This window comes from Peromyscus californicus, unplaced genomic scaffold (genome assembly GCF_007827085.1).
Source record: "Peromyscus californicus insignis strain IS unplaced genomic scaffold, ASM782708v3 Scaffold_21__1_contigs__length_65335640, whole genome shotgun sequence".
NCBI lineage: Eukaryota > Metazoa > Chordata > Mammalia > Rodentia > Cricetidae > Peromyscus > Peromyscus californicus.
In genome coordinates, this window is record NW_026294514.1 from 52,115,862 (window position 1) to 52,260,040 (window position 144,179).

The 144,179-nt window shown below is 38.5% G+C and overlaps 1 protein-coding gene and 1 non-coding gene across 2 annotated transcripts; both read left to right on the plus strand.

The window, feature by feature from the left end:
- Positions 1-3,372: 3,372 nt before the first annotated feature.
- Slco4c1 (solute carrier organic anion transporter family member 4C1) lies at positions 3,373-59,899 on the plus strand. Its single transcript, XM_052750296.1, has 13 exons — positions 3,373-4,477; positions 8,402-8,665; positions 32,680-32,862; positions 34,350-34,446; positions 36,517-36,638; positions 38,865-38,983; positions 40,172-40,316; positions 40,690-40,885; positions 46,009-46,162; positions 48,507-48,697; positions 52,728-52,792; positions 54,171-54,308; positions 57,090-59,899. The coding sequence occupies exons 1-13, from the start codon at positions 4,135-4,137 to the stop codon at positions 57,248-57,250; spliced, it is 2,178 nt and encodes a 725-aa protein (XP_052606256.1). The 5' UTR covers positions 3,373-4,134; the 3' UTR covers positions 57,251-59,899.
- Positions 59,900-87,404: 27,505 nt separating this feature from the next.
- On the plus strand, positions 87,405-87,479 carry LOC128118085 (small nucleolar RNA SNORD26). Its single transcript, XR_008221006.1, has one exon. It is a non-coding gene; the product is annotated as a small nucleolar RNA SNORD26 (small nucleolar RNA).
- Positions 87,480-144,179: the final 56,700 nt, after the last annotated feature.

Below are 144,179 nucleotides of genomic sequence, written 5' to 3' on the forward strand. Positions count from 1 at the left end.
ATACTTGTACTCATGCCCACGGATCTCATCTGTTCTCAACCTTGGTCAGAGCTTCCACAGTGGACAGCAGTCAATGGAGAGGCTCATAACTGGACACAGTGCTGAGAACAAGACACTGAATGCATAGCCCTAAACGGGACACCAACATTAATTCCTCCCTGCCTCTGCCACAGGGATCAGGAAATACCACAGACCAAGAGGCAGAAAGAATGGGGAGGAATGCTGTGAAATATTCTTATGGGTGTAATGTGGCTTTCACCCTCATGTACTCACACCAGCTGACTTACAAGACTTCCATCAGATCAAGCCAGCCAAGATCCCAGTGTAATTTCTGAGTAGCAATTGGCAGTTGATGACTGCTGGGAGTGAGAAATCATTCTTTTTTGAGGATGTGGTCACAGGTAGGTATCCCATGAAGGATAGCATTAATAGACTTAGTGGATTGGAGAAAAAAAAATAAAAGACAGACTTGGGACAGGGTTATTATGGAGGGGGAAGAGGGAGTAGATATGATCATAGTTCATTCTCTATGTACATGAAATGTTCAAAGCTAAAGAAAAATTTTAATTATTTATTTTTGAGATCATAATATAATTAATATCATTTTCCCTTTCCCTTTCATCCCTTCAAACTCTCCCATGTAACCTAGTTGGCTGTCCTTCAAATTCATGGCCTCTTTTTCTTCAGTTATTTACATATATGCATATATACATATTTCAATAAGAAAACAATTTAAAAATTACAGTTATATTCTTTGCAATAAATATATCTCTGTACAATTGCAGTATTAAATCTACAAAGCAACTTCTATACCTAAGGCTCAGGGAGCATTATAGAAAGGGAGTTGGAGAGATTGTAAGAACCAGAGGATCATGGAGTTCGCAGTGAGATTGTGTCTGCTAGTAATGTCAGAAGTTAGGCCTTGAGGGGGTTGAGGATTTAGCTCAGTGGTAGAGCGCTTGCCTAGCAAGTGCAAGGCCCTGGTTTTGGTCCTCAGCTCCGAGGGGAAAAAAAAAAAAAAAGAAATATAAATTGTTTAAAAAAAAAAAAAGAAGCTAGGCCTATAAAGTCTCGCCAACAATACTGACTAAACATGAGCTGAACAAGGACAACTATAGACATGCCAAAGTGGATGGAGGAACACCCACAAGGTCTAACCCTACACAAAGAGCTACAGGCGACTAAGGAATGCTGAGAGCAGGGGAAATGTCTTCCCCAGAGAAGAATACACCAAATGTTTAGCCCTGAAAACAAGGCAACATTTTAAAAATTATAATTGCAATTCTTTTTAATATAAACATATCTCTGTGCAATTACAGTATTAAAATACTGTAGATAAGCACTCATCTTTTTTTCACTGTTTTCAATTATACACTGTATGAGATGTTTAAATGGAAGAGAGAAAAAGTTTACTGTGAGCATGTGGACTGCTTCTTCGCTCTTATTTAGTTGGTATAAGATTCCGTGGGGCTAGGAGAGTAGCATATGACTCTTTAATTCCAGAAACTCTAGAGGCCAAGGCAGGCCTCTAGATGATCCCAAATTCAAAGCCAGCCTGGAAAATGTGGGGAGATGCTGTATGATACAAAAATCTTAAGATGCTAGACACATAGACATGGACACACACACACACTCACACAGAGGATTCTGTTGTAATAATTTGGGTGGAGAGGCTGCAGAGAGGGCTCAGATGTTAAGACCGCTTGCTACTCTTGCAGAGGACCTGGGTTTGGTTCCCATTATCTTTATATTAGCTCATAACTGTGCTTAACTCCGGTTCCAGGAACTCTCACACCCTCTGGGGGTATCAGGAACAGGTGCAGTACACATGCATACATACAGGCAAAACACTCATATATTGTCTTCGTTGCTGTTCTTTCACTGTGAGGACAGGCCACGACCACGACAACTTACACGAGAAAGCACTTTGCATCTTTGTAGCACCCTTCAGTCCCCTTCCTTCCACTGTTGCAACACAAAGAATGTAATGAAACAGGAAAATGATGTTGGTCATGCTTTCAGAAACATCAGTGTGTATTCAAGATGAAGAACCAACACTTTCGCTAATCTTTGTGCAAACGTCCACTGCTAACACTGTCAGAGTGAAGATGCCTTAGTTGAAATCTAAATGTGTTACTGTGGCTGCTGCTCCTCTGCTTGGAGTAGGATACTTTGAATTTGTTCATTCAAACTTACAACATAGGTAACCAAATGTCATCAAATCCAGCTTTTCTGGGTAGGAAGATTACTTCATATTCCATAGAAAGTATGATGATCTCTATTTATACTGATATCCACTTTAAATACAATTCATTTGGGCTAGGGGGATTACATTACGTAGGTAATTCCCCCAGAATCTGAGCATTCACAGCTTCTTATTTTCAGAATCTCATATCAGAGAGGCACCAGGTTTTTGTTTGTTTTTGAGACAGGCTCTCTCTATGCAGACCATGCTGTCCTTGAACTCACAAGACATCTGCCTGCCTTTGGATCCCGACTACTAGGATTAAGGGTGTGTGCCACCACACCGGGCTAAGTGTTAGTTTTGATCTTTTTTTTTTTTTTTTTTTTTTTTTTTTTTGGTTTTTCGAGACAGGGTTTCTCTGTGTAGCTTTGCGCCTTTCCTGGAACTCACTTGGTAGTCCAGGCTGGCCTCGAACTCACAGAGATCCGCCTGGCTCTGCCTCCCGAGTGCTGGGATTAAAGGCGTGCGCCACCACCGCCCGGCCTAGTTTTGATCTTTGAGAATGGCTATGTTATAATCTAACCATCACAAGTAGGCTGAGGTAACTAAAAGACAGATAATGTAAAGTCCAAAGTGGGAGAACTGAGTCCAGCTTCCCTACAAGTATTGGGCCTGCTGTCAGCATGCTGCCTTGGGAGGGCTTTTGATTCTCCTGGGGGCACAGATTCTTCAGTGTGTGACACTTAACCCACCAGTATTATACTCATTTAAGGACCCATAACAAAGAACACAACAGTCCTTATTTCTGCTCTGCCAGACCTAATGACAATCTGGACTTTTTTTTTTTTTTTTTTTTTGAATGTTCGAAGTGATATATCTCACATCTCAATACCTCAGCCCACCAAGTACAGCATGTACAATCAAAACTAAGATTTCACAAGAGCACATTTATCTTAGTATTATGTAGGGCTCTGTGTGCATATTATTAGGGATTGCTTCCTACTGGAATGTGAACCCCACAATGTTTGGGATATTTGCCAGTTTGTCTTGGCGGATGAACTCCTACAGACTACAACAATCTTTAGCACACAGGAAATACATACTTTCTGATGATCAACGAAATAATAAATAAACAGATTGGAATTACTGTCAATCATGCAGCAGTATTAATGTCTCCAATCAATTTTCTTTTTGTTTCACATATTCAAATTATTTGCATGATTTTCCACTTTAGGCTTGGGATATGCTGCCCAGAGCAAGCCCTGTATGAGTATTTAAAGTTTTATTATTCTTTCAGTTTGGAGAAACTAAAACCAAAAAGACGGTCATGACCTTGTGAATGTTGGTGGTGATAGGGAAGGATTTGTTTCTAGGAAGGACGACAGACGAAAGTCTTATTAGTGTTCACGGAATTCAAATTATTATACCTGAGGGCGGCCTGATTCTTGGAGCACAGGATTCTTCCTTCAATAATCAACAAAGGCAAAGGCAGCGACAGGTTCTCCTGAAAGGTCTTCCTGACGCAACTGTGTTTGCAGCTTTCATACACATACCCAGGGGGAGTGCTGGCCCACAGACTCCCACAGTCTCTATTTGTTACCAGTCCCTGGGCTTGGGAAAAGAGCGCTGCAAGGAGATTCACCGTAGTGCCGCCCTCGCATCCACGACACTGCGATACTGCCGCCCCCTTCCCTCACCCGGCGGAGGTCGGGTCTCACGCCCACGCAGACCACTGAGGTTGTCACTTGCGGCGACAGGCGTGGTGGAGAACCCAGATCTCCAGGAGTGTCCTGGAAGCTGCGGGGGCCACGATGTGCCAGCGGGGGAGGGCCCGGAGGCGGAGACTGGTCCGGCACTAGGGCGCTGTCACCTGCCCAGAGGCGGAGCCAGGAAAGAAACCAGCCTTTGGCTGATCTCAGACACTGGAGTCCAGAGAACCCTTCTTGACCATGCAGAGCGCCAACGGAATTGAGAACCCGGCTTTCGTCCCTTCCAGCCCGGACACCCCACGCCGTGCGTCTGCTTCTCCCTCCCAGGTGGAGGTCTCCGCTGTGACCTCCAGGAACCAGAACGGGGATTCTCAGCCTCGGGAATCTGAGGAGCCCCAGAAGTCGTCTGAGCCATCTCTGCCTTCTTCAACTCCTCCAGCTTCGGATGAGCCGCCAGGGTCACAGCTATGCGAGCTAGAGGAGGGACCTTGCGGGTGGAGGAACTTCCACCCCAAGTGTCTCCAGCTCTGCAACACTCCCCAAGGCTTTCTGCTTCACTACTGCCTCTTGGCCCTCACGCAAGGTAAAGTCCAGCGCCAGCTTCTGGGGACTTTGGCTGAGCTGGTGGTGGGGTGGGGTCGAGCTGGGGGAGAGGAGGAAGCTGGTATAGGGGAACCCCACAGATTGACCTGGTAGTTAATGCGGCACTAGGTAACCCCCACCCCCACACCTTGGGCTTGGAACTTGAAGAAGCTCTTAACCGCGGGTGTCCACCCCTATCAGCGGTCCTCTTCTTCTAGCTTCCTCCTTAGATAGCATCATTTAAAACCTGGCATGCAAGTTTTTGCTATTTTGTGTTCTGCCTCAGTTTAGCGGAGTGGATTCCTCTAGGGAAGATTATGAGAATGTTCCTTTGGGAAAACGATAAGCCTTAGGGTAGTCTGGTCTGCATTTTAAAACCTTACTGTCTACTGGGATCTAGGGGAGGGAGCTGTTATTTGTTTTTCACCTAGGAAGAATTAAAAGCTTTGCAAATAGGAGTGGACTGATTTTCTGAAAGGAGGGGAGCAGGTAGAAGTACTTAAATTATGTAGCATAGATTAAATGTGGGTAATCCTATTTTCTGTATATTTGAGAATATGGGCACTAGTGCAACCCAGTGAGCAAAGGAGAAAACGCTTCCAGCCCTGAAGAGGTGAACCTTTATTAGCTCTTTATCAAGTGTCTGTTTGTTCTAGGATCTCTTTTCAGTTCTCTTGGGACTAACAGATTAAGCCTAGATTTATCCCCCCAGGAGTTTGTGATCTAAACCGAGTTTCACTGCTGAGTGAGAGGTGTGGTGGCGGAGGAGGGAGGTAGGCTTTTTAGAAAGAAAGGAAGCAGAAAGCAAGAAGTTGAAGGAAGCTGGTTTGCCCCCAAGGCAAGGAACAGAATAAACGGAAGTTACTTGAACAAGATAAACCAGGGAGGGATGGGCAGAAGGTGGGACAGCTTGAAGGACAGATATGCTGAAAGTCAAGTTCGTTTTGGTATTATTTGGGCCATAACCTCAAACTATTTTGTAATAATCAAGGATTGGTTGAAAGAAAGCAACCCAGGAGAGAGTGAAGGGTTACTGGAAATTGTTCTTTGCTAAATTAATTTTAAAAAATAATACATTGAAGTCACTGTCTTCTGCTCTTATTTTGTTTCTGTTTGAAGGAACTTGGTGCCTCTTTCTTTGCACCTTTTGGGTGCTAAGTAAATATTTGTTGATCCTAAGTAGCTTTCAGCTCATTTCCTGAGGATTTGTGCTGTAGCCATTTTCCTTTCTACCTCTTTTTTCTTTTGGTTTTTTTCGAGACAGGATTTCTCTGTGTAGCTTTGCGCCTTTCCTGGAACTCGCTTCCGAGACCAGGCTGGCCTTGAACTCACAGAGATCCGCCTGCCTCTGCCTCCCGAGTGCTGGGATTAAAGGCGTGCACCACCACCGCCCGGCTCCACCTTTCTTATCCCTCCAGTTTCCTTTCCAATTACCTCGTGGTTGTAGTTATCTGAAGCTAGTGACAGTGGAGTATCATAGATATAGCTGTGTAGAATTAAAAAGTAAAATAGATCTTCTGTTTTACCTTACATTTTACTCTGCAGTGTCTATGTTACTCTAAGACACTTTGTATTTAACATAAAGTATTGTTTAAGTTATTATCAGATAGAATTGGTTCTCTGGTAGGAGGTGTCTGGTTTAGTTTAAAGCCTCATTTACTAGGCTTTAAGAAAAGTAGTCTGAGAAGAAAGTAACCCAGTATATTAATTTATGCTGAAGTTTAGGTTTCAGTGGTTGAAAGTGTGTTCCTGTGTGTCTCCCTACCCTTGGGAAGTCCATATCCCATTATATATTAATAGACATTTGATTAGGCAAGAAACAATTTGAGGAAGGAGTTGAACAGGCATTTCTCAAAGGCCATAGGTATCTCAGCCTTCAACCTCCCAGGGAGCCTCCTATCCTCACACATCAAATAGTCTGCATTCTTTCTGAACTGATTCAAATGCAGTGCTCTTGGAATGTGTACAGCATAGAATTGGGGAGTCACAGGGCTAAATGCTTATCTCCTTCTAGATATTTGCAAAATGAAGGTTTACTGTAAAAGCAATGATTTCTAGTACCTAATTTTTATTTTTAATTTTTTTGAAGACAGGGTTTTTCTGTGTAACCCTGGCTGTCCTGGAACTCACAGAGATCCTCCTGCCTCTCCCTCCTGAGTGCTGCAATTAAAAGTCTGCACCATCACACCAAACACAACTAATTTTAAATCATCAGTGTTGTAGGTATATTGGAAGGTTGATGTTTGGTTGGTAAATTTTTCATGTTATCGGGTAACTGCTTTCTTATAAAAGTTGTTTCTAGGTGCTTTATACATGTCATTTGACAATCTCCAAATTACTAGTTAGTTTACAGTTTAAAAAGAAGAAAAATACACACACACACACACACACACACACACACACACACACACACACACACACAAAAAAAAAAAAAAAAAACCCAAAAAACAAAAAAAAACCCCACAATTTTAGGACATTGAAAACTGTTATACTAATTTTGTTAAAATATATTTTCAGTTGCAGTCTTGATAAAACAACAAGACAAACTGTAGTTACTATGAAATGTTTATATTCAACCCAATTAATAATGAAAATTTTTCTTAGTAGCTCATAAATACACTTAACTAAAACTTTCATCACTTTTAGTTTTTAGCTTATTGTCACATTTCTGTTCCTGTGGATTTAACCTATATCTGGACAGGACCTCCTAAAATCAGTCAATACTGGACACTCAGTCTTCTCTACCTACTAGTCCTTTACTAATTATTCTTATAACAGGCAGGTAGACTCTATGTAGCCTTTTCTTCTATATTTTATTTTGAATGTGATTTAGAATGTTAGTAGTCAAAATGATGTTTAGTTTTTTATTTATTTTTTAATACTGTACATTTTAAGTGATAGAGACTTGGTATACATATCTATAATCCTAGCACTTGAGTAACCAAGGCAGATTCTAGATCAGCCAAGGGACTTTGAAGTACCATATCTCAAAGTGGGAAGCAAAAGCTTCACTTAGTGTTTGTGAAAAGTGTTAGAAGAAAGAAATAGACTTGAGAGCTCAGCTTCCTCTTATTGAAGCTAGGTCGGGGTGAACCGTACTTACAGATACGTGTGTCTGAGACTAAGGAGGTAATTGAACCTTGCTGTAACATCCGTCCTCTGTGGTCTTTTGTACTTGCTGTCCTCTTTCCAAAGAGTTTGTGGAGTGTGCTGAATTTAAGAACTCTCTAGAAAACTGGTTTTATGGGACTTTACTGGTCTGACTTTTGTTCGTCAATGAAAGAAAAGTGAATTCAGACAAATAACGATATTTTTTAAAGATTTATTTATTATGTATACAGTGTTCTGTCTGCGTGTTTGCCTGCACGCCAGAAGAGGACATCAGGTCCCTTTATAGATGGTTGTGAGCCACCATGTGGTTGCTAGGATTTGAACTCAGGACCCTGGAAGAGCAATCAGTGCCCTTAACCTCTGAGCCATCTCTCCAGCCCCAAATAATGATAATTTAATGTGTACTAAACACTGCTTTTGTAGAACACCTGAAAACTTACAATTTTGCAATGTGAAAAGTGAAATGGGCTGGGCGGTGGCGCACGCCTGTAATCCCAGCACTCGGGAGGCAGAGGCAGGTGTATCTCTATGAGTTCGAGGCCAGCCTGGTCTACAGAGCTAGTCCAGGACAGGCTCCAAAGCTACGGAGAAACCCTGTCTCGAAAAACCAAAAAAAAAAAAAAAAAAAAAAAAAAAAAGTGAAATGATTTTGGAGGAAATATGTTTGGACTGCCTAACTTTGAGACTTGAGAGACTTTCAAAATTGTTACTTTTGAAAATAGCAAAAGAGCAAAGGAACAAAACCTAGTGCTTTTCATTGCTAATTGTGCACATACTGAAGCTAAAACAACGCATTTCATTTGCTCTTTTTTAGGTGTTGTTGTAAATGGCCTAATAAACATTAGCATTTCCACCATCGAGAAGCGCTATGAAATGAAGAGCTCGCTGACCGGTTTGATATCATCCAGCTACGATATCTCCTTCTGCGTGTTGTCTTTATTTGTATCGTTCTTTGGCGAGAGAGGACACAAACCTCGCTGGCTTGCATTTGCATCTTTCATGATAGGACTGGGAGCTCTGGTCTTCTCCTTGCCACACTTTTTCAGTGGAAAATATGAATTGGGATCCGTTTTTGAAGGTCAGTCTCTGTTATGTTTTTGTTTGCATGGAAACAGGTTCATTGACATGTGAACAGTAGAGTAAGGTCTGAAGTCTCCTCTGCTGCTTTGTATGGATTGCATAATGTAGGAGATTGCAGAGACAGACTGTACATTATTTGTCACATCAGTGGTCGTCCAGATTTGTGCTTCTCTGATGCCTACTCCCCATATGATGCCCGGTCCCTTTCAAGCAGAAACAAACTCTTTCAGGTGTTCAGCTCACTGGATTTCCAGACTTGTAGATTTTCTTTTGTACTGCTGTTACTTGCAGTGATTTCAGCTCTGTGTGCTGGACGTGCACATTCCTGGTTTAAGACAGTACAGGTGAATTGGCCTAGCAGGACATTTTCTCAGAACTGAAGCCTAGTTTTTCCTTTGGCTCTAGTTTGAACATGTAGCGTCAGAGTGACCTGCAGACCATGTTACCTTGAGCAAACAAAATCATTATTCAACGGCTTGGAAGGAAATTTGATGAACCTTTTTTTCCCCCCCAATCATTTTTTAATGGTAAAACAATTACACTAGAGCTAGAGGAATGTGCTTGTGACTTATAGAGTTCACCTTAACAGCTTTATGCCCTTTCTGGGACTTCAATAACAAACATTGAGAAGCCTTTAGGGATTAGGTTAAGTGTGGGAAAGGCTTGGAAAGAGAAAAGAGAAATCGAGATGTTGCACTATAGGCATTCTTTTGTTGTTGTTGTGTTTCAAAATTTTAAAAATGAATTGATTTTATGTGCAGTGGTGTTTGCCTGGATGTGTGTCTGTTGGATCTCCCAAGAACTAGAGCTATAAACAGTTGTGAGCTGCCATGTTGTTGCTGGGAATTAAATCTGGGTCCTCTGGAAGACTAGCCATTGCTTTTAACCCATGAGCCATTTCTGTATCCCTTAGGCATTCTTTGTTGAAAGTGAAGATTTTAATATTTTTTTGTGTGAACGTTGGAAATAATATCAAAGCAGGCTGGAGAGGAGTCTCAGTCGTTAAGAGCAATTGCTGCTTTTGCAGAGAACTTGGATTTGCTTTCTAGCACCCACGTGGTGTCTCATAGCCCTCAGTAACTCCAATTTCAGTGGATTTGATGACCACTTCTAGGCTCACATATTTATTTACTTATTTATTACAAATATAATAAAAATAAACATCTTGAAAAATAATATTAGAATTTTAATGTTTCCCAAGACTAATTTCCCAATTGCAAGATAACAAGGAATAAAATGGCATTCTCAGTATTTTGCTTTGTATTATGCACTCAGTTTTAGGAGTACACTTATTATATAAGAATACTTCATTTAGACATAAAAACAGGAAATGCAAGCATATGGATGAAGAGAGGATGCAATTAAAATATGAAACATTTAGAATAAATAAGATAGAAGATACTGTCCGGGGAAGGAGCACTTACTGTGAATTGTAGTGTATTATCCGACATTGGGCAACATTGCATAAGGCAGACTGCATAATTTCACTGGGGGTAGTTTGAGGAACAAGGCACACACTGCAGCATAGGCTGTGCTGTTGCACCTTGAAATCTAAACAGCACAGAACATTCAAGCTAATCTGCCTCAGAAGAACAGGCTCCTGATTCTGGGATGGCATGAATGTGTTTGTGTTTGCAGTGGTTAGACCTACTGCTGCAGTCAACCAGCTGAGTTTCTTGGGGTTTTTTTTTTTTGGCGGGGGGAGGTTAACATATGTGTATATTTACACTTTTTATTTTTGAGATTATAGTAGAATTATAGCACTTCTCCCTTCCTTTTCCTCCATCTAAAACCTCCCATATACCCTCCTTGCTCTCTTCTAAATTCATGGCCTCTTTTTATTAATTGTCACATGTACATATGTCTATGAATATATATAATGTTACATTTAGGAATAAATATATGTACACATGAATTTTTTTTCTTAAAATGTAACTGTCTCAGTCTGTATAATGTTACTTGTATGCACATTTTCAAAGTAGACCATTTACTATTGCATAACCAATTGGTGTGTTCTTCCCTGGAGAAGTCTATTTTCCTGCTCTTAACTTTCTTTAGTTTCTTGTGGTTCTCTGTGTAAGAATTTTCTTGTTCTTATTTATTTATTTGTTGGCTGGTTGGTTAGGTTTCTTTCTTTTTTTTTTTTAGATAGGGTTTCTCTGTGTAGCCCTGTCTGTCCTAGAACTTGCTCTATAGACCAGGCTGGCCTCAAACTTAAGAGTGCCGCCTGCCTCTGCCTCCCGAGGGTTGAGACTAAGAGTGTGTGCCACCATGCCCTGCTAACTTCCTTGTTCTTAAAAGAGTTTTGTTGACAAGCCTCAGATGTTATAAAGCAAAACATAAGTACCTCTTCTACAAAACCTTGACCTCTGTGTCAGTGATCTTCACAGTCTATCTCCTGTGGTGCACATCTGGAGTTACAGCCATTCTAAACTCTTCACATCCCAATGGGGAACACCTACAAATAAGAAAGGCATTTGCAGGTGTGGGAAGAACTGGCTCAGAGCTGAAGCTGAGACAATTACTGAAGCAAGAGCAGAAATTTTAGTAATTATTGTGTATTATGCAAGCTTCTTATTGCTCTTCTGGACATTTTTCGGTATTTTAGCTGATCACACTGAGTAGACCACTGACATAGGAAAATTCAACTTGCCCTTATGGTTCTGTGCCATGTCTGTAATAAATATTGTTTACGTGGAGTACACATAGTACTAAGATAACAGCAGTGCAGAAGCTGGACCTGGGGACACATGTCTGTCATCCCAGGACTTGGAAAAACAATAGTAAACATTTTATTTCATTTGCTGTTTGAGGAAGGATACATAATTAGCAAGCAAACAAGACAGTTGAAGGTTAAAAGTCTCTTAAGTAGGTTCCAAGGAAGGTTACAGTGATGGTAGCTAGATAATGAAGGAACAATCTTGAGAGATGTTCTTCAGGCTAGAGGAAAAACTCGAGGGTTTCAGAAATGGTCAGTTGTGGCCAACACAATCATCACAAGCGCAAAATGTGCTGTGAGGTGAACATGCAGAGCAGAGGCTAGCCAGGCTGACCCTCTGTGTTTACCTTGACCACCTGGGACTGTGTCCTAGAATGTGTAAGACTAGTAAGAACAGAGTCAGGAGTGGAAATCAAGAATTTTTAACTTCAGGATGAAATGCTTATTATATCCAGTGTTCACTACATATACTTAAACATGCTGGCCTAAACATACAAGCCCACAAGCCAGTCCTTGAAGTACAAACACTACCAGAAAGGCTTCTTTACTCTAATGTTTGGTAGAGTCACTTTGACTTTTGGGGATGGTTGTTAGTTACTCTTCACACTGTCAATATATTTAAACATGCTTAGCTGCTACTTAGCTACTTTTTTTGAATTTTGTGATTTTTTTTTCCTCAGCAAACATATCATTATGGCTTGTGCACACAGAGGCAGAGAGCCAGAGAGAGAAAAGCTTTTACTTAACAGACTACAGGAGTAAAATTGCATTACATGTATGAAAGAGGCCATGCATTTGAACACAGAATGAATGTTGGACTCATAAATCCCTTTACTGTTACTGTATAGATTTTTACAGCAAATGATCCAATAACTTCATACTGATTTCATTAATAGTAAACAACTACTAAAATTAATCCTGCCTTTAGTGCCCTCTTTGTTTTTAAGATTTTTATGTTTATTATTCATGGTTTATTAGATATTAGATGATTTAAATATTCCTTTTTCTGAGTTTAAACAGTTTCTTCCTTCAAGACAGAGTATCACACCAGGCGGTGGTGGCACACACCTTTAATCCCAGCACTCCGGAGGCAGAGGCAGGCAGATCTCTCTGTGAGTTCGAGGCTAGCCTGGTCTACAGAGCGAGATCCAGGAAAGGCGCAAACCTACACAGAGAAACACTGTCTTGAAAAACCAAAAAAAAAAAAGAAAGAAAAAAAAGACAGAGTATCATGTAACTCAGGCTGGTCTTGCACTGTGTGTAGCCAAGGATGACCTTGACATTCTGATGCACTTGATCTCACCTAGAGTTATCGGACTACAGGCATATGCTACCACTTGGGACTCTGTGGTGTGGAGAATAAGGGCCCCTCGCACGATTAGCTAGCACTCTACCAATTGAGCTGCGTCCCCAGCCCTTCATCCTTAGTACAAGAAGTCAAGTGTCATATAAAACAACAACAACAACACAATCTCTTGGTTCAAATAAGTTAATTCACTTTCACAACTATGGAAACCTGGAAAACAAAGATGAATTATTTATCTAATTCTGAAAAATATAGAAAAAGAAAACTGGAGTTTGGCATTACAAAAGGAAAACAAGTATGTTGGAAGTTAGAAGCCCTAAGACACACTTTGTTCATGAGTGATGTAATAATACCTAAGGCAGGGAGCTGGGATGGAACTTTTCTAGCACTGTAGCAGCCAGAATTCAGGTCCGAGCAGAGCATAGACTATAATCTGAGCTCAGGGAGGCAAAGGCCAGAGGATTAGAAGTTCAAGTTCACCTTCAGGCTCCACAGCAATTCAATTAGCAGCCTGGAATGCATGAGACCCTGTTTCAAAACAAAAATAAACACTACAAATCCTTAATGTAGCTGGGTGGTGGTGGCACAAGCCTTTAATCCCAGCACTCAGAGAAACCCTGTCTCGAACACACTTAAAAAAAAAAAAGAAAGAAAGAAAGACAAAGAAATAAGAAGCAATAATGAAGCAAAAATCCACAAATACAACAACAACAAGAAAATAAAATAACATGAAAAGCATGAAAACTCATTTTATTAACCAAAATCACCCCTGCCCTATAGTTTCATTGGAAATGAACATTGAGGAAATAGTTGTGATTTTTAACTTGAGGGAAATCACTTTGGATGAGTTAATCTCTCTGAGGAGATTAAAGTAATGTAATATAGTCAGTGAGTAGATGAAAACAAAATATGAAATATGAGTAGCATGTAAAATTTCTACAGGTGTGAGAATGACACAGAAGGAGTGTGAGAGTCAGTGAAGGTAGAAAGGGGGAATTTGGACCAGCATGGTTTCCCATTGTTTTGTACAAAAACAAAGTAGATCCCAGAGAAAGATAACTTTCCTCACCTGGAGATTTTATAGGGACATAAAGGTTGGAGGTGATTAACTTTGAATGGAGATGATAGAATATATCACAGGGGAGTTCTGGCTGCTGTTATTGGATACAAAAGAGAGAAAGTTTTAAAGAGTAAGAGAAATAAATACTCCTAGGGGTTAAGTTGAACTTACTGATTTGAAAATGGAGAAGTGTCATAAAAGATTTCCAAATAACTAATATATGACACTGCTTAAAACTTATCTTTTCACTTCTGGTATTGACATTCACTTTTTATGTTAGATTTTTTGACAAAGTCAAAGCCAGGCTGGCTTTGAACTCTATGTAGCTGAGGATGACCTTGAACTCTGGTCTTACCACCTTTCTAACTATAGGTGTGAATCACCACACACAGCTAGACACTCATTTTTGATGTAACCTTGATTGTTTTGGAACTCTTTTGTAGACCAGGCTGGCCAGAGACTCTGCCCCTTGAACGTTGGGATTAAAGATGTGTACAACCATGCTTAGCCTTTTGTCCATTTGGTCTTTTGTTTGAGACATAGTTTCTCTGTGTAGTCCTGGCTGTCCTGGAACTCATTCTGTAGACCAGGCTGGCCTCAAATTCATAGAGATCTGCCTGCCTCTGCCTCCCAAGTGCTGGGATTAAACGATTGCTCCATCAATGCCCAGCCACAACTGGCCTTTTGATGTGTCTTAGGGAAACTGTAATCTTAGCTAATGAGTGATAAAGCTATTATTTAAAATGTAACAAATCTTTACCATATAACACTTTGGTTTTATTCAACGTCATCTTTATTCCTTTTGGATGAGTAGTATTTTAATGTTGCTGAGCAAAATAATTTCTGCATCTCTCCGAGAGACTCTGGGAAGTCACTTTTAAACACGGAAAGTCTTTGCTGAATGCAATAAAGCTTTTTTTTTTTTTTAAATCAGTTGTCATTCCTGTTACTATTTTCTGTCCCCTTTATCCCAAAGAAGGTAACCTTCGATGAGAAACAAATTCTATTTGCAGAGCATTAGATTTCTAAGGTTTTAGGATTTGTAGGTTAGGGAGGATTGGTGGCCCTGAGTAGCTCACTTGAAACAATTGCTCCGAGAAAATATGTAAAATGAGAGTTAATTTCTAGTTTCTATCTTCTCCTTTATCTTATACTCTGGCAGAATTTTCTTGCTTGTCCACTTACAATTTGGAATCTTTATTCCTATATATTAAAGAAGATGTGTTAAAGAATCCCAAGGTATTTTAACTGTTAACTCTATACAAGTGATTTTGTTTTATCATGAGGATTCCTTCTTGGGTGATACTTTTAAAAATGGGACTCACTCTGATTTTTTTATATTTCAAGTGCACTGTCCTGCAACAAATAAGAGGAACAGGGGTGAGACTACACCATGATGTAATGAAATAAATGCTTTAGTTTAAATGTAAGTCATACAATAAAAGGACTAGATCTAACCTTCAGAGTTAGTAAATGCTTTAGATGAAAGTAAAATTCGGGGTATCTAGTAATAATTACTCTGGGTGATTGTTTTTATTTAATGTTTCCTTTATTATTGCCTAGTTCTTATCCATCATGGAGGGACATGCCTTCTCTTTTTTTTTTTTTTTTTTTGGTTTTTCAAGAGACAGGGTTTTTCTGTGTAGCTTTGGTGCTTGTCCTGGAACTCACTTTGTAGACCAGGCTAGCCTTGAACTCACAGAGATCCGCCTGCTTCTGCCTCCTGAGTGCTGGGATTAAAGACATGCATCACCACATGCCTTCTTATAAGTCTCTATAGGAAGCATCTGTTCACTGTGTACTTGATACTGCAGTGGTCATTTGTTCAGCAAATATTCTACTTCACATGCTATTGATGCCATAAACATATACTCAGACCTATGACAGAATCAAACCGATTTTCTCTACACATGCTTGCTAAAATAGTAACCTGGAAGAGGAGTTGCAAAGAAGTGAAGTCAACAAAGAAGGAGCGGGCATGAAAATGATGTCCCTTGGTCAATACTGATGTTGGGATCCTCAGATCATGCTTGCCAAAGCCTGTGTGTGTGTGTATGTGTGTGTGTGTGTGTGTGTGTGTGTGTGTGTGTGTGTGTGTGTGTGTATGTGTGTGTGTTGAATTAAAATTTTCTTTATTCATATGAGCAAAACTTCTTATCCATAAATGCCTTTATCAGTGACATTTTAGATCTGAAAGTTTACAGTGTAAAAAAGGAAGCTTAAAAGAGAAGCAAATTCAGAATACTACGGAAATGCTTTGAAACCATTGTTGACTTTTGCCATAAATATTTAATAAAATACTGACTTCACTGAGGTGTGCTGACATTTTTAAAGTGATGTCTGATGTGATCTTCAAGTGAGGTGTAGCATAGTTGTGTCTGAGTAGATAGAATTCGTGGGAGGTAAAAATTAAGTAATGGGGCCGGGCGGGGGTGGCGCACGCCTTTAATCCCAGCACTGGGGAGGCAGAGCCAGGTGGATCTTTGTGAGTACGAGTCCAACCTGGTCTACGGAGCGAAATCCAGGAAAGGCGCAAAGCTACACAGAGAAACACTGTCTTGAAAAACCAAAAAAAAAAAAAAAAAAAAATAAGTAATGGTTGTTTTTGTAGCTTCCTCAGAAAGATTGGCAAAAAATGTGGTTTGTGGCAAGATAAAAAAAAAAAATGAGGAAATTCTATTTTCATAGTCTTGTTCCTTAAAAGGGCACAACTTGGTCAATATCACCCTTAATGTGCTCTTTTGTTTTATTTTTAATCCTGTTGCACACTAGATGAAGTTGCTCGGATAAGAGTCAAGCAGAAGTTCTGTTGGTGCACTGTGTGACAGCTATGTGACACCCCTCAGATTCCTTCAACCAGAAGTTTGGGTGACAATAATCTCATAGTTAAGACTGTGCCTGATGGGAGGTTCAGTGTTCTTTAAATAGGGGCAAAGAATTATGAGACATGATAATTAAAATAGCTTTCAGGTTTTTGTTTGTTACTGGCAATGGTAGTTGTGATACAACATAAATAAAAACTTTTCCCTAGATTGTACTTCCATTTCAGAGAAGCAACTTGGTCTTGATGCCTTGCCAAAATGTGGCCAAACGTTTTGAAACTACCACATTAGCAAAGGTTAGATAGCTCCCCAAGGTTTCATGTTAAGACACAAGAGAAGAATTACCTAGTGTAGCTCAGATAATTGGATCCACCTATAAACACAGTTGAATATTGCATTTTTAGTAGACAATCTTCATTCTCTGATTTTAAACATAGTAATGGGATTTTCTAAGACTTTCAGAAAAAAGACGAACTAGTAAAAACAGAATTAAAAAGGAAGTATATCTTAAGATAGCATTATCTAGGTTACTCACTATTAATTTAACATTGTTCAGTCTTTTAAAATGTACATGTGTTCAAAAATAATCACAGTGCAGTGTATAGTCTTCACTGCTACCCTTGCACTCTCATACACTCTTCCCTAATACCCAGTCGTCATTATACCACATTCATGTACATATCTATGCATATGTACTTAAAATCTACTTTAATAAAACAAGTGGTTTAACCTATGAATATAAACATGTTTTACTTTTAATATATGTTGGGTATCTTTGCTACTAATAGAGGTGGGTCTATAGAACATTATTTTTATATTACTTAATTTTATAGGTAATTTATTGAATCAACCCCCCTTTATTATGTTCTTATTACATTTTACAGTTCTGGTTAAAATTATTCTAGCTAATGCTTATTTATGGCTGAATAAAACTCTCTTATGGGCTGGTGAGATGGCTCAGCAGGTAAAGGTGCTTGACCCCAGGAGTGATGACCTAGGCTCCACCCCTAAAAACCACATGATCAGAGAACTGACTTCACAAGTTGTTCTTTGATTTGTACTTATGCATCGTACCATGCCTGTAGCCACCCACATATATGCAAACACAAATAAGTATAACAAAAATTAGACTGTAAGTCTCCACTGTGCATGTATATCACATTTTCTTTATCTGTTCATCTGTTGACAACCACTTGGGCTGATTCTATGACTTGGTTCTTAAAAACAATACTGAAATATCCATGGATGGGTACATATCACTGTGGTGTATTGCTCCAGAATACTTGGAGCGTATATCCAGGAGTGTCATAGCTGGATCGCATTGTAGTACTACCTTTAGTTTTGTGAGGAACTCCATACTGACTTTGGGGCTACATTCCACCAGCAGTATAGAAGAGTTCCCTTTCTCTTCACCCTTATCAGCGTTTGTTATATCCCTTATCTTGATGGTTAGACATTATGTTCAGGGAAAGATAGATTTTCAATGTGGCTTTAATTGGCATTTCTTGGCGAAGAAGGTTGTTGAACAGGTTTTAAAGTGTGGTTTGCCTTGTGAGCAACAGCTATTTCATTAGTTCATTTATAGACTGGGTTGTTTGGAGTTTTGAATTTATTTTTCGAGTTCATTATATAGTCTAGAAGGTCATCATCGGACAGATGTGAAACTGACAAGGATTTTTCTCCTGCTCTGTAGGCTGTTTCCTGACTCTGTCAATTGTGTGTAGGTTTTTAATTCCCGCATTCCCATGTGTCAATTCTTGGAGGTTTCTTCAGAAAGCCTATGTCTACACCTATACCTTAAAGTGTTTTTTTGTGGCAGTTTCAAAGTTACAGTCTCCTTCCATCCATTTTGAACACATCTCTTGTGCATGCCAAGAGATTCCTTGCACGTGGTTATCCAATTTTCCCAGCACATTTCATTGAAAAGTATTGTCCATTGTATGTTTTTGGCAATTTGGTTAAAAAATCAAGTGGCTGTGTACAGATTTATTTCTGAGTCCTTTGTTCCATTCATGTGTCCATTTTTTTGTGCCAGTATATTGCTGTTTTCATTTTCATGATTCTGTCTTGAATTCAATAACTATGATATCTCTGACTTTGTTATTTTGCTCAGTTTAACTGAACTTAGAGATCTGCCTTCCTCTGCCCCCTGAATCCTGGGATTAAAGCTGTGTACCACTACTGCCTGGCTCTATTTAGTAATATTTTGTCAAGAACTTTTATTTCTATTCATAAGAGATGCTATTTTCCTTTACTTTCTGTCTGGTTTTAATTTCAGAGGAGCATTGGGTTCATTTGAAAATTCATGTCTTATGATTTTGGGAAAGAAAATCTAGAATTGCTTTTGGTTTCAGGGGAATAGAAACAGGATCTCTATGTGTAGGCTCGGATGGCCCCAAATTCATGGTGATCCACCTGACTCTGCCTTCTGATATTTAGAATTGATTTGAATTTTTAATATGTGTATAAGAATTCGCTAAGTGAAACCATCATACCATTTAGATTTTTGATTGAGAATTTTTCAAATTTTTTGTCCTCTTCTCCCAAATGTTCGTTTCCCTAGCAGCTACAGGGATATACAAATGTCTCCTTTGTCTTGTCCCTTTTGTGGGACAGATCCATTTCACCTACAATTTCAGATTTATGTGTAATAATAAACTCTTCTTTAATTCCCTATTTTTTGTTGTCTTTAGGGTCTGTTATGAAATCCTTTGATTTTTGATATTGAAAGTCTCTCCTCTCCCTCTCCCTCCCCCCCCCTCTGTGTGTGTGTGTGTGTGTGTGTGTGTGTGTGTGTGTGTGTGTGTGTGTGTGTGTGTGAAGGTCTCTCTCTAGCCTTGGCTAGCCTACTCCTCCCTGGGATATCTGGGTGGCCTCAGACTTGTGGAGATCATCTTGCATGCCCATCTCTGAACTCATGTTCGTTTACACTTCTTTCTGATTTAGCTTCTGGCTTTTGCAAGACTCTGATGGGCTCAAGATGGTGTAAGTGGTGCTCTATTATTATTAGCAAATGAAGAAGTCCAGGATCCCTATTGGTCTTTACTAACACCTATGATGGAAAGAGGCTCCTTGTTGAGTGGGTGCTCTGGATCTACTCTAGAACACTACTGATAACATGCTTTCTGAGAGATGGGAGTGATTCTACTGACACAGAGAGGGTGTGCTGGCCTTGTTCTCACTGACTATGCAGAATGTCCTGACTTTGCTATGTAGGGCTTCCTCTTTTGCTCCCATAGAAGCAAAGAAGGAGATAGACGCAGCATTACTAGATAATGGACATCTCAACCACCTGTGTGTCACCAATTAGCCCCTGGGGGTGGGACTCTTGACCTTGCTGGAAGACAATGCTGTAGTTTCCTTTGTCCTCTGGGTTTCGTTCGAAAGTTGTGATAAAGGAAGCAAAAATAATATTCAAGGAACCACTGTCATGTAGTTTCTTGGACAATCAATATCATTAGCCAGTTGGTCTTCAGCCTCAGAGTCTTCTTATAATTGTTTATTATTATTATTATTATTAATAGTAGTAGTAGCAGTAGTAGTAGTACTGAGTCTTTATCTCACCAGCCAGCTCACAATAATGACATGGAGACTTCTTATTAATTCTGAAAGCTTGGCCTTAGCTTAGGCTTGTCTCAACTAGCTCTTATAACTTAAATTAACCCACTTATATTAATCTACATTCTGCCATATAACATTATCTCTCTTCCATCTTGTAGCTCCTGTTTTCTCTCTGTGTCTCACTGGTGACTCTGCCTTTCTTCTTTCCAGCATTCTTTCTCTGCCTACGTCCTACCTATACTCCCTACCTAGCTGTTGGCCATTCAGCTTTTTATTACACCAATCACAGCAATACATCTTTACACAGTATACAAATATTCCACAACACTCCCCCCTTTTTGTCTAAATAAAAAGGAAAGGTTGTAACTCTAATACAGTAAAACTGTGTACAATAAAAACAATTATCAAGTAAGAATTACATTTACAATGTTCAATCCATTTGTATTTTGCAAATTCAAAGAAAATACTCCATTATCTCTCCTATCTTGGTGAGTCCAGAGTTTTGTGCCTGATTTACTTTCTATCAAAACTACAGAAAACTATAACTAAAACTATCTAATCTTCAACCCCATCAGAGACCTGAAAAGGATATAATGTTACCTGATTAAACAGGAAGTACGGAGCAAACAACTTCCCAAACTAAGAAATGACAGAGACATCTGGCTGCCTGGACAGTCACCTCAAGGTTCCTCTGCAACATTAGGGCATCCAACTTTGGCCTACAGGCCTAGAGTATCTAACAAACTTTTCTGTGAAGCAGGAATTTTGAAGGACTTTCCTACCTCGTTTCGGTAAATTTTGGCTGTCACTTTCTTTTGTGTTCTGCATGTCCAGTTTGGAAAGCATATTGTCAACAGTTGAGGCAAGTGCAGTTTCTTGCCCAGTGGCTAACATTGCCACAATGAAAGCAGCTCCACATGGAAGTTCTTTGATGCCCACCATCCTTTTTTGAAGTAAATTGGTGCTGCTAGGAAGAGACATGTCTCATTATCATGAAAAGCCTTAGGTTATTAAAACATCTTAAATGTCATATTTCATAGGTCTCTGAAGTCTTTGAAGATCAGCTATCTATCTAAAATATATTTGTTTAACCTTGAAAACATACCTAACATGACTACAAGTTTGACTTGCAGATGACTAACCTATGTTTCTTAATTATACAATACACTTTTATTTTTTTTTTTTTTTTTTTTTTTTTTTTTTTTTTTTTTTTTTTTTTTGGTTTTTCGAGACAGGGTCTCTCTGTGTAGCTTTGCGCCTTTCCTGGGACTCACTTGGTAGTCCAGGCTGGCCTCGAACTCACAGAGATCCGCCTGGCTCTGCCTCCCGAGTGCTGGGATTAAAGGCGTGCGCCACCACCGCCCGGCACAATACACTTTTAAATGAGCTGCATAAGCACAATACCTTAAACAAGGGTAGAAACATATATACAGTATAGCAAAAATAACCTTAAATTTGTATCAATATACAAAAATATCTTAAACAAGAGTAGAAACATATATAGAGTATGTTCTGACAAAAATAATTTTAAAATTGTATCGATATACAAAAATCCATACTAATGTAAAATATTTGAGAGTAATAGTTGCTTTTTAGTTTAAAGTAGATTCAATAATCGACCCTTTTATGCTATCATTTCTATATCTTCTTTCTTTTTCAGAAAGAAATATTTGAGTCTAACTTCCCTTGCTTAGTTTTTTTTTTTTTATCATGACCATTAACTTTCAAATAACCCCACTAAACGATGATTAACATCCACCAAATGACCAGAAACCACCAACCACACATCTTGGGAATGTGGATGTCATGTTTTCTAGACTGCTTCTTGTTGTCTGGGGGTGGCAGCATCTTTAGGGGACCCTGAGAAAATTGAGATAATGGTCAAATCCTGGGAGAGATAGCTGTATCATTTGTTGTCCAGTCTTTGTGTAATGGAAAAAGTGTAGGGCTTATCTGAAGTCCTGGTGAGAGTAGTCTGTGAGGCTGGGCCCTCTCAACTAGCAACTTTGAAGTAGTTCTGGATGCAGAATTTTGAGGAAATTGAATCAGAGGCATTCTGAGAGGCTGGATCACCTGGGCTACTTGTCTTCATTGGTGTCTGGTCCTTTTGTTCTGATAACACACAAGCTTTTAAAGTTAACATACGTATCTGCATTAATACAAGTATGGAATGTGCAGTGTGTACAAGTCGGCTAAAAATGATTTTCTCTCTTATGTTTGAGCAGATAAAAGGCATCTGTCAACTTTAAAAGTCCATTTGGACTGTATAACCAAACCTCTATCCATGCCATATGAAAGGATGGCATATAATAATAAGTCATTATGATTCTGTAGCCAATAAGATTTATCATGTTTCATCCAGTCTGAGAGCTGTTCCCATGCAGAGGGATCAGCATACACATCTGTCCTGTAGTCCTTTCTCATATCTGTAGCCAAGATCCTCAGGAGGTCTCCCCTGGTCAAATCTGATCTCTATTAACTTTGAAGGAGTCCATAGTTTTGTTTCCCGTGGAAACAAAGGCATAACCTCTGCCCCAGTGCAGCATATTTCCTAACTTCCATACTGAAGCCTAGACATCTCTAAAGTATATAGGCTGGTTTAATTCAACAGTACCTTCCACAATTGAATTTCTCTCAGCAGATACTGTTTGCTCATCAGCATTCAAAAACTTTAAAGTTAGCAAAGCACCGCACAGGATCTAGATGCCCTGTGTGTTTCCCATACTTATGTGGGAATTATATATATGTGTGTGTATATATATATATTAATTATATGATTCTATTATGATATGATATGTATATATCTATATATGATATGTGTGTATATATATATATATATAATATTCTATTCTCTTTCAAGACTTTATTATTTTTAAACTATTTTTTCCATGGCTGTCTATATCCATTTTTTTACTGTATCTGTTTAAAGATTTTCTTGGTCTGGACCACTTTACTGTGAACCAGCAACCTTCTCTGACGACATGAGCCAAACCTTAATCCTGCCATGGAGCTCTGCGAATAGTGCTGGCTGGCTCAAGCCTGCAGGCAGTGGCTGGGAGCCATGTCTCTGTACACTGCAGCCTGCCTGAGAGATGTTGGGACTAGGAAGCAGCATCTGGCCCTGTGTTTGTGTGTTTGGAACATTTTTTAAAGTTTTCCCAGGTCCTATGTGGAAATGTGTCCCCCACTTTGAACACTCTATGTAATGAGTCTTTCTCTGTCCCACCAGCCAGCTACCAAATAATGACATGGAGACTTCTTAGTAATTATGAAAGCTTGGCCTTATCTTAGGCTTGTATCAACTAGCTCTTTTTTGTTGTTTGTTTGTTTTTGTTGTTGTTGTTTGTTTGTTTGTTTGTTTTTGGTTTTTCGAGACAGGGTTTCTCTGTGTAGCTTTGCGCCTTTCCTGGAACTCACTTGGTAGTCCAGGCTGGCCTCGAACTCACAGAGATCCGCCTGGTTCTGCCTCCCAAGTGCTAGGATTAAAGGCGTGAGCCACCACCGCCCGGCCTGTTTGTTTTTTGAGACAGGGTTTCTCTGTGTAGCTTTGTGCCTTTCCTGGAACTCACTCTGTAGACCAGGCTGGCCTTGAACTCACAGAGATCCACCTGACTCTGCCTCTGAGTGCTGGGATTAAAGGCATGCACCACCACCGCCCGGCATCAACTAGCTCTTATAACTTAAATTAATCCATTTATAGTAATCTACATTCTGTCATATGGCATTACCTCTCTTCCATCTTGTAGCTCCATGTCTCACTGGAAAATCTGCCTTTCTTCTTCCCAGCATTTTCTCTCTGCCCTGAAGTCCTATCTATACCTACTGCCTAGCTCTGAAACCAATCACAACAGTACATCTTCACACAGTGTACAATTATCCCACAACAATTATTACTTTGGTTTTTTGAGACAGGGTTTCTTTATGTAGCCTTGGCTGTCCTAATTGCTTTTATTATATACAATGACTTTTATCATATTTGAGGGGAAATAGGTGAAAGCATGTATATATTATCTTCACAGGAGAAATCCTCTGTCTGCTTTATCATTGCATCCCTAGCATTTTGTAATATATTGGTAAAATGTAACTCTTTGAATGTATTTATGGTGTGACTGAATGAAGGACCTGTAGCCTACAGACTAGATACATTGGCTTATGTATTACCAACAACCCCAAGATGGCTCTAATCATGCGTATTTCAAATTTACTCTGTGTGTTTTTCATTAGCGAGCAACAGTTAAAGTCTAGCCATCTTTATCTGAAGGTTGAGGTTGGTGAGGAACTTTATATACATTCTGTAAATTGTAGAAAAAAAGAAATGACCAGTCAGTCTTAGGCTTTCAATCCAATTGTCCTGAAATGACTTAGCTCACCTCCACATTTTATTGTGTAAAGCAACTGGCATGCTAAATGCTAAATATGCTAGTCCTAATATCAATGGGGGAATGAAATTTGTTTTCCTAGGGGAACAGCAAATAATTTTTGGATAATAAACAATACAGTCAACCACGTAATGAAATACTAACATTGAGTAATGTGATGCTTTAGATTCTTTTTCAAAGTCAACACACAACAAGATTGGACTTGGACTGGTAATTGCTGAAGTTGATTTTTGTTCCACAAAGAGTAATCTTTACTCCTGTCCATTGTGTTTGTTTTAATCTTTCTATAATCAAGAGCAAAACATAGTTATTTTCATAATACATGCACTGCGGAAGTGGACAAAGAGACACAGTTCTTGAACAACCACGTTGTAGTGTAAGAGGTCAGCAAATGTTTTTTATAAGGCTTAGGTCTATTCAGTCTGTTACAATCGCTTAACATTGTTGTTGTCTCAAGAAAGTGGACCTAGCAACACATTAAAAAAGTGGGCATATTGTCTTTCAATCAACTCCTACTTATAAAAGCAGTCCAGGGACTGGAATGGGGTTATACTTTGCATTCTCCGGCCTTTGTGACTGCTGGTGTTTGGACTTCAGCAGTGCTGAGTTCCTTCTGGAGAAAAGCTCTGTAGCATTTCATCTGCTAAAGGCTAACCTGGCATTTGCTAGAAGATGAGTTCACTGGGCCCAGAACAGACTGGGTTTTTTTTAATTGGTTTATTCGCCATGTATTTGAATAGTTTATAATTTCATTTTTATCTCTCTGAACATATTCTGACTTTTTTGCATTTACATCAATTTTTAAAATGCTATTCTAATGTTTAGTTCATACAAATTTGTCAATTATTATGTTTGACTCTTGTATCATTTCTGCTATTTCTGGATCATTCTTTAGCAGTGCAGGAGTCATAATGGCTTATGTTTCTCACGGGTTAATGTTCATGAGGCTTTATAAATGTTTAAAAAGTAGAATGACCTCATAAGGCCTTTGTTATAAAGTCTCATTGAAAAATATATTCTTAGAATTAAACTTTGCTTTTCAAAAATAAATTCACAAAAGTTCTACTGATTGCTCACTGTACTAAATGCTCGTTGTCTTCCCGCTCTGGCCTTAGATACAAAATTGATGTCAACCTTCAAAAGCAAAGTTCCCACATAGTTTGCAAGGACGGAGTAAATATCTAAGGAGAAAAATTGTAACTCTGATGAAAAAAGCAAATCTGAATCTTTTATAGAGTAGATTCTTAATGTTTTATAACATTGGAAGCCTAAGCTAGTTCGTGGACCCAGAGTCCCTTACTATGGGGAAGGCAGATCTTTTTGAAGGACTAGAATTGTAGTAGGATGTGTTGAGTCTCCCATATCTTTCTCGGGAAACTTCTGAAATCTTTTCGTATTGAAGCCACTAAGAAGGAATAGAAACAGTCAGACTGTTTACATCCAGACTATATATCCTCGGGGGAATAAAGGACTCGGTCACACCACCAAAGATTTGAAAGATTTAGGAATGATTCCCAAAACGTTATCTCTCTTTGCCACATCTTTGTCCAGTGCAAACTCAGGACAAAGTAATGGAGAACAGCTGTCAATCACCGCAAGCACAGGCAGGTGGTGGTACTGGTTGCAGAGGCAGCTCCAGCTCCAGAGTTGGATTCTTTCCTGGAACTCTTTTGCGCCCTCTTAGACACCTGGTACAGTTATTGGTTCTACATGTTTTCTTTAACTTGTTATTTACAAAGACAGGGTGGTTTGCTTTTCTGTGGAGCAATACAATCACACTGTCATCACCCCCACCTTAAAAAAAAAGAAAGTCTTTTTTTCTTTAAGTTGGTTTGTTATGCTTTATTTATTTATTTTGAGGGTACAGGGCATTGCTTGCATGTGGAGGCCAGAGAACAGCTTGCTGCAGTCAGTCCTACAACATTGTTTCTTGGGACTGAACTCAGGTCATCAGGCACCAGCCCACAAACATCACAAACATCATCTTCCCTCAGTGTTATTTAAATCATCTTGATGTTTTTACAATAACATTCCGCTGTAGACAATTAGCCATGTCTGCAGACATTTTTGATTATAGCTACTAGAGAGGAAGATGCTTCTGCTATCTCTAGAGGAGGATCAGTGACAGTTCTCAACATCATGCAATGTATAGGAGATGCCTCCATAGCTATTCTTTGGCCTCTAGTAAGAATAGTCCCAAAGACGTGATCACTTCATTAGCCCATAGAATGCCATGCTGGCCTTCAGTATTGATGGCATTATGCTAATTGGATTTGATGCACTGAAAACAACCAGTAACATGTATGCATGCCAGAAGATAAAGGACAAACCAGGAAGCATTTAAGTTCTACTATACCAGTTAAATTTCTAGGACTTAGCTTCTGGACCCCATGACAGTATCCATTGTTTGCATTACACACTATGTTAGAAGCACACCACTTAGTATTTCTTGGAGTCTGAAAACACCCTCTCAATCTTTAGGCATTGATTAGACTTTGGGTATGCCTACCAGGTCTTAGTGGGATGGAAGTATCTCAAAGTCCTCTACCAGAAGATGGCTGTATTTTTTTTGCGGCACAGGTGGATGTAGGCAGCTTCTGGAAGGTTTTCATGAGGAAATCAGTGAAAGTAGTTTTGTCTGTCCTAGTGCAATACCAGCCTTTCATTTCTTTTTGCATTCAGGCTACACTTGCCTGTACTTTGGGATCTTGTAATTAAAACAAAAAGGATGTACATGTGCAGGTCACTTCAATATTTTGGGATGGATATTTCAAGGCATTTCTACCAGATAAAATAACAAACATTTTTTTTCCAATGCTGAAAATTGAACCAAGGGCTTTGAGGGTGCTAGGCAAACATTCCACCATACTGTAGTCCCAGTCCTAATGATGAATTTTGGATAATAACATCAACTTGGACTAGCCATTGAAGAAAATTGATTAGAAAAGATTAAGCAAGGGATCTGGGCAGTTGGCTCAGCAAGTAAGAACACTTCCTTCACAAGCATGAGGACCCGAGTTCAAATCCCATCACTTGTGAAAATCAAGATGTGGTCATTCATTTGCCTTTTTACCTTAGTGCCATGGGAGTTGGAGACAGAACAATTGCTGGGATTTCCTGACTGCCAAATCTAGTTCCAGATTCAGTGAGAAATCCTGTTTTGAGGGACTAAGGTGCAGAGTGGTGGGCAGGTTACTTGATGTCCTCTCTGGCTTTCATATGCACCCCCACTCTCCATGCTTCCCAAGTGTGTATATTACACACATACACACACACACACACACACACACACACACACACACACTCACACACACACACACACACACACACACACACACACACACACACACACTAATAATAAAAATAAAGACAGGCTGGTGTCTTGAATTCAATGGGTTTAAAACAATACATGCAGAAAATAATTTAAAGTATCAGATAATTCTGTATATACTCTTATGCCAAGAATTAAATGCATCTATAGACAAGCTCCATTGAAATAATGAAAATATCTTGGATTGTTTCTTTTACTTAGAGTGTCATACTTTTCACTAATATTTTTTCCAAAGTGTGTCCAATAAGATGTTTAATATTAGTGGAGACCAAAAAATAATTGAATACACGAAGATAATATATTGTGAAACTTTATGGTATTATATTCTTAACTCACTGGTTACATTCTAAGAATGGAAACACAAAATACCCAACACTCTTTATCCACTGTCGTCTTCTGAAATTGTTTAGTTCTTATGACTCATGACATGCAGTGTTCAGGTATCCTGTGCAAAATTGCAGTAGTCCAAACATGTGTGCATATTGAAATTAATCAGTGCAGTAGTTCAATGATACATCTATCCTGAACACCTACTCAAAAAAGAAATGAAATCTATATATTCAAATTCCTATTCGTTAATTTGAATGTCATTTTCTTAAATTGTGTCTTTGGATGTTTTGTCTCATTGTTTCAGGGCACCATCTACTTTGTTCACATAAATTTCCTGTGTCTTTTTTTTTTTTCTTCTGCTTTTGTGATTTAGTTCTATGTGATTTTCTTTTCAGCCACATGTCCCTTCCTGTTTGCCTTGCTTCCCTTTGTGCCACTTTCCAATGTGTCTTCGTTTCTGTGGGGTTTTCAGTTTCCCTTTCCTAGTCTTGCCAACACAGGTAGCTCCCCCTTCACATTTCTTCTGATGCCTTGTTTTTGCTTTGCTGTCCTTTACATTCAATATTTGCTCCAACTTGCTCCAACTGCTTCATTTCGTGATGAAATGCTTTCACATTTTCCATCTGCTCTATGAGTTGTGATGAAGATTCCAGTGTTAATCTTAATGAAACTGTTCTTTAGTTTTGTTTTGTTTTTTAATAACATCCTTCTGTAGATGCAGTGGCATCTCTTTTAGAAAATCCCTTCATGGACCAGGTTAGGGTCAAGTTAGGGTTAAGTTTTTTGAGGAAGTGCTGACCAGGCTGCCATCCCAGGCAGGTGGGCTGTGCAGGCAAAGGCTCTCAGATTTTAATTCCCACAAAGGCAGACTGCTGAGGCATCTGTGGGATTCTTTGTGTATACTCTTCCCACTCTATCTTCCCTATTTTAAGTGATGCAGTATAGGGATCCTCTGCAGGCACCCTGCACCTCTTCTGTTACAGACAGTATAGGAATCCTCTGAGGGCACCCTGCACCTCTTCTGTTACAGGCAGTATAGGGATGTTCTGCAGGCATTCTGAACCTCTTCTGTTACAGGCAGTATAGGAATGCTCTGCAGGCACCCTGCACCTCTTCTGTTACAGGCAGAGTCTATCCACTTGGACGTGAGAGGGTGGCTCCTCAGCTTCAGGAAGACAGCATTGTTCCTGCATCTTTTCTAGGGCTTCCTTCACCTTAGTGAAAAAGGCCTCTGTCTCAGGCCGGTGCTTAGAGGGAACCACACACCAAAGATCAGAGATTATTTTTGTTTATCACATTTTATAAGAGTCTGAATTACTAGTAACAGGATGAGTGCAAAGGGATTTCAGGAGAGGAACTAAAGAATGAACTAAGTTCCCCAGGCCAGAAGATCCTATAGTGACTTGGGGATGGTCAGATGTAAGCAAATACAGTAGTGTTTCTCCTTCTTTAGAGCTCTGGTTAGGAGGTGGAAAGCTGAGACAGAGGAAGAAAACACACACACACACACACACACACACACACACACACACACACACACACACACACACACTTGCTAATATGTTCAAGCAAGCAAATGGAGTCAAAGAATGACGAAGTGGGGCTGCTTTGGTTTAACTTAGTTATCTTGATACACCTGCTCCAGTAATTAAGGAGTCTGGTTTTTTTCTATATGGTCCTCTTCAGATTTCTCCTGAGCTTTCCTCCCCAAAATCCTCATAGGAAACTGGGACTGGGAGAGTGGAATCCCAGTTCAAGCCCACTGGCCATCCTTTCCACTCCTGCCGGTAGGGTGAGCCTAGGGGAATGCAGTGCCTAGCTTCTAGGTTGTTAGGACAAATGCCTGGAATTACGGGCCTGAGCAGGGTTGGGGGGATGTGGAGTTTATGGGGTTTTCAGTGGTAAGGGTTGGTCTGAGCACACATATGTGGATTCACTTGTGTCTTTATGCTGAGGACTTCGCCAATATTATTAGGTAGAACTGGCCACCGGTTGGTCCATTACAGAAAAGACACTTATTTTACCTCTGCTAGTTTTCTGAATTCATAAATGGTATAGAGGCTCCCTCTTGTGGTTATTGTTAAATTGCATGTTGTTTTCTGTTTTAAAATTTTTTCGGTAATGGAATGTCACACATTAACGAAACGTAGTTAAAATATGTGTGTACAACATGTAGTAACCACAATCAGCATTTTCACCTTTTAAAGCATCTATCATTTATCTTTGTGTTACTTGGGGACCATGGGTCCCGTTTGCTGGTTCTTAGTCTTGTTGATACAAAGCATTTGAAAATGTGAAAACTCAAGGACCATCTATGAGAATATGAGAGAAAAGCAACCTGGGAGGCAAGCTGCCAGGAGGAAGAAGATAGAAGAGGCAAAGACCAAGCCTTGGCTCTGGTAGAGGCCAGGAAAGCAGGCAGGTCCAGCTGTGGAAGTTAGTGCAGCTGAATGGCAGGGTGATCTTCAGGGAGAGTGAGGACTTGTAGGTGTCAAGTCTAGTGGGCTTCAGATTTAGACCATTGTCTGAAGAGGGGAATGTGAAACATTATGCTTTCTCTGAAAGAACTCAGAGAAAGAAGTTGGCAGGCTTAGCAGCGAGGTCTCTAAGTAACAGCACAGACTGAGGGCTTTGGGGTCTATACCGACAGCACAATAAGTGATGGTTGCTCCTCCCATCTTTTTATCATTGCTTCAGGAGTATCACCTGTACCCAAGGATGCTCTGGCCAGTTGATGGGTAGGCTCATATGGATTAACCCTTACAAGAGGGGATGACAGTCTTGTAATATTTGGGTCAGGTCAGAGTTGGAGATAAAAAACTTAGGTCTCCCCCCTCCCTCTCCCTCTCCCCCTTCTTCTTCTTGTCTCTCCCTCCCAAAAAATTATGTAACAGAGTAAAGATGATTGTAGATAACTAAAACTATATGCTGAGTGTGGTGCACACCTGTAATCCCAGCACTCATGAGGCAGAGACAGGCAGATCCCTGAGTTCGAGATCAGCCTGGACAACCGACGGAATTCCAGGACAGTAAGGACTATACAGAGAAACATTTGTATGAGAGAGAGAGAGAGAGAGAGAGAGAGAGAGAGAGAGAGAGAGAGAGAGAGAGAGAGAAAAGAAAAAAGAAAGTAAAAAGAAACAAGAACAGACAAAATCAAACTATATAAAGTAACCACAGGTTACAGAAGGAAATGACTTTCCATTAACGAGCCTCAGCAATTGCCCCGCCCCACTTTACACAGTGTTTTAAATCTTCTATTTTCCACAGAAGGCTCATTCCATTTTAAAATATTAAAATAAATGTACATCTGAATAAAACTAAAAGAAGAAAATATGTGAATCACATGATTACATCATCTTTCATTGATTAATTTTTTTTATTGCATCTATGCAATTGAGTAAAACAGCTACTCATCTTCACCCCTTTCTGCATAAGTGACATTCTATGTCTATTCACTTGTAAATCCATTAACTTTTTACAAGGGTCTTTCATGGTGCAAAGTCCTGCATCATATTTCCCTGAGTTCGAGATCAGCCTGGACAACCAACGGAATTCCAGGACAGTAAGGACTATACAGAGAAACATTTGTATGAGAGAGAGAGAGAGAGATATTTCCCTGTGTCCTCTATGTCCTTGAAATTATAAACCTCTCTTCATTCAGTTTGGAATATGTATATATTTTTATTCTAATTGACTATGCATTTGTTTGATTGCTTTTGTATGACTTTCCTATCTGTAACTTGCTGTCTCACCTTTTATGTCTTTTGAAAATTTTAAAAATTATTGTTATTTTCTGTGAATGTGTGTTTTGCCTGCCTGTATGTCTGTGCACCACATACATGCCTGGTGACTGTGGAGGTTAAAAGAGACCCTTGTGAACTGACATGAGGCGGTTGCACATCGAACCTGGGTCCTCTGCCCGAGTAACCAGTACTGATTTACTATGGAGCCAACCCTCCAGCCCTCACCAAAGTCTTAGGGTTTTAAGTTTTTCTTATTTATCTATATGTGTCAAGTGCATTTTTTTCCTTCTAAGTCCTCCAGCCTTTACTTCCCTTTGCTTGTTTTATTTCTAGTAGTTTGTTTTTTTATTTCTATTTTGTGCTTTCTTTCACAACGTCTCCATGAGTTCATTAACCTATATCATGAGCTCTGGACTGAAGACGTAACTGCATTTTTTTTAACTTTTATTTTTATTTTTTGGCCCCATATCATCACTGACATACTTAAATTGGATACCGATACCTGCAAACTTCTTAGATTCAAATCCCAAGTAGTATTTCTTGATATTCTAAATTTTGGCATGAGAGTAGTCCCTAAATTTTCGCAAGTAACTTATCTCCCTTTTGGTTTGCTTGTTTTTATATGTACCTTTATCCATTTTAAATGCAACAAAAATGAAGTAATTGGAAGAAATATCTTAGGCAAATGTAATGTGTAAGTAGATATTGAAGTTTTTGGCGGAACTGTAAATTCACAATTTTGTCCCCCTCCACTGAAGATACTTGCTTCACAGCAAGGAATGGCACCGGATGTGAGTCTTCCACCTCTTTGCTGTCTAACTACTTGTATGTCTTTGTCCTGGGACAACTGTTGCTTGGGACTGGAGGAACTCCACTCTACACCCTGGGAACAGCCTTTATTGATGACTCTGTGCCCACACACAAATCTTCTCTCTATATAGGTGAGTGAACTCTTCGTATCCTTTGATTTATTGTTTGTTCACTGTATAGGGAGAGTTGGAAAAGAGTTGGCAACATATGGTTTTCATCCCTATCACTAAGGGAGAAAAAACAAACAAACAAAACCAAGTTAATTGTAATGTCATGGGCATTTCATTTAGGTAAATGTGATTGTATTTTGTTTAATTGTTTACTGTTCTACCAAGTCGGTTACTAGGATGCACAATGGTTTTATTGTGGTCTATCCAGAACATGCTGACATTTATGAATAGGTGGAACCAGGTCAGGTCAGCAGCTTCTGTCTCAGTTGTGGACTGTGTAAACCCCAAGGGATTTTACTCAGGGCATTGTGTGTGTGTGTGTGTGTGTGTGTGTGTGTGTGTGTGTGTGTGTGTGTGTGTAAGAAATTTAGCAGCAAATAAAAATGTTTAGAAGGTGCCCATATAGTATATTTCATTTTGCAAATGCTTTTATATATATATATATATATATATATATATATGTATGTATGTATATATGAGAGAGAGAGAGAGAGAGAGAGAGAGAGAGAGAGAGAGAGAGAGAGAGAGAGAGAGCAACAATATAAATATCTAATAGCCAGAAGTAAACTGTTTACCTCTACTGGTAGTAAAAGTGAGAGAACACACTAGGAATCATGACTAAAGACGAATAGCTTGCTTTTTAGAAATAGACTTATTGCCAGTCAATGATGATGCAAGTCTTTAATCCTAGCACGTGGGAGGCAGAAGCAGGTGGATCTCTGTGAGCTTGAGGCCAGCCTGGTCCACAGAGGGAGTTCCAAGACAGCCAAGGGTTACATGGGTAAACCTTGTCTTGGAAAACAAAACAAAACAAAAAAAGAAATAGATTTATCAGCATATCTAAGTGTTAAATTCTGCGGCACAGTAAAATAAAGGGTTTCTAAGTGGATGTGGAGTGGTGAGACTCCTTACTTCACCTTTTCTTCCACAAGATTGTAAACAATAATCACTGCTAAAAGGAAAACAGTACATGTACGATCCCCACCACCAGTTACACAACATAAACAGATTCGTAATTACTGGGTTTGACTGTTATTATTATAATCAAGTAGTTTTTATAGTGAGTCATTATTTTTAGATTCCTCGACATAACTGTTAACTAAATGATACCTTTCACATGATGTATTTTTTAAAATCTCTGTAATTTTGATGTAGGTCTAATCATTAAGAATTTTCTTTAGTAACATATGTTTCTTCACTGTTGTTAGAATGTTGAGCAAAGCTGTTTATATGACTATTCTTTTTTTTTTTTTTTTTTTTTTTGGTTTTTTTGAGACAGGGTTTCTCTGTGTAGCTTTGTGCCTGTCCTGGATCTCGCTCTGTAGACCAGGCTGGCCTTGAACTCACAAAGATCCGCCTGCCTCTGCCTCCCGAGTGCTGGGATTAAAGGCGTGCGCCACCACCGCCCGGCTATATGACTATTCTTAATGTCTTTAATCTTTTCCTAGGAATTGGATACTCTATGTCAATCTTAGGCCCTGCCATTGGCTATGTGTTGGGTGGACAGCTGTTGACAATGTACATTGATGTTGAAATGGGACAAAGGTAAGGCAATATCTGTTTTTCTTTTAATTTTTCCTTCTATTTCAGTAAAGTGGATCTCATTTCTCTTTCAGAATGTCATGGAGGATTTCAGGAAATAAAACAAAGCACACTATTTTTATATGAATAACTAATGCATCGGCATTGCTTTCTGGATCTCTTAGCATAATAATGTATTTATTACTAAATAAGGATGTCTAATAGAATCACTGATGATTTTTAAAAATATACTCTATATACCATTTGTATCATTAAAGAATAATTCAGCTGGGCAGTAGTGACACACGCCTTTAATCCCAGCACTTGGGAGGCAGAGACAGGCGGATCTCTGTAAGTTTGAGGCCAACCTGGTCTGCAGAGCAAGATCCAGGACAGGCACCAAAATTACACAGAGAAACCCTGTCTTGAAAAAAATAAAAACAAAACAAAACAAGAATAGTAATTCAATTAAAATTATCTTATCTGTAGATTTAGTTGCAGATAGATAATATTGTCTTATAAGTATCTGAATGAGAATAGGTTCTCTGATATCTCTGAATGTTATAAAAACAAACTCAAAAACACTCCATTGCTCTCATAACCAAGATAATCAAGATATTTAACATTATTTATCCAACACTTACATTCTACACAGCACATTTTGTGTTAGCTTATATTATATGTTATCCTATTCAGTTGCCCAAATAATTCTATTCAGCAGTAGATACACATACAGGTTAGTAAGGGGGGAACACATGAATTGCACTACATCTTTTGAGTTTGAACTCCCTGTTTACCTTGGATTGGCTTTTCTTCCTGAATTAGAGAAACTTCTGCCCCAGGGTGAGGCTCTCTCTTCCCACTTCCCCACCAGAAGTTAACTGCACAGCGCTTCACATGACAGCAAAGAGTGAATGAACACGACCTGGTGTGTCTGATTGGTCTCTGTGATGCTACTTCTGGGTTTTTTTTTTACAGACAATATAAATGTGTTCAGGACAGTCCCTGGGGTAGGACTGTTAGCTTTTAAAACCAGGTATTTGGACATCAGAGAAAGACTGACAGAGTAATGTGTCTGGGGGAAGGTCTTATTGATATTAATATAGGAGAACTATTATAAAAATTTTAATAAATCATTCTAGAACAACAATTTAAAGAAAGTGTTCATTGAAGCATACTATATGAAACTTTTAACATTGATCAGTGATTTACTTTGAGATGTATTTAGTTTACTGCAATAAATGAAAAAAACCCTAATGTATAGAAATTCTGTGTATGTTTTTAAATATTTGTCATGTTTATATTTGCTATTGAATACCTGAAACCTTTATTCCATATTTGCTGCTTTAAAAAAAAGATTATTTATTTTTATTTTCTCTGCATGAATGTTCTACTTACTTGAGCAGTTGTCTGCCCACCATCTGTGTGTGTAGTACCAGTAGAGGCCAGAAGAGGGCATCAGATCCTGGGAACTTGAGTTAACAGGTGGCTGTGGGCCATCAGATTGCTGCTGAGAATCGAGCCCAGGTTCTTTGTAAGAGCAATAAATGCTCTTGATCACTAAGGCATCTCTTTATCCCTCATTTTATGATGCTTTCCAAATCATTATTATTTTCTTTTTTTAATTAAGAAATGTTTTATTCATTTTACATACCAAACACAGACCCCTTCTCATCCCTCCTCCTACTCACCCCAGCCTTGCCCCCCAACTCACCCCTCATGCTCTACTCTGAAAAGGTAAGGCCTCCCATGGGGAGTCAGCAAAGCCCAGGACATTTCATTGAGGCAGGCCCAAGCCCCTCCCTCTGCGTCAAGACTGTGCAAGGTGTCCCACCATAGTCCCTCTGCATAAGCGAGACTGTTGTCTGTTTAAGGGACCCCTGGTGTATGAGCTGGCTTTTGGGAGCCCAAAGTATTATTCTTAAACCTCATTTATACCTGTATGTCTCTTATCTATTATCTGACACATTGTGATGGCTTTATTACAATTTTAAAAATATCCTACCCTTTGCACCTGAATTAAAAGACATCTGATTGTTGTGACTGAGTTCTAATTAAGAATGAATGAATTTTGACTTTTTCTTTCCCTTATAGTTCTGATGTCACTGAGGATGATCCACGGTGGTTGGGTGCTTGGTGGATTGGATTTCTTTTAGCTTGGATCTTTGCTTGGTCTTTGATAATACCTTTCTCCTGTTTTCCAAAACATTTACCAGGTAAATGCATCTCTTTTAAGTTCAAAAAGTTTTGTTGTAATTTAGGTTGTTTTAAAGATGATTAACAAGAACTATAGAATATCCTGTTTGTTTTATAGACCTTCATTGTCTGCCAATGCATACTTTTAAAATCTAACTTCTTAGAAAATATTCATAGCGACATTAATATTTATGGATTATTTTATTTCCATTTATGTTTAGTGAGCGCAAAGTCCTTTTTAATAAAATTGTCCTTGTGTTTTATCTTAATTCTTGCCTATGTACGTGCAAGATACAATTGAGCTATTATCTCATGTTGAGTTAGTCATTCATTTCAAGGATCAGTCTGTGTTAAATCATTCAAACTAATTATTGATAGTTGTACAAGTACCTACTTTTTTCAATTGTCCACAAACTCATTCTGTCATATATTAATTGATAAACCATATTTCAATACTAGATAGTCTTTGAAAGACATCTTAGCAGAAATGAGTGTCCTTTCTTTTATGGGTTCTTACCTCTGAAGCATTTTTCTCAACTTGAAGGCATTTATTTATTTCCATTGTCATTTGCAACAAAGCTTTTGGAGGTGTATGGAAGTGTGTAGAGATGTATGGAGGTCTGTGGAAATGTGTGGAAGTGGATGAAAGTGTGTGGAGGTCTGTGGAAGTGTGTGGAGGTGTATCAAAGTGTGTGGAGGTGAGTGGAAGTATGTAGAGTTGTGTGGAAGTGTGTGGAGGTCGGGGGAAGTGTGTGGAGGTGGGGGGAAGTGGATGGAAGTGTGTGGAGATCTGTGAACGTGTGTGGAAGTGTGTGGAGGTGGACGGAGGTGTGTGGAGATTTGTAGAAGTGTGTAGAAGTGGATGGAAGTATGTGGAGGTGTGTGGAGGTGGGTGGAAGTGTGTGGAGGTTGTGAAAGTGTGTGGAGGTGTATCAAAGTGTGTGGAGGTGGGTGGAAGTGGATGGAAATGTGTGGAGGTGAATGGAGGTGGATGAGGTGAGTGGAGGAGTGTGGAAGTAAGTATGTGGAGGTGGGGGGAAGTGTGTCAATATGGATGGAGGTGTGTGGAGCTGTGTGGAAGTGTGTGGAGGTGTGTAGAAGTATGTGGAGGTGGGTGGAAGTGTGTAGAGGTCTGCGGAAGTGTGTGGAAGTGTGTAGAGGTCTGGGGAAGTGTGTGGAGGTGTATCCAAATGTGTGGAGGTGGGTGGAAGTGGATGGAAGTGTGTGCAGGTGAGTGGAGGTGGATGGAAGTGCAGGGAGGTGAGTGTGGAGGTGTAGAAGTGTGTTTGTGTGGGGTGGGTAGAGGTGAGTGTGAAGGTTGGTGGAGGTGGGCATGGAGGTTTGGGGAGGTGGGTGGATGGGGTGGAGGTTTGGGGAGGTGGGCAAAAGAACACTTGATACACAGGAAGCAGGTGAACTCATTGGTGTCTTTACCATCCTGGCCCATTCCATTATAATATCACAGGATGATGCTTTCTCAGATTTACTCACAGAACTGTGGTTTAAACAAAGGGCCACAATGAAAAACAACAAATATAACTTCATCTTCCAAGCACGTGTCTATGTTTTCCTTTAGTGAACGAAGAAAAACAACCACACATGTATTTTAATCTATAAAGACTGCCCCCCCCCAAAAGTTTCAAATGAGCAAAGATTGTTATAAGATTTCAAATGAAGAATAATATATGTTGGGAACAAAACTGTGCCATTAAATTAAAATTCTTTGACTAAAACATTAATGTTTACACAGATTGGAACTCCATTTGTTAGTTGGTATTTTTGTTGTTATTGTTGTTGTTTTGTTTTTTAAACTTTTAGACAAGGTCTCACATTACAGCCCAGGCGGACAGTCTGGCCACAGTCTCATGCCAATCCTTTTGGCATAACCTCTTGTATGCTGAGAATATAGATCTGAGCCATCCTTCTGTTGCTGAAGTTGTGTAAATATCTGTGTCTGTCATTGGGCTGTGCTAACGGGTAAAATGAATTCACACTCATGAAGAGCAGCCAAGTGTGATGGCTCAGATCTATATTCATGAGTGTGAATTCATTTTACCCGTTAGCACAGCCCAATGACAGACACAGATATTTACACAACTTCAGCAACAGAAGAAAACTGAACTCTAGTGGAATTGACATACTCATCAATTAAAGTGTGCATCAATTAAAGACTAAGCATATTTAAAAATGATTAGTGAAATGATAAATGGTAAAACAAGCATGTTTGTTCCACCCCCATCCCCCAGGAACTGCAAAAATTCAAGCTGGCAAAATTTCCCAGACTCATCAGAGTAGTAGTACTTCCTTCCAACATACAGATGAAAATTTTGGAAAAAGTATTAAAGATTTTCCAACTGCTGTGAAGGTAAAATAGAATCTCTCTCTCTCTCTCTCTCTCTCTCTCTCTCTCTCTCTCTCTCTCTCTCTCTCTCTCTCTCTCTCTCTCTCCTTCTCCTTCCCTCCCTCCCTCCCTCCCTCTCTCTCTCTGTCTGTGTGTGTGTGTGTGTGTGAATTTCCCCCACAGTCTCATAGTAACACAGTACTTACACATGAGTATATATTACATGCACATATAAGTAAACACACATGTACCCTCACATTTTATAATTTAATTTCTTATCTACTACTATTGAAGCTTTTATATGTAACTTTTCAGATTGAATGTCATTGCCCTTTGAGCTCCAGAACAGAATAATTGAAAGAGCATGGTTTATTTCACTGAGAATATATTCAGCGGTTCCTTGTCTGTAGTCGGTCACTTCATGCCATTTCCTTTATACCATGTATTGATCAATTGTCACTGAGCTCAGCTGCCTTTAAGCCTCCTTCCTTTTGGATCATGCGTCCTTATTTTCAATTGTCTCTGATTATTATCTCCTCCTTTCTATCGAAAGTTGAAAAGTCCTATGTTAGTACTCCTCCCTTGCGTAGGGGTGTGAATGTTTTCATCTATTCTTACCAAACAGCTATGCTCACAGCTACGCCACCAATGTTCTCATCTGTCCTTCATACCTGGAAACTTGGTGTGTTAGGCCAATAACTCGTATTATGAGGGAATTGGCAGTATAGATCCCTATGGACTTACTTAACTTTATACCTATCTAAGGTTTTTAGTTACTGAGTACTATAATTATGAAACAATATTCATCCATGCTCAGTTTTAAGTTCCCCATTTAGTGGATGCAGGAATTTAAATCTATTTTAAGTAACCTAATAAGGGGTGAATTTATACTTAGAGATATTTACTCTAATCCTAGAAAAGGGAACCTTCCCAAATGGGCTTTTGCCTCCACCGGCCTCTTGAGGTCAATAAAGGCATAATGACCCAAGTAGTGAGTTATCTGTCAATCCCCTAGGTACTCCACATACAAATGCCCTCATCTGTGTGTTTGTGTGTGTGTGTGTGTGTACATCTATTAATTAACTGAAATTATATCTTCTTTTCAGAAGGAACCCTGAGTTTAAATGTTTGCATTTTCTTATGCTTCTGTGTTAATGCCACACTTTGTGCTGCAATCAATTACTTACTTGAACTGTATTTGTTTTTCCTTAGAATTTGTTGAGGAATACTGTGTTTGTATGTTTAGTTCTATCCACTACTTCTGAAGCACTAGTTACTACGGGATTTGCCACGTTTTTACCCAAATTTATAGAGAATCAGTTTGGATTGACATCCAGCTTTGCAGCTATCCTTGGAGGTAAAAGCCTTTCTTTGTGATTACGTGGTATACTGACTCTAATTAAGCACGTTGCTTTTATTGGGCGAGTGCATCCTTTTTGATAGTTTACACCTTGAAGTTTTGGGTAGAAGTTTCAGATTCTCTGAAATCAGTGTTCTGTGTCAACGTAAGACAGACAAAACTGGACTAGGAATACGTTGATTCTGTTAATACTTAATTTCATTGACCTTCCACCGCCTGTACCTATGATATTTTTTGTACATGTGTTCTTATGTTAGGTAATTGCTTTTGTCTGTGGAATCGATGGTGGTGTTGGTTTTGATATTTCCTGGTTGTCTGTATGAGTAACTGAGCATAATTGTGTGTTTTTCGTTATCTTACTTCTCATTAGGAGCTGTTTTAATCCCTGGAGCTGCTCTTGGTCAAATCTTAGGTGGTGTTCTTGTTTCAAAGTTCAAAATGAAGTGTAAAAATACGATGAAGTTTGCATTGTTTACATCTGGAGTAGCACTTGTGCTGAGTTTTGTATTTATTTATGCAAAATGTGAAAATGAGCCATTTGCTGGTGTTTCTGAATCATATAATGGGTAAATATATTTCAATACTTTTTACATTAATGTCAGATATTATCTGTGCATTTGCAAGTATTTTCTTTCTCAAAGCAGATGGTTAGGGATTACCTTGTTAAAAAATGTAGACACCTTTTGTTTGTTCATTTTAGTGTAAGATTTTGTGGGATTTTGTCTTTTTTGTTGCTTTGTTTTCGTTTGAATGTCTAGTGCCCTCTTGAAAGTTGTAAGTGTTAATTAAGTTGACAGTTTAAGGGCAAGGTGTTTGGCTCAGGGATTCAAAGAGGAAAAAAATATACAGAGAGCTTGTCTTGTGGGGATTCATATATGATAGGGAAGAAGCACAGAAGCTTGCTGGTCTTCTCCACCCTGTCCTGTGACATCCTATCATCAGAGTCCAATCAGATCCTGCTTCCTTTTGCTTGATTTCCCATCTCCCTTTTGCTTGATCTCCCATTCCCTATCCTCAAGCAAACCTATTGTCTTTGTAAGTTGTTTTGCCTTGGATATTTTGTTATAGCTACAAAAAGCAGACTATGGCAACATCCTAGAGAGAATTTAACATCCTAATTCCCTATTCACTTAAATATTTTAAAATAGAAGCTATCCTTTTGATTTTCAAGACAGGGTTTCTCTGTGTAGCCCAGGCTGGCCTAGAACTTGCTCTGTAGACCAGGCTGGCTTCGACCTCAGAGATCCACCTGCCTTTGCCTCCTGAGTGCTAGGATTATAGGTGTGTACCACCACTGCCCAGCAGAAGTTATTTTTTTTTATGATAAAATTCTCTTATTTGGGTTGAAGATATACTAAAAAAAATACATATATTAAAATAAGACTAAACCTGCATAATACTTACCATTCTATTTACTATGAAATTTGTGTTTATTTTAGAGAAATAAATGACTTCTTGTTCTGTCTTGCAGACAAGTTTCTCCCACTGGCGAGTTCTTGACCAGGTTTGTTTTGCTATGAAATCTGAGGCCGCCAGCACTAGATCAGATGAAAGGTCATAGCTGGGAGCCACATTGTACTGTTTTAATTACTTCATTACATTGTATGTGGCTTTTGAGGGAGGTGTCACTCTAGGTATGGAATTTCAAAATTTTGTGTCCTACTACATCCATATGACATTAAATTCATTTAGGAAAGTTTGCCAATGACAATCATCTTGATTTGTAGTTATATTCACATGTCTGTCATTCCTTCAAATTAATGTGATGCTGAGTGCTCTAAATACATGTTTGGTTAAGCTCCATTACACTTAGTCAACATTTCTTTGTGCTTCTTCTTACAGAGACAGTAAATTCTTACTCTAAAATGGAGATTGGGAAACAAAATTTTGGGAGCTCTAGAAAGCTCTGTAGCATTCTCAAAAAGAGATCTTTTCAAATTTATTTGACTATCCTTAGGAAAGGCTTCATGACTTAAAAGCAAAATGAGGTTTAAAGGTTTTAAGGAGTTGAGAAAAAGAAAGAAAGAAAGGATGTGCATTTACCAAGGTTGTAAGTATTATTGAAAATAAAGACTACTTTCAGCCACCAATTTGAGTGGAATTTGGGTTACAAGCGTGGAAATAGCAATATGTATATTACACTTCACAAGCCAAGTGTAGTGGCATACACCTTTAATCTCAGCACTTGGGAGGCAGAGGCAGGTGGATCTCTGTAAGTGTGTGGTCAGCCTGATCTATATAGCAAGTCCCAGGACAGTCAGGAATACAGAAAGAATCCTTTTCTCAGATTAAAAGAAAAAAGGAAAATAAAAAAGAGGAAAAAAATATACTTCAAAACTAGCATTTACTAGTTTTCTATTAATTTCCTTTTCATCACTTGTCATAAATTTTTATAAAAAAAGATAAAAATTGACTGAAGTTTGATGATAAGCAATACATTTTCTTTCATTATTTCTGCTGTGCTTTTCATAATGCCATCTTACACTTTGTATATTTTCAGTATGTGTTTATAAATAATATGACAAGTATTAGAAATTCTAAGTTGAAACTACTGTGTAACTTCGTATTACTAACCTTGAGTTGTGAGGACTGATTTTTGCCTAGTCTCCTTTCTGTTGTACATCATTAGTTTTCTGTGGGCAGAGACTGCCATCCTTTTGTTACAAAATTGTGCTTGATAAAAACACATGTGGCAGCATTTGGTAGGGTACAGTTGCATAAGAAGGTACTCCAGTCAGAAGGAAAGATGGCTTACAACCTTTCTGCATTTGTTAATTCATTTGTGTGTATATGTATGTGGAGGTCAGAGAATGACTTGTGGGAGTTAGTTCTCTCCTAATATGTGGGTTCCAGACACTGAGCTCAGGTCATCAGGCTTGGTGGCGTGTGCCCCTACTACCTCAGCCATCATTCCCACCCCTTACAATCTAGCATTTGATTTCCATTTCCCAGAAACTCATTTTCTCCCTTCTACATTGATCCTCCTCTTTCACAAACTTCCCTGCCTACTACTTACATACCAACATTTTCTAGTTCAATAGATTGGGTTTTGTTTTTTTTTTTTTTTTTTTTTTTGGTTTTTTGAAACAGGGTTTCTCCATGTAGCTTTGCGCCTTTCCTGGAACTCACTCTGCAGACCAGGTTGGCCTGGAACTCACAGAGATCCACCTGCCTCTGCCTCCTGAGTGCTGGGATTAAAGGCGTGCGCCACCACCGCCTGGCTCGGTAGATTGTTTTTAAACACTTTGTTTCATTGGTTTATATATTTTGCTTACAGTGCAGGAATGATGTTTTCTCTCTTGTCTGTGGCTCTTGTTCCCTCTTTCAGTTATGTTTCTATTATTCTGCATAAGATAGCACATCTGTGATTCACTGTGTGAATGTGAAGTAAGCAGACCTCCCCAAACCTGCTTATCTCCTTAGATTGTGTGAATTTTTGAGAGTGAACACTGCAAATTATAACATGTGCCATAGGGCAAAAAAGTACACTACACTCTGTATGGCAGATCTTATCACTAGCATGATTTTTGTTAAATATGCATGCAAATGGGCATTAAGATTTCTAATCTTCGGTCAGTTGTCTGACAACTTGAAACTCTTAATCTTGATATATGTAAAACCATAGTGGTGATCCCTTCCTCAGAACTGGATTCTCCTTCTCTGCTAAATAGTAGGAGTGCTTTTGAATTCCTTGAAATGGTGCTTTGTCATCTACCAATTGCCAAATCCTACTGATTATATGTTTAAAAGTTAGTGAGAGATACTGTCTCAATTAAGAAAGTAAGCAAGGAAGCTGCTCAACGTTAACCTCAGACACATGTACATGTAATCACCTACACAGATGCAAACCTGTAAACATACACATATCCATATATACTGTGCACATATCAAAACATTTTTGGTGAACTTTTGACAATATCACTGTTGAGTATAAGCATATATACTTAAAATAATTAACAGTCATTGATTTTTAACAAGGTAACCATTAATTTAGATAGACCCTGACATCTTACAGGAACATTCCTTTTCATCTTCTGTTTCAGATACCATTTCCATTTCTTCTCTGTTCCATCACTCCTCTTCCAGTTACCCACTGTGTGGCTAAATTTGCTCATCTGTAAGACTCACTTAGGATGGAGAGCTTCTCAGGCCTCCTTTCTCCAAACCTTTTCTCATGTTAGGTGTCCTGCCTTGGAGCTTCTAAAATGCATCTTTATGTGCCAGTAAACCACAGTCAGCAGATTAGTATACAATTAACCAACCTTTATGCCTACGCAGAAATCTTTGAAGAATGGTGCTATCTGATTCAGCTTTGTACTCTCATTACTCAACACAAGGCCAACTTATCACCTGCTTCAGACACATTGCTGAATGAATGAATGAATAGGTCCTGGGGAAGTATCTTTGATTAGAGTAAACCTTTATATTAGGACTTCTGTGCCCCTGTATATAAGGACTTCTGTGTATAGTCAGAGGTTTTCCTGTGCCCCACCCAGTCTGCAGCCGCTCAGACCCAAATAAACACACAGAGGCTTATATCAATTATGGACTGTATGGCCATTAGCTCAGGCTTATTATTGACTAGCTCTTACACTTAATTTAACCTATAATTCTTATCTATGTTTAGCTATGTGGCTTGGTACCTTTTCTCAGTTCTGCCTTCACATCTTGCTTCCTCTGTGTCTGGCTGGTGACTGCTGACCCAGCCTTCCTCTTCCCAGAATTCTCCTTGTCTGCTTATCCCACCTATACTTCCTGCCTGGCTACTGACTGGCCAATCAGCATTTTATTTATCAACCAATCAGAGCAACACATTCACAGCATACAGAACATCCCACGGCATTGGTGCCCCTGTATATCAGGACTTCTGTGCTCCTGTGTATTGTGACTTTTGTGCCCTGTATATCAGGACTTCTGTGACTTCTTACAGACAGGAAGAGAGTGTATAAACACATCACAGAGTCTGAGATCAGGAAATTTACTTTTTGCAAAGACAGATTCAGTGGTGATATGAAAGTATTAAACAACATGATTTTGTTCTTTTTGTTTGTTTGTTTATTTAAAAATGTTGCTCACTTTCTGGGGGTGTTTGTAAATGTCTAGCAACTCTTTCTTTGCCATAATTAAGGAGAAAGCTCCTTGCAATTGGTGGGTAGCAGTGGGGAATACTACTAACCATTCTACAGATAATCCACAGAACCAATAACTATTTGTCACCTGAAAACCCTGGCATTTACTGAGACCTCACTCCATTTTATTTTACTCTCTCTCTCTCTCTCTCTCTCTCTCTCTCTCTCTGTGTGTGTGACATAGTGACTCTTACCTGACAGCTTTCCCCCCTTAAGGTTTACTCTAATCAAAGATGTTTCCCAGGGCCTCACCTATTCATTCATTCAGCAATGTGTCTTAAGGAGGTGATAAGTAGGCTTTGTGTTGGGTAATGAGAGCACAGAAGCTGAGTAAGATAGCATCATTCCTCAAAGATTTCAGTCTAGGTGTCGAGGTAGGTTAATTGTATGCTAAATCTCATGGAACAGCAGAAATTCTGTATTTTTCATTTAGTACTTATGTGGTGAGTGACTGACTAGATGACACTGTGGCAAGATATCACTGCTCCTAAATTGTCCCTTAGGAGTTACATCACACACACACACACAAATCTACCTTCTCTGTCTTTTCTTATTTACAGAACAGGAGAACTGGGGAATTTGACTGCTCCTTGTAATGCCAATTGCAGCTGTTTGCGATCCTACTATTACCCCCTCTGCGGAAGTGATGGGATCCAGTACTTTTCCCCCTGCTTTGCAGGCTGTTTAACCTCAGTTTCAAACAGGAAACCAAAGGTAGCCATGTTTCCTACCTTGCCTCAGGGAAGCCATGTGTCTTGTGTCTTGTGATCATCATCTTGCCCTTCTTAGTGCGCTGTTCAATCTTCCTTCTTCTTGCTCCACCTTCCCAGTTAAGCAACTCTGGCCTCTTCCTCTGCTTCCTTCATGTCTCAGGCAATTATTGCTGAACTCAGTCTAGCAGTTATATATTACCATTTTATATTGTTTTGTTTTTTTTCCTCAATTATAAGATCGTCAAGCATGATTACTAATCAGTAATATAATGAAACTCATTAATTATTTTTAAATTTCACACACCACAGATACATTGTAAATCATTCAAATCATTAGTTCAGCCTCAAATATATTTCATTAATATTTTAGCGATTTACCCAGACATTGTTTCTTCTTGATATAATTGAATAATCTCAGACAATCCAACCAGCTAACTTAGTGGGTTGTGTGCTTGTCTTTCATGTATAAGACTCTGGACTCCGTCTCTGACTGCGTGTGTTGGCATCAGTTTGTCTACTTCCCAGCACTCGGGAGGCAGAGGCAGGTAGACCTCTGTGAGTATGAAGCCAGCCTAGTTGACACAGTAAGGCCCTGTCTAAAAAAGAAAAGGAAAAAAAAAAAAATCAATGCAGGAGAGCTTAAGCTTTTAGCCTGCAAATGAATGGCTGCTCATGTTAAATTGGAAGGCAGCATTGCTTTAGTGTCAAGCACTTTGACAAAATTTAGGGTTTTTTTTTTTTAATCAATTGTCAGGAATCAAAAATCCCACAAGGGAGCTTGGCAGCAATATAGAGTCAGAACTATCCACAAGGTGGATGAGGAACTACTATTTTCCTGTAGTTGGAGAGTCTACCATGTGTGTGCCTACTGCCTAAGGAAGTCAGAAAAGGATGTTAGATGCCCTGAAACTGGACTTAGAGAAGGTTGTAAGCCACCATGTGGGTCTAAAAATCGAACTCAGCTCCTCTGCAAACAGGTGCTCTTAGCTACTGAGCCATCTCTCCAGCCCAAAACACGCTTTTCTTATGAACTATTTCATACCGACAAAAGTTACACATCTAATAAAATTATACACTTGTGTGCATTTTTTCGAGCACTATTAATATTTTTCTGTCAATGACCCAAATACAAATGTGACTTTGGCTGAGAGTTCTGTCACATCCTTTACTGAGTTATACAATCAGAGTGGGACAGAAAATCCTGTGGTGTTTCTCTTCTTATGATGTTTGGGCTGGGGCCCCCAACATGGCTCAGTGAGTACAGGTGCTTGCTGTTAAGCAGGAAAAGCTGAGTTTGAATTCCAGAGCCCACCTGGTGGAGGTACAGGCTCCCACCACTTGTCACCTTACCTTCATACGTGTTCTGTGACACACACTCACCCACCCACAGTGAATAAATAAATGTCCTAGAAATTTTAAAATGTTAAGGCTGAACGAGCTTGTTTTTATATGTACATCTGATTGATGACTATATAATAACACATATTGGAGGGTCGTTTGTATAATTTCTCTTCCCAAATCAACATCACTGGCCCTAGAATTGCTAGACCACAGAGAAAACATCTACCCTTTGGAACCAAGAAAAGACTACTTTCTTTGGCTTCCCCATTTCACTATAATTTTGTTCTTTTAAATGTGCAGAAAGTTTACATTAAGGATAACCTTGAGATATACAATTCCCTTAGGATTCAATAAAGTTTCTAAATAACTGATCTTTTCTCTACAAAGACAAAACATGGGTGTTTTTGTTGTTAGCTTTCATAATGTCATGTTATTATAGGCATATATCTATGCCTATATGTAATTATATGAGAAATAACTAATAAGTTATTTATATGTACGGTTGCTTTCACAGTAAAGATGTAGTAACTTCTATTTTTGTTATCATAAATGTTATAAAAAGGATATAAAGTTGTAGTGTATACAGGATAATTTTACTGTGGCACTTATCAAAATCATAGTGTTTGTTCTTTCAAACAAGAGCACATAATGAGATTGTCAGCATGGATGCCTTTGTGCCCCCTATAATGGGAAAGAAGAGTGAGTAGGAAAACATTATCTGGTCAGTTATGTTCTACTGAAAGTAATGTGTGTGGAACATCAGAAAGTGTGTAACTGTTATGTTCTTGTCAAGTTGTATTATGTCATGAGCCAATAATAGGCTACAAGTTGGAGTAACAGCCACAAAGTCAAATACAAGTGATTGGATTTCATACACATGGCTTGTTACTATTTGCTTAACCTCTTAGGGTTACTCACTCTCAACACTATTGACAATGACAAAATGATATAAATATATTTTCAAAGTAAACAATAACTTTGACCTTTTTGTGTTTAAATTTCAGGTATATTACAATTGTTCCTGTATTGAAAGGAAAGTAGAGATCACATCTACTGCAGAAAATACCAATTTTGAAGCTAAAGCTGGAAAATGTGAAACTCGGTGTACAAACTTGCCCATATTTCTTAGCATTTTCTTCATTATTGTTGTTTTTACCTTTATGGCAGGTACTCCGATAACTGTGTCTATATTAAGGTAAGCATTGCACTCTGAAACTTGCATATCCTAAAGAAGCATGTTGTAGACTTAGAGGTTCAATTGGGCTTTTATTGATTCAATCTGTATCGCCCTGATGCATCAAGAATTCTGGGACTCGGTAGAAGCCCACATGTCTGAGGTTTAAAGAAGCTAATGTATGAAAGTGTCTACATCTGTTTAGCATTCGTCTCTTTGAAGGTTCACATATGACCAGTGTGAGATGGAGATTTGCTCAGGTGTGTGCAAATATTCTGGCATAAATAATCAGAACAATCTTCATTCTAAATTAAATACTGGGTGCTGGCAAATCAAGTCCCTATAAACTGCTAAGAAGGTAGCTGTATCTGGGCATTGTTGGTGTTTTTCGGTTTTGTTTTTTTTCCTTCTTTAGTGCTCTTTTCCGAGAGTCTCTGCCTCCCAACAGCAGGCTTTCTGCTTCTTGCCTAACAGACATCAGACTTTTTCTTTCTTAGCACTTTGATTTTTACTATTCACCCACTATCGTTCATATTTTCTAATGAGTGAGGAGTGTATGGATCCTAAATTACATTAAACGGTTAACATTATCTGAGAATGAGGTATTTTAGTAAAAAGAAAAATAATTTAGAAATATAATTGAAATGCTATAAAACACATTTTGACTGCTTGCTTGTTTGTACATGTAGTTTTGGTTTGTATTTTTAGACTGCATTTTACTATTGAGCCCAGACTGGGCTCCAACCTGCACTAATTCTTCTGTCTTAGTTAGGCCCCTAAATGCTGGAGTGACAGGCTTGTGTGACTCTGCCTGGCTTATTTACTTGTCTAGAAAAAGTCATGTTTTTGTCTCTCACATGACTCTCTTATGTGCTGATATCACACATAACTGCCATTGAATAATCATTAAAGAAAGAACTACTAATATTATTCAGTCCAGAAACTATTTTTTTTATTGCTTCAGTTTATATAGTTATCCTATATGTGTGATTTTAGTAGCAACTTTAAAAGAAGTCAGAGTATTTGAAGCTTAGGTAATAGTGATACTCAAAAATAATAATAATAATAATAATAATAATAATAATAATAATAATAATGTTTTTAACCTGAGTGTAGTGGTACCTACTTGTAATCTCTGCCAAGAAAGGCTTTTTTTGTACAGATGCTAGCTCATTTTAATTACTCTCCAGACTCATTGCAATGACTAGTCAATTAAATTGTATGCACTACTATTAAGTACATTGAAATATACATACAGTATGAAATTATAACCACCTGCTAATATCCATAGCCATCATTTTACACAGTGACCATTTTGTGCATATGCACGCATATTGTAGAAAGAATAATTAGCACTTACTCTTATTAAATTTCAAATATATAATACAAGTTTCTGGGGGAGGGACCAGAGGCTAATGCAGGGTCTCATACAGCCCAGGCTGGTCTTGAACTTGTATATAGTTGAGCCTGTTCTGCCTTTAATGTACAGTACAGTCACAGAACTATGCATTCCATCTCCAGAATTTAACGTGCATGATCAACACTTTGCAGCTTTTGATAGAACTGGACTATTTCCTTGACCTTGGCCCTCTGGTAATCACCACTTAACTCTCTACTTCTTAAGAAGGATTTTAAAATTTTTATTTATTTGTATGCACACATATGTGTACACATATATCACGGCATTTGCCTGGAGGTCAGATGACAGCTTTCAAGAGTCACTTTTCTCTTTCTGCGGTGTTGTTCCTGGGGACCAGACTCAGATCACCACTCATGGCAACAAGCACCTTTTTACCATTTTACCAGCCTGCCCGTACTTCTGATGCAGCCGATGCTTCAGTGTCCAAAATGAGAGCACGCAATTACACTGTAGTTTGAATTTCATCTGGACCTTCTCAGCACAATGTACTCTAAGGGATCCATGCTGGACAAGTGGAAAGACTTCCCTTTCCTAGTGTGGTATAATTATTTTATACACCACACTTTCTTTATCCATTCATTTGATGATCGAGTTATTAGGTAGCTTAACTATTGCCAGTAAATCTGCCGTGAACGCAGAAGTGCGGCGATCTCCTTGACATTCTGCTGAACCACTCACTACTTATGGTTTTAACTTTTTTGAGAAACTGCTGTCTGTCTGTTGTACCAACTCACTTTCCTCCTGGTAGTTTGCACTGGCTTCCTTTTCATTTCCTCTGGATCATTTTGTTTCACTTTATCATAATTGAACTAGTAAGCGCAAGACAGCTTCTCCTCGTGGTCTCGATGCACATTTGTTCATGACCACTGGTTTTGAGCACCGTTTCCCACCCCTTGCTATGTCTTACTCAGAGAAGTGCCCAGTAAGATCTTTTGCCTATTTTTAGAATTTTTTTTCTTGTTATCGTTTTGCTTGAGTTTACGATTTATTTTATGTATAAAGTGCTTCCCAGGTGCCTCATTGGATGATTCTTTCCTGTACTCTGGCTCTCCACTTTGCTTCATTTGATGTGCAGAAGCATTGTGAGACACAGCCTCATTTGCCTCTGTTTGCTTTGGTTCTTATATTATGGTCTGATAGCCAAAAGTGTCATTGCCCAAATGAATGTGGAAAACTTTCTGGTTTTGCCTTTGGAAGGATCGGACTCAAGTTTTATGTTTAGTCCTTAGTCAAGTTGAATGCGTTTGGTATATAGTTTGAGAAAAGGGTCAAATTTCATTGTTTTTCATGTGAATGTAGAATATACAATTTTCTGAACATAATTTATTAAATAAAATCTTCTTCCCCCATATGTGTTTTAATGTCTTTGTCAAATATCAGTGCATATGTGTGTGCATGTATGTGTGTGTCTGTGTATGTGTTGTTCCACTATCTCTGTGTACAATTTTATGACAGACCCAGACTTTTTATTATTATAGCTTTGCTATTGTCATTTGAAATCTGGTAATATTATGCCTCCAATTTTTTTCTTATTGACCAAAATTGGTATAGCTATTCTGGGTCTTTTCCATATGAATCTTAGGATTGTGTTATCTATTTTTTTTGTGAACAATTTCATTAGCATTTTGATGGGGATTTTATTCTAATTGTCTTGGAGAATATGGGCATGTAGACAACATTATTTTGATTTGTGAATATTAAGATGTCTCTTTTTATGTGTGTCGTTTCCTAACATCTTTTTATATTGTTTTGAAGTCCAAGACTTTTTCTCCATTTTTTAAATTCCGGATATTTAATTACTTTTGGATTCTTTTGTAAGTGAGATTTTTTTCTTAGTTTCTTTTATGAATATTTATTTCAGTGTGTAGAAATGTAACTGATTGGTAATGTTGATTTGGTATCCTCAAATTTATTAACTCCATTTATTCATGTGAATATTTCTTTTTGTGGAGGTTTTACTCCATCTTAAAACAGAGGCAGTTTCTTCCGTTCCAATTTGTAGGTCTTTTCTTTTCTTTTCTTTCTCTTTTTTTTTTTGTTACCTACTTCATCTGGACAGAATTGGAACACTTTGAGAGTGGGCATCCTTTCCTACTTCTAATCTCAGAGTATTGACTATGTTACCTGTGACTGTTGTCATTTGTGATTTTTATTTTGCTGAAGTACATCCCCCATGCCTAATTTGTTTAGGGGTTTTATGAAAGATAAATATTGAAATTGAATGCTTTTTTTTCTTTGATTTTTGAGACAAGGTTTCTTTGTGTAGCTCTGGGTGTCCTGGAACTCACTCTGTAGACCAGGCTGGCCTTGAACTCAGATGTCTGCCTACCTCTGAATCCCAAGTACTGGGATTAAAGTCATGCGACATTACCGCCCGGCAAATTGGATTCTTTTTCCCTTTGATCTTGTTGAAACTCTCAGAGGCTAATGACTTTTTGGTGTTTTATTACTGATATCATTCTTATTTTGTAATCTCAGAATAATTCCCATGTAAGATTTTACAAATATTTTCATCTGAACAACATTTACTTGAGTAGAGATGCTAAACTGATGTCCATGTATGTGAAAGAGTGACTATAATTAATATGTACCCTGATGTTTTTTTCTCATTTGTTTTGAATATATTTGCAGGTGTGTCAATCACAGACAGCGGTCTCTAGCATTAGGGGTACAGTTCATGGTACTGCGGTTGTTAGGTATGTTATTTAAAAACATTAGTATATGCTGTTTTGGTTCATTAGTGTTACTGACCTATTCAGATATGTTATACACTAAGAAAATGTCGAAAAGTAAAGAACGCATAGTTGTCATTGATGAAAGCTGTGTTCCAACATTCATGACGTAGCACTGCTTACATGAAATGAGAATACAGTGGCTTTACATCTCACCTGTGTGACTTGTTATCCGTTGTTTCCAATCCCACCATGGATATAACCTCAAGGGAATATCCGAGCCACTTGAAATATCAAATATGGATCTCAGCATACAGTTTCTTTTCTTGCCATAATAATTCATACATAACACAAACATTCATACATATTCGGTATGAATTATTATGCTGATACTTTCAGTCTTCATTTGTTTGTATTCACTCACATGTAATATGTAGAGGTGGAGAGGATTACTTATGTGGAAGTTCATTGCTTCCTGGTATGTGTAAGTGTGTGTGTAAGAAATATTCCTGTATATGTCTGTATGTGGACATGTTCACTCATACATACATTCATGTTACATTATACATACATGCCCACATTGGTGTGTGTATAAATAGGCACAAAATGTACAGGCAATACATATAGTACTTTATCAGCTTCTTGTGTACCAAAAGTTTTTATTCTTATTTTCTAAATCTATCATAGCCAAATCGAGAGATGGATTCAATTGTTACCTTATGAAAGTGGTAAACTAAAATATTTACTAAACTAACATTTTAAAAAGCTAGGGAAATGGGTTTTTGAAAGCTTTTGCTACAAATAATTAATAGTTTGTGGATGTAACTGTATTTGCCTGAATTTAAAGATTCTGCAGATTCTCAAACATTACATGATACCTTATTACTACTTATAGTTTTTGTATCAGATAAAATCAAAATCAAAATACAAATTTTTTTTCTAAGTGTTAACCCAGTATAAGAATAAAATTGTCTTTAGTTTTTTTTTTTTTAACATTTATTTAGTGCATGTTTGTGCATGTATGCAGGACAGAGGACAGCTTTCAGAGTTGCGTCGCTCTTTCTACTACATGGGTCTCAGGATCTAATTAAGATTGCCAGACCGGGAAGCAAGTGCCCTTACCCACTGAGCCTCTCACTGGTCATAGTGCTAATGTTTTCTATTAAAGTATGTTTTTGAATTGGTTAGAAATATATAATTATATTTTAAATTAAATTATAATTTAAAATATGTTGACAAATATTTTAATTCACTTTGACTTATGAATGAATTGGCTAATGTACAGGTGGATAGAGTAAAGCCTATTTGTATTATGTAAATATATGTATAGCTATACATATTAAAACCTATGATTATAAGCTATAATCTTCACCTATTTTCATTTTGTTGTTAATTCCTCTAGGCACAATACCTGGGCCAATTATATTTGGTGTCACAATAGACAGCACATGTGTTCTGTGGGATGTCAATGAATGTGGAATAAAAGGAGCTTGCTGGATTTATGATAACATCAGGATGGCCCATATGCTGGTAGCCATAAGTAAGTTGACATCTTGGTAACTTTAGAGTAGAATAATGTGAATCACATGGTTAGCAATTTACGGTCTAGTTTTGGTATGATGTTCAGGATATTCTGTGGGGCAATCCTGCAGTGCTGAGGCTGAAAGCAGTTACCCAACATGATATCAGAAGTTGTGAATGGCCTCTGCAATTTTCATTCAGTCTTCTTAAGTAAAAGAATAAAATTTTCACTTTCTGTATATTACAGGTCATGTGCTTTTTTTTAAGAACAATTTCTCTTAAATGTTTGGGAAAATAAACACAAAAGATAAAAGAGTATTTGAAAAACCCTGAGTAATGATTTTCCTCTTAAGTGTCTGGGTTCTGAAAACTATGTAAAGCCATAGTAGGTGAATGTCCTGCAGCTGCCAGAAGTGTTTTACCATGATCTTTTTTTAACAGATTTATTTATTTATTATGTATACAGTGTTCTGTCTGCACGTATCCCTGCAGGCCAGAAGAGGGCACCAGATCTCATTACAGATGGTTGTGAGCCACCATGTGATTGCTGGGAATTGAACCCAGGACCTCTGGAAGAATAGTCAGTGCTCTTAACCTCTGAGCCATCTCTCCAGCATTACCATGATCTTTAATTCATTTTGTTGATGGTAGTCTATATCTTCTTGGTTAAATGATGAATTAAAGACAAGATTAAGAAAATACAGTATACATGTTGTATGTAACAATTTGACAGTTAAACATTCATAGCAATGTAAGAAATTGCAATATTTAAATATAGAGAATTCTTAGATGGACATGATTGTACACAGCTGTGATCCAAGAACATGGGAACCTGAGCCCGGATGATAGGTATGAATTGAGCTTAACCTAGGCTGCACAGTGAGTTTCAGGTCAGCTTGGGCTGAGAATGAGACACTGTCTCTTCTCTCAAACACACATATGTGTGTGTGTGTGTGTGTGTGTGTGTGTGTGTGTGTGTGTGTGTATAATATATATATATATATATATATATATATATCGATATATGTGTCACTTGATTTTCATTGCTATCATTTTAACACACATCAAAACACATTTTTTGCTCTATATGTAGACCAGAGTGTACCATCTGAATTCATAACTACAGAAACACAATATCTACTAAATAATTAAATAATAAATATGTAAACTCACGATGAGAGCAAACATTAGCTGGTCTGGATAAAATTAATCTCATCAGTTTTGCCTATTACTCCAAATTGTTTTTATTGTCCTTATTCCTAATGTTTTCTTGATGAGGGGTGAACACTACACTTAACTGTGGGTAAAAGGACAAGTGTTTAGCTTGTGACTAGGCCTCAAGCCTACATGAAGAACTACAGGCAACTGATGAGTGTTAAGAGGAGGGTAATCTTTCCTGGGAAGAGCCCCCAACTGGTTATCCAATACCCAATGGTCAGCCTTGAAAACATGCATACAGGTAACGTTATGCAGGCCAGGAAGGTTGTAATTAGGAATATTTATGCATATGTACATACACATTTAATAACAATTAATAAAAAATGCCACAAATTTAAAAGATGCTAAGAAGGGTTGTATGGGAGGGTTTAGAGGGAATAAAGAGGAGGGAGAAATTTTGCAATTGTATTAAAATATTTAGAGATTAATTTAGAGAAAAAAAGATTTATAACTTTACATTTCAAACATAAATCAACAACCAAGCATTGAGATAGTTGAATATGTCAGTGATCTTTCGATAAATTGTAAGGCTTAGATAGATCAAGGAGAATTCCTAATTTTCAGATATTTTCTAGTAGATAGGCATGATTAACAAATGGGAATTCCACTATTGGAATAACTAAACTGTGAGATCATTTTCCATACTGACACTTAGTAATGCTGATACTATGGTGAAAACTAATTTATCTTTATGTACTTGTGACAAAAGAAGAATTATTTGAAATCAAATCAGAATTTATGTAATAAATCTGACTAGATCATGGTTTTAGCTGATATGACAGAACAAATTTGGGTATTAAATAAGATATATTCATATCTAGGCCATCTCCTAGGAACTCTGCAGCCTTCTTATTTTTAATATTATTTTCCATTTTTGACATGAACTTTCTTCACTTTATGCAAATCTAAGGATGGTGAGATATTTTATTTCATTTATTCTTGATTCTTGATTATTTTCCCCCCCTTGGATATAGTATGTGCTCACAAACTCAGAAATGGAGCACAGAGCCTGGGTGTGGTGGTGGTGCACATACATAATTCCAGCTCCCATTAAGCTGAGATCACATGATCATGAGTTTGATGCTAGTCTGGGCCAAATATATAGCAAAATAGCTTCTCGAAAAGAATAACAAAAGTGGGCAAAGGAATGCCAGTTAAGGATTTACTGGCTCTTACATAATACAGCGTTAATTTTGTAATTATACTCAAGAATAGAATAATTGTTATATCTTATATTTTATTTATATATATTTACTTATTTTTAATAAAATAATACTAAATTGTTGTTATTATTAATTTGAGACAGAGTCTTGCTCTGTTTTAAGCTGCCCAGAAATTTCTTGTGAAACCCTGGTTGGCCTCAAATGTGAAACTCTTGCTTCTGCTGCCCGAATGTTGGGATTACAGGTGTATGCTACCACACTCAGCCTCTCTTATGACTTAAAATTTGAATATACAGATTTTTATTCCTTATAAATTATTCACTTTAAAGTTGGAAGTTTCTATCTGTGAAGAATCACTCAGTGGAAACAGTCTTTCCTAATGGTCCAAATGCATGACTGTCTTTTTATTTTGTATCTAGGTGTTACTTGTAAAATTATCACCATATTCTTCAATGGACTTGCAATCGTCCTCTACAAGCCACCACCGCCAGGCACAGAGGTGTCATTTCAGAGTCAGAATGTAGTTGTGTCTACTATTTCGATAGAAGAGGATTTCAACAAAGCAGAAAATGAAGAATGAAAAAGGAAAAGAGGTTGCAAGAACACACCATGCCAAGGCACCATTGTCCAGTCTGTGTAGACCACCACTTAAAAACCCATGTTCTACAATTGAGGGTGTTTGTTGCCTAGGTCCAGATTCCTATTTTTGTTATAATGCAGATAAACAAACAAAAAACCCAGGCCTGTGCCTTTCAAGTTCACCTAAAGCCACAAACCACACAGATTCTTATTTGATCCCATTTTCTAGCTGTGCAGTCATCAAGGAGTAACAGGAGTAGTGACCAACAACAAGTAATTGAAGACTTACACTCAAATTAAAACATCAGTTTTTGTTTGTTTTGCTCTTTGTAAGACAGGGCCTCACATATCCCCAGATGCCCAGGAACTCAGGTAGCCAAAGATGACCTTTGATCCCTGATCCTCTTGGCACTACATCTCAAGTATTGGGGTCACAAGTGTTTGTCACCACTACTGGCTCACGCTGACATGTTTTTAAAGTCTTTCTATAACTAGTTACATTTTAATTTTCATTGTCAATAGTTTGAATTTGAGAATTTTACAACAAAAAAATTTAAGCTAATCAAATTTATTTGATTTTTGGAACTGGTTATTTAAAACTCATGAAATTCAAGGCAGCTTTACAATGTAATTTGTTTTTACATCTCCTTTTCTACCATCTATTTCCATAGTAGGTTACTGAACTGGTAGAATGTAGGATAGTTATCTTCTTTGTGTTCCAGTACCCTGCCACCTCAGAAATATCAGCACTGACTACACATATTTTCAATTCAGAATAAGATTTCTAGGAGGTGATTCATTAATATTGTTGAATTTTAACACTAAAACTTATGATTCTGTGATAGTATTATTTAATTACATATTCAGAGGAACAAAACAGGTCCTGTAATAAAAACTACCACCTAGACATGGCAAACAGTCACAATGCCTTATGTATCATAAAATGCTTATGTATTGAATACTTCAAATTTTAGTTTTCAAATTAATCACTTAGCACATTACTTATAGTAACCAAAATAGAGTTTCATTTAACAGGCATCAGATGTTGTTATTTAGTAAAAGTTTAAATTCAATAATGCATTTACTGGAAGCATAAGTATTTCATATGCTTGACATCATAGGGACAAAATCCCATCTGTGTGGGTTCCTGACAAATTTACATAAAGTACTGAGGAGATTGGTCATTTAGCATCAGGAAAAACAACTTATTCTTGTGAATACTATTTCTAACTAAGAAAAGTATTGAAGGGCTAAGGATGTAGCTGAGTGCAAGGTCTGAATTTGATACTTGGTGCTGAAAAGATCCACTCAAAACTAAGGGTGATAATATTTGAATTGTTTTTGCAAATTCAAGATTCTGTTTAATGAGGTTTGGTATCAGGTTCCCAACCAGCCAGCCACTCCCCACCCCCCTTTAGTTCTTTATAAACTCTGTGTATCAGGTTCCCCATCAGGACAATGCAAGTCCAGAGAAAAGAAAAGACCTGGAAGAAAGTCTGAGTCAGAAGCACTAGAAGTCGCAGAATTTATGTCACTGTGTCTAGTGTAATCTGTGTGGTCAAGGACTTCAGAACCTAATGTCGCTTACAAGCTTAAACTCAAGGAGGAGGGATGAGGTAGGAGTTAAACTTGGAAGCACCTTGAATATGAAATGAACGGTGCAGTCTCAGGAAACAGAGGTCTAGACCTACTTAACTCAGGAACATTTATGAACCAAAAATCCGCTTAAAAGATACAGCCCAAATTCAGGAACTTGGAAGCAGACAAGTTCCGTCCACTAAAGGGACAACACAAGAAAGTCAGGGAAATACACGTAATACCTCAGGTGAGCATATTCATCCCCATCTACCAGGCACATTTTAAATACTGCCTCCACTGTGGCCAAGGGCAATAGACTTTCTTCATCCCGTGTGTGGAAGCATGGAATCCAGTGGGAAGCCATAACATAATGGCACACTTGAGAAGTGCAGTGGTAGAAACATGAAACAAGAACAAGGAAGGAAACAAACTATCCATACATACAGATGAGTGTCCTGCCACTTAGGGAGAAGAAAAAACATCCTAAACATAGAAATAGTCTGACAAACAGGTCAATAGACAGTTGGCAACCATAATGAAGTGTTCATCAAACTGATGTTGTCTTCAGCATACTCAGTTTTGAAGTATTCCTTTTATATTTTTTTAATAAACTTGCAAATGAAAATGTTTAAAGGGAACCAATAATTTTGGTACTTGCACATAAAATTTAGAAAGGATACCTCCATTCGTGCGAGGGTAAATACACTACTGTAATCTTCATTGTTTCTACTTGTAAATTCATGCAGATTATATGTGTCAGTATGCTGCTTTTAGAATACATTTCCATAATATATATTTGCCACAGCTTATAATTATTTTAAAATAACTTGCAGGTGGGTCTGCTGTAATTTTGCACATATCTGAACGTCTTAAAATTTGTAATATTTTAATTTTCTTAACTGCATAAAATAGAAATATAAAATTCATACACATGAGAAAATTGTATATATTTGACTTTGCTATGTAAATTGAAGGAAGATATAAATAAAATATACACCTATTTTCTTTGTCGCAAACAACTCTGTAAATAATTACTACATGTAACTTTTATTAAATCGTACTATTTATATCACATTGTTTTAAGTGTTTGATTATCTTGGCTTTTTCATTGCTGAGACAAAAAGTCAGACAAGTGAAGGGAGAAATGATGTGCTTTGGATCCCAGTGTGAGATTATAGTCTATCATGGCACAGAAGATCCAGCAGCAGGGACATGAAGCTGCTGGTCACGTGACACCATGTCAGGAAGCAGAGAGAAGTGATGCTTGTGCTCAGTATGCTATCTCCTTTTTATTCAGTCTAGGACCCCAGCCCCTGAAATGGTACTGCCCAGATTTAAGGTAGAGCCTCCTACCTCCATTAACCTGATCTGGATTATTCCTCACAGACATGACTGGATGTTTGTTCCCATGGTGATTCTAAATGCCATCAGAATGACAATCAAGGATGATGATCATGCACAATATCCTAGAAAAAATAACTTCAAAGAAAAGACATATTTGACTTACAGTCTTAAAGGTTTAGTCCATGGTCATTTGGCTGCATTGTTGCTGAGGTTATGGTGAGTCAGAGCATAATGGTTGGGGGCCAAATTACTTTCCTCATAATGGCAGAAAAAGAGGTGGAGAAGGAAGTATACCCTTCAAGGGCATGCCCATGATGACTGACTTCCTCTAATTTCTTAGTTTCAACCACCTCCCAGGAATAGCCCCCAACTTGCAACCAAATCTTCAAGGACATTCCAAATCCAAACTATACCATGAGCCAGATAGTCTTTGAAAGATGACTTATCTTTATTTATGAATCTAAACACCTTTTGTGAAATGGTAAAGGGAAATCAATGTGCTTTTGAACTTGGCGAATACAATCCAGTGACTTTGTTTCTTAGTAAGTATATATAATTCAATAAAAATTGCATTCATTACCATACTAGGAGAATTATCTTACACTATAATTTACATGTTTGAAAAATGCAAGAATAATACATAAGGTTTTGTACATATTTTTGTAGATGTGAATTATCTTCTAGTTACAAAAGTAACATTTCATCTTGGTTAATCAAAATGCCCAGTACAATACTTGGAAAGAAATCATGTTAGACATTAATGGTCTTTACGTGCTCGAAATCCTATCTGTGATTTATTGTTTATTTGTCCTGGATTGTTACTCCTTTCCAATCAAGAAGAGTTTTTAGTTCTTCCCTTTTATTCCATGCCTTCTTGTCTATTGATGAGTCTTTAATTTCAAATTTTGTTACCTTGAAACAAATGTGAATTGTTGTAAGTTTCTATACATCGGGGACCTAGGATCAGTTTTGCTGGCTGGTTCTAGTTTGAAGTCTGTTAAGAGGTTCTGATAAAGATGTTGACTTGGAGTTTAATCATCTGAGTCTTGCTGGAGATTGGATGAGCTGCTTGTAAGAAGATATGTTCATTTGGTTGTTATGAGAAAAACTCTGTTCCTTAGCATGTGGGACTCTGCTTGGTGATGTGGCAAGGTGATTGCTACAATGGACCATGAAAGGGGGACCAAACTCAAACTGTAATGTTTTTATGAAGTAATTTTGAAAATGGCTATACAAACCTGGTCATCTTAATTGTACCCTCAAGGGACCTTTACCACAGGCCAAAGTTTATACCTGGTTTACTAAAGCACGTGAGGGAAGAGATTCTTAGAATTCCTCCAACTGTGCCTGATGCTATGTGGCAGGAAACCTCAACAGCATGTGCACAGCCTGGGCAGGCTCACTGGAGTACGTAACCTTGAAGACTGGCTGTGGCACAGGACCTTGATGTTTGGGAAAGGGCAGGCCAACTGTTTTATAAAACATCTTCCAATTTTGGTTTCTCTGATATATTCTGTGATTTATAAGGATATCGTACATCTTTGGAAAAATTAACATAGAAATGGTGTCATGTTCTTCCAGGAGTACCATATACACAAGCACATGTCTGTATGTGATAGTACTTGGATGAGTTGGTTAATATATATTTCTGACAGCAATGACTACTGTAGGGTTTTTCGTACCCTTTTTGTTGTTATTGTTGTTGTTAAGAAACATCTCTTAGAAAGATATATGGAGATGATAACTACCTTAACTCCTAGTAAACCTTCACCCAATCTATTTTGGCCTCCATTTTCAATCTTTTCCCTCATTGACATTTCTACTAATATTTATCTCTTGTTTCTATCACTTCCTTTAAGTATATTATGGAGTAAAGAATTTTACTTTATAAAAGAACTACCAAATTATCCTGCTTATAAAGTTATCTAATTATGTTGTAAACATACATTGGGAAATATTAATGTTTACGTTGTTTCATAGATGTAGGCATTATCAGGTTGGTACCTGTGGTTTGTTCTGATTCTTCATATCTGTATAATTTTACCATTTCCTGAGAGCTACAGAATGTTCCTGATTATTCTTGTACTTTTCCTTCTGTAACGTTTCCTGCTTCCTACTTTTGAAAGATGATACTTAAGAACCAAGCTTTTCATACCAATGCATGCCCCCCATCTCTTTCCACTGATGCATGTGGGTGTATGGATATGGATACTTCCAATGACAACATAGTGCCGTAGAATTCACTCTGATCTTCCTTTCACTTATTTATAGAATCTTTCTCTATAAGAAATCCTGGCTCTCATTATTCATATCACATTATTTTTTCTACATTTGAGTATTAGTATTTCTTTTGCTGATATAACAAACTTAGTGTTGTGTCACACTACCATCAATTTATATCTTACAGTTGTGTGGGTGAGAAGTCCAGACAGGAATAAGATCTGTGCTTACTGTGTACTTGTTGGTTACTGTTATGACAAAGAGAAAAGATATTGGCAGGGGAAAGAGAAACTAAGACCTTTTGCTTGAATATTTTTGTTTTCTGATTTTGTGGGGTATGTGTGTATTTCTGTTTCTTTTTTAACCATTTTTTTTTTTTTTTACTGAGAGAAAGAGAGAGTGGAGTTGGGGGTTAGGGATGTGGAGAGGATCTGGGGAGAAGTTGAGGGAGGGGAAAAGCATGATCAGAATGTATTGCATGACAAAATTCAGTAAAAATAAAAGGCAGATGTAACAAATCTATTCAATAGCTTGTTTCCGAAGTATTCAGAAAAGAAAAAGAACAGGAAAAAGGAAAAGAAAGCTAAGACCAATTTCCCTTCAGAATGAGCTTTATTATGAAAGAGAAAGTATTGACCATAGGTCATCAGCCTTGAGATGGAAGAGCATTAGGTGGGACCCATCACACTAGGGACAATATAATAGAGCCCTGTTGTTCAAATCTAAGGTGATCTTTTAATGAAAAACTCAGAGACAGATATCAGGGTGAAATCTCAATGTTCAGAGAAGCAGAGTTGCCAGCCACTAATTCTTATTCTATGAAATAGAATATGAAATAGAAATCCCAGTCTAAAGAGACTAAGTTCTTGTTTCCTCATGCCTTATATACCTTTCTCTGCCCTGCCATATTACTTCCTGGGATTAAAGGCGTGTGTGGTCCCAAGCAAATGCATGAGATCTCAAGGGCTGGGATTAAAGGTGTATGCCACTACTGCCTATCTCTGTTTCTCTACTAGACTGAATCAATCTCATGTAGCCCAGTGTGGCCTTGAACTCACAGAGATCCAAATGGGTCTCTGCCTCCTGAATGATAGGATTAAAGGTGTGTGCCACCATTGCCTGGCCGCTATGTCTAATCTAGTGGCTGGCTCTGTCCTCTGATCCTCAGGCAAGTTTATTAGGGTATGCAATATGTCATCACAGAGCCCCAAAGGGAGACAAGCCTTATTAAGAGAAATTAAAAGAGAAAGACAGCCAGAGGAAGAACCCTGGGAGAACCAAAAGGGGAGAAGCAAAGAGAGAGCCTCCAGAAAAGTCACCTGATCAAAGGCAATATTTGACTTTAATATGTTTGGGGGACTTGAGTAAATTTCCATACAATGTGACTTAATTGGATATAGCCTGTCTAAACTAGGGTTACTATTGCTCTGATGAAACACCATAGTGTTTTGACCAGACCAAAGCAACATGAATGTGGTGGTTTGAAAAAAAATAAAAGAGGCCCCCAAAGAGAGTGACACTATTAGCAGGTGTGGTCTTGTTGAAGAAAATGTGCCACTGTGGAGGCAGGCTTGAAGGTTTCATATCTACTCAAGTCTCATGCCTGCAAGTCAAAATGTAGGACTCTCAGCTCTGTCTACAGCACCATGTCTGCCTACATGCCACCATATTTCCCACCATGATAATAATGGACAAACTCTCTAAAATTGAAAACTACCCAATTAAATGTTATTCTTTAAGAGATTTACTGTAGTCATGGTGTCTTTTCATGGCAATAGAAACACTAACTAAGACAGGGAAAGGGTTTATTCAGCTTATGCTTCCATGTCATAGTTTGTCAAAGAAGGAAGTCAGGGCAGGAAGTCAGGCAGAACAAGAACCTGGAGCCAGGAGCTGATGCAGAGGCCATGGCAGAGTGCTGCCTACTGGTTTGCTCCTCCTGGCTTGCTCAGCTTGCTTTCTTATAAAACTCAGGCTATCTAGCCCAGGGATGGAACCACCCATAATGAGCTGGGCTCTATCCCAGCAATCACTAATTATGGAAATGGTCTACACCCAAATTTATGGAGGAATTTTTCTCAGTTGAGGTTTCCTCCTTTCAGATAATGTCAATTTGACATAAACTATCTAGCACATAGCCCACTGTTCCAAGGAACAAGGAGCTACATTTTTCTCTTGAAGCTATGTAGGGAAAGTCTAGGCTTGTCCCCTCCTCACTTCCATAGAGATCTATGTGTTCTAACCTTCAGAACAGGGGTAGCTAGGGAATGGACTACAGGTAGCAAGGACTGATTTCTAAGAAGCAAAAGGCTGTTAAAGGGTCTTTACTCTAAGGGCTGTTGTTGGAAGCTAGCATGCTTGTGTCCTAGAGACTGTCGATATTTCTTGATTTATGCACCTCCCTCTTGTTCGTTTTTGAAACCAACAATAGAATGATTGCACTTAGTCCTGCTTCAGCTCCGTGAATGCTGAGATTACAGGTCTGGGCATCCATGCCAGTGCTTAAGATTTGATTATCCCCTTGTGTCTATTCTGGAAGTAATGAAAATATTCTAAAGAAATTAGATATACCAATGCTCCTCTTCTTGGTAATTAGACTGATTAAAAAATAGACACCCAGAAATTGGTATTTCCCCACCAGACACCTGTTTGTCTTGGAGAAAGATTTTGATCACAGACCTTGCTGACTGTGTTAGGGTCCTAGAGAAGTTCTATAAAAGACCACCATCCATTTATGCAATCAACAAGAGTGTTCATTATCTTGAGAAAGATTCAAGTATACTGGGGCCAACCATTCTAAATAAAGACAAAATGGCAACGACCCTGAGAGGAGCTCGTAGGTTTTTTTTTAAGCACAGCCAAGGAAGGTTGTAGAGCAGTTAGGTCATTTTAGATGTGATGTAGCCAAAAGTTTTCTCCCATCCCACAGAATCTGTCCTACCTGCCATCCCACAGCCACTTAGTCTCAAATAAACACACACAGGCTTATATTATTTTTAAACTATGGCCATGGCAGACCTCTCACCAGCTAGCTCTTCTATCCTAAATCAGCCCATAACTATCAATCTATATATCGGCATATGTTCTGTGGCTTTACCTGCATCCCATTACATGTTGCTCCTTGGGCGGCTCACTGGTATCTTCTCTCCCTCTCCTTTCTCCTCCTGTCTCTCTATTTGGATTTTCCACCTGCCTCTAAGCTGCCTTGCCATACGCCAAATGGCTTTATTTATCAACTAATCAGAGCAACATATATTCACAGCATACAGAAAGACATTCACAGCAAGTTAGGTCATTTTAGATATGATTGGCTTAAGCAGGTAGAAAACATATTAGTATGTTCTAATTGGCCAGGGCTAGTCAGGGGCTGGTCAAGGCTACAGTTTTTCATTTTAGAGCAGGCCTGGATAAGTCCCAGGCTTTGTCCTTATTTGGTTATTTACTGATTGTGGCTCAGGCCTGTCCTAGCCTAGTACTATACTTACCAGGCCTCCTTGTCCTTGCTGTCAGTGTGTTGGAGACTGGTTGTCCTTTGTTTGCAGCTCTTTCAGAAACTGCTTGTTCAGTCTCAGGAAATTGAAATTGAGGCTTGATCTCTGAGAGAAGACAGCAACCTGTTATGGCATCTGTTTGGTCTTCTCAGCTGGAGCTCAGGCAATTGTGACAGGTTGGGCAGATACTGGGACTGTTCAGTTATTCATAACTCTAACTTCTCTGTTTAAACAGAAAGTCATCTGGAGGTCATTGAACCTGTTTGCTCTTCTTTTCAATGTAGCCATATAGAATAAATCTCCTTTTTCCACTTTCTACAATTACTTGTTTATTTAATTGACTTATTGACAAAATTGTGGTTATGCCACAAAGTTGGGCAAAATGATAAGAGCAAATATATCTACACCCTGTAAACCAAACAAAGCTATACATTAAGGTCAGAAGCATTCTCTCCCTCTCTCTCTCTCTCTCTCTCTCTCTCTCTCTCTCTCTCTCTCTCTCTCAAGTCTGAACAGAAAAAATTTGAATCACTTTGTGTCCTGCCCTTCTTTTATCATAATAGTCCAATGAGAGTGGGTAGAGAGTGAATATCAGCAGTTTGGGTGGTGGGAAATCTGACGTGATTTAGAGTAGATGAGTTACAGCCAGAGACCCTGGGCCTTCCAGTTACTGGGAATCTCAATGACCAATCTTTCAGCTAGCCAGAGATTGCAATACTGGTAGAAACATAATACCAACAGCCTAGTAAAAAACTTAACAGGGAAATCTGGACTCCATCAGGGGAAAAATCAATTCAAGCTCCTCCACAATATATTTATGTTAACAAAATATCTACATCAACAAGAACTGCACAAAATCATTACCCACTTGCACTCGGAAAAGAATCAATAGAAACTATTGTAGAGGAGCCTTGGTATTCAACATAGCTCACATAAATGTGCTCAAGTAACTGAAAAATACCATTTTTAAGAACTAGATGATGGTATACGTGCAAAATATTTTATAAAATTCACTAGTGAGGAAACACCATTGAATTACAAAATTTTAAAATGAATAAAAGGAAATTTTGGTATTGAAAAATGTACGGTAAGTAGGAAGGAAAGTTAGTCAAGGAAACAAGCACCAAATGACTCAAAGGCTACATTCTGGAAAAACCCGTGGAGGGGAAGTGCCTGCTGTAAAGGACTAGAGCCTGTAGCCTGATTTTAAGCTGGTGTCATTATAGGACAGAAAGAGGGAAAGGGACCGCATTTTTACCATTTTGCTTCCTGGTTGGTTATTGCTAGCAGTAGCTGAGGACATTGAGTGGTAGATCAGAGAACATCAGATGATCAATAAGCCACTCATTCATGGCCATCCATCACAGGAGACTGGTAAGATGGGGGAGAGTGAGAATCTAGAAAACAATTTAGATTCTGGAATTGTCATTGTTTAATCTGTATGAATGGGCATTAAACATGGCATGGTGATGGTTGACCAAAAACCATCGTGTAGTTTAAATGAGCTACGATACTAGCATCCTATGAAAAGCAGTAGAAGATGTAAGGAATCAACAAGGTTGAAGTAGTCTGAATGAAAATATCCTATCTGAAGACTACAAAATGAAAAGTAATAAAAATAAAAGCCTCAGGAAACGTGCGGGATACTTTTGAGCACACCAATATGTGAGGTAATAACTGTCACAGAGGGGAAAGAGCAGAAACATAGCTAAAGAAACATTAGGGGCTTGGGTAGTTGTCAGAAGGCTTGCCTTGTATGGATGAGGGCCTGAGTTCAATTCCTAGTACTGTACAACCTGGGCGTTGTGGTGCATACATGAAATCCCCGTGCTATGCAGGGGGAGGCAGGAGGATCAGAAGTTTAAAGATACATTCACTATATGCTTGTTTTAGGCTAGCTTGGAATAAATGGAACCAAAGATCAAAACATAAACAAATGATGACAATAGCAAACCAAGAAAACTGGCTGAAAAACTCCCCTAATGTGTTGGAAAGTTTAGACTACACAAGGAAGAGGACTGTTAAACATCCTGATGAACAAAAAGAAATTTTTTTTTTTTTGAGACAGGGTTTCTCTGTGTAGCTTTGCGCCTGGAACTCACTTGGTAGCCCAGGCTGGCCTCGAACTCACAGAGATCCGCCTGCCTCTGCCTCCCAAGTGCTGGGATTAAAGGCGTGCACCACCAATGCCTGGCCAAAAAGAAATTCTTAAACAGACACACCCATATTCAAGTTATTGAAAGATAAAGATAAAAATTTAAAGTCAGTAAATGGAAATTCACTCATCATACACAGAAAGACAACAGTACAATTAATATCTGAATTTTCACAATACAAAAATGGCTGAGGACAAAAGACAGGGAGGAAACAACACACCGAGAGAAAAAAAAGCTCATGCAATCTATGTTCTGCAAAAACGTGAACCAAATGTTTTGGTGGGATAACAGATAACGAATGACTAAAAGAATTTGTCTTCTCTGTTAGAAGAAAAAGGAAAGACAGAAAGAAAATGGACACAATTTTAACTAATGAATAAAAGACAATACAAAGAGCTAGGGAACGTTATTCACATGGTATATGGTCCAGCTTCCTTCCTTATTTTTCTGGTAAAACACCTGAGGAAACCAACTTAAGAAAGAAGTGAGCCGGGCGGTGGTGGCGCACGCCTTTAATCCCAGCACTCGGGAGGCAGAGCCAGGCGGATCTCTGTGAGTTCGAGGCCAGCCTGGACTACCAAGTGAGTTCCAGGAAAGGTGCAAAGCTACACAGAGAAACCCTGTCTCGAAAAACCAAAAAAAAAAAAAAAAAAAAAAAAAAAAGAAAGAAAGAAGTGGTAAGAATAAGATAGAAGCAGGTCAGACAGAAAAGGAAAAAAATAAATAAATAAAAGCCTCCTAGCCGGTCTGATTTTTGCCTTTGGCCAGGAATACCAGAAATTTTCTGGCCAGAGATAATGATTCATACCCTGGTTTCTGTTCTGCCATAGACCGAGGCCAGATATGCCAGAAATGTTCTTCTAGAGGCTCAGGTGTGTATTACAATCCCAAATGTAGCCACTAGTAAGGAAATCATGGAGATTCAAAGACACCTTATTGATGGGCCAACTGAACTGACCATTTTATTCTGTGCCACAATCTAGTTTCTTTTGTAAATTCTAAGAAAAGCTCCATACTAGCAGCTTGTTCCTATCCACCCCTGACATCCGCTCCTGCTACACAAGCACTCTGTCTTTATCTCCGTGTCCCACCTGTGAACCTGTAATGAATTCCTTTCCAAAAGCTCACCTTTCCTATGGGCTGTGAAATTCATTCTTTGAATTCATGAGACAAGAACTCTCAGCTGCACAGGGAAAGTTTTGTGTGACCATGAACTCCTGGCATCCTAACTCCTGAGTTAAGCATCTCTGATGTGAAACAGCCTCCATCACACTCAAGGACCCTTCTCTACCCCTTGTTTTAGATGGGTTTGTATTGCCATATGTTTGGAGGAGATGACAGGGACATCTCAGAGATGGATTCATAAGGTGGCTGGTCCCATTGTCAGCTAAGAAGCAGAAGATGGATGCTGTTACCAAGTTCAGTTATTTTCTTTTTATTCAGCCTGGGTCCAACTAAACAGAATGCTGTTGTCCACTTTCAGGGTGGCTCTTCAGTAAAACCTGTCATTCTGAGGGATGCAATCCAAGGTGTGTCCCCTGGTGATACCTAATCCAGTTTAGTCCACAATGTGAATTTGCTACTATACAAAGAAGAATCTGACTGTATTTTCTAAATTTATTTTCACATGGACAACTGATAATTTTCCATACACAAAACAAAGAAGTTGGACCAGTACCTCCTACCACATAAATTGTATTTTCTGCATATTGTATGTCAGAGCAAATACGTTTTTAAAGCATTAGAAGGTAATAAAAGAGTAAACCTAAGCTGGTTGGTGGTGGTGCATACCTTTAATCCCAGCACTAGTAGGCAGAGGCAGGTGGATCTCTGTGGATTTGAGGCCAGCCTGAGCTACAGAGTGAGTTCCAGGACAGGCTCCAAAGCCACACACAGAGAAACCCTGTCTCAAAAAACCAAAAAAAAAAAAAGTCAACCATATTGGGAATAGACAATGGTTTCTTAACTGTAACACCAAAAGCTCAATGACTGTGAATATATATGTACATGTGTATGCATATATGTGTATATACTTTGTATATATTTAAGTCATTTTAACTTTATAAATATTATAATCTAGAAAATGAGGAAACCTCCTAAAGGATAGGCAAGAGTATTTACCAGTCTTGTGTCTGTTCAGAGAATTGTATCCAGGATACATGAAGATCTTCTAGGATTCAGAAGTGAAAAGACAAATATTCAAATGAAAAGGTGAGCAAAGATTATGATTAGCCCTTTGTACTGGCAAGTTTTCTCCAGTCCTGCCCAGCCCTGCAGTCCCACAACCACTTGTAAAATAATTACTCAGAAGCTTATATTAATTATAACGGCTCAGTCATTAGCTCAGACTTATTACTGACTAGCTCTTACACTTAATTAATAATTCTTATCTATGTTTAGTACCTTTTCTCAGTTCTGCCGTGTCATCTTGTTTCTTCTGTGTCTGGCTGGCAACTCCTGACTCTGCCCTTCCTCTTCATAGAATTCTCCTAGTCTGCTTGCCCTGTCTATACTTCCTGCCTGGCTACTGGCCAGTAAACCAGTGTACAAGAGCATTATCCCACAGAAGCTCTTTTTCCAGAGAAGATACATGAAACTGGCCATGATTGCTGACACCCATATCATGTCATGGTGCTCAAGAGGTAGAGGCAGGAGGTATTCTTGGTCACAACAAGTTTTAGGCTATATAAGAACCTTTCTCAAAACAAACAAACAAACAAACAAAAAACAAAAGAAAAGATACTCTGTTCACTGAATGAGAAAAATATTAAGGTTCAAAGAAATGTCCTACGCTGTATTATAGCATATCTAATCCTCGATCTTTAGTCTACATGTGGCTCACACTAGTTATGATTGTGGACGAACACAAAATCTTATTTCTGTTAATTTCCTTTGACTCTGTGTGTGTGTGTGTGTGTGTGTGTGTGTGTGTGTGTGTGTGTGTGTGTGTGTTTACAGAGACCAGAAGAAGTTGGGGTAATGAGTCATATTTATTTGTCAGCAAATTAAACATGATTTCTTACTCCTAATTTTTAAATTTGAGAGAACAAAAACATGATTTGGAAAGCAAAATCGAAGAAGAAATATTGGAGCAACTTCTGAGGTTTGTGTCTTCAATGGGATTTCATTTGAAAATACAGATGCTCTTTGGGGGTGCCCTGAGTGAGATGGGAGGAGGGGAGTCAGGAAGGTGGAAAATAAATGCAGGAAAATGGATCATTGTCAAATGTCACCCAACTCTTCTTTCAGAAGTAACAAAACCATTAGAAGATGCCACTTGGTAAATTACTTTCATTTCCTGCCTTTAATAAGCCACTTCAGTCATGATACGGTTATAACACCACAGGATGTTTCACGGAGAGCTATGGGAATGGGGGAGCTGAGCATATGGAATCATATGTTGACGATAATGTGAGAAATTCTAAAATGGAAATGGGAGAGATTTGGCATGATCATGCTGTGGATGCCGAAGACACTGGCCATCCTAATGCGTCTGCCACATGGTCTGCAGCTCCGTTTCTGCACCGTTCATGCGATACAGAATAAATGACTGTTCTGGCTGTCGGCTTGTAAACTTCTCTGGCTGCTCTCTTCACTAAATCACAGCATCAAATTGTCTGAATATGCTTTCCCTTCCTTCTTTTCCTCCTCTCAGATTTATCTTGTTTTTGTCCTGATTATATTAGTTCTTGGCTTTCCTCTTACAGAAGTAAGTGATATGCTAATAATTACTCGATCTTTTTTTTACAGGAGGGAATTTGAGACAGGATTTCTCTGTGTAGCTTTGGTGCCTGTCCTGAACTTGCTTTGTGGACCAGGCTGGCCTCGAAGTCAGGGAGATCCGCCTGCCTCTACCTCCCAAAGGCGTGCGCCACTACTGCCCGGCAATTACTCTGTCTTTGATAAGTGATTTATGGATCTGAAAATTACATGCCTTTTGGATAATACTGCCCACAGCGACATTTTCAACAAAATTTAGCTCAGAACAGTTAACATTCTGGTGAAAATAAGGTAGTTGTTATCAGTGGCTGTGGGCCCAGCTCCACGTAAAACAGTTTCACCCATGGCAGCATGAAGAGTTCTTCTCCATGGCCTCCACTCAGACTAATGATGGATTCGTGGTTTGTGAATCAGAAAAGAATTTCAGGATGAGCCAGTATGAAGCCAGCTTGAAGTTTATCACTAGAGATTTTAATATTATATTTTAATTTTAATAATAACCCTAAGCAAGGGTTAAGAGAGAGCGAGTCACTGGAGGACAAAGAAAGAAACACCCCAAAGTAAGGGTGTGGGCTGAAGAATCAAACTCCATTGCCCTTACTGGAGTCAAGTCCAGCAGTGGTGGTACACGACTTGGCAATTCCCTGAGAGGCTGGTGGACCTCTGAGTTCGAGGCCAACTTGGTCTAGAGTTAAGAGTTCCGGAACAGAGAAACCCTGTCTTCAACAATGAAACAACACAAAAATGAAACAAAACAACAACAACAAAGAGTCATATATAGGATTTTCATGATTTTTGAAATTTTCTTTAATAAGATCGTTATAATTTTATTCAAATATTTATTTCAAATAATAGTTATTAAGACCTCAGTGCAGTTCCTGGGTGTGCCTGGTATGATTACAATTGGTAAGGTAACACTCTGTTTCAAAGGGATATAGGAAGATCACCACAGTATAATCCAGAAAGTATCTAGGGAAGAAGTCATAAACATTCAGGCCTAAAGCCTGGCTCGGTGCTATTTTACTATAAAATACCTGTATTTGAAAGGAACTCACCTCTAAGTTGGCAAACTTCACAGCAAATTGTAGTTGTCCTGGATCGTTGCCTCTCAGCTGATGTAATACATCAACCAGATTCAAGGTAGGAGAACTCCCACCTTTTTAGTATATTGTTCCCATAATATTTCCTGTCTTTCTATTCTGCCTTAATTATCAGTTATTGCTTGTCTACCAAATATTAAGGAATATGATAGATGTTTTACACATTCGATAAGACAATGAAGGCCTAGGGAAATTATATTATCAGGTACCCAAAGCTGGAACTTGAATCCAGGCCCCAAATCCAGGCTTTTTCACTAGCATATGCTAATATTAATTTTTTTAAAGTACTAAACCAAAACCAGAACCACGTTTTAGCTATAGGTAATACTCAATATCTTTTTACAACTCAGAAATTATATTTTATTAGGCAAATTTGAGGCACTCATTATGAAAAATATGATCCTTTCTAAAGCGGAAAATGTTGAATTCTTTTGGTTTTCAAGTTTGCAATTTCTTTTTTGACCAGCAGGTGGCGGTATTGTTCTTATTACTGTGGTAAAAGGTACTTTGTTTTCTATACCTGTTTCTGTCCTTTTTGCTTGGTTGTTTGAGGACAGGATCCTCCTGTGTAGCTCAGGGCTGACCTTGAACTTATGATCCCGTTGCTTCATTTTTAGTGCTAAGACTACAGCTGTGCACTATCAAATCTAGCCTCTGCTTTGGTTCATAATGGAATAATTCTGTCCCTTTTATAAAACTTTTACTTTCATTTCTCACAGCCATTATTGTCTTTCTTTACCTAACTTGAGTAGAATTATTTCCTCCTTGCAAATCACTGGAAAGACTGCCAGTTCAAAGAGGAGACAGTAACTTAAAATGTTTATTCTGCAGATTCAGCTTCTATTATTATGACTTCTCTTTTTGAAAATAGAATGCGTATTTTTTATTTCACAGTTTTTGTCTGTAGAATCCCCCAACAGTGGATTTTAGATACTGTAGATTTAACAGTCTTATTAAATAAGAAACACAGAGCCAAGTGCAGAGTTAAAAGCCCAAGAGGTCAGAGCAGTAGCTGAGAGCTGATATTAAATACTCTTTCTTACCCTTCACTGCCACTGCTGTCCTTCCCATCAGAAAGAGACCTATTTCCTGTGTGTCTGTCTTTTTATTGACTTTCTGTTCTGCCTTCTCATTGGTTGTAAACCTAACCACATGACCTCCTCATCACTGCCTGTCTATACAGACCTCCAAATCTTCTATGGTTGGTATTGAGATTAAAGGTGTGTGTCTCCATGCTGGCTGTATCCTTGAACACACAGAGATCTGCCTGTCATGTAATCAGGATTAAAGGAGTGCGCCACCACCGCCCAGCTTCTGCTATGGCTTGCTATTAGCTCTGACCCCCAGGCAACTTTATTTATTAACATACAAATAAAATCACATTTCAGTACAAATAAAATATCACCATAAGATACTATTCTATAATTTATTTTTAAATGATAAATCTAGTCCTCCAAAACACGGAAATGTCTGAAAAAAAATCAGTAAATAATCTGGACAGTTAACATGTATTTTTTGCAATATTAACTTTTTTTTTCTTTTTCTTTTCTTTCTGAGATAGGTTCCTACTCTGTAGCTCAAGCTGGCTTCAATTTTATATCTGCTTTAATATGCTGAGAGTGGGAATTGTAAGTGTGAGGTGCCACATCTGGCTAAAAGTATTGGTACTTTTTCTTTTTCTTTTCCCCCCTCCAATATACGTAAACAGCCTTTATTTGCAATGGAGCAGGAATTTAACTAAACAAGATGAATCCCATGACATCACCTGACTCCTTCTTAGCTTCTCTGCTGCAGTGGGGGCAGGACAGACAGCTGAAGGAGACCCAGCCCTGCCAGCAGGCACACTGGCGAGCTTGCCAACACCTTGGGAGTGGACATCCTCAATGTATTTCCATTCAGCTCACTGATGACCTTGCTCAGACGGTTGTCTTCTGATGTTCACTCTGGCTATCTGGGATCTTTATGATGTCTTTGGCACTGGGCAGACAGCAAATAAGAGGTGACTTACCTCACTTGGGTTGTGACAGACAGGCAGACAGGCAACCATTGGGGCTTAGGACAGTGGAAGGCTACTTTCCCTTCTTAACACAGAGGCCAGGGCTCACACCCAGGACTTTATAGATAGTTCTTACTATTAATGCTATCATTTTTTTCCAATGGATAGCTTATAAGCCTGCTTTTAAATAAAATTTGGAAAAAAAAAAAAAACCCTGAATTTGGGAACGTTGTTGGGAATCTCTGCTTGGGCTCCACTCCTCCAGTTCCAAACCCCACCCTCAGTGCTCAGTGCTCGAAGCTGGAGGGTATTCAAGGCCCCCTCCTTGGGAAAAGTCTGGTAGTTTCCCCTCCTGGTTTCTCTTCCCCTGGGACCACTCAGGAATGCTTTGCTCAGATTAAACCTATACTTTAATTGGGTTTGATGTGGTCTGATCTGATTTATTCCATAGGTAGAGAACCCCAATATTGGGGTATGGAAACTTTTCAAACATAATACTTTTCAACTGCTTATGTGTTTGATGTCAAAAGTTACCAATTGTGTTTATAATTATTGTGTCCAGCTACGGAATACACACTATAATGTGGTTTTCTTTAAAACTGCCTCTTCTGAAGTTTTCGTAAGTTTATTATGTCTTTATTACATAAGCACTGTTTCAAAACAGTTTTTTTTTTCAAAAGTTTGAAATAAAATTGTAAAAAGGAGCCGGGCAGTGGTGGTGCACACCTTTAATCCCAGCACTCGGGAGGCAGAGCCAGGCGGATCTCTGTGAGTTCGAGGCCAGCCTGGGCTACCAAGTGAGTTCCAGGAAAAGGCGCAAAGCTACACAGAGAAACCCTGTCTCGAAAAAACCGAAAAAAAACAAACAAAAAAAAATTGTAAAAAGGAGTATTAGTATTTGGAAGGTTAAAAAAAAAGAAACCATTGAAAAGTTAATCATCAGGGCGTTTAGTTTAGGAGGAGAGTGCTTGCCGAACATGCCTGAGTTCCTCCTGGCTGTCATAGTTAGTACTTCAAAAACAAACACACAAAACCGAAAGTAAATAAAAGCGTTAAAGAAAATATGTTCAGCTTCTACAAACATTTATTGACCTTTGCTACAAAAAGGAGTGTGTGTGAAAAAGTGAGAAGGGGGGGAGAGGGAGGGGAGGGAAGGGAAGGAATGGACAGGGAAGAGAGGAAAGAAGAGAGAGGGAGGGGGTAAGTGGACTATGCTCATGTTTATTCTCCATAAGTTTAAGGAGTTTTGTAAAGAGTAGTATAAACAATCAATGATATTGAATTACAATTCAGTTATTCTCCAGTGATGGGGGAGTTTGCAACTCACCCGAGCAACAGTACTGGTACTGTTCATTAGAATCCATCACCTTAGTTTTTCTATGCTCAAAAGAAATTAGGTAATGGAAATTGATTAAGAAAAATGGATACAGCTGGGGGTTGAGGGGAGGGATGAATGACACACACCTTTAATCCCAGCACTTGGGAGGCAGAGGAAGGTGGATCTTTGAGTTCTAGGCCAGCCTGGTCTCTGTGGAGGGGCTCCAAAACAGCTTGACCATACAGCTGCCATGACAAATTTAGGAGCCTAGACACAGCACCTGTGTCAGGCTTACTGGCAGGCAACACACAGATCCAGGAAAAGTCTTAAGCTGACACCACTCAAGGATCCAACCAGGGATGAGGAAGTACCTGACATCCCAAACATTCCAACCATTAGATAAGGTGGCCAGATGTCCCAGAGTCTAGCACACCCCTGTTCTTTGTTTTACAGATACCCCTAGACAATTGGCATCCAATCAGGGTCCTGAACCTTGAAAATTCCATCACCCTAACCTCTGCCATGAATAAAAACTCTGCCCCACCTGAGCTCAGGGCTCTCTGCTCACCCCTGTGTTGGACAGACAGAGGGACAAAGCCCCGGAGATTGAAATAAAGGCTCTTTGCTTTTACATAAGGAATTCGGTCTCCATGGTGGTTTTTTGGGAGTCCCTGTGATCTGGGTATAACAGTCTCTAGGACAGCCAGAGCTACTCAGAGAAAACTTGTCTGGAAAAACAAAACAGAAAACAAACAAAAATAAAAACAAATAAACAACCCCCCCCAAAAAAGAAAGAAAGGAAGGAAGGAAGGAAGGAAGGAAGGAAGGAAGAAAGAAAGAAAGAAAGAAAGAAAGAAAGAAAGAAAGAAAGAAAGAAAGAAAAAAGAAAGACAGGTGGATGTATTTGTAGCTTCACTGAATCAGCGCAAACAAATAATACAAGATGATCAGAAACACAGTTTCTGTGAGACTACTTACATAACCGACTGGTCCTGTCCTCTGGTGGAGGAGCCCTGGGGGGAGGCAGGGAAGACTGTGCTTCAGGTTGGCTTCATTGTCACTTTAGAATGTAGAATATTTCCTTTGTTCTACCAGGCTTCCAGCCCTGCCTTTTTCATCTTGGGATCATAGCTACAAGGGTCCTGGCAGAGACCAAGACAGTCTAAAACAGATGTGCATGGCTCTCTCTCCTGCTATGAGACTCTTGAGACAATAGAACCCAAGGACTCGTAATTTCCCCAGGAATCTCACTCCTGGGCCAAGGGACAGGACAGAATGAAGCATGGTGTTAGGCAGAAGAGGAACTTGATTTTGACAACTGATTAAGACACTTTGCAGGGCAGTTCAGTCAGAGATAATGATGGGTAAGTGATTGGGGGCACCATACCTTTGGCCAGGTTTGCATAGTTAAACATCCTCCCTTTCCTTCGGTTTAAATCTAACCCCACGTCAGTATCTAGAAGATAAACTTGGGGGGGGAGGTCACTGCATTGCTTTGTTTCTTTCTTTGCTCGATGTGGCACCACAGAATAACTCTAACTTATCTCCTCCTTACTAGTATGTGAGCATCGTGGGTAGGGACTACCTCGTTATGATACCAGGACCCAGGCTTGTACATGAGAGACCAGTTACAGTACTATAGATGTGTTGAAATCCAGAGCGCACATCCCTTCCGTAAGCCGGTGCTCAGGAAGACACGCAATTCAGAGTTCAAACTGCTACCAGAGCACACATGGGGCAAGACCATGCTGGTGACACAGCGAGCAGTGGGTTAACATGATGCTACAAAGCAATGCTGAGTCACAGAGGAGCTGCACAGCCCCAGCTGCCTTAATGGGAGCTATGTCCACTTCCAGAAAACATGAATCCCTCTTCTTGTCAGACTCTTCCATCTGAAGAGTTCAAGGTTCTAACTTCAAATGAAAACTCTTTTCCTTGCCCTCGCTCATGCTTTCCATTTGAGTGCAGATTCCTCCTGCTTCTCTTTCGTAGATTCTAGTCCTCATCGCCGATGGATTACATTTCCGGCAGTTAGCCAGAGCAAAACTCATCACCAACCCCTGTGCCTGCCACGGCAGTCGGCGTTTCTCACTTTCTCCATTTTCATCAGTGACAGGACCTAGTCAACCCCAGCTTCCTACCTTTGCATTCTAAGCTTATTGACAACCCATTATTTGGTTGATTGATTGCTTGATTTAGCATTTAGTGTGTGTGTGTGTGTGTGTGTGTGTGTGTGTGTGTGTGTGTGTGTATGTGCGTGTGTGCACAACATTTAGGAGTTGGTTCTTTCTCTCCACCCTGTGGTTTCTGGGGACCAAACTCAGGTCATCAGGCTTGGTGGAAAATGCCTTTACCTACTGGATCCATCTTTACAATCTATTCTGAATCCATCCACAATCACTACATAAACAATGGACTATAAATCACCATCAAATATAACATCTAATGGCTACAATTTTAAGAAAAGGATAATAGATGAACTAGGTTTTTAAGTTATTTCATTGGATATGGATTGGATTGTACTATGTCACAGTAGAGCAAACTGAGTGATGTACGTCTAGATGTATAGTAAATCCTCTGATTTTACATGTATTGTTAAGAAATAATTTAAGAAAAGCCATTAGGAATGATAGGGCATTCAATTTCCTTTTTTGCTAAAGCAGATATAACACATTCCAATGACTTAACAGTTTAATGAAGTTTTCATAGTTATAGAACTAAAGAAAGTCATAAATCAAGGCATTTTAAAATATATTGGTGGGAACATCAAGTAGGTAGATTACAGGAAAGTGGAGGAATCTCTGCTGTAGATTGCAAGTGGAACCTGACAAGGCTAGACTTTGGGTGGGAGGAAGCTAGTGGTCTATTAAGTCGGTGCATTCCAAAGAGGCTTACCTGATAGTCCCAAGGATGTTAGGTCAGAACAGAGATGAGCAGTGAAGGGCTTTGAAGAGGGTGCTGAAGATAGCCCAAGATAAGTTGTCTCTGGGTGTGTACATTCTAACTCTCCACCATAATCCTAATAGAATCCATCTTAGTGTTCTTTCCGGTGGTTGCGATAAAACACCGTAATCAAGGCAACTTACAGAAGGAAAGGTCTATTTGGGCTCAAGGTTCTAAAGACATAATGGTCCATTACCATCACTTTGGAGGAGCACGCAGCAGGCAGGCCTGGTGGCTGGAGAAGCAAGGTGAGAGCTCACATCTTAGGCTGCAAGCAAGAAGCAAGAGGTGTAATGGGGATGGCACAAGGCTTTTGAAACCTCAGTTCTCACTCGCAGTGATATCCTGCAAATAGTTCCACTAACTGAGGACTAAGTAGTCAGACACTGAGCCAGCAGGGACTATTCTCATTCAAACCATCATAGAATCTTTGACAATGTGCGGCTTTTTTCCTGGGGACTTCTATTCTTCCTTCGCATGACGTTTATTTTCAGACATTATTTACTTCATGGATAGAGGATAATTTAATAAGTATAAAAACTAAGCACTTGGTGATGCAAACTGGAACTAAAAGTGTTTATTTTCTTGAATTCTTATTTTCCAGCTACACCACACCCTGCTGATACCCAGAGCCAGTCTTGAGGAAAGCTATCATGCAAAACTGATGGTTTTCAATATGCTTCATAATTTTATCAGTCAGTGGGGTACCAGAGCAGAAACTCACAAAACTAAATAGGAAATGAAAACTGTTCTCAAAACCATTGTAATAGGGAAGGGCGACCAAATAACCTGAACTCAACTCTGATGAAACAAAGCGGGGGACTATTTTCAGAAAGCAGGTTTACATCTTAGAACATTTGTATTTGCCCGAGTTTAACAAAACGAAAAGTAAATTCTCACATTTTTAGGACAGAAGGTACATGTTGGAGTGAGAGGTGCTGAAGACTTGCCTCTGATTTCTGATGGGAACTACAGAGAGAGATGAGTGCTCTCTTTAGTTTCAGAGTTAGCTAGCAAGGGAGGCCTGAGAAGCGCATCCCTTCTCAATCTACATTCAATCTACAATCCAAAAGAGCAGAGTCAATGTGTAATGACAAACTTTCTGAAACCAATGCTGTATGGGAGGGACGAATGACTAGGATCAGAAAGAACCATTCTACTCCACTGTGCTCTGAGGGAACTATCAAGGCTCTGCGGCTCACAGGCACGCAAATTCTTTGACTTGATTTCATTGGTCTGGAAATTTTTCTAAGCATGTTTTATTCAGTATAGCCTGTGATCACTTGGTATTTGAGTCTGGATTCAGGGACTCGGTGATACAAGAGCCCTTCTTAAATTTTAGTCTGACTTATTGCATTATATTTTTAATTAAACAGCCCATCTGTCAGTGGATTTGTGGCTTTAATCAGGCAAACAAAGCAGAGCAATTAGTTACTAGTGGCTGAGAAAATAAGCCACAGTGTTCCCAACAGACATTGATCCTGTTTTTACGCTTTTAAATTCTGATACACGGAATAGTAGTCATAAAAGACCCGCTGTGAATGGAGAAGACTGCGATAACAAGGCTCAGGCACATTGAAGCTAATTACCTGCAGTAAATGGTTTGAATGTGGGCCAATAAGAGATGGGGGAGTAAGCATTTAAAGGCACTATAATAGAAGACATGAAATGAGACAAAAGAAATGAGGGATGGAAATGTAATGTGTAGAAGAAAATCATATGGGAGATTAAGAAAATTACATTGCTATTGTGTTTTATGCCAGTGCCGTGAATGACCTTCGCTGACAATGGTTCATGAATTAAGTCAGAATGGCACACCGGTTCACTACTTTTTGTTTCCCTTGTTCCTTTCCTTATCTTTCTCCCTTTATGACTTGGATAATTAGCTACACTGCAGATACACAATCCATATACATGAAACCTCAAAGAATGGGGATGGGGTAGACTGATTATCTAGCTGAAGACAGGAATTTTCCAGCAACGTATCCTCTTTGTCAGCCACATCACAGGTAGATTTATGTATTAATAACTATTTAGTGGATGAATGTATGTGTTGCTGGATTGTTCTCTGTTGGGTGGATTTTTTTTTCTAATTAACCCATCCTCGTGCACATGTAAGTGTAAATAATAGGCTTCTTTGTTTTTATGATAATACAGCACTAGACACAGGAGTTCATATGGGAAAATGAAAAGTAAATTGGCACTGCTTTGAATCTGTGTTCCTTTTTCCTAGAAAAAAGTGATTATATTAGACTCGTCCACATTTCAATGACTAGTCAGTTAACTCTGAGAAGCAGAGAGGGAGCAAATGTCTTTTTCATTCAAGAAGTTATGAAGAAAAAATGCACAAATTGGATGACCTAGCTGCAATCCTGGACAGCAGAACATCTTTGCAGAGGCTAGGTTCTGGCCATGGAGCTGCCAAATCTAGTGCTCAGCTCACCTGGACACACAAAAAGGGTCGATACTTCCGTTTATTAACTAAATTAGTCCAAAAATAAGTATTTATTCCCTAGAGTTTAACAGTTATTTTTAAAGGCAGTATACAAAGATCCCATTGATGTTAGATATTTCCATATAGTATCTGTCCTAATGTATACTGATGAGCCATTTATACTGAATTATCTATAGTTTTTTTATACCTGGAAAACAAGGCAGTATACATCAATTCAAAACAAAATAATTTTTTTTTATTAAATGATCACAGCTAATAATATTTGCTCATGGTAAATCCTCTACAGCTTCCCAAGCAGTGGAATCATACTTGATGAGTGCATTCTTTTTCCTTTGTCAAGATGATTTTCAGAGCTAATTGCCATTACTTATTAATTATTTTAGTTTATTTATGAGACAGTTTTGCCAGAGTTTTTACAGCCCTGACAGTTAAGTTCAGCCATCCACCTTTGATGGGCCAATTAAACAAATGTAATAATAGTGAAAACCAGAAAAAAGAGATGATTCAATGTGGTCATGTAGGGAAGAGGAACTAAGAGATCCAGTGACCCCAGCCTGCACCCCCAAGTCTATATTTCTTATCCTGACACGAAGTTTAGGTTTATGTAGAGGACTATACATCTTTCTTACTTTTCCTTAGTAAGCCTATCTTTGCTCTGCTCACTTTTTATCCTTATTTCCTTATTCTTGGCATTAAACAACCAACTTGGAAGTCACTGGCTTGAGGTGCCTTTGGTGCTTGTTAATTGTCTGGTGCCATAACTCCTGTGAGTTAAGCTCAAGAAGAACCAAGAAAGTTTCTGTTGATCTCAAAAAATCAATGTCAATAGAATTAGAATCATGGGGACAGGGACCATCTAGTCTTTTGGGGTTCATTACTTCAATAGTCTAGTCATCAAAAGGAGGGATGCAGTTATTTCTTTGGAATGTTTTCATTCCTTCTGGGATGGTGGGAACAATACCTTACTATGTAGCACACATGGGCTTTCAGTTTGCTGTGAAGCTCAGGCTGGTTGCTACCTTAGCCTCTTGGGTATTGAAATTACAGGTATGTAGTACCAAACCTCGCTCAAAGAATTGCTTTAAAAAAAATAAATAAAAGAGATTGCTAAGTACCCAACTCTACAGAGTGATATCACCTAAAGGAAGAGAGCAATGAAATAGTAAGAAAGAATTCCTTAAGCTAGCAGTTTATATCACTCGGCAGATCTCAGGGTTCTGTTTTCCTAAAACATTTCTATATCCTGGAGGCCCCTGTGGATTTGTAACTTACACGACGGTGTAATAGGACAAAGAAAAATTCGAAACTACAAACTTTTCCTGTTGAAAACAATGAAAAAATGATATCGTTTCTTTTAGAAAATTTGTGATTTTCTTTTCCAAAGATATGAATTTTTGAAAGAGCTACATAAGGAAATCCAGGGATCTCCTTTCTCCTCAAAGACATGGGAACTATCTATTCGATGTAAGATTATTAGGATAGAGAGAGCCATTGTCTTGGTTATTGTTCTATTGCCGTGAAGAGCCACCATGACCACAGCAACTCTTTTTTTTTTTTGGTTTCTCGAGACAGGCTTTCTCTGTGTAGCTTTGCGCCTTTCCTGGGACTCACTTGGTAGCCCAGGCTGGCCTCGAACTCACAGAGATCCACCTGGCTCTGCCTCCTGAGTGCTGGGATTAAAGGCGTGCGCCACCACCGCCTGGTCAACAGCAACTCTTAAGAAGGAAAACGTTTCATTGAGGCTGGCTTATAGATTTAGAAATTTAGTTAATTTTAACCATGGACCAATGGATGAATTATGGAGGGAAGTATGGCAGTATTCAGGCAGACATAGTGCTGGAGAGGGAGCTAAGAGTTATACATCCATGTACATAGACGTCAGGAAGAGAAACACTGGGCCTAATTTGAGCATTTAAAATGCAAAAACCCACCCCAAGATGCACACTTTCTCCAACAAGGCCACACCTCCTAACCATGGTCAAATAACACCACTCTCTAATGACCAAGTATTCAAATATATAACCCCATTTGTGGTGATATTGTGTTCCCCAAAATGTTGTGCACCCTAATAAACTTATCTGGGGTCAGAGAACAGAACAGCCACTAGATATAGAGGCCAGAAAATGGTGGCACACACGCCTTTAATCCTAGCATTCCAGAGGCAGAGATCCGTCTGAGCAGCATTTCATCTGAGATCCATTTGGATGAGGACTCAGAGGCTTCCAGTCTGAGGAAACAGGATCAGCTGAGGAATTGGCAAGGTGAGGTGGCTGTGGCTTATTCTGCTTCTCTGATCTTCCAGCATTCACCCCAATACCTGGCTCCAGGTTTGTTCTTATTTAATAAGACCTGTTAAGATTCGTGCTACCCCCATGGGATGCCATTCCTATTCAAACCTACAGTCATTATACTAGTTCTTATGAGAAGCCTCAAATGGGTAGAAGCCTGACTCTCCTAGTACTTCCCTTTGTAAAGATAAGAGTGTATTGGATTTTCCTACTTAACTGACACAGATGATCTTTCTGGTTTAGGAATAAAAATTTTAATCATTTACATGATGCTGCTCCCTTGAGATGTAATTATTTTTATCCTGAAACCACAAAAGCAGTGGGTTCTATTTCCTTGGCCACATAAAAGACTCGGGATTCTTCATGTTGCTATACTGTTTTTAGGGGTTTGGCTTTGATGCACATCACATTCTAGTTTTAGTGGTTATTTAATATAAAATTATTCTCTTTCTCTTCTCTTTTTGTTGAGAGATTTTCTTGGTTGGGAAGAGATGCTGGTTTTAAGAACATTTCCCCAACAGGTGTTTTTGTGTTTACCTTGAGGAAAAAAACAGTTCAAGGTTAAAGCAACCCAACAGAAAAACATGTAAATAAAGCATGTCATAAAAACCATTACCAGCAAGGTTGACAGATAAAGAAACATAATTATATTTCTTGGCTTTGCAACAGTTGAAAATATAAATCATAAGTAGAAGGAGACCGAGAAAAAATGTTTAGTAGATAGGTGAGTACAGAGCAAACGTTATAAGAGAATTAATACTTCCACTCACCCAAATGAGGATAAATTGAAGAGATAATAGCTAGAACTCATAAATAAAGATGTCACAAAGATTCGTTAATTAGTGTGAGAAAATGAATTAGGGAACAGACAATGGACATGAGTGTGTGACTTCTGTAGGATGAATGGTTGGTGAATATTAATGCATGAAGAAGAGATAGGTATTGGTGGATATGGTTGTCTTTATAAATAAGGATATTTGTTTCAAAGTCCTTGAATATTTTATTTAGATAAATGAAAGGTTTAAAATCTCCTGATTCATAGAGGAAAACTATTTATGATTAAAGCTTTGACTTACAATTTTTTCCCCAGTGGAATGTCTCAAACGTTCTTTCAAATTTTCATGGACTTGCTGCACCCTCCTTTGCGTCTCTCTCATTTTACTTCTCCCAACAACTCATGAAAAGGATGCCCAGAAATTTATGAGTCTCAAATTGAATCATGCAGTTTAAAGACATAGGCTGGAGTGTCAATTTGTGAGATTTATGACTTTCTGAATTTGGAAGAGATACTAACATCATGTCTACGCTCTGCATGGTGCTAAACTAATCAGCTCTGAAGGGACAGATCCAGTCAGGTGGTTTCTGGAGTTATTGCCAAGTTGTTGTGTTCTTTTCTCTGTCTTGCATACTCATTTCCAATGCCTTCTAGCACTAATACAAAAGGCTTTGAAATTAAAATGAGTCTGGGTCAGTGACATGTCACAATTCAATATTGGCACACACATATACACCCCACTCCCATATACATATATTTTCTCACAGACTTCTGAGATTGAGAACCTTTTCTTAACCACAGTCATAGAAATAGGTAGAATCACTATAATTAATTTTTAATCTCAGAAGCACAAACCTAAGTTTGAAGACAAACTAAATAGTGGCAGTTATGTCATGGGAAGAATCAGGAGTTATCATCAACAGCAACAAAATACAGGCCCTGTTCTTTAGTAGTGTGAGCTAAATTTTGGCTCAGTGCATGACTTAAGAGTTATTTGTTTCATTTGACTATGCTATTCAAAAACCAGTTGGTAAGTTTCAGTAAAGCCCTCTGAAGAAAATAATATAATCATTCTTTCTTCATTGCTAAATAACCTTAAGCTAAAAGGATTTAAAAAAAAAGAAAATTAACCTACTCAAGTCATCAGTTGATTTGTCATCTGGATATCAGAAGCTTTGACATTAAACTAATAAAAGGAAGCAAGTTCATTAAGTTCTATGATCAGAGATAACAAACCTCAAGATACAGGACTCAGAGTCCTTTACCCATTTGTCCTGTGACCACACTGCTGTGTGCTTTTGTTCCCTCACCTTCTCTCTGGTCACAGAGTCATTGAGCACAGAGATCTGAGAGCAGCACCGATTAGCGGGGACACATGCAATCCCAGCAGTGGTTCCTGCTGTCCTCTCAGCTTTTCTATGAGTTAGAATTATATATACCTATATCTATATCTATCTATCTATCTATCTATCTATCTATCTATCTATCTATCTATCTATATATATATACACATACACACACATATATACACAAATATATGTAAGTATATGCCCAAAAGGAATACATATAGGAATACAAAATATATATTATATGTGATCATATATGTATATACATTCCCAAAAGTCATTTGGATGCAAGGACTAGATGACTGTGGGGTATATATTAATGAGCATAATAACAAAGACAACCTTCAAAAGAATACCTTGTCTTTTAATGTTTTAAGTTCTACTACCCATCCATTCTTTTTATATGTGTGTTGTAACAATGTAAGATTTATTGTCTCAGGAAATTCCACATATGCACAAAGTATTGTCAACTATTATTCCATGGCTATACATGAGGTCTCCAGAATTAACTGACCTTTCAGAAATGGTACTGTAGAACCTATCAGCATCTTCCCACTTCTCCCTTTCACCCGTACCTTCCAAACGCCATTGTTCTTTTTGTTTCTGAGTTTGTTTAAAATTTCACAGATGACAGAGGTCATTAATTCACCTTTCCCTGATCAGCATGTTGTTTAGCATAGTGTCCTATGGATTCTTCCATATTGTCACAAATGTCAGAATTTCTCTCCTTTTTAAGAAAAACTAAGATGCTAGAAAGTGCATATGTGTGTATATGCATGTGTTTGCATCACCATTGCTGTATTCACTCATGTGTCAATGGGCATTTAAGTTAATGCTATGTCTTGATGATCATGATCATCATCACTAATGTAGGGATGAGAGTAGAGACACTCTTTCACGTTTCCATCTGTAGAAGCCAGAGGAGTTCCTCGTTAGAGACCTTGATGCATACAAACCTGGATTCTTGGTTTTGCTAGAAAAAGAATTTCAGGATGAACTAAGGTAAACAGAATTTGAGTTTGTGTACTAAAAATTTCTTACATTGTGTGTGTGTGTGTGTGTGTATGTGTGTGTGTGCCAATGGACCCATAAGGTGGTCAGAAGGCAATTTGCAAGAATTTTTTTTTCCTTTCATCATATGAATCTTGGGTATCAAAATCAGCTCATGAATTTGTAGGGCAAGTGTGTTTAACCACTGAGCAATTTGGGTAGCCTGGTGGAGTCTATAAAAGGATTACCTTTGACAGAGATCTTAAGTACAGAGGCTAATACAAGGAAAGAAAGAATAAGACATAATATGTGCAGGTATTTGCTTCTCAAGGGAGAATTGTGTATATTGTCTTTGTAATTGTTCTATATACGATCCTTAGATTTTTAAGTTGCATTGTTTGAAGAATATAATTTGTGATGTTTTAAAGATTAAGCATACACAGATGATTTAAAAGCTGAACTCTTTCTGATGGAAAGTGTAGTGGAGAAAACAGAGAAATTCTGAGTAAGAAAAAAGGAACAAGAAGCAAAAAATGAATGATTAAGCAAAGCTTAAAATTAAGCAAATTTAAAAATCAAGTTAAATACATAGGCTGGTGTGCTCATTATTCTATCTTTTAGAAGCTTCTTTTGTAAATGAAATCATAAGGTGGTATTATGAGGCATGTTGTCTAGATTTAGAGATGAGCTAGATTGATAATATGGTAAAATTTTGTTATTGTTTTGGGGGTTTTGTTTTTCGAGACAGAGTTTCTCTGCGGAGCCCTGGCTGTCCTGGAACTTGCTCTGTAGACCAGGCTGGTCTTGAACTCAGAGATCCACTTGCCTCTTCCTCCTGAGTGCTGGGATTAAAGGTGTGTGCCACCACCACCTTGCTAGTGCTAAGGATTTTTAACTCCCTCTGCAGAAGGGCAAATTAGATTCTAAGGTGATGGATTTCTTTCCCATCTCCTAGCTCCTTAATTCTCTTTCTATTCTGCCTCAAATATCATCACTGTGAACCAAGGGATACAAATGTATCTCTCTGGCATACTGAGATTATTGGATCATATAGCGATTCTTTTTTTTTTAATTTTTAAATAATCTCCATACTACTTTCCACCACAGTTGTAACAATTCTTATTCCTACTGGTTTTGTGCATCAGTGTGATCAAAGAGTTTTTCTTTGATATTGTTGCCAACGTTTGTTATCTTTCTTTTTGGTAGTGACCATTCAAAAAGATGTGAGATCATATCTCCTTGTGACTTTTTATGGACATTCCCAGATGACCAGCAACTCTGATCACCTTTTCATAAACATCTTGGCCACTTGTTTAGAGTCTTTAGGAAAGTCTGCATTTCCATAAGCTTCTCAACAATTTTTAAATCAGGTTATTGGTTCTTCTGTTATTGAGTTGTACATATTCTTGATCTATATTTTTGATCAGATGGCTTGCATGCTAGATTTCTCTCCTTCAATCAGAGTGAAATTACCAGAAAAACAAGGATTTATATAATAAAACTTGAGATCAATTATTAAGTGTAGTTATTAGTTTGTTTTAAATACTTGACTCTGCTGTTTTTGTACACCATAGTTACATGGAACCATGAGATCCAGTTTTCTATTTTCCACAGTACTTTGCTTCAAAAGACTGATTCAGAATCTCTACTGTCACAATGAGGCAAGAAGTTAGGAGGGAAAGCCAAACTGAGAATGATGGGAAGCAGGAGGGAGGAATCAGGGGAGACACCAGCCAATCACCCAGGAAGCAAGACATGCTAGAGGACAGGTAAAGCCATGAGCCATGTGACAATCTATAGATTAATAGAAATGGATTAATTTAAATGTAAGAGTTAGCTAGTAACAAGCCTGAACTATTGGCTGAGCATTTATAATTAATATAGGCCTCTGTGTGGTAATTTGGGAAGCAGTTGCTGAGTATTTGGGAATAGGCAGTGGGGATAGGAAACTCCATCTACATTCCCTCTTACCCTCTGACTCTAGATTTTGTCAAGTTGGCAAGAATCTATCCAGAACACTATCCATGGTGGGAAAGCTTCTTCACACAAATCATGTTTTTTGACTGGCCCTTCCTAGTATTCTCAAGCTTTCATTTTATCACTTCAAATTTACAAGTAGAAAAACTAGCATTAAGAGAAAAGAAGTGGATACCTATATTTATAAGTACAAAAATATTTAAATAGAATTTTCTTTTTGAGTAGTATTACATTATTTGTTCAGTTTTCTCATAACTTTGGAGAACAATATAAGAATTACCAAACTTAACCTCAGTATTAATCTTTGATCTAAAGTAAGAAATTGCCTTGGGAAGGTTTTTCATCTTAGATCTAGGGAGGGTGCAGAACAGTGAGGCTAGGCATTGGTCTAACACCTTTTCTTCATGATGTACCTTTTTTTTTCTGAGAATGAAAAGTGCCTTGTGCAAATTCATATGTATATTTATTTTTAGTATGTATCTTTGAAAGCCAAGTTTTCCTATCTCCCTGTAATTTATCTCATCTTTCTTTTAATGCCTTGAATATGTGGGATAAAACAGAATCCCCACTCTCCCTCATCTACTCTTGTATGCTAATTAACAACTCAATGATCTCACTGAAATCCAAAAGTTTAAGACATTTAGGTAGGGACTCAATAACTAGTCTCTTGGCCAGAGTCACTGTTTCAGAAGTGTTTTTCTTTGGCATTAGCTCTTTGGCAAAATGGCTGCTGGAGATGTGAAGTGAGGCTTATGTGGCTTCATGGTGCTATCAGGACAAAGATGGTGGAATCAGTGATTGTGCTGTGGAGTGACTAGTTCTGCCTGTTCACCTAGCACTGATCAGCAGATGTTTAGAGACTATGCTGACACTGACTACTCTGTACCTGGTTTCAGCCTCTTATTGTCTATTGTACAGTTGCTACACATAGCCTTCTTTACAATATAAAGTTTATATCCAAGTCACTTTTGCTTCTTATATTCTACAGGATTGTACTTACAAGAATTTTGTTGATTCCCTTCCACAGTCTCTACAATTGAAGAAGAGAAAGAAAAGGTCACCAGGAAGGCAAGACGTGGAAGGAATTCCAGACTAGGTTCAAAAAAGAAGCTAATGGAAGACAGAAGGTAGTTTGCAAGGCAATAGAATTTTTAAGAATTTAAACTATTTCTGATGAAGGAGTAAATTTGGAATTGGAACAAAAGCAGTAAAAAGTCTTGGAGGAGATAGCACTGTTTATTACATTTGTTAACTTCTGATGTTATAACCTGACAATTCAGGATGGAAACTGTTTGACTTGAACAACATGAGATTTCAATCTTTATATTATAGTGGAATACAATATCAAATGACAGCTAGGATCTAAGACAAAAACTTCCATGCACTGAGGAATTTCAGGCTTTTAAGTGATTCAATTTACAGCATAGTGTTGAGAGGAAGACAGAATACTACCTTTTACATAACATTTAGGAAGAAAGGCTCCTGGGCTTTACCATGCCAAAAAAGATGTGATGGTGGAGTAAAACTATAAAAGTCATGTGATTTACACACAATCCACATGTTTAATAAATACATTTTATTAGAGTTGTATTTTCATTCCATACACTAAGTAGCTATTAAATGAGCAATGGCTTTAATTTATTAAATTAATAAAATCAATATGTTTATACCTTTTCGGGATACCTTTCAGAAAAAGCACTGTACACCACACTATACTCAGTGTACTACTTCACACCGTGAAAAATTCTGATATACCATGTCTCTTTCCATTGACAACAGTATTTCAAATCCCCTCTCTTTACATGCTCACACCCTCATCCACTCCGATTTACCCCTACCCGCTCTCGCTCTCCTCAGATGCAATTCAAGGTGGTAAGAGGCACAGCATCCCATCCCTCCGACCTTGATGAGATTTTCTATTGCTGAGGTGAATTGTTTTGAAGCGGGGCCTCCAGCAGTGCTGGAGAAATCAATGTGGGAGGGATTCTGAAATGCAAGCTCTGCTCTCTGCCCCTCCCAGGCAAACGGCAGAAGAAGGCTGTTCTAGGATTCTGGCTCTCCTTCCGAACTTTCTTACCTCCTATAATCTTCAATAATGTGACTCAGTTTAAACTGCTTTGCTTCTTATATGCTTGTCCATGACCTCCTAAAACCGGAGAGTAAGATACAAGCAGCTATGAAAGAAGCAAAATGGGGAAGAAAACTATGTGATACAAAGGCCCTTTCAGGAGGCCAGGGAGATGGCACATTTGGTAACGAGCTTGCCACAGAAGGGTGAGAACTAGACTTCAGATCCCCGGACCCCATAGAAAAAGCTGGTGGCTTGTCTGTAATCTCAGGGCATAGGAGGAGACAGAGAGTACTAGGATCAAACTTGCTTGTCACAGTAGCCCAGAACATGAGCTCCTGGTTGAGACAATTTTCTCAGTATATAAGCGGGAGGGTTGACAGAGGAGACACGGATGCCTTTTTTGGTCTTCCACACGTGAACACATCTGTACACGCATGTCTCCCTCAGATACTTGTACAAACCAACACACGAAAATCCTTAAATTTCATGTAACATTGTGTATTTGTCTCTCTGACATTGTGTAAAACAATAATATTGTTTACCTTAAAAGCCATCTTAATATTATTTCCCATTATAAAATGTGTGCATCCTTCTGTGTATAATGAAATAGTACACACGGTTTCCAATAAATACTTCAAGTTACTTTGTTTTATTCCATCCAGCACATAAGAAAATCTTTCTAGTAAAATAACAGATAATTCTTCTTTCAATATGAAGATGTCTTAAAAATATAATAAGCTGGTTGGTAAATTCTGATGTTATTATCTAGAGTTTAGCAGAGTATAGAGCCATGAAAGGACATCAGTCTTTATATCATGCAGATAATAAATGAGCAGAGTGATTTTTTTTTCTTCAGTGGCCTTTTTCTTTGCTTATGTAACCAGTTATCTGCACAGTCTTTGGAATAGCTAACATTAGGTGCCAAAGCTCGATGCATAGTTGAGTGGTCAAACAGGATTCTATCTATCACTTTTAAGGTATTTTTCAGTTACGATTACGAAGTTCCTTCAGTAGAGTGTGAATGAAGCCGAGTATCTCTGCCATTTGATTCATTCGATCTTCTCAAGGCTTTGAGAGCAATGGCTGATGGTTTTCAAAGAGAAACAAATTTGGCCTCAAGTCTGCTACATAGAAGCTACTAGATTCTCTACCTGCTGTTCCTACAGAATTTGGAGTCCCAGGCCATCACAGCCCAAGGCTCCGATCCCCTTATGTGAATCTTTCTCTGCTTATGTCCTACTGGTCTACTTCCCTGAAGGGCCTTGACAAACGCGGTTCTCAAAAGGAAAAAAAAAATCCCTTAAGACAAGAGAATAAATTTGTAAAGGTGATTTTTAAATTGGCATTTAAAAATGACATTTGAAAAGGCAATATTTGTTCACACTGGAAAGCATACAGCATGAGTGGGAGACAGGCTGAAGCACAGAATATGAATAGAAAGTGAAGCTGGGCTGTACACCCCAAGCCCCGCCCCACTGACACCCCACCAAAGGCTCCTCTTGCCAAAGGTTCCACAACCTTCCCAAACAGCACCACCAGCCCTGAACCTTGTATTCAAAGACATTAGCCTCTTTGAGCAACAACACAGCCTCCCCAAAGTGCTCACTTGGATAAACTTTTCCCAGAACTGTGATCATGAAGACCCGATGCCTATTCCTGGGAGAAGGGTTGGGGTCACATCTAAAAAGAAACATTCTCTCTCTCTCTTCCTCCTTCTCCCCACCTCTCCCTCCCTCTAGCACCTTCTTAGCCTCCTTTAGGAGCTGTTTGTTTTTCCATTAGTGCCCTTTCCCTCTCATGTTCCCAAACTGACATGACATTCAAGCTAGAATTTCTAATGATCACCTCCAGTCACATTTTATGTAACTCATCTAAACAAATGACAAAAAGTTTGTCGTTTATCTTATGAAGTAGCTTTGCGCCTTTCCTGGAACTCGCTTTGGAGACCAGGCTGGCCTCGAACTCACAGAGATCCGCCTGCCTCTGCCTCCCGAGTGCTGGGATTAAAGGCGTGCGCCACCACCGCCCGGCTGAATCTCTCTTTTTTTTCCAGTTTAATTTGTGGTCCTCTATGAAACATATATACTAAGCAGACAGAGAAGCAATTCCTCACTCATGAGAGTGGCAATATTTACTTCCTGTGTGCATATTTTGAGCCGGAATGGGTGTCTGGGAAGTACTCACAGAGGTTGTAAGTTACTAACTGAACATATTTTCTATGACTTTTTAAAAAGTAAAGATTTATTATATTTAAAAAATTAATGATGCATGAGGTATATAGCCCCCCTCCTGCCAAAAAAACCAAAACCCAAAAGACAAAACCCTACACCATCAAACAGCTCTCATTCATGCTCTGTCTCTAAAACATCTAGTTTCTTCCTGAGAGAAATTGTTCCCTGTAGCTTCAGAAGTGTTTTGCATATATAAAATCAAATGAGAATATTCCTAAATATTTATACACATTTAATCTTCTGGGTACCATATAGCTCTGAAAGTATAGTAAGTGTTAGTGGTGGTTGTTATTCTGTTGTTTTTGCAGTTTTTGGTTTTGTTTTATTTATTTTTTGAGATTTTTAAGTCATATTTATTTACTGTGTGTGTGAGAGAGAGACAGACAGAGACAGAGACAAGAGGCAGAGAGAGACAGAGAGACAGAGAGAAGTATGGGAGTGCACATATCCCACAGCATACATGCAGAGGACAACTTGTTCTCTCCTCCCACAGTGTTGGTCAAAGAAACTGGTCTCAGGTGGTCAAGTTGTGGTGATAAGTGCCTTTTACTTGTTGAACTACCTCTCTAGTGTAGGACAAATTGCTAAATTGGGGTAAAAAGCTGAGAGATCAGAAAAAGCAGAAAGAAGCCAGCCATATTCTCACCGCTTGGAGATCCTCTGCCAAAGAGACCTACTTCCTGTATACCTACGCCTATATGCCTTTCTGTTCTGATATCTCATTTCCTCTCTCCATCCAGCTACTTCACTTCCTCTTCCTGCCCAGCTCTGTCACTTGCTGTCTGTCTGTACAGACCTCCAGACCTTTATGGATAGTGCTGGGATTAAAGGTATGTACCTCCATGCCTGACTCTTCCCCAGTGTGGCCTTGAACTCACAGAAATCCAGATGGATCCCTGCCTCCTGAATGCTAGGATTAAAGGCGTGTGCTACCATTGCCTGACCTCTATGTTTAATATAGTGGCTGGCTTTTTCCTCTGATCCTAAGAAAAACTTTATTAGGGTACACAGATAAAATATCACCACAATCTAATAGTTTTGCTTTATCTTTGGTGATATGATTAGATTATTTAACTGAAAAGTAATACAGTAGACATATTAATTAAGTATCATAGTTCAAAGAAGATATTTTTTTCTTGGAAAACGTTCTATTGATGCATTTTGGAATATAGAAAAGGCAGTATTAACATTCGTTGAATATTTTGCAGGAAAATATTCAGAGACAAACATACAAGGGGTTGGGGAGGTAGCTCAGCCAGTAGAGTCCCATGTGCAGGCCTGAAAAGCAAGCTTTGACCCTTAAAGGCCACAAGGTGGCAGGAGAGAACCAATCCCAGACTTGCCCTCTGACTTCTACGTATTGGCTGTGGCATGCACATCCATGAGAGCATGCATGGACGGACACACACCCACACACCTGCGTATCCACACCCCTGTTTCATGTTCTAGGAAAAGTGGACTTTATGTGAAGAAAATTTAGGAATAAGTCATTTTACTGCCTACACGTGGTTAGGAAAATTACACGAATAAAAATATTTGTTGAAGGACGAGGGAGATGGGTCAGTGGGTAAAGTGTTTGGTGCACAAAAGTGAAGTCCAGAATTCAAATCTTCAGAACTCAGGTACAATAAATAAAACCCTCAGGTGGGCCTTGTGGCCAGTGTGCAATCTCAGCTATGGAGGCTGGGACAGATAATCCTCCAAGCAAGCTGGGTAGCCAGATTAACTGAAACAGCAAACCCAGGTTCAAGAAGAGATCCTGACTCCCAACTCAATAAGTGGTAGAAGAAAGCACTAGATTGCTGTGGGATGTTCTGTATGCTGTGAATGTGTTGCTCTGATTGGTTAATAAATAAAGTGCTGATTGGCCAGTACCTAGGCAGGAAGTATTGGCAGCACAAAGAGAGAGGAGAATTCTGGGAACAAGAAGGCTAGGTCAGGAGACACTGCCAGCCGCTGCCAGGACAAGCAACATGTAAAGTACCGGTAAGCCAGGAGCCATGTGGCAAGGTATAGATTAATAGAAATGGGTTAATTTAAGATGTAAGAACTAGATAGCAAGGAGCCTGAGCCATTAGGCCAAACAGTTTAAATAATATAAGCATTTGTGTGTTTATTTGAGTCTGAATGGCTGCCCACCCAGGCGTGACTGGAGATAACTCCAGCTACACTAGATATTAACTTTGGTGCTACACACTCATGTACATACTGACCCTCTTCCACATGTTAGCATGCATGCATATATATACCCACAACAAATACATTTATGTTTGCAAATTGTATATATATATATTTTATATATATATATTATATATATATAATATATATATATTAAGAAGTGCGAAATAGACAATTTAGATTGTAAGGGCATTGTGTCATTGACCGTGGTTATTTCTCAGTGAGTCACAAATGGTGCTCTCACCAATGCTTTAGCTATAGTGTCTGTGTGACTATGGATATAGGATTGCATACATTTTTTTATTAGACAAATGGTGACTTCATATACACTATTAAGTAATTTTCTTTTTGAAATATCTAGGTTTTTTTTTTTTTTTCAGGACAGGGTTTCTCTGTGTAGCCTTGGAGTCTGTCCTAGAACTCACTCTGTAGACCAGGCTGACCTTGAATTCACAGACATCTGCCTTTCTCTGCGTCCTAAGTACTGGGATTAAAGCCATGTGCCACCACCACCCAGCAATGTTTTTTTTATTTTTAAACATATATATGTGTGTATATATATATGTATGTATGTATATATATATATGTATATATATATATATATATATATTCAATGTTATCTTTTTACATCTTTACCATAAATTATTGGAAGTAGGGTTCCCAACTGACCAATTAGGTATATTTTACATTCTGATAACTTTAGTAAATCATTTTTCATAACTGAATTGCCCAATGACACCCCTACTGTAGATGGAGTTATCTCCAGTCCCGCCTGGGCCAGCAGCCACTCAGACTCAAATAAACACACAGACGCTTATATTATTTAAACCGTTTGGCCTAATGGCTCAGGCTTCTTGCTATCTAGTTCTTACATCTTAAATTAACCCATTTCTATTAATCTATACCTTGCCACATGGCTCCTGGCTTACTGGTACTTTACATGTTGCTTGTCCTGGCAGCGACTGGCAGTGTCTCCTGACCCAGCCTTCCTGTTCCCAGAATTCTCCTCTCTCTTTGTGCTGCCAATACTTCCTGCCTAGCTACTGGCCAATCAGTACTTTATTTATTAACCAATCAGAGCAACACATTCACAGCATAAAGAATATCCCATAGCACTTCCCCTTTTTGTATTGCTATGATTGATTGATAGATAAAATGCTGGTTGGCCAGTAGCCAGGCAGGAAGTATAGTATAGGTGGGACAAGAGAGAGGAGAATGCTGGGGAGAAGGAAGCTGAGTCAGAAGACGCTGCCAGCCACTGCCACGAGGAGAAGTAAGATGTAAGATACCTATAAGCCATGAGCCACATGGCAAGGTATAGATTTATAAAAATGGGTTAATTTAAGATATAAGAACAGATAGCAAGAAGCCTGCCATGGCCATACAGTTTATAAGTAATATAAGTCTCTGTGTGTTTACTTGGGGGATGTGAGTGGGAGAGATCTGTCCCTACTGCTGGCAGGCTGGGACACAGGAAAACTTCAGCTATACCCTACAAGAAACATACTTCTTCATAACCCAGCAACCTAAAAATGAATTTGGAATATCAGAACACTTTGCCAAGAAATGGAACTGACAAAAATATTAATTAGGACTTAATTGAAAGTAATTGAAAAACTGATTGAACTCTAATAAGCACACAAAAATATTGAAAAGCAATAAAACAAAAATATTTGCTTGAAAAATATGGAGCAGACTCCAAAAAATGGATGTAGACTACAGAGGGTTCTCTACTGTCTTCATAGACCTCAGTCACAGTTTACACAGCAAGAGTCCTCCCAGCAGCTGCACACGTTTCTCTGGCATTCTCTTCATTTCTTCAGGCTTCCTCCTGGGTAAAGCCCACTGCTTTGACTTTCCAGATGTCTTCTTTCTTTACAGTGCATCCCAAGACATAGTATTTTCCATCAACACTAATAGACAATTCAACAGGAATGAACATTACCTGGCCTGGCTACTTTGTATTAAACATGGCAAATGCATGTGGATTGAAATGTGAAGTACTATTATTGGTCCAGCTTTGGTCATCTGTTCACAATAGATGACCTGGATGACAGGAATTGCTGCCACTGATGGGGGTTACTGCCTGTTTTCAGTATTTTCCACTTACTCTTCAAAGTGTAGTAGATATAAAAAGCATGTAAACTCTGTACGTATGAAGAAAAAAGTGAATGAATGTGTGGTCAGAAGAACAAGAAGAGAGAACAGGAAGATGGGGTAGGAAAAACGGTAAATTGGTAGTAATAAACAGGGTGCCATAGTGTTGTTTTTAACAAAATCCCAATTTTCAATTTTTCCAATAAAGACTCAGAAGTCAGATGCTGGGGTGAAAACCTGCTAGCTCAGAGAACTAGAGAAAGCACCCAGCCAACATTCCTCCTCAATGTCCCAGAAGCCTTCTCCTTCTCCTATGTCATCTTAAACAAAACTCCTCTAACTGCATGCCCCTCCCTTCTACTTCCTTGGTATCTCTCTATCTATCTTCCTGAATCCTTCTTACTCTCTGTTTTTTTCTTGTTCGCTTTCTGTCAACTGGTTGCATGCCCCGCCTCTTGTCCTATTGTTGACTTTATTTGATACTGTTTACAATATTCAAGCAGAAAGCTCTTGAATTAAAGGTGTGTGCCAGGACTGAGCCACACCGCAACTAGAAACAGGCTTTTCCAGGAAATAACACAATCTCAGGGTTCCCAGTATGGTCAAACAGCCTGCAGCATTTCCCCCTTTTTGTTTAAAAAAAACAGAAAAGGTTTTTAGAGAGTCAAATGCAAACCAAAAGATTATGAAATTAGTGGCAACAGAATAGTCCCTTAATTTTTGTTTTCCTCTGCCCCGTATCAGGTGGCTCTTCTAGTATGATACAGAGATTTTGGATTTTCCTTTAACAAGCCTGCATGGGTTTAGAGAAGGAGAGAGCCACCCTCTAACCAACTCCAAAACCAGCTTTAATTTTTAATTGAATTGAGACCACATAAAGACCATTTGTCACTTATGTCTGTAGAGAGCAGTAAAGACAAGCATTTGGGAATCAGCGATGGGTGAGCTAGCCTCGTGGTGGGGAAGAAAGAAGGGAGTCTTGCCTGGACTGTCCTGCCCCAGGCCCACGTGGAGTGGTTGTCAGGTAGGAAGGGGCAGCCTCTCAGACAAGATGGTGACATGGGATTTCAGGCCAGTCACGTGGAGTGTTATGCCCAGATTATGGGGATGCCCAAAAGACCACTACAGAAACCGAATCCCACTTGTAAAAGCAAAGAGCCTTTATTATCTTCAAGCTCTGAGCTTGGTCTCTTTGTCTGTCTGAGAGCAGGAAGCCCAGAGCCCAGGCAGGGTAGGGTTTTTATCATAACAGAGGTTGGGGTGAGGGGATTTCCAGGGTTCAGGACCCTGATTGGCTGACATTTGTCTAGGTATAGGGAATGATTGGAATGTCAGACATTTCCTCTTAGATGCAGGTCTCCCTGGGTAGGGTCTGCCAGAAGCAGTGTCTGAGCCTCATAGCCTGTCATGGCAGCTGTGTGGTTACGCTGTTTTGGGGCCCTTCTACAGAAGGAGGTAGGCAATATCACTTGTCCAATTTACTCCTTTTCTTGAGTTATTTTCTCTTGATGGGATCTGTCCTTTTTCTTCAGATGTTTCACTTGTCCATTAGTCTCCAGATTCCTTAGTTGGATTTTTTTATTCTCTTGGAAAGATAAAAGAAAAACCTTGCCTGAGCCCCAACTCTGCAGGATTCCTTTCTTGGCAGGTTATATCTTTCCTTGGGCAAATTGGATTTTTGGCAACAGAAAAAGTATTATCTTTCAATTAAAAAAATTCTTTTGAAATTTTGAAACTAAATATACCTTAGTATATGTGGATAAATATACCTATATTCCTCTTTCTCTTTACATATAAATTCAAGGTTTAAGTGTATTTATTTTTAGATCACAAAGAACATTTACTTTGAATTTCAGCTGCCTTTTGCAAGCAGCCTTTAAATTTAAACACTGTAATTCTTATGCACCTGCCTCTGTCTCCAAATTGCTGGAATTAAAAGTGTGACCACAGCCTGGCTACAGATTCCTTACAATTGTTATTCTCATAGGGCTGTTCTGATTTAATTTGGTTCTTCATTTTCCCTTATTTTCTAGTGTTGGGGTAACTCAAGTTTTTTTTGTTTGTTTGTTTGAGTATGTAATCTATCATTCTTGGTGACTTATTCTGAATTTGTTCCCTGGCAAATTTTAATATTCTAGTCTTAATTAAACATGATGCCAATTTGTCCACTATTTCATTATTTTCAGACGTTTTGTCTGTCTTGCCTGTATGAGCTACACAAAATTTGATGTCTTTGTTACGTTTTGCTAGGTTTTGCCATTTCCATTAATGCCTCCCATGACCAGATATCTTTGCCATTTACCTGCCAGTTAGTGGTTTTCCATTTTGATGACCATACAGATGTACCATTGCACATGCACCATGAATTGGAGAAGAGATTTTCCTTTTACTTTCCTAGTTGTTTGTCTTATAGCCAATAGTGCTGTGCTGATTTTGTGGCTCTTTCCTCAGTATTGGCCATTTCATCCCCTGGTCTATAGACTGCTGCTTTCTTTTAACTTTGGTTCCATCATTGATTAATGAACCATCAGTAAACCATGTGTTAGCCAAAAGTTCTGATCATCACGTTGGTCCCCACAGTACAATAGGTGCATCTTTGCGGGGACGGGTCAGAGATTTAGGGGTGAAAATTATTGGCAACTGAGCTACTGCCTCAGTGCAGGAAGACACAGAGTCCTTTGCTACCATCCTGGTCATGGAGGAATTCAGATACGTACAAGCTCCACAGTAATACCTGTGAAGGATTCTGCCTTTGAACAGATCCAATCCATTATTGTAAGGGGAGCTTTTATGACCATAAGGTAGTTGGCAATGACTGAGTATAAGATTCTCCATGCCTCATAAAATGTCCAGATTTGTTTCTCAAAAGAGAGACTGTTTATTCTCCATGTATAGAAAACTTTTGCAATAGAATCCAACAGGCAAATGTTGGTGGACTCTTCTTTGATTTATGAAGAATCTCCAGTTGATAATTCACCAATAAATAATATATACATATTTAAGATGTCATCTGATTCAGTAGTGGTCAGGGCTGCATGCATAGAAAGAGCTTACCAGCAACCCCCAAAGCTACTCTTTGTTCCTGTCCCCATTGGAAATTAGCTGCCTTTCTTTTTTTCTTTTTTTTAAGTTCTTTTTTTATTTATTTAATTTATTTAAATTTATTTAAATTTATTTATTTATTTAAATTTTAAGTACCAATCACAGTTTCCATTCCCATCCCTCCTCCCACTCCCCTTCTTCCCCCAACCCATTCCCCCATCCCCTCTTTCAAAAGGGTAAGGCCTCCCTTGGGGAGTCAACAAAGCCTATACATTTAGTTGAGGCAGAACCAAGCTCTTCCCTACTACAAGGCTGAGCAAGGCATCCCCCCCCACACACCATACCATAGGAAATAGGCTCCAAAAAGTCAGATTATGTACCAGGGATAGATCCTGATCCCACTGCATGGGGCCCCTCAAACAGACCAAGCTGCATAACTGTCTCACACATGCAGAGGGTCTAGTTCTGTCCCGTATGGGCTCCACAGCTGTTGGTCTAGAGTTTGTGAGTTCTCATGAGCTTGATTCAGTTGTCTCTGTAGACTTCCCCATCATGATCTTGACTGGCTGCCACCCCTGCTCATATAATCCCTCCTGCCTCTCTTTGGACCCCTGGAGCTCAGCCTGGTGCTTGGTTGTGAATTCTGTATCTGCTTCCATCAGTTAAAGGATGAAGGCTCTATGATCACAGAGTATTTACCAATCTGATTACAGGGGAAGGCCAGTTTAGGCACCCTCTTCACTATTGCTAGTAGTTTTAGCTGGGGTCATCTTTGGGCTATGAAATTCCCAGGAATCCCCAAGGATGACCGACCACAGGTGCTCTTCTAGTAACCCTGTAGAGAGTTTTGATAATCTGTAAATGTGGTATGTGATTTTCTCTTGTGTAAACATACAAATTAGGAGCTATATCTGAGTTTTGTCTCTGGGTGGTGAGATCAAAGGCATGTGCCACCATCACCTTGTTCACTACAACTCCAAAATTTAGGAAACAACTAATTTACAGAGAACCACCTGTCCCTGCTGGGATTAAAGGCATAAGCCTTTTATTTTAGTTCCAAATTACTTCAACTCTTAGAGATTTAGAAAACAAGTTTGAACTGTAGTAACCCTTTGAATTTACTTAAAACATTTTAAATTTTGTAACTGTGTTTTTAATACCAAACAACAAAAAAATCCTTTTTAATTAGGAAGAAACTCAAAAGCTAGCATCCAAGATGGCATGGGCCATGTGGCAATCTACAGTCTTAACATTCTAACATGAAATTGAGACACTTGGTGTAAGGAGACCCATTTTTCATTTCATACCAGTAAGGCAATTTCTTTGGGAAACTATCATTCAAAAATATTATTTTTTATTTTTATTTTTTTAAGCCTGATCAAATGAAAAGCATTTGTTAGTCTTTATAAGCTAGTTTGGACTGAACGACCAAACTGTCTGATGAATTATCACCTCTCCTTATTCAGGTGGTCTCTCCTTTTTGAATCTAATCTTTATCAATCTTGATGGTATCCACAGCTTTTCTTCTCTTGTAGAAACAAAGGCAAACCTCTTCTTCAATGTAACACATTTCCTGGTTTCCATTCTGAGGTCAACACATCTTTAAAATAAATGGGCTGATTAAATTCAGCAGTTTTTTCTACTATCCAATGTCTTTTTGCAGCTATTGTTTCTTTCTCATTAGCATTTAAAAATTTAAAGTTAATCAAACACAGTGTAATCTGTCTCTGGGGGCCTTTATTTCCCCTTTCTTTTTATTAAGTATATCTTTTAAAGTACAATTAGATCTTTCTATAACTGCTTGTCCCGTAAGGTTGTGTGGTATACCTGGAATATGCTTTGTGTTGAAATATGCAAAAAAGTTTTCATTTTACTAGAGACATATCCTGGAGCATTGTCTGTCTTAATTTGTACAGATATCCCCATAATAGTTATAACTTCTAATAAATGTATAATTGCAGAATCAGTCTTTTTAGAATTTAAAGCAGTTGCCCATTGAAATCCTGAATATTTATCTATGGTATGGTGCATATTCTTTAAATTTCCAAGTTCTACAAAATGAAATACATCCATTTGCCAAATTTCTTTTCTTTGGGCACATTTTGGGTTAGTTCCTGCAGGTACTGGAGTTTGGTTATATAAAGAACAAGTAGGAATATTTCCTTATAATTTCTTTGGCTTGTTGCCAAGTGGTAAAAAAAAAATCTTTCTTCAAACCTTTGCTGTTAACATGGTGTTTCTCATGAAATTCTGAGAATTCTAACACATTTCTATTAATAGTTGATCAACTTCATAATTACCTTGTGTTAGAAGGCATGGTAGACCTATATGGGATCTGATACATGTTATATACAATGGATGATTTTTATTTTTGATTACTTGTTGTAGTTGAATAAATAGTGAAGTTAATTCAGAATCATCTGGAGTAAGTTCAGTGGTTTCTTTTTTATTTATTTTTATTTTTTATTATTTTTAAAATTTTTATTTATTTATATTTTATGTATGAGTGCTCTGTGACACCAGAAGAGGGCATCAGATCCTATTACAGATGGTTGTGAGCCACCATGTGGGTTCTGGGAATTGAACTCAGGTCCTCTAGAAGAGCAGCCAGTGCTCTTAACCACTGAGCCATCTCTCCAGCCCCTCAGTGGTTTCAATATGGAAAACAATTCCTTCTGCATTTGAGAGTCAGTAGCTATATTAATAGATTCAGAAAAATCTAATAATACCATAAAAATGGCATACAGCTGTGATTTTTGAACTGAATCATGAGGGCTTTAAGCCATATTATTTCTTTTTCCTGACTTACAACCTAGCTTTCCTAATTTATCTGCATTAGTAGAGAACATAGGAGCTCTGGAAATTGGTGTCTCTTTTACTAAGTGAGAGAATTAATTAGTTCTTTTTATAAGCTGAAGTCTCCTATTTTTGTTGTTAATCTTTGCTAATGTTCATTTTCTGACTATAATGAGGCAATTTCAGCATTAGGTGCTACAGTTTCTGCTGGGTCTATTCCTGCTAATTGATGAAGTCTCATTTTTTTCCTTTCAGAATCAATTCAGAAACCTTTTCTACATAGGTGTTTAATTTTTAACTCTGTTTGTATGCTAAAATTATCCATTCTAAGACATTATCCTCTTTCTTAATAAGAATTTCTGTGGGAGAATGAGAAGAAGGCAAAATAACCAAAATACAATCAAGAATTGGATTCAAGTGATCCACATGTGCATCTTGAAAGTTCTTTTTTACCAAAGCAAATTGTCTCTCAGCCTCAGCTGATAATTTTCTTGGACTATTTAAGGATGTATCATCTTGTAAGGTTTGAAATAAATTACTTAGTTCTTGTGTAGTTAATCCAGTTATGGGCTATAGCTGATCTCTTTTTCCTGATTGGTACTTTCTGTTTCTATTTTTTTTTTCAGGAGCAATTTGTAATCCCCAGGAAGGTAAAATTTTCCTTACTTCCTCAAACATATGTTTTCTGCATCTGAACGAGCCAATAAGATATCATCTGTATAATGATGAATTTTAGATTGAGGAAACTCTTTATGCATTATTTCTAATGACTGCTGTACAAAATATTGACATAAGGTGGTGCTTTTTGACATTCTTTGTGGAAGAATTTTCCACTGATACCTTTTAACAGGTTGAGCATTATTCTAAGTAAACAGCGTGAAGGTAAATTTCTCTCTATCTTGTTCTTGTAAAGTTATAGTAAAAAAGCAGTCTTTTAAATCAATCACTATAATAGACCATCCTTTAGGTAATAAAGAAGGCAAGGGAATTCCATTCTGTAAGAAGTCCGTGTCCTGAATAACCTTATTTATTGCTCTGAAATCTGTTAACAGTCTCCACTTTCCAGATTTCTTTTTAATAATAACTAGAGGAGAATTCCAAGGACTGGTCGACTTTTCAATATGTTGACCATTTAGCTGGTCCTATGCCAGCTGTCCTAGTACCTGTACTTTTTTCTGATGTCTCTCTATCTGTCCTCCTACTTCCTCTTATTCTCTATGTTTTTTTCTTGTTCACTTCCTGTCAACTGGTTGCTTGATCCACTTCCTGACCTATAACTGACTTTATTTAATCCTGTTTACAATACTCAAGCAGAAAGCTCTTGGATTAAGGGTTTGTGCCAGGGCTGAGCCACACCACAACCAGAAACAGATTTTTCTAGCAAATAATGTAATCTTAGGATTCACAGTGTAATCAAATATTCTGCAATGCTATTGTAAGTGTTAGGTGTCAACCTGACACACCTGGGAAGAGGGACCTTTAGTGGAAGAATTGCCTCCATCAGATTGGCCTATGGTCATGTCTAGGGACATTTTCCTAATTGCTAGTTCATGTGGAAGGGCTCATGCCACTCTGGGGCAATGCAGGTGACTATGTAGGATTTGGGGAGCAAGTTAGTAAGCAGTATTTCTCTGCTGCTAGAATTCCTGGCTCCAAGTTTCTGCTTTGGTTTCCCTCAGTGATAGACTAGAAACTGTAAGTCAATTGAACCCTTTCTTTGCAAGTTGCTTTGTTTAGTGTTTTATCAAAGCAATAGAAAAGCAAAAAAGGACAGGGTTACATTATTTTTTTCTTTGCTGTTTTTAGTATGTGTGGTATATTAGTGTATGTGTGGTGGTGGTGGTGGTAGCATGTGTGTGTGTGTGTGTGTGTGTGTGTGTGTGTGTGTGTGTGTGTGGGTGTGTGTGCTCATGTGTGTGTGTTTGTATGTGTCGTCTCACAGACTAGTGTTTGGATATATGTCTGTTTGTATGTGTTTGGAGGCCAAGGTTGATGACATCAGGTGTTTTCCTTTAATTCTATCTTTCTTATTTTGGAGGCAGAGTCTCCCTTGAACTAAAGCTTGCTATTTTGGCTAGGATGGCTTCTAGAGTTTACCTGTCTGTATCTACTCCAAGAACTGGGGTTACTGACAGGTACTGCTCTGCTTTGCTTCTTTTGGATGGGAATTCCAACTGTTTTGATTTAAAATTCTATTTTTTTAAAGATATTCACATGAGGATACTGTTCTAACACTACATTGACCTTTCTTTCCAATTCCTCTCATGTTTTCCCCAGACCCCCTTTCAAATTCATGTCTCTATAATATGTAACATATATAATATTCAATATGCATATATAATATGCAACCACTTCTGCTTTTTTTTACATTGGCACCATGGGCATGCTTACATAGCAAGTACTTGTCCCACTGAGCTAGCTCCCGGCCTGAGTCATATGTTTTTAATTTTGCTTATTGAATTATTCTTTTAGGTAGCAGACATTTTACTCTGGTACATATTAGCTCTTTAAGTAGTTATTACTGAAAGTAAAGCATACAATCCTATTTTATTAAAATTTGCTCAAATCAGTATGCTTACCCATTAATATTATATGGGTTTAAAAGATACAACGTTTTGATATTAACATTTATGTTAACTGTAGATAAGTAAATTCATATTGTACTGTCTTTCATAGTTATCTCCTTTATGTGTGTGTGGTAAGTGTACTTGGAATCTACTCTTAGTACATATCAATGAAAATTATTTTTTACTCCTTGTCCTCTGCTGTGTCTTACAGCTGTCGATTTATTCTTCCTTCATAACTTCAAGTTTCCACTATTTGGCATATTTCTCACTTTCTTCCTTCTCTTCAATAGGCTATTTGTTACCAAAGTTTTGACATCAAGTGAGGTACAACAGAACCTGTACCCATTGGGACCTTACTCTCTGTATTATTAAATATATTATCCCATATATTGGCTGCTGTTAAGGATTCTAAGTCATCATGTATGGTTTAGAAAACTCATGAATAGGTTACCGTGTAGCATACATTTATGCTCTTTCTATTGGTATTTCTTTTGCTCTATTTTTTAAACATCTATTTTATGTTTATGACTTGTCTTAGCCTTTATTTAAAGGGATATCTAGTGAGCAATTCTCTTTACCTTTTCTTTGCTTGAAAATGTCTTTACTTCTCCTTTATTCTCTCTCTCTCTCTCTTTCTCTTTGTGTGTGTGTGTGTGTGTGTGTGTGTGTGTGTGTTGAACCCAGGTTCTTGTTAATCTTGGTAAGCAGTTAGCGTTGTGCCACAACCAACACTAAGCATAAAATCCCTTTACTCTTGAAGGATAGTTTCATAACAACTCAATTTTCACTCTTTTCTTTCTTCCATGATTACACTAATTAGCACGCAGTGTGTAGGAAGCTATCCGTAAAGTGTCAATTCAAAGCAGCAAATTTTTACCTATAATTCTGCTTGTTTTCACTTTAGACTGACCATTGGTGAGAAAGCTTGTGTCAGCTAGGAATCCCCAGTCATCTCAAGTTAGTTATGCATTCACCAGGTGGTCTGCTTCTGAAGCTAACTAGCTATAAGCCTGTAGACTTTAACTATTAACATTTCATCTTATTAGACACATACACCATTGTTGATCTACATTCGTTGGTCCAGTGTTTTCCCTTACCACACCTTCTGCATACACCAGAAGGAAGGGGCATTCTGTTGCCAGTGTTCCTTGAAAAAACATATAAGAAAAACTATATACAAAAGTACAATAACTATATACAATATATACAAGTAATAAATACCTAAACAATGTCTAGTCCATTTGTATTTGACAAATTCAGAGAAAATAATTTCATTATCTATCCTATTTTGGTAAGTCCAAAATGTATCCTAATTAATCTTCAACTATAACTAACTAACCTTCAACTATAACTAACTAATCTTCAACTCCCTCAGAGACCCAAGAAGGAAATAATATTAGCTAACAAAAATAAAAACAGGAAGTGCACATAAGCAACTTCCAAAAAATTTGTGAGTTGACAGAAACAGACAGCTGTCTGGACAGTCACCTGAGGTTTCTCCGAAGTGCTGGGCATCATCTTCAGCCTATAGGCTTAGCATATCTGACAGACTCATTTGTGAAGTAGGATGTACACAAGGTCAACAGTTCAACCTCACATTGAGTGAGAGTAGTCCATGTACCAGAAACACCTGAATTCCACTAGTGTCATGTCATGATTCAGGATTTTAAATTCTGGAAATTGTTGATGGTTTTTTAATTCAGCTGTCCATTCTTCTTGGCTGTGTATATATGGCTTCATCTCAGCATCCCATTCTTCTCCATATCCCTCCATCAAATGCCAGTCTACTATTGAGAGGCGTGAGCTTAGTTACTCTTCAAGAATAACTGTTTCGGCTGCTGTTCCATTGCACATCAGAAGCCATCGGCCCACTGCCTGTTCAGCTGCCTTCGAAGAAAAGGGCACTGTACCTTTTTCGAATTGCGAAGGCCACTTCAGGGATGGTGCCATATTGTCCTGGCCTCTGAAGATGCCTTTTTGATAAAGCCATAACCACACTTGTTTTGGCAAGAATCAGTAATCCTTTGTTTTATGTCCTGTCTGTCCATTTTGTCCTGTTGATTCGAGGATACTTTGTTGTCCAGTGGCTAACTTTTGCCACAATGAAAGTTAACTCCATATGCAGTTTCTTCAATGCCCATATTTTCTCCGAAGTAGATTGGTACTGCCAGGAGCCGACATGTCTCATAGTCATAACAAAAAAGAAAAATTTTCTAAGTTATTAAAACATTTTAAATGCCATATTCTGTAGATCTCTGAAGGGTTTGAAGATAACCTGTCTATCTAAAATATATCTACTCAATCTTGAAAACATACCTAATATAACTACAAGTTCTATTATAATATCTAACTACTAACTTTCATTTCTTTATATCCTAATAGTTGGTAATAACATTCAAGGATCAGAAAATTGCATTACATTGTTAGATGAACGGTACAATTAGAAAAATATATATAACATTTTCTAACAATATCAATTTCAATATATATAATTTGTATACAATATAAAACAATCCAATCCAATGTAAAGTATTTACATTTTTCTTTTCTTTCTTTCTTTCTTTTTTTTTTATTAGTAAGAACCTTAAATCTAATCTCCTTTGCTTAGCCTTTTTCCTAACCCTTGACAACAACTTGTAACCAACCCCCCTAATCAATGAAAATTATCCCAGACCCAAAACCCATTAAAAGACCAAAAAAACCAACTGCCCCACACCACCTCTTTGGGAATGTGGGCGTCGTATTCTTGAAATTGCTTCCTGCTGGGTATGGGCAAAGTTATCTTTATCCTGAAAGAAAAATTTTAGGTTAATTGTCAAATTCTAGGAAAGGTAAATATATCCTTCGTTATCCAGTCTGTGTATAATGCCAAAATTCAGGGTTTATCTCAAATCCTTATTCAAGTAGTCTTTGAGACTGGATCATCTCAGCTAGCTCTTCTCAAAATTGCTCTGAGCACTTTGTAGTTCAAAGCTGATCTGTAGATGATGTTTGTCAGCTTAGTGATGTTATTATTGTCCACGTGGAATTGTTGTTGTTGTGGGGCCCCATCTTCTTCCTGGAGACTTCAGTTGATGTTAGGCCTAACCGTGATTTCCTGCAAAAAACTGATAAGAGACTCGAACACAAAGACTATATATGCGACTTTTTAGAATTAGTTAGTACTCTATATGACCATTTATATCTTAACAAAGTTTAAAATGTATATATATCTATATATATTGATCTTGTAAATTTTGATATAAAATTCATACTTTAAGAAAAGTTTAAAGAATCAGAATAGAATCAAAGAGTTGAGATTCGTAATAGAATAGTTCCTTAATTAATTTGGCTTTTCTCCTGTCCCATAGCAGAAGATGGCTCTTTTCTTCTGGCATGATACAGGGAGTTTGCATTTTCCTTTTAACAACATGCTTGAGTTTAAAGAAGGAGAGAGCCATTCTCCAACTCCAAAGTCAGCTTTAAATTTTAACTGAACTGGGACTATTAGAAGTTAAATAGTGTTAAATCTTTAAAGAAAAGCAGAAACAAACATTTAGGAAGACATAAATTTTTTTTTAGATAACATACCCATACGCCATTTCACTCTGTTTCTTAGGATAGATGATTTGTTCCTTTTCTTCAGTTGTCTCATTTGTCCAGTGTTCTTCAAATTCCTTAACCTTCATTCTCCTAAAAGACAAAAACAAAAACCTTTCCCCAAGGTTTTTTGGGGATGTTCCTTTTTGACAAGTTATCTGATTAAATGAAAAGGCATGTGTTACTGGTGTAAGTTAGTTTAAATTGGATGTTTACGATAGTTGATGAACTATCACCTCCTCTAATTAAGAGGTCTCTCTTGTTCAAATCGAACCTTTATCAATTTTGATGGTACCCACAGCTTATCTTCTCCTGTAGAAATAAAAGCAAAACCTCGTCCCCAACGTAACACATACCCTGGTTTCCATTCTGAGGTCAGCACATCCTTAAAGTATATAGGTTGATTTAATTCTGTAGTTTTTTCTATTATCCAATGTCTCTCTGCAGCTGTTGTTCCTTTCTCATTGGCATTGAGAAAATTCAAAGTTAATAGAGCATTATGTAGTCTATTTCTGGGGGTTTTTGTTACTCCTTTTTGTTTATTTAGCATATCCTTTAGAGTTCTGTTTGATCTTTCTATAACTGCTTGACCTGTAGGATTATGTGGTATACCTGTAACATGGTTTATATTATAATAAGCAAAAAACTGTTTCATTTTAACAGAGACATATGATGGAGCATTATCAGCTTTTTCAGAACTCAAAGCAGTTGCCCATTGAAATCCTGAATAAGTATCGATAGTGTGGTGTACATATTTCAGTTTTCCAAATTCTGCAAAGTGAAACACGTCCATCTGCCAGATTTCATTCCTCTGAGTACCCTTTGGGTTACATCCTGCTGGTAATGGTGTTTGATTGTAGAAGGAACAAGTAGGACATTTCTTTACTATTTCTTTGGCTTGTTGCCAGGTTATGGAAAAATCCTTTTTTAAACCTTTACTATTTACATGATGTTTTTTATGAAATTCTGAGGCCTCCAGCACATTTCCTATCAATAATTTATCAATCTCATCATTGCCTTGTGCTAGAGGGCCTGGCAGACCAGTATGGGACCGGATGTGAGTTATATATAAAGGATGACTCCTTTTTCTGATTGTATCTTGTAATTGAATAAATAATGAAGTTAATTCTGAAGCATCGTGGATAAATTCTGCAGTCTCAATATGTAATACTACTCTTTCAGCATACTGAGAGTCAGTTACTATATTGAGAGGTTCTGAAAAATCCATTAATACCAACAGAATAGCATACAATTCTGATTTTTGAACTGAATTATAAGGACTTTGAACCACTTTACTTAAATTTTCTGACTTGTAACCTGCCTTTCCTTGTTTGTTGGCATCTGTATAAAATGTACGAACTCCAGATATGGGTTTTTTCCTCACAATTCGAGGCAAGATCCAATCAGCTCTCTTTATAAGATCAATTCTATTGCTTTTGGGATATTTGCTGTTAATTTCTCCCAAAAAATTACTACAAGCTTTTTGCCAAGCTTCATTTTCTATCCATAATTTTTCAATGTCCTCCTTAGTTAAAGGTACGACAATTTCTGCTGGGTCTATTCCTGCTAATTGACGAAGTCTCAATTTTCCTTTCCAAATCAAGTCAGAGATTTTTTCCACATAAGTTTTCAATTTTTTATTTGGTTTATTTGGTAAAAATATCCATTCCAATATAATATCTTCCCTTTGCATTAATATTCCTGTTGGGGAATGCCTAGAAGGTAAAATAACCAAAATGCAATCCAGCTTTGGATCAATATGATCTACGTGCCCTTCATGTACTTTCTTTTCTACCAAGGCCAATTCTTTCTCAGCTTCAGGTGATAATTCTCTTGGACTATTTAAGTCCTTATCACCTTCTAAGGTTTTAAACAAATTATTCAGTTCATCATTTTTTACCCCAACAATAGTTCTTAGATGAGAAATGTCTCCAAATAATCTTTGAAAGTCATTAAGAGTCTGTAGTCGATCTCTCCTAATTTGCACTTTTTGAGGTCTAATTTTTTGAAGTTCTATTTTATATCCTAAATAATTAATAGAATCTCCTCTTTGTATCTTTTCTAAAGCAATTTGTAATCCCCAGCAAGGCAAAATTTTCTTTACTTTTTCAAACATTCTTTCTAAAGTATCTGCATTTGAATCAGCTAATAAAATGTCATCCATATAATGATAAATTATAGATTTAGGAAATTTTTTACGTACCACTTCTAATGGCTGTTTTACAAAATATTGGCACAAAGTTGGGCTATTCAACATTCCCTGTGGGAGAACCCTCCATTGAAATCTTTTTTTTTTTTTTTTTTTTTTTTTTTTTTTTTTTTTTTTTTTTTTGGTTTTTCGAGACAGGGTTTCTCTGTGTAGCTTTGCGCCTTTCCTGGGACTCACTTGGTAGCCCAGGCTGGCCTCGAACTCACAGAGATCCGCCTGGCTCTGCCTCCCAAGTGCTGGGATTAAAGGCGTGCGCCACCACCGCCCGGCCCCATTGAAATCTTTTAACCGGTTGAGAATTATTATAAGTAGGCACTGTGAAAGCAAATCTTTCTCTGTCTTTTTCTTGTAAGGGTATTGAAAAGAAACAGTCTTTTAAATCAATAACTATGAGAGGCCAGCCTTTTGGTAACAGAGTAGGTAAAGGAATTCCAGATTGTAAAGAGCCCATTGGCTGAATTACTTTGTTAATTGCTCTAAGGTCTGTTACCATTCTCCATTTACCAGATTTTTTTTTTTTTTTATAACAAATACAGGAGAATTCCAAGGGCTGGTTGATTCTTCAATATGCTGAGCATTTAACTGTTCTTCCACCAGCTCTTGTAAAGCCTGGAGTTTCTCTGTTGTTAAAGGCCATTGCTGAACCCATACAGGCTTGTCTGTTGACCATTTTAAAGGTAGAGCTGTTAATGTTTTTGGAAGATTATCAGTTGTTGTGCCCTGTTCTTGTATGACATGGATGGCTGGTGAGCACTCATTAGAATAATATCTTTTAATATTTCTCTCAGAAACATGTACTAATTTATGATTTGTTTCTGAGATTGGAGGGATATTAATCTGAGTATTCCATTGTTGTAACAAGTCTCGACCCCACAGGTTCATAGCTATGTTAGCCATATATGGTTTTAATTTTCCTTTCTGTCCTTCTGGACCTATACATTCAAGCCATCTTACACTTTGTTTCACTCTAGATAATGTCCCAATTCCTAAGAGTTGAATGTTTACCTCCTGAAGAGGCCAAGTTGGATGCCAAAATTCTGGTGCAATTATGGTAATGTCAGCACCTGTGTCTACCAGACCAGACAACAAAACACCATTTATTTTTATTGTTAGTTTTGGTCTTTGTTCATTAATAGAAGTTTGCCAAAAAATTTTCTTTATGTTTTTTCCTGTATTTCCTATTTTCTCTGTTTCATCATCTCGACTAACATGATTTATTCCAATAGACATTTGGTTATTTAGTTGCTTTGAGTAGGGGTTTCCTCTACAACTGCAGGAAAGGTTTGAACTGGATTTACTGTGGGGGCCTGCCTGAGGCCCCTCTGGGAGTTTCCCGAAGCTCGAGGCAGAGGGTTACCCTGTCTGTCCCTTGTTGATCTACATTCGTTGGTCCAGTGTTTTCCCTTACCACACCTTCTGCATACACCAGAAGGAAGGGGCATTCTGTTGCCAGTGTTCCTTGAAAAAACATTTTTTCTAGGAATGACCTGTTTACAATCCCTTTTCAAATGTCCTTGCTTTCCACATCCAAAACATCTAACATTGCTCAAACCTTTTGAAATTGCTTTTCCTACCCACATATCATCATGGTCATAAGCCTCTACATTAACTGTATCTCTAATCCAATCTTCCAAAGGTGCAGATCTTGCCTTTAACGGCCTAATTATTCTTTTGCACGCTGCATTTGCATTCTCAAAGGCTAAAGATTCAATTATTATCTGACTAGCCTCTGAATTCGGGACCATTTTTTGTACTGCTGAAGTCAATCTTTGTAAGAAATCTGTGAAAGATTCTTTGGGGCCCTGTATAACCTTTGTAAATGACTTAGTTTTTTTTCCTGGTTCTTCAACTCTGTCCCATGCATTCAAAGCTGCCGTTTTACATAGAAGTAGGGTTTGGACATCATATGAACATTGTGTTTGTACTGAAGCATATTGGCCTTCGCCAATAAGCTGATCCTGGCAGACTTGTATTCCGCTATCCCTCCATTGTCTTTCTATATTTTTAGCCTCATTACTGAACCACATTTTCCACTGGAGATTTTGTCCGGGTTCAAGAACAGCCTGTGCCAATTCCCGCCAGTCCTTTGGTAGAATCCTATTACAAGTTGACCAGGTGTTTAACATTTGCTTTACATATGGGGAGTGCATGCCATAAGATGCTATTGCCTCCTTAAATCTTCGTAAGTCTAACATTTCAACTGGAACCCAAGTATTTTGTTCATTCTCTTCATCAGGTAGCTGCTGTACGGCTACTGGATAAATTAAGGGTGATTGTGTGAAAACTGGCTTTCTTTCTGTAACCTTACGATCCAATTTTGAAACAACTTCACTATTTATTTCTTCTGTCTGAATTTGAATTTCTCTATAATTCATTTTTACCGGTTTAACAAGTTTTTCTAAGACTGTTATCCTGGCACTTAAGTTGACGATCTTTTTAAATAGTAAAATGAGGATAAGAAAAGTAATAAACTGAATAATTCGATCAATATTAATCTTTTCATATAGTTGTTCCATTGTCAGAGTGCCTAAAATTTCAAACAAAGCCCAATTTTCTTCCAATGTACACATAAAGCCCATTTTTTTTTAATGTAGAAAAAAAATTCTCTTTTAAATAGATATGTTAATTGACTTACCAAGTCTGGGTAGAACAGTAGAATCCCAGGGAATTTCACAGCCACCTGGTGTTCGAGGTGTGAATCCAGCGAGAGAGAGAGAGAGAGAGAGAGAGAGAGAGAGAGAGAGAGAGAGAGAAAGAGAGAGAGGGAGAGAGAAAGTGTAGCCGCTTGAGCCGAGTCAAGCCTTGGCTTTACAGGCAGGGGCCCTGTTCAGCAGGGCAGGTCTGAGTTGTTTGTAGCAGTTGCAAGTAGCTCCAGCTGCGGGTCAGTCAGGCCTGGGCCCAAGCTAGGCAGCCGGGCCGCCCAGGCTGGAAACCGGACCTGCCGCCAAGCCAAGCGAAGCGGATTTTAATGAATTCTTGTCACGTTGGGCGCCAAATGTAGATGTATCCAACCTTCTTATTAAATAATAAACACAGAACCAATGCAAAGAAGAAAGCCAAGAGGTCAGAGCTAAGAGCTAAAACCTTACCCTTCCTCCTGCGGTGGTCCTACCTCTCCGAACCAGAGCTACCCCTGTGTTAAAGTCTTTATATAGAGTTCCTGTCCTGCCTTCTCATTGGTTGTAAACCCAACCACATGACCGCCTCCTCACAGCCTGTCTGTATAGGCCTCCAGGTTTTCCATGATTAGTATTAAGATTAAAGGCATGTGTATCCAATAATGGCTGTATCCCTGAACACACAGAGACTTACCCAGCTCTGCCTACCAAGTGCTGGAATTACAAGCGTACGCTACCACTGCCCTGCTTTCCTATGGCTTGCTAATAGCTCTGACCCCCGGGCAACTTTATTTATTAACATACAAATAATATTTTAATACAAATAAAATATCACCATACACCATGTTTACATGGCAGTGACAGTGATCCACTGTCATAAGAAAGCTGAGAGTTTCCAAGTCACCTGAGTCACAAATCTAGCCTATAATTAAGAATTGTGGGGAAACAATACTAAGTTCAGATTGGAAGACTCACAAAGTTGCATTCATTCCACAGGCAGTGGGTACGAGCTAGGTAATCATGATAAAGTCAGGACTTGAAAGGACTGCCACAATCTACAGGTTACCTGGGCTACAGAACAAGTGTTGGGCCTGCAAAAGCTATGTATTACAGCACTATCTGGAACAAAAGGAAGCAGTTGCAAAAGGTAGGAGTTGGAAACTGGAGACATTTGTAGAAGAGTCTTTCCCTTTAGGCTTTTCCTTTGTATTTGTTTCTCTTGATATCCTCAAGATCTTATAAATACTTAGTTAATCTTTTAAAGATTTTTTTTTCTCCTTATTAAGGTGTTTTGAATACTATCAAATCCTCTAAGGTGAAGGTGGAAATCCTACGATGATATTTTTAAAACATAAATTTTAGGAGAGTAGAAAGATTTACACTTTGTGAAAAGGTAGGCATTTGAACCGCAAGACTAAATATTCATAAGCTGCTTGCAAAAGGTTCAGAGCACTCTTGATTTCCTTTGTGTATGATGAATATGAGAATTAAGATAATTTCGCAACAGCTGCCTAATCGAGATAGAAGTAGAGCAGTAAAAGGAACATGGCACTCATTGTTATGAGTGAGAAATAGAATATAAATGGGATGAAGATGAAGCAACAGATCCATATCCAGACTAAGGAGATGAACTTGCAGGTCAGCGACACAGTAAGCACAGGGGAGGGCAGGGCAGAGCACTTCACAGTGTAGTGTTCCTGCTTGCTGCTATGAAAATGCAGTTGCTTTCTAAGGGTAAAGTCAGCAATAAGGTACATTGCACATCTGTTAAATTAACCACTCTTCAGGGTCAGCCCTATGCCCAGCAGTAGATGGTCAACACAACACAAAACAAACTCAATTGTATTTTGGTAGACTTTTTTTTTTTTTGTCTAATATCACTTTAGGCATTTTTAGAAACTTTATTGTAGATCTTTTGCTTGTGTATTGTGGTTTCTCATTTTATGTTTTTATGGGTTTTGTATGTGTGTATTTCTTCATGTGAAAAATATTCTGCCTGGTTTGATTTTGTTGTTTGACCTTTGTTTTATATAGAGAGAAAAGAAAGAGAGAAAGCAAGAAAGAAAAGGTATGAATTTGGGTAGCTGGATAGGTGCCTTCGTGGGTAGGATCTGGGAGGAATTGGGGGAAGGGAACCCATGATCTAAATATATCCTATGAGAAACATTTTTTTTGTAATAAAAATACAAAATAAAAAGATATATTGCAGTCTCAAACTTTATTTTGATTTCAGCATGGTATGCCTTAGGACATTCTGTGGAAATAACTTGATAAGGCCATTCACTCTTTATAGTTAACTTTAGTAATGAAAAAGTAGTATTTTTACTTATTAGATAATCACAAATAACTAAGGATATCAGTAACTTATATTACAATATAATTGCCACTTGCAAGCTGAAGTTCTATGGCTTCAAGAGTGTTGAATGTCAGTAATGTGCCTCAAATGGAGGAAGAACCCCAATTAGATTCAGCATAGCATGAATTCTCCTTCTGCCCATTGTTATCTAGGTAGCTGTAGATTCTCCTTATTTTAAGGTGTATCTGATTTTTTATCTTTTTATTTTGATAAATGGCAGTTAAAAATAAAAAAAGAAATATGAGATTGTACTGAAATTAATTGAAAAAAAGCCCATGAAAGTAATCAGAAAAATGAATGCTATCATAGTGTTCTGTATTCATTAGCCAATTATGATTTTTCATATCAATTGCAGTGTCAGATTAAATGAATAATTTTTCGGTGTCTGCACTTTGAGCTCAACTGATTATCACAAAATTAAGCGACATGCTTTCAAATGAATACACATCGCCAACAAGGAAAACCTTGAAGTCTGAATGAACTTTGCTATTAGGCTGATGCTTGAGGAAGATTGGAATACAAAAGCCTCGCTCTGTTTCGCAATCCTGACTCTTTTCTTCTGGAGCAGGTAAGTGACATGCATTGATATTGCTCTCCACATTTATGAGGCAATGCAACTTTTTAAAAAGGGAACATTTCAAGCCAGAGAAAAGCCCTTATTAGCTTCAAGATTAGGTCATGGATGCTTCTGTAAGGCAGAAACCTTGATTTGATCTTTGGAATGAAGCAGTGCCTTCTGCAACCCACAGGACCACTGCATCCATGAGTTGACAGCAATCGTGGTTTTCTCCTTATAAGACCCACAGAAGATCAAACTAGTCAACATTCTAGCATGAAGTAGGATATGAGGGGATCTTGAGTGCTCCCCCCCTCCCCCCGCAACTGAGGAGTGATGGACAATTACTTATGGGAAAAAAGAGTCAGTTTTCTTTAAGGGTGTAGCACCGGGGGGTCAACCATGCTCTAGTTAATGCTACTCCCATGAATATATGGTCAGTAAAAATTGGAATGGATAGATTTTTAGTTCCTTCTTTAAAAACAGGACATGGAGTTGGGGGTTGGCAGAGAGGTGGAGTTGAATTTGAGAGGAGTTAGGGGAAAGATACAGGTGAATATATTCAAAATGTATTGCATGAAATTCTCAAGGAATTAATAAAAATATTTTGATTAAAGACAGAAGCCTTGGTGTTCATTACACAGTCGTATCACTCCCTAAGGAGAGAGGAATGAGGAGCTAGGAGAAACATGCTGGTCAATCTGCAGTTACCTTTTAAACATCTGCCATATTCTTCCTTCAGTAGGAGCCCTTTTCCAGGATGGTTCTTGGCTGTTAAAGTCATGGATATGTGTCTGTCACCACTCTCGCTGTTCACCGGAGACAGTGCTACCATTGTGTCAGACCCAGGAGTCTAGGATTCACAAAGTTGTACTTCAGAACAGGGAGTACCAGGTACTTGGTAGAACTACAAAGAATGTTGATTTCTGACACAAGCTTATATTTTCCTATGCAAGGCCTAGAGCAAAGTCTGCCATGTTATCAATACATATAATCATGTTTGCTTGCAGTGAAGTCCCGCACCAGCTCAGCCTCCTTTGTGTGAATGAACAGAGACTTCACACATCAACTGATTACCAGTCCACAAACTGATGTTCATCTCTCCTAGCAGACATCAGACAAGTCAGAGTAACTTTGATTCTTAGCCTGAACAGAGGACAAGCAGGAACCTGGGTCTAAGATACACAGTGACAGAAACATGCACACCTGCATCTTCATGTTTGACTTAAACTGGCATTTTGTCCATTTGTAATACAAATGTTGCAGGGCCTGGTGTTCTCACTTTCTAGAATTTGTTCCTTTTACAAACTGTACTACCCAGTGAAGATGCCAATTAGAAAGGAAGCTAGTATTTCGCCTTTTCAGAATGTTGTCTCTTTATAGGTTGCTTTCCATCTTCCTATGCCCGAAATTCCTGTAATGATACTCAGCTTTGTTAAGAACCATCTAAACTCAAGTTCTTTAGAGGAGTCATAGTTGAGGTAAGTGGAATTCCTACTTCTAGTAAAATTACTTCTTTTAATCATCACTTCTGTTTCAGAGCAGGTCAGTTTTATAAACATTTCTCATGATTTGTTGACCAGCATCAAGCATGTGCCCTAACCATCAAACTGTAGGCCATTTTCTGGAGTCAGTGATGGAGGATGAGTGACGTAAATGGGTTGCTATGTGCACAAGCCCAGTGAGAGTCTCCGAAGTACAGTTCTAACTATTTCTTTCTTAACAGGAAGTAATAAATACAGAAAGTAAAAATCATTTCCTCTAACAAAGATATGGATATATTTTCTGTTGTTTATAAAAGCTCATACATGCAGAATCGTTAGAAGACCATATCCAAGAAAACATTTTAAAGTTTAATGGAAAGTTAGAGGTTTAAAAGAAACAGAAATGGTACTTTAATACTAGCACACAGTCTAAACTTTTCCTGCAGCTTGATGGATAGCTAGGGAAAGTTTAAATGTAGCAAGAGTTTTTCTTGCTTGAAGTTATTAGTCAGTAGAGCGCTTCAATGAAAAATATGGTTCTGGAACGAAATACAGTGTGTCTTGAAGAACTCTTATGCAGAGGTAAGCAACTGCATAAGGTGTAAAACCTTGACCCTCCAGCTTCACAGTGGTTCCGTTCCATAGGAACTGACTCTTGCTCTATTACTTTCTTTGCTCAGTCAGACACTGACAGGGCAGAGACTGCAAACAATCCCCAGCTAAGTCAGATGCAGTCTTTATGATTCTGTAACCTTGATATAATGGCCTTTTGCTCCCACTTGGTTCCTTCTAGACCTCCTGCATCCTTGTCCACCTCCCTCTCTCTTTAGCCAACCCCATGGGAGCGACTTTGTTACTCAGTGACATCGTTTTTTCACTTTAAAATTATCCGGCTCTGGAATATTCTTCAAAGACTAACTTACTTTCACTTGACACAAATTGTTCTTTTCTTGTTAGGTTGTAACTCCATCACTGATGAATTTCCTTGAACTGATGATTTTATAGGTAGATATGATTGCATAATTATTATGTCTAGCTATTCTGGAACATGTGCTTATGTTTCTAATAGAGATTGCTGTAGAATTTAAGGCACCAAAGTAGATTTGAAAATTGTGTTTTTCTCTGGGAAGGTCTCTCTGGAGTCCCTGAATCAGCCAGGCAGGGGGAGTATGCTTTATTTAGACTGGCCTCTGCTTTTAACCCTGATCTGTAGCTGACCAGGCTGTATATCTGCAAAGCTATTATGCTATTAGGAGCATGTGTTCTGCGAATGTCAAAGTTAAGAAAATAGTAAAAGTATTGAGGCAGATTTTGACATCGTGGTCCTTTTGTGGAGCATATGTAGTGCTTGATAGGAAGACAATTCCGGCTTTCAACTTAGCTTCTTCTTACTCTATGCTTAATTTAGAACATGGCATTTTTTAGCAAGCAACCACAAACCTACGTTATATGGAAGCTTACTTCCTGCATCATACCCCTTAACTTCTTAGAGCAACAGAGTCCATGTAGCCTCAGGTAGGCAGTCTGGATGACATCATGTAGGGAGAGAAGCTTCTGGGCATCTCAGACCCTGTTAGTTTCCTGTTCTATCAACTGTAGCCACAAGATGTCAGTGTGACAATTTGAATAAATTCAGATATTAGAACACTTTGTTTTGTTAGCATTTTAAACAAGTGGAAACCACATTAAGCAAATACTTTACCCGAACTGGGAAATGCATCCCACAGTGTATTAATGTTAATGCTGTGGTTGGGATGATGAGTGACCTCCGGTTAGAGAGATTCAGGATGGACAAAATAGAACCACACATCTAGGCTTCTCTCCTCTCAAGTGCTCCATCCAGAGGAATGGTTCTGAATAGTAAGGAGAAGGTTTCAGATGACATTGGCCATCACTGGAGGACAGCGATAGACACTTTGATTTTATTTCTCCCTGTATGAGATTCAGAGAGCAAATTTTCACTGAGAAGTTTACTTTTATCGGGTAATAAATTCTATGCATCTACAGATAGCCACTTAATTCCTGAGAAGCTCCTTGTTTTACTCAGCATGTGAACATATGATTAGCTTTGCATTATGGAAAACTTATTACTTAGCTTCTATAATCTGTATTGTGGAATATAGAAGGGTTCATTATAAAGAAAGGTTTCACCTATTTGGAATTTGCAGATATACACTTGATTTTAGTTAGTGTAGCCATGATTTCCTCCTTTTGACCCAGAACTCTGTTTGTTTGCATGTGCATACATATATGCACACACATACACTTGCACACATATAGTCACGACTGAACAGAAGAGTTGCAAGGACTACAAGAATCATTTTTTAAAAACATTTAGGCCTTAAGCTTCAAATAATGCACTACTATTAAAGTATTGTTTTTGCTATGCTCACAGCTAGTGCTACACTGGCATTTGCAATAAAAAAATTATCTTGTCTCTGTCTTAGAGCCATGGGTAATTGTTTTCTTGCCCAATTTCTTGTTTTGGAAATGCAAAGATAAAAATATTAACAACTAGTTTACCTTGATGGAAACTTCAAAGTTTGTATTCCACATGAACAAATATGTAATTCTCACAATAATAAGAGGGACCCTAATAGATAGCTTATATATATATATTCATGCTATATATAAACTATGTGTTTATACAGCTAATATTTATATTGAATCTGATCCCTGAAAACAGTAAAGATTTTCATTTCTTTTAGTTTCCATCTTCCTAACTCTTTGATGAACATGTCATTCTTCCTTCACTTTTATTAAGAGTATTAAACAATTTTCCCTTTAATATATTATTGTTGTTGCTATTGTTATTTTCAGTGTTTGGGATGAACTTTAATGCTAAACTCTCCCCCTCCTTGTCCCTCAAGGCAGGTTTTCATTAAGTTTTTAAAAAGCTATTCATAATGACTGTACTGAATTCATTAAGAATATGCCATATGCCATTTCCATGACAGTTCCCCTGTCTGGTTTTTCCTGTGTGTCATTCATTCTCTTATTTTTTATTGTCTCATAAGTTCTAGTTGCAAACTGATCATGTTGAGTAACATATTATAGAAACACTCAATACCAACCCACTCAAATTCAGTCTTCTTCTCACTGTTACAACCCTGCTTGTTTGTTTAGCCTATGGCTCCCACGCTCTGAATCCTCTAAGGTAGCTGGAATGGGCAGCAGCACTGGGTGAGTGCTTCATCCATCATCTTGTGATGGTCACAGTTTTAGCAAAGTCCGACGTGACTTTCTCTTTATAAGGCTAACTGCTTTGTTGGTGTCACCTCCAGCTTTTAGTCTCCAGTAAAGAGCAGCTTGTTCTGTTTTTGACAGTGGCCTGTAACTGAAGGTTTTCTTGTGTCCCTCCAGGTCTGCAGTGGCTCAGACCCAAGTAAACACACAGAGGCTTATATTAATTAAAACTGCTCAGTCAGGCCTACCACTGACTAGCTCTTACACTTAAAGTCAGCCCATTTCTGTTAATCTAGATGTCACCACATTTTCCCTGGCTCTACCTGTGTGCCATTACATGCTGCTCCCTGGATGGTAGGCTGGTGTCTCCACACACTGCCTTCCTCTTCCGAGAATTCTCCTTGTCTGCTTATTCCACCTATACTTCCTGCCTGGCTACTGGACAATCAGCGTTTTATTAAGCTAGTGTACAAAAGCATTATCCCACAGCAGGAGAGGGAAGCAGGGAAACAGAGGCAATCTTATCTCCCCAATGCTGTGCTTGCAAAGATGTAGGATCACCTCTGTACCTAACTTTGGAGGCACGAGTCTAAGTTTTGCTAAGTGATAGGGAGAGCACACAGCATTTACCAAGGAAAGTCATTTGAAGAGGAACACGAGAAGTGCACATGTAAGGGCATACTGAAGACTTGCTTGGGAAGCAAGTAAGGGGGTGACATGGGGGAGGATGCCTAATATCCTTGTAAGAACAAACTAAACCAGCAAGCAACTTTCCAAGACAGAAAAGATGCCTTGGGATGATAACCTCAAAAATTCATAAAAGTTAAAGGATCTCAAACAAAGATTGAGCAGTTTGTGTGCAGGCCAGTGCTGTGGAATAATGCGGGACCAGAAAAACACTTCATCTATACTCTTCAGACAGAATATATGCCCTATGAATGCGATGGAACTGCACTTGCCAGCTCCACTCTTCTTATACCAATATCCTGAACTGGATGTTTGTGTGTTCTTTCCTCCTCCAATTCAGGTGCTGATCTTTTCAGCTTAAACATTAATGGATTGGGAGCTGGAGCCTTGGGGAGGTGATTAGGTCACGAGGGTAGAAACTTTATAAAGGGAAATAACTCACTTCCTATTGCTTTGTAAAGACACAGTTAGAAGACAACCACTTACAACCAAGAAATGGGGTCACAAGGCAGCACATCTACACTGCACCTCAATCTTGTACTCCCAGCTTCCAGAATCATGAGAGACAAATGACAGTTTGCAAAGTTTCCCCCATGTTTGGAAGCTTTGTTATAGCAGCCTAAGCAGAATAAGACACCTGCTATTCCTGGAGTAGACTGGCTACAGGATGAGTCAGAGCTGGTGAAGGAAGGGAGCCTTTAGCTCTTGGCTATAATCACCCATAATTAAGCCTCTATAGATTGAAGCTAAGGCAACAAGAAATGCATTTTCGATCAAGCAGTCCAGGCAAGAATAGTTTCTTGCCCAAATGGCTATTTTTGCCAAGAAGAAGATAAACTACATATAGACTTAACTAACATGGCTATGAGTATGATTATCATAGATGACTGATTATTAATCTATTTTTTAATTATCTATTACAATTTTAAATGAGTTGTACAAACATAACACCTTAAACAAGAGTAGAAATATAAACACAGAACAAAATTAACTTTAAGTTTGTATCAATAAACTAAAATCTATATCAATGTACAACATTTTAAACAAGTTGTTGCTCTTTAAAATAGGTTCAGCAATTTACCCTTTTATCCTATCATATCTATATCAACTTCATATGTAGTATGTGGTTCCATTCAATTTAGTATGCATTAATATTCTATATATTTAAATTGAAGCATATCCTCCTTGGTGTGTGTGTGTGTGTGTGTGTGTGTGTGTGTGTGTGTGTGTGTGTGTGTGTTGACTGCTTGATCGACTGGACATGCAGGACCCATAAGAAGTTGACCACTGAACTTTGCTTGGCAAAATGGTCCTTCAGGTTCCTGCTTTGCAGAGGAAACTGCCAAACATTCTACAGGACACAGAAAAAAGTGACTAAGAGACTCTAGGCCTGTGGGCTGAAGACAGATGCCCCAACTTTACAAAAGAACTTTGGATGACTGTCCAGGCTGCCAGCTGTCTCTGTCTACTCTTACAAGACTCCCAAAAGTTGCTTGCATCCTTTTCCTGTTTCTCAGGTAATAGTATATCCTTCTGAGGTCTTTGATGTAGTTGAAGCTAGATAGTTACAATTATCCTTAGTTATGATAAAAGATAAGTTAGATATAAAACCTTAGATTCACAATATAAGATAGATATTTTCTTTAATTTTGCCAAATAAACTAGTTATTATAAATAGACTAGAAAAAAAAAAAAAAAAGAAATGCATTTTCTTGATATTATTCCTTAACTAGGAGCTGAGAGGAAGGGAGCCCTGTCTTATGGATTATATTCACCTTGAATAGAGCTTCTAATGCACTGGATTGGAATATTGGGGAGGGGTGAAGTGACTTGAGCCTCAAATCTCATCTATTCTCTAAGATTTAGTAGATTTTTCTATTTTTCTATAAGAAATATTTCTTCTTTTATTATACTCCCTTAATGAATTTGATAGATTTTTTACTTTATGTTTTATTTTATTTATTTTCTATTTGTTTTGAAGACAAGGTATTACTATGTGTATTTCTGGCTATCCTAGAATTCACTCTGTAGACCAGGCTGGCCTCAAACTCACAGAGATCCACCTTCCTCTCACTCTCAATTGTTAGAATCAAATGAGTTCATCACCCAGCTGAAATTGACAGATTTTTAAATAGCTATGTGTAAAGAATTTTAACCCATTGTGAGTTTTGTTCTGGAGAACATGTCCAAAGAATCCCCTACATTGTCATTCTGAAAGAACAGCTCTTGCAACAGGTATTGGTGGTGATATTTTATTTGTGCTGAAATGTGGTGATATTTTATTTGTGCTTTCATAAGTTAAGCTTGCCCAGAGATCAGAGGAAGAAAGCCAACCACAACACAGAAGTCATGCAGTGTTAGCACGTGCCTTTAATTCTATCACTTGTCAGGCAGGATCTCTGTTGTGTTCAAGGCCACTGGAAACAGAGCCAGGTGTGGCGGCACATTAACCATGGAGATCTGGAGGTCTGCACAGACAGATAGGAAGGGACGGAGCTGAGTAAGAAGAGGAAGTGATATAGCTGAACAGAGAGAGCAAATCAGATGGCAGAACAGCAAGGCATATAGGTGTGGGTAAACAGGAAGTCACAGCCTTTGGAAGCTGCAGAGTTGGTGAGGTAAAGTTGACTGGTGGCTTTCCCTATTTCCATGATCTCTCCAAGGCTTTCACCCCTATATTTGGTTCCATGTTTCTTATTTAAATGTTAGAAATTCATCTACAGTTAGTGGTGAAACTCTGTTTGGATGCTCTCCAGGAATAGTTCTTTAAGAGAGATCTCATCTCATCCTCACAAGCACACTCAGAGCCACATACTCCACCACTAGCCTCATTTCTGAAAGATATTACTGAGACTTAAGTCACCAAGCTTCTGCAATGCAACATAACTGGACCATCTTGATGCCTAAGTTTTAACCAAAGAGTCTCTGAAACACTTGGCTGTAGCCACAATTGATGGTGATTGGGGTTTCCAGCCACTCAGCAATGGGTTGTCTTGACTCTGACTTAGGCAAGTTGCTCTAATGAGGCAAAAGACTTAAATGCCTTTTGCATTCATTTGCTCACAGAAATGTTGCTGTCCTGTTCATATTGTAGTAGATTCTGAACCAGGAACAATGGGGAAAAACATATTCTGACAGTTTTTTAACTAGTTGATGTACTTATCAGTCATTATTTTTTTCCTTCTATAGTCATTTCTATTCTTATTATAATATAATTCTTCCATCTGTTGGAAGGAATTCTTTGGTTAAAAGGAAAAAATATAAAACTAACTATCCACTGAAATACTATCCCAGTTGACACCCTAGTATAGTTATATTTAACAATTTGCAGAAAAGAAGGGTGGTGGTGTATATTTTAATTCCAGAGGAAACAATTGTTTTGGTGAACTTTGACACTTAGACTCATTAGCTTTTTTTTTTTTTTTTTTTTTTTTTGAGACAGGGTTTTTCTCTATAACAGTCCTGGCTGTCCTGAAACTGCCTCCCAAGTGCTGGACTCATTAACCTTTTAATAGCTATGATTTTTATTTAATTTTGTCAAACACATTTTTTAAGTTGCGAGATAAAGGTATGTCCTGACTTTGTATAATATATGTGCACTGTAAAACAGCCAAGCATACATAATTTATGCTACCATTTTAATATGGAGCTACTTTTGTCAGTAATATTTAAATTTAAAACAGTAGTGTATTTGTTGTCAGCTGAGCAATGGTTTCACCTTTCTTCTTTCTGATCATCAAAAGGATGCCAATGAGAAGCCCTTCAGATTTGACTCCTAGGAACCAGAATGTAACCCATCTGGGAAATAATAAAAGATTTCTATGTTGAAACAAATTATCATCAGTTTGGCATTTTAGATTTATTTTATTTTTATTTATGTCTATGTGTGTATAGTTGCCTACAGATATGCTCAAATGACTGCAGGATACACATAGGCTAGAAGAAGGCATTGGATTCCCTGGTGCTAGAGTTGTGAGACACCTAGTGTGAGTGCTGGGAATTGAACTAAGATCTTCTGCAAAAGCAGTGGGTACCCTTATCTGTTGGGCCACCCCTCCAGACCCTCGACTTGGCAGTTTAAACAGAAGATTTTTTTTTCTTAGCTATGGAGGATTGAAATCCAAAATCAGAATTACTGGAACAAATTCCAGGGCTCTGAGCCCTGTGGGGCCACTAAGGGAACTGGTTCTTCACTTCTGATTATTTCTAATGGCCATGGCATAATCCTGTGGCTTTATCACACTCTGTCTCCAAGATCGCATTGCCTCTTCCTCTTCTATGTAGACAGTGTCTTTTTCTCTGAAGACACTTAATGACTGCATTCAAGTCTGACCCATATAATTCAAGGAAAGTGGCCCAAATCAATATATTTAACTATACCATATTAAACACTGTTTCCTTACTATGATCATTTATGAACTCTAGAAATCAAGGACATTAAACATAATAAGATTAATGTCCTAATAAAAATGATTGACAGAGACAAGCAGACTATCAGAAAGCATCAGTGCATACCAAGCTTGCCAGACCTTGAACTGCTAGCCTGCGCTGCAGCAGAATAAATGCCTGTCACTTCCGCAACCCTAGTCTGTGGTACTCTAGTATGACAACACAAATAAATGCATTTGGGTTGTTGTAGGTGGAATTTTCTGTCCTGAAGCCAGCTCCCAAATAATCACACAGAGACATTATTAATTATAAATGATCAGATGATAGCTCAGGTTTGTTACTAACTAGCTCTTACAACTTAAATTAACCCATACTACTTTGTAGCTGGAAGTTTTCCTGGTCCTGCAGCCACTCAGACCCAAGTAAACACACAGAGGCTTATATTATTTTTCAAACTATATGGCCTAATGGCTCAGGCTTCTCACTAGCTAACTCTTACATCTTAAACTAACCCATTTTATAGATCTATACTTTGTCACGTGGCTTGTGGCTTACTGGTGCTTTGCATCTTGCTTCTTCTGGCAATAGCTGGCAGTGTCTCCTTGTCTCTACATTTCTCCTTCCTCTCTCTCTAGTTGGAATTTTCCGCCTAACCTTATTCTGCCTCACCATTGGCAAAACAGCTTTATTTATCAACCAGTCAGAGCAACATATATTCATAGCATACAGAGTGACATCCCACAGCACTTCTTATCTACATTCTACCACATGGTTATGTATCTTGCTTCAACATGGCATGTTCATCTTACTTCTTCCCTTGTCTCCTGGAGACTTTGGTCTTCTTCATCCCAGCACTCTCTCCCTATCCACAAGTCCCTCCTAACCTTTTCCTGCTTAGTTATTGACCATTTAGCTCTTTGTTAAACCAAAGAGAGCAACACATCTTCGAAGGGAACAAAAAGATTATTCCACAACAGGTTGTCAGATCACCCCTCCTCACCCCCGTAAATTAACAGCTACAGTGATTCCAGATAACAACAGAAATCTAGCTTGGAGGAAGGTGAGAACAATTATCAAGTATGGCTCACAGCAGCAGTTTATATCTCCTTCTTTTTATAGGTTTCTCCAGGTACATGAAGCTCTCTGAATTCTTGAGGATGCTGTTGACTTCACATATATTCAGAGATGTGTCTCAGTGTTGCTAAGTGATCTGAATGAATACACCCTCAAATCTTCAAGAAAGGGTGCATATGTGACCTCAAATCTCAGTTGGCCAGAGGTCATCTGTGCTGCATTGCCTATCTTAGCTGAAGATACACCCTCCAGGCCCAGCCTTGTGGACTGCTGGAAACAGTGATGTTAAGGCTCATGTGTTTGACCCAAAGGAGGGTGACTCTGAAGCATTCATTCCCCTAATAAACATCTTGTTCCCACTGTCTTTGAGGATGGTTCCCTGAAAGAATGACTTGCATCACTCACTAACATTTGGTTTGATCTTACTCACATGGAGAGAATTTAAAACCACTGGTTTGTATTTGGGGACTAATTTCACATCAAATGCAAATTTACAAGAAATATTTTGTTGCATTAAAAACAATTATGCTTTGGTTTAAGTTTGTGAGTTTGTGTCTAATCACCATGTTCATTATTTTCCTAATCAATTGGGCATTTTCACATGAAGATATGTGCTTGTGGATACTGACAAGACTATGGATTTGTTACCTTTTTTTCAGAAGGTTATAACTGGTAGAAGCAGATGGGAATAAGCTGGTGTAATAGAGAAGAGAAATATTGAGTTTTCCTTTCATGGTTGATATATAACCAGGTACAATCATATAATCTTTGTATTAAAACTGTGCCAAGCCTACAGTCACTGTAATTGATATTAAAGTAGGCTGAAACAAATGGGACAAGGCAGTGTGATCTGTTTACTTTTGGATTAAACATCCATCCTGGGTGGACAGCTTATACATCTATAGTCATACTCTGAAAGTTATGTGCAACAGTACTAGAAGTCACCATGTTCCACTTGGAGAGCATGTGTGGAGAATATCACATGTATGGCACACTTTGCTAATTAACTCCTGAGTAGTTCCTATAATGTGATATTTAAGTATCAAATTTCTTTGTTCCCCAGAGCTTTGCTGGGGAATTAGTGGAGTTCTTCTGAAGCTGGTTTATATGTTTAAGTGCACACACACACACACACACACACACACACACACACACACACACAATATTTTAAAGGGGTTGAATCAATGTAAAATTCTTTAAAATGTTAAATGTTATGTTATGAGTAAATTATAGCAATAAATTTAAATATTAAGGACATTTTGACTTTTGGTTTTACTGCAGAGACTTCTATCTACATCAATGAAGTTTTGTGATTTGGATTACACTTTAAAATTATGTCCTTTGAAAATTTCTGGGTAGATTTTAAATGTTCTCACTTAAAAAATATAACTGGTGTTTAATAAGGTTGATTTAGTCATTTTGTAAGTGTGTGTATACACACACACATGTCACACCATCATTTTGTAAACCCTAAGTAGAATTTGCATTTTTTTCAGTTAAAAATGATATCCTTTTGACATATTATGGACTTAATTTTGTGTCCTATACTTCAAAGCCTATAAGACCATTACTACCTCAGTTGTTTACTAATATGTGGATCGTTCATTTTCCTGAGCTTAGAAACGATTAAATCCTGTATCTATGGTTATTTGTGTCTCTATACAAAAGCTTTATTTCCTTATCTCAGCAATTAGTTTCCAATCAGTTGGCAGTGACATTTGATTTCCTTTTAAAGAATTATGCCTCTCCCATTTTCAAACTTTTGGTGAGAGGTTATATCCAGATGCCACACATATGATTCATAGTGGGAAAAAATGTAATTGGAGATCCCACTTTCTAATGCAGGCAGCCTGCTCAGGAATGTTCAGTAGCAGCAGTGGCAGCAGCTGCCTCTTTGACCTTCACAGCATCCCTGCCTCTTTCCTGATACTGAATTGGCATCCCTGAGCTTCTTGCAAACTTTTTGATAAATTTTCTTTCTAAATGTTAGTGTATTATTTTATGTGGATAACAATAAAAACAAAACATCTAATTCAGAACTTTAAGAGCACATAAGATATTAAATGCAAGATTTCCAGAGGGACTATGAAAGAAAGTGCTATATATTCAAAGTGTTATAAAGACAAAGGAGTCTGGTGTGGTGGCTCAGGCCTCCAATCCTAGCACTCAGGAGGTGGAAACAAAAGAAAGCTGAGTTCAAGGTCATCATAAACCTATCTAGAGGTGTGTCTCTCAGGTGATCCTAAATCCAGTCAAGTTGTGGATGAAGATTCACCATCATACTTGTCTTGTGCCGAGTCATTGATAAAGGAAACGGTCTGGGAAGTCAAAGCTATAAATAAAGGTAAAGAGATCAATTAAGAGGATAAAGGTAAAGAGATCAGTTAAGAAGATCAAGACAGTGACTCACCTTACTGCAGCTGATAAATGAATCCTACATGTATTTTGTACAAATCAGGATATATTGACCTTTGCATTATACTGCTAATAAGTACAATTATTTAAAAAGTATAGAAATGATTAGCTAAGGGCACTTCTGGGCTACTTGAGCATATGTATAAATATAGATATATACCAACCAACTAGCCAACTACCAAACACAAAGACCTTTGAACTCTTTCATTTTATAATTATGCTACCCATTTTTCCCCTGCTTGGCCATTTAATATACTTTTGGAAATATTTTGCTTGTATATTTAGAGAATATAATGGGCCCAAGAATATCCTTCAGACTACAGAAACTTCTTTAGTTTTAAAAGAGATATAGTTGTTTGTACAAGTGAACTGTACTTAGGATATTTAAGTTATGATTAGGGTACTAGTATGCTCATATTGATCCTGTTGATTACTTTGTTCATTTGTCCGTTATACATGTATTTATTGTGAACCTTCTGTACATTAAGAATAGATTAGGGTGGGAGAGATGACTGAGCAATTAAGAGCACACACTGCTCTACTAGAGGACCCTTGTTCCCTTCTCAACATCCACATGGTAGTTTAAAACCATCTGTCAATCCAATTCCAGGGGATATGATGCCTCCTCTGGACTCAATGGGTACTAGGCACAACTGTGTTGTACATACATACACATAGGTAAAGCACTTATACAAACAAAAATATTTAAAAGGAGATAATAATGAAATAGTATTCTTTTTAAAATTTAGAATGATTTAGACACAATAAAAAGTAGTATAGTGTTTTGTGGAAGCATGAAAGATTCATGTAATGGCCACAGACAGCTGAAGCACGGAGATTACCATGATTCTAAGGCCAGCTTGGGCTATGTAGTAGAAAATGTCATCGTAAAACAATAATAACAGCGATAAGACATAGAATTTTCAGGTAGGATGACATTTATTTGGGGTCTTGAAGAAATCATAGGAAGTATATTGTCAAAGAATGTGAGGAAATTAAACAAAAAGCCATAGAGCAAATGGACAGGATTCCAGGAAAAGAGGTGCTATACATTCGAAGACATGAAGTAACTCTATGAAACTGGAGCAGGGTTTGATTGTAGGGATTTGATAGAAGCTAAAGGGGATGGCAGAAAACATCCAAGACAAATATCATGTATTAAGATCCAGGGTTGGGACTTAAGTTATGAACGTAGGACAATCTTGGGTTGAATTGTGCATCTTTTGAGAAATTGCCCTGGTTGTGGTTCAGGCAATGAATGGTAGGGGATCTAAAACAAAAAACGGAGGAAGTTAAGCTTTGGTAAGAGTTCAGGTGAATGAAGTGTTGAAGGGGAGAGCTCAGGCAGAGGGAATGATCATCACAAGCATAAATGTGCATATCGGTAACCGCCAAAGGTGGAAACAAAAGTAGACATGGTTTTTCAGTGTTGACATTAAACAAAGTTCCATTGGAAGGTTTTATTTGTTCATTCATTCATTCATTTATTCATTCATAAATTGCTGATTATACTATGCCCTTGTCAGATATTGTTCTAGCTACTTAGTATGTGCAAGAAGAAGAAAGAAGAGAGCCTCATGGAGAGGAGGCCGCCTTTAGAGAAGTTTGTTTGTTTTGTTTTTCAGTTGAGGTAGAAATGACTTCTAATTTATTTTTGCTTATTTTTTTTAGATTTTAATGACCTTTCTATCTTTCCTTTACTACAAACAAACCCTCCTATATACCCCTCCCCACTCTTCTTGAAATTCATAGCTTCTTTTTTCATCGTTATTGCACATATTTGTATAGGCATATGTGTTCCTAAATATAACATACTTAGTCCATATAGTGTGTCTTGTATGTTTTCAGGACTGAACATTTGGCACTGGACAAGCAATTGGTGTACTCTTCCCCGGGGAAGACCCCCTCTCCTGCTCCCAACTTTCCTCAGTTGCCTATAGTTCTTTGTTTAAGGTTGAGGCACTGTGGCCTTACCTAGCTTGGCATATTCACTGGTGTCATCCTTGTTGAGCTCATGTTTGTGAGACTTCATAGGTACAGCTTCTGATGTTGCTAGGAGACAATCTCTGATTATGTCTACAAAGTCTCAGATCCTCTGGCTTTTTCAATCCTTTCTCCCCCTCTTCCACATTGTTCCTGAGTCTTAGGTACAGAAGTATTTTATAAATGTATCTACAGGGACTGTGCTCCACAACTCTGCATTTTGATTGGCTGTGGTTTTCTGTGCTCTACCTGTATTAAAGAGAAGTTTCCTTGATGAGGGTCAAGGCCACTTATCATGCTAGACCTTGTAGAAGGACATGGGAAGTCTGGGTATCAGTCACTGTTGATTTAATCTCATTCTTCATAAAGAGAGCTGGAGAATAAATAACATAGTTAGACTTTATCACTTTGCTCCATGTTTCCTTTCTCCATGCTACTTCTACTGGGCACTCAGTCAGCTTAAAGAAACAAGAACAGGCAAGGAGATTTTAAGATGTGTTCTATGTATGTTCACATCCCAGGGCAAACAGATATATGGTGAAAATTTGAAGAACTGATTAGAGGGATAACAACCCCAAATGACCTGTCTGTTAAACAGCATAAAGCTCAAAGGCATTTGGGGGTTAGATATCTTTTTGCTTTCAAAGATACACCTAATACAAGGAATGATGGAGGAAGGCAGAAAGCTTAGTGCAGTGTAGTCTCCTTACTCCTGATCCTCCTAGAAGTTGAACTGAACTTCATCCCTTCTTTAAGGTAGCCTTGCTTGTAAGTAGGCAGAGTCTTTAAAAAATAATTCATTCTTTGAGAATTTAACACATCTGTATAATTTGTATTTTTATCACATCTACCCCCATTCTTCCCCACTACCTTCTCACAGGCCACTTTCCCCTCACCCCACTTCCAACTTTATGTTCTTTTCAAAACACCCCATTGAGTCCAATTAACTATGTCATATGTGCATGGATATGGAATTATCCACTGGGGCTTGGGCAACCTATCAGGGGTTGTACTCCTGAAAATATTGATTTTTCCCTCCTCCAGTAGCCATCAACTGGTAAACAGCACCTGAGCTAGGGGTGGGGCCTCTTGACACTCAGCCCTCTCCATCCTGGAGTGTTGATTGGCTTGCTTTTGCATATGTTCTGTGTGTAGGCAACCACAGCTGCTGTGAGCTCAGTACTGTAACAGTTCTGTCAGGCTTGAAAGTGCTGTTTTAAAGTAGCGCTCCCCAGTCTCCAGTACTTAAAATCTTTCTGCTCCATCTGCAATGATGTTCTCCAGGCCTTGAGGGGAGAGCATATAACATGAATGCATCATTTTGGGCTAAGCACTCCATTACCACTTATTCTCTGTACTTTGACCAGTTATCACTGTGTTAACTGCTGCTGTCTACTGTAAAAAGAGGCTTCTCTGATAAAGGATTATAGCTGAACTTGTCTATGATTATAAGGGTAAACCTTATGAAATTGTAAAATCAGGTATGTGTATTGGTGTGCTACTTTATGTTTTTAAATATTATTTTTTATTTTTGAGATTATAATCACATCATTTCCCCCTCCCTGTGATTTCTTTCAAATGAATTTTTAAATACATATTTTTGCATATCCCATATGTTTATAGAAGAATGTATCTATTGTAAACAAATTGAATAGGTATTTATGTACTTAACAATGTATTTAAAGGAGTATGTAAACAGAAATATGTTTATCTGATTTCAAAAACTCTCGTACTTAGGGTAAATTTGATCTTGTGAAACAACACGGCGATGAAAAAAAGTGTATGCACAGACGTTGCTTTTTGTGTTGTGGCTTCTGTGCCTCTGTGAGAATTGTTCGGCTTTTTTGCTTTCTGCAGTGTTTCAGATTTGCAATAATAAAAAGCTTCAATGTAAGGTCTGTGAAAATATACTGCCCTCTATTACTTGTTCCTATATGAGTAGAAGGTGACAATAGCGGCTTTTGTCAGTGGCAATTTCAAATCCATTATTCTGAATAGAACTGGCATTCAGGTTCTTTGTTGATAAGTGACAAAGTAAAAGATGTAAAACTGGCTAGCCGAGTAAATTTACCTCGGCAGGGGAAAGCATGATTGTGTATTTGAATGCGATATTGTCACAAACAAATCTTCACGTCACGGTGAGAGTTCTCAGGATTTTGAAATGAGAGGCTTGGATGATGAAGGCTTTACCTGGACTTTCAAGTGTCATGCAAGAGAACATCCTCAATGTCTTGATAAGAGAAAGGAAGCCTGGAGAGACGGCTTAGCTGTTGAAGGCTTGGGTCACAGCCACCACCATAAGAGAAAGGAGGTGGAGCCAGATTATGCAGACATTTATCTCAATGCTACTTATGAGAACATCACATTTTTACTTCTTTAGAATAACATACTGGTATTTTGAAGATGTATCACCCCCCATCTTTGATGCATTGTATTTACAGGGTAGTGTCACAAACGTTCATGAACAAAGAATAAACAAGGTCTTTTTTTTTTTAATTAAATTATACTCTTGCCGGGTGGCAGTGGCACATGCCTTTAATCCCAGCACTTGGGAGGCAGAGGCAGGTGGATCTCTGTGAGTTTGAGGCCAGCCTGAGCTATAGAGTGAGTTCCCGGCAAGGCTCCAAAGCTACACAGAGAAACCCTGTCTCAAAAAATCAAATATATATATGTATATTCTTTATTTACAATCAAACATCTCCCTCTTCCCTCCTCCCACTCCCCCAGCTCCCTGTCCGAACCCACCCCCCTCTCTCACCCACAAGAAAGCAAGGCCTGCCATGGGGAGGCACCTCCAGTAGAGGCAAGTCCAAGCCTTTCCCTCTGCCTCAAGGCTACAAGAGGTGTCCCATCATAGCTAGTGGGCTCCAAAAAGCCCACTCATGCACCAGAGCTGGATTCTGATCCTCTTGTCAGGGGTCCTCCCTTTAATAGGAAAGTGTCAGAGCTGGGTGATAAGATAAAAAAGAGGTATTCATGCTCGTTGCTCTGCCATACTGACAAGAACAAAAAAGTTAAGAACCATGCCATGCTGCGGCATGCTGGGTGTGCTGGTTCGTTTTGTGCTAATTTGACACATGCTAGAATTATTTGGGAAGGAAGAACCGAGAAAATCCCCCACTAGATTGGCCTGTAGGGAAGTCTGTGGTACATTTTATTCATTGGCGATTGATGTGAAAGGGTCCAGCTAGCTCATAGTGGGTGGGGCCACCGCTGGTCTGGTGGTCCTGGGTGCTATAGGAAAGCTGGTTGAACCAGCCAGGAAGCAGCGCTCCTCCATTTTTCTCTGCATTTCTTCCTACTCCACATTCCTGCCTGAAGTTCCTGCCCTGACTTCCCTTAGATGACGGACCTTTCTCTCACCAAGTTGCTTATTATGGTCACTGCAGCAGAAAGTCAGCTAAGACACTGAGGCAAAGGAGCCCAGAAGTAGATTGTATTATATGTTTTAGAGAGTAAGAACTAACAGGAATGATTATAAAACCACAGCCCAACTGCTCCTCCTGGTGTGTGCGTCTAGGGAGAGTCAAAGGCTATCATCCTCAAAGTGCCCCTAAAGAATGACATTTATACCCAACAGAGAGTCACATTTCTAGTCATACTACAGAGGGACCTTGGAGGCCACCCAATATCAGGAAGACGTACTGTGAACAGCAAGTTTCACATTGTTTCTACAACGGCTAATGAGTCTAGCAAAGAAGTAAGGAAGAAATGAGAAACAGATTTTACTTGCTCCATTACAGATGGTGAAAAGTGGACCAGGCTCTAGTGAAAGAGAAACATTTGGGAGTGAAAGCAGATTAAAGCTTTAATTTAGAACTGATGAAGGTTTTTAGTATTAAATGTCCATTTCACTTGCTAAACATAGGTATTGATTCTTAAGGTGACCTGTAAATCATGGTATGTACAGACAAGGGAGTAGAAATGGAGGTGGAGGAGGCAGTTTGAAGACAGGATTTACAGAAAGAGAAAGCTACTTCTGCGAGCAAGTAAGAGCATCACTGTAGAATTTTGTAAGGATTCTATACTTTCTAATTTTACTTTTTGGCCATCTTATAAAAAAAGTTGACACTGCACGTTTGTAAAAACATGCGTAAAAATCCATCAATCATCTAGAGTAAGATGAGTTCATCTTGGTCCCTGATTCCACTATCTTCTTACACTTGCCTGCCCATCTTCTAGAACAGTTTCCCCTTAGACTGGCTCATCCTATCTTCTTGGATGACCCTACTGGATTTAGAATCACTGGGAAGACACACCACTGGGTGTGTCTGTGGGAAGCACCATTTCTAGGGTGTGGTCCTAGACTGAATAAATACAGAAAGGAAAGTCATCTGGGTGCTAGTGTTCCTATGTGTGGAATAAGCAAACAGCCTCCTGCTCCTGCATCTGCTAGCTTGATCCTGTTGCCATGCATGTCCCCTGATGATGGACATTACCCTCAAACCATAAGCCCAAAGAAGTCAGGTGTCTTTAAGTTGCTTCTTGTGCAGTATCTATTTGCAGAAATGTTAGTAGTAACTAATAAAACAACACTGATCCCAAGACCAGAGATCGGAACTTTGAATAAAAATGCAGACACAGCAAGTGGTTGTTAATCTACGTTGTTGAGGTTTAAGAAACACAACAGAAGTAAGTTTTATTTTTCAATAAATGGGCAGCTGAAGAAAAGGAGAACATGTATACATTCAGCGAGGGTAGTTATTCAACATTCACTGAGAAATGTACAGAGGATAAAAGGGTCAGATAAAATTATGACTGCTCATCATAGTGGGGGGGATGGGTGGGAATAAGAATGGCCAACAGGAACCAAGGAACAAAAGTAGAAAAATAAGAAAGAGAAGGACTGTGGATGTTGTATATGTAACTTTAAAGCAGTGGTTCTCAACCTTCCTAATGCTGCAACCCTTTAATACTGTTCCTCACGCTGTGGTGACCCTTAACTGTAGCTCTGTTTCTTCCTCCAGATATTTGGCTGCATTGGTCCATGAGGGTGGAGGGAGCAGAAGTAGGGAACAGGGTTCAGACAGCTGTGGATATGATGGGGAGAGCCCTCTGGGAGACAGACTTCATTGAATCATCTCAACTTTATTCTAGGAATATATAGGATTGGGGAGCCTGGGGACAAACTCTAATTTGCATTAAGTGGTGTGGTCCTATCATAAGGCTCCTAGCACAAGTCTTAGTTATCACGTATACAGCAGGGGAGGCTTCTAGCAAGAATCTGTGCCAAGGGTCAGCTAAAGATAAATGGGGCATCTGGCTTAGAGCAGCTTTCAGGTAAGGTCAGTCCTCTGGGTCCAGGGACATTCTCCAGATAAGGGCAGGTAGAAAGCAGAAAGTTTCACTGGGGAGGGAGGGAGTCTCCATGCTGTCAAGCTTTTGGAAAAAGCTGCCGGCCATGATAGACTGCAAACTCTGACCAGCCAGCAAGGTCTTCCAACACCTAACCATAAATTATTTTCATTGCTACTTTGTAACTGTAATTTTGCTACTGTTATGAGCCATAATATAAATATTTGATACTTCTGACAGTCTCAGATGACCCCTATGAAAGGGCTGTTCTATCTCCAAAGGGGTAGTGACCCATAGGTTGAGAACCACTGCTTTACAGAATTAAAAACTGAAATTCTAGATCTTGGGACCTAAGATACAGCTCAGCGGTAGAGAAGATGAAGACGTGACTCAGCCATGACTTCAGGCACAAGTGAAAAACGTTCAATTTTGCCTTGTAATCTGATGAGTTTGATTTATGTCATCCTATGTAAAAAAGTATTGTACAATCCTAGACAGTAAAAATGTTTCCTATGCATCTTCCAAGGTTGAGTACTATTTTAAGTCAAAGCACACATTCCCTCATATTCTTGGTGAGTAGACAGGATGTTCATTTTCTCTGGTGATTCAAACTGATCATTTCCTACAAAATCAGGTGGAATTAATAGTGAATACTTATGAGTTCCCAGAGTAGATCTGATCGAATAAACTTCTACTCACAGTATGGCCAAAATCCCATTTTCAGGTGTGATGAATGATTTAAGAAGTATGAGTGTGCCTCTCTGTGCTATATTTGCACACCCCACTCATGTCACTCTTTATGTCTTAGGATATATCAGTCTTTTCCTTTCCCAGTGGGTTTTCCAATTGGACCCTCAGTAGTAGGGAGCAATGTTGTTGGTCTGTGACCCAGGGTGGTGCTGATGATACTAGTTACTTGTGTTTCAATGACAGTGAGACCACTGTGCTGACACTTGACTTTCATTAAATCTTTAGATGATTTTAAAGATATCTTCATTTTTCTAGAAGGAGACATTATTTCTAACAGGTGGTTTGGGAAGTCTATAAGTGATATTCTACCAAGCAAAATAACAAAAGCACTCAATTATTTCATGAGCAAAATTCATAAGATACTGAAAGTTTTTCATTAGCAATATAGGAAAACTATTTTATTGGAGTAGAGATGGAATTCCCACATTATATTTTTCTCATTATATGCTTGAAAACATTGATCTTTAATTATCCACGGTAGAGGACAGGTAATCAGTAACTTCCTTGAACAGCACTTCACAGTTGATACATATATTCCTGTCCTTTTTACAAGCTTCATGCAGTCCTAATTTTATATCTCATTATGCTCAGTGGCACCCAAAGTAAAGTGCTGGTGTGTAAATCAATGATGAAATTAGCTTAAATTGTGTAATAAATTATATCACTATTAAGTGTCTTGAAAATCTTCATTAGCTGTACTTTGTAACTTCACTTATTGCATAAAAGGGAAATTCATTATTTTATACTTTTATGTATGGACAACTACATTCAAAGTACATATACAGAACATGTGGGTAACCAACTGAGACTTTTACTAAGTATTTAATTAGAAATATTTTTTTTTAAGAAAAGTCTTTCAGGTGCATGTCTGCTTATGATATAGAAACCTAGGAAAAGTTGGTCACTCAGCCAAACACAAGTTCAAGTTAAAAAAATTAACATTTATGACTTTTGGGGGTAACTTGACAGAAGCTGAAGTAAGAAAACAAACAAGTTACCTGACATTATATTAATGTATACCCTTCCAAAAATAAGACCCCCAAATGGTTTCATCTGTATATCATAGTGGAGGGTAACATCTTGAACAACTAACTACATGTTTGTGAATATTTAGGTACATTTTGTAACAAATTCATAAAGACTAAGTGTGGACAATAGTAAGAAGATTACCCCCAGCCCACTGTGCACTTACTCTCAGTTTCTCTCCATGAACATCTATGGTACACTAAAAATATTAATGGTGGTGATGTCAGGGTAAGTAAAACTCCCCTTCCACTGTGTATTTAAGAACAAGAGGGCTAGCTACCACTGTCAAAATGGGTGTTTTCAGCCCTGCTTTATGTATAAGAAATCCATTAAAAAGAATCCACTTTAGAACAAAGACACACATGCATTGAAAGTAGATAGGTGGACCAAATTCCATCATTCTAACATCCACAAAGAGAAAGTTGGAGTAGCTATATGTAGTTTCACACACTAGACTTCAAGAGAGCTACAAGGGATAGCAAGGGCACTGCACAATGGTAAAATGGGCAGTCCTTTATTAACACAAAGCAGCCCTTAATGGTATTATTGAACAACAAAGCATCAGTTTATGTGAATGTTCAGAGGCAAATACTAATAGCACTGTAAGAAGAAATAGATAAAATATGCTGTTGTGAACTAAATAATCCATCTATCCATCCATTTATCCATCTCTATCTATGTATCTATGTATCTATGTATCTATGTATCTATCTATCATTGTCAGCATCACCATCATCTCTCTCTGTCTAAGAGAGATAATTTTCTAAGAGAGAGAGAGAGAGGGAGGAGAGAGAGAGAGAGAGAGAGAGAGAGAGAGAGAGAGAGAGAGAGAGAGAGAGAGAGGTGGGAGAGCTGGCAAAGTGATTCAACAAGTAAAAGGTATTTGGTACCAAGCATGATGACCTGAGTTCAAGTCCAGGTTCCACATTGTGGAAGGGAAGAACCAATTCCTGCAAGTTGTTCTCTGATCTCCATATGTGTATCACATATCATGGCAGGATTGCGTGGCCTGCCCCAAATAAATAAATATGAGAAAGATTTAATTTATTCAGATGAAAGTGTTTTGTTATAGTAATAGAAAACATGCTGATATAAAATACATCAGTAAAGATATATAAATGTATGTTTATATCTACATATATACATGATTAACCATATATATATATATATATATACATAAATATACGTACACACACACACACACACACACACACACACACACACACACACACACACACACACACATGGCTCTCTCATCATCTTCCCTGAGACTAAATGGGAGAAGATTCATACTACCAGCAACTAACAATGTGATGCCCTTAATTTCTCAGCATCTGTTACCACTAAAGGGAGCTAGGTTTCCATTAACAAATGCAAGATCTGATATTGAGAATATGCTAGCTATGATTAGAATTCCTTTTCATGCTGCACATAAGAAAGAGTTCAAGAAAAATGAAGACAAAGTGTAAGTGCTTTAAAACAGTTTTGATGAGGTTTCTAAGGTTCATAGCTGGAAAAGTTTGAGCCTTAAATTCAGCAACTGGAGCAATAAATATGATCCATTGAATAAAACAGGTATTTTTATGTTCAAGCAAAATGAATATTTGATTAGAAATGGCATTTTAAGCCAGTATATTTGTCTTCACCTTTCAGCTCATTGACTTCTTATGGCATCTTAATATACCTGCACAGCAATAGCACAGAATCCTGCGGGGGTCCTCATCTGTAGCTGACGGTATTTGGTGTTCATTAAATGAATGGATTCTTTTAAAAAATAGACTTTTTAAGAGTGCTGTTTTCAAAGTGATTGAATATGCTCCTATTATTCTCTCTGATATCACACATATGCACACACATTCACACATACCAAAGAATACAAACCTTTTACTTAAAATAATTAGAAAGGAATACTATAAAGTAGCAAAACATTAGAAGTCCTGCAGTGTATAGACATTAAAGATAGCTTCATAGAGAAGGGCAGAGATAACTTTCCTCTGGTCCCCCTTAGCTCCAGTTAGAGTAACTCAAACCAAGACTTGCCTCTCTGGGAGCGTGGTAAGAAACAGAACTTATGTAGCTCCTGTTGACACCACATATTGGTGTCTGTGCCTAAAGACTCCTGCTTTGATGTGCCTCCTACAGTCTTCACACTAAGTTACCCTTAGAGAAGTTATTGTTCTCTTAAATTTTGAACTGGAATCACACATAGACTCCATCCTACCCTTTAAACACTGAATGCCCCAATCCTCGAGACTCAACTTCTATTGCATTTTTTTTGTACACAGCACTGAGCCATTCCTGAGAAGATCAGTTGCTAGGCCCTACTCCACATGGCCAAGAAACTATAGAATTTCTCTGCATTAATGCCAAGCTGTACAAATGGTGCTCTTCCTTCTTTGGCCCAGATCATATAGAATCAGTCATACCCAGAATACTACACCCAAGACAGCATGTCGTCCCTTGGAGACCTAGGGTTTCCTGGATACCAGAGCATTTATGCCTTCTGTATTATGGGCAAAGCAGTAAATAACAATGAAGTAGCACTCTGCCTCCAGGAATTCAGAGGCTGCAATGTCCCTGCAGCTATACTTTCTGGGGTTCAACAGACATAGTGCCTCACTCCTGGCGAATCAGAGCTTTGAGGCCATAGGTCAGAGAAACACGCCTACCTGGAACTGAACTGTTTCTGCAATCTGAGCTTCTAGTTTTCCTACAATCCCATAGATCAGAGTCAGACCTATGTTACCTCTGTTCTGCAGAGCCTCAACCACAGGAGGCTCAACCACAGGAGCCTCAACCAAAAGGCATCCCATGTCTATGTCCTTGCTGATGCTGAACTCAGCCTTACAGACAAGAAGCTAACACATGCCACTGTCCCATGGTCCAGGGTCTCTGCATGTGATACTGTGAATGAGCTGCTAAATTGGGTTCTTTAGCTTCTGGCTGTCAAGTTTCCATTGTGTCTGGCTTCTTCAAGATTAATCCCCTAAAGGACTCTGTTTCCTAGGGTCATGCTAGTGCCCTGTCATTCATTTTCAGACCCTCAATTGTATCTTATGCCCCTGAGTCAAAGCAGCAGAGATGTCCTCTCAGAAACAGACCCAGGTTAGTGGACCAAGTAGTTGTGACTTCACTCATTGACCTGAACTTCATGTATCAATGCTATGCTAGTTTCTTGAGATCTTGAGATTAGGAATGCAAATCTGTACCATGTCAATGACCTAGACCGTGGATCCAAGTACCACTGTGGCTGTTAGTGAGTCATGCCATATTCATTACCCCTCACTGAGGAACATAAGAACTCCAAACTCCTCTTCCTAGAAGCCTATATAATCACCACCACAGCTAAAGTCCTTGTCTCCAGAACCAATGAGAAACCCTCAGTCATTGCTATCACTGGTCACAACCAAGGAAGCTGTAAAAGACTACCACTGTGCCCATGGAAAGTCACACCCAAATGGCACCTTGTCCAACCAATACCCTCAGTACCACCTCTAAGATAAATTTTCCCCCAGGAAGAATACCCAATGCTGGTGTGTGTGTGTAGGGGGTGTGTGTGTGTGGAGGCTCTTATATACTGTTGCTTGGAGAGTAGATTGTCATACACATAGTGGATTTAAACAAACTAAAATAAGAGTTACTGTATGAACCAATAATCCCTCTATTAGACATATTGTCAAATAAAACAAAAACAAAATCACGACTTTGTAACAATATAAATCCCCATGTCCATAGAAACACCATTTACAATACTAAGGTATGAAAACTCTATTGTCTGTTGATGGATGAATAGATAGATATGTCTAGAAAATGAATATAATGGAAAAGTAGCCTTCTTTAAAAAAAAGAACCAAATACTAATTTGCTAAACCAAATATTAATTCTGCCAAAGGAATGTAGCAATAAAATGAGTCCTAATGTTATTTTGCTATACACATAGAACAGTATCTTGCTCAGGTATCATCAGAGAATCTTCCTTCTGTGGTAGATAGCAACAAATACAGAGACTCAAAATTGTACAAGTACAGGGAAGGAGAGATCTTGAAATATTCAGTCCTAAATGGGATGTCTCCATCAAATCTCTCCCTTAGGGGCTAAGGGAATCCTTTGGAAGGGGAGGCAGAAAGATTGTAAAAGCCAGTGGGGATGGAAGACATCAAGGAAATAAAATCTTTTAGATACAGCAGGACTATGTAAATATGAACTCACAGACACTGTGGCAGCATGCACAGGCCTGGATAGGTCTAAACTAGACAGGGTTGTAGCATGAATCTTAAAAGTTCTTATTAATAAAATCAAACCCAAGGCCAGTTATTAGGGTGAAGCTGGAAGATCAGAGAGACAGAATGAGCCACAGCTAACCTCACCTGGCCAACTTCTCAGCTGGTCTTGTTTCCTCAGACTGGAAGCTCCTGTGTCCTCATCCCAACGGCTCTCAGCTGAACTGCTGCTAGATGCCTGAAAGCTTAACCAGCCAAATGCTTAACCAGCCAAATGCTTCTAGTTCCTGGTCCTCACGCCTTATATATCTTTCTGCCTTCTACCACCACTCCCTGGGATTAAAGGCTCGCTTTCTAGGATTAAAGGCGTGAGTCATCATGCTTGGCTGTATCCTTGAACACATGGATTTCTGCCTCTGGAATG

Excerpts from the sequence above, each read along its gene's own strand:
- Slco4c1 (XM_052750296.1), top strand. The coding sequence starts at position 4,135 with ATGCAGAGCGCCAACGGAATTGAGAACCCGGCTTTCGTCCCTTCCAGC. Across the intron at positions 32,863-34,349 it reads CAAATCTTCTCTCTATATAG|GAATTGGATACTCTATGTCA; the intron begins GTGAGTGAACTC and ends ATCTTTTCCTAG. Across the intron at positions 48,698-52,727 it reads ATAACTGTGTCTATATTAAG|GTGTGTCAATCACAGACAGC; the intron begins GTAAGCATTGCA and ends ATATATTTGCAG.